Here is a 126693-nt window from a genome sequence, read left to right on the forward strand (position 1 = left end):
GGGACATGGGTTCCTCCTGGTCCACGACAATGCCCGACCTCATGTGGCTAGAGTATGCAGACAGTTCCTGGAGGATGCAGGAATTGATACCACTGACTGGCCCCGACGTTCACCTGACCTAAACCCAATAGAACACCTCTGGGACATTATGTTTAGGTCCATCCAACGCCACCAGGTTGATTCTCAGACTGTCCAGGAGCTCAATGATGCCCTGGTCCAGATCTGGGAGGAGATCCCCCAGGACACCATTCGTCGTCTCATTAGGAGCATGCCCCGACATTGTCAGGCATGCGTACAAGCCCGTGGGGGCCACACAAACTACCGAGAATCATTTTGAGTTGCTACAATGACATTTTGGCAAAATATCAATATCAATATCAATATCAATCTTTATTTATATGGCACTTTTCATACGCTAGGTAGCACAAAGTGCCTCACAAAGGATAAAAACAGCAAAGAGAACAACAGAATTAAGAGAAGGACAGACACACACACATGCATACAACACACTTACACACACACCCACACACATAAACAAGCTGAGGCAAGCTGAGACATGGCTGGGCACCGAGACCTGAGGGGAAGGAGACGCCACCTTTGGAGGCCCACCAGGCCGAGGGAGGTCACGGTCTGTGACCACAGGTGGTACCTGGACCAGTCTGCTGCATCATTTTTTCACTTTAATTTTTTGGGTGTCTTTGATTTCTCCCCTCTATAGGGTGACAATTTTCATTTCTATCAAATTATGTGGCATCATTTTGTTACTAATACATCACCTACTTTTTATCAGGAAGGATATTCAAGATAATCCGACCCTTTGATAAATAATGTGGGATTATTTATCAAAGGGTCTATTTTGACCGAGTGCCAGACCTTAAATGGCAGGGTTCATGTTCAGCATTGTTCATTAAATGAAGAACAAATCCAGGCTGGTGCTGGTTCTGACTGGGTCTTTTAGCTGTAAATGTGATTTAGCTCTGCTGGCAAACGTAAATGAGGTGAATGTTTCTCAGAGCACATAAAAGAACGGCTGGAGAAAGTGATTTACAGGGACACCGTTGGGGAGAAGAAGGTTGTGGATGTCTCTTATGGCAGCTCATCTAGCACCAGCTTCTGATTTGACAGCAGGTTTTTATCTTTTCACACTCAGAAATATCAAATATCTGCTGGTTCATCTGCCAACTTTACGGATGTTTGAGTGTCTGGATTTTGATTCATCCATTCAAAGGATGAAACTTTCAAAGATTTGTTTTAAACTGAAAGTGATGATATATATAAGCTACTTTACTTTACGTGATTGCATCTATTCTCACAGAATCCCTGAAGTGCCAATGTGCTGACAGCAGAGCCTGTTTGCATTATTGAAGACAGCCTGATGCCAAATTCTTCTGCTCCTCTACAGCACCAGATGGCTTACACAGAACTTCACTTTGGAAATCACATCTCAGAATTGCAAAGATGCGTTTGTGTCTCCACTCTCTGCACTGTTGTCCCTCTGCCTTCTGCTTCCAAACACCGTCACTGATGTGGCAGGCTATGAAATAAATCAGACTTCCCCCAGCCGGCCTGGCAAAGAGGCACAAAAGGAAAAGCTTGTTTCGTGAGCTGCGTTAGCGTCCCTTCATTCTGCAGCTGAACCGAAGCCGTCCTAAGGTCCCTTACGTGGAGCTCTTTATGGGTGTCAGTCAAGCTCCACAAAATGGTGCCTTCATATTGTTTGCAGGCCCAGAGAAGGAGGGCTGGATTTGGACCTCATTCATCCACATGATGGTCTCCCAGGTCAGTTACACACATTTTTACACATTTCCTTTTATACACTTGAAAAACAAATCATTGTTATTAGTGGTGTAGGTATTTTTGAATTATATGGTGAATAAGAACCACTCAGGAATGGCAACTTCTCCAAACCGTCATTGAAGAGTTTGGTAAAGAACAAATTCTTCTCCAGCATGATAGAGGACACTATAGTCTAGTATGGGCTGAAGCCAGAAACCTGACCCTAAATGCAAACATGGACACACCAGGCTATACAAAGTTTTATTTCCAAAAAAGGGTAGTAAAAAGGAAATCTGATTATGACTGAAAATGGAGTCATGCAGTGCAGAGGTGAGTGAGGCTGATCAGAATGGCAGTAATCTGGAAACTGCAAAATAAAAGAACACAAAGGCAGGTGGGATAAAGTTTAAACTCAGAGAGTTTGTCCATAAAAGGGGAGCCAAGCGTTATCATGGAGGATCTACAATCTGCTGACAAGAGGAGACTTGAGTCGCTCCTTAAAAGTGCAGAACCAATCACCCAGTAGGAGGAGCAGGTGAGTAAAATGGTGCTTCAGCAGGAAGTCAGAGAGTTAGCCACGCCCACTTGGGAAAGAGGGGAAAAACAGAACATGCAGGTTTGAAAAAACAAAACAAACAAAAATAAAACAAAATAAACAAAACAATAAATAATAATAAAACAATATAAATGGAATAATAACTTATAGTCTAGTCCAGTCCAGTCTAGTGAAGTGTAATACAGGCTAGTCTAGTCCAGTCTAGTTTAGTCTAGTGCAGTCTAGTCTAGTCTAGTCTAGTCTAGTGCAGTCTAGTCTAGTCTAGTTGAGTACAGTATAGTCTTGTTAGGAAATTTCCTCTAGTGTTTTCCCTGCCCCCTTCCCCTTCTGTTCCTTGTCTGTCTTTCCCTTGTCTTTCCCTGTCTGTTTCCAGGCTGGGTGGGGCTGTTACCTGGTTCACGCCCATTGTGCGATCTACACATCTGCAACTCATCTCCAGACAATTAGCTACACCTGCCTCCTGTTTTAAAAGACTGGTCCACGCTTCCATCTTTGCCAATTTGTTGTTCAACCCTCTGCGATAGCCCATTCAGATGTCTATTTGTGCCGCCCAGCCTGCTTCGAAGAGTTTTCCAACTTTGGTTCATTGTGTGATTCTACTGCCACATTTTTCAGTAAAGTCTGGTCAAATCTACTGGGTTCAGTTCGTGTCTGCCACTCCTAACAAGTCTAGTGTAGTGCAGTAGTCTAGTCTAGTACAGTATAGTCTAATCTAATGTAGTACAGTCTTGTCTAATCTAGTATAGTGTAGGCTAGCCGAGCATAATGTACTAGAGTATAGTCTAATCTAGTACAGTGTAGTATAGTCTATTATATTATTGTATAGTGTAGTACAGTCTAGTATACTGTAGTACACTAGTCTGGTTTCATCTAATGTAGTAAAGTTAGTATAGCAGCACAGAAACCTGCCTCAGAAACTCGTCTCAAAACTGTCCAGATTACAATTTGTCCATGGTAACAATTATTCTTCGAAATATGACAGAAATGTCTGTTATCCAGATGATACCCAGCTATATTTTTAACCGTGAAGCCCGGTACAGAAAATCAATTAATCAGACTCCAGGCCTGGACCTTAATGCTCCACTGCTTAATCAGTCACCCTCCTGAGTGAAGACAATCCTTTATTCTTGCTACATTACAAAACATTTGGGACTATGAAATGAGACATACACATTTCAGCTTTCATTTCCAGACATGTGAATGTGAAATAGGAAATAGGACCTTTTGTTTGAACCAGCCCATTTTCCATGGAGCAAAAGCACTGGGACATGTGACTACTACACTGATTATTCCATCACTAATTACTGAATGTCTTTGCTCAGCTTCAGCTTTGTTTTCTCTGTGCAGACTGTAGTAATAGTTAGAGGTGTGACCAACATGAGACTTACAGCTCTGTGGGTGGAAAACATGCAATTATGAACAGAAGCATAGGCCAACGAGACCAGTGGCAGAAAAACTGAAGGCTGTAAAGAGCCTGAAACAACTATTAGTGGCAGCAGTAACAATCTCCAGAGGAATGAAAGCACCGCAATCTACTGTTGACAGGAAGCTTTGTGATCGAAAGTACAGAGGCAACACCAGAAGATGAAAACCAGTCATTAGCACGAAGAACACAAGGGCTGAAACCTGCCCAGGAGTTCAGAGATAATCTTCATTGATGATGTACCAGCATCATATACTCATTGATCTTTTGCATGCAAGCTTAAAGCACATTTTAACCACAACTAATGTCCTCCATTGTTGTCTGGTTGTCCAAGCACATTCCTCAAAATGCTCCCCAATGATCTCAGGTGGCCCACTGGAATCAGATAGATCACATTTAATGATTTACAGTTTATCTTCTCTTCCTTGGAAGCCTGTCAAACCAAGAATCAAAAACCTTCCTCTAACTTCCATTGCTCAACTTTAAAGACCTCCCAGCTACAGAATACAGGAGGTGGGTCTACTTAGCCAGTCCAGATGACTTTCTGAGCAGAATGAGATCCAGCTCCCAGTATATTGCTAGTTTCTGAATTGCTGCCACTGAACCATGTACGTCACAGAAAGTCACTTAATGGAACACAACCATCAGGGAGGAGGAGTGTGCTGCTCAGGTCCAGCTCCCCAGGCAGCTAAATGATGTTGTGTTGGTAATTACTGGGAAGTCACTTCACTCTTCTCTGAGTCTATGGATAAATAAATGGAATCTTTGGCTAATTGCTCTCTGGAGGAGATCACTATCCCTCATGGCTTGTTATCTTCCCCTTTCCACTTCCGGTACACCAGGATCTGTCAGTAGCTGAGTCAGTGAAAGAAAGACTCTGAGCAGAGCAAGGACGTCTAGGGCCTGTTAACATGACAAGGAAAATGGAAGTAAATAGTGAGGTTTTGTGGCGTTCGCACCTTTTGTTGACATGGGAATGGTGCCTGGAACAGCACCAAACAGGCACCAAAGTAAAAAAACAGCAACCACAACAACATGTGCTGCTAACTGTGCCTCGTTTGTCATTGTTCCTCCAACAGAGCATGGATTTAGTGCCTTACTCTGACCAAAAGAGATGCTTTTGTTATTCACCAAGACTGAGTCAATCGCCAACATTCCGTTTTGCCAACTACTGGTCTGTCTTGAAAACTACCGGAGTTTGATTCGTTATCACGCATCGTTTTCATATGTGGATTGTTTGTGATCGTTTAAATGTGTCACATGTCAGCTGAGCTGCTCCACACTCAGATCTTTGAGTCTTCAATGGACATAAATAAATACTCCAGCAAAGAGTGAACCCACTGAGTTCCTCTCCATCAGGGATTCACCTGTATTCACCACCATGATCCAGCTGCCCACTTTACATGGGCTCTGGATTTTTTTCAGTAGCCAAAAAGAACCGAACACAAATAATCAGAATAAAATAGGAATAGAGCTTCAATCTGAATGAAACTGTGTCATGTAAAAAGACTGGAAATGTTAATCTAAACTGGCTCTTTCTGATCAAGATGGGTGGTTCATGCTGGTTGACGTTTGGATCAAGATCCATGTACCCGGTTAATCTGATTAGGAATGAGTCCTCGAGGACCGTAAACTCCAAGCTAGGGGTGCCCACACTTTTTCAGCATGCGAGCTACCTTTCAAATGACTAAGTCAAGAAGATCTACCTAATATAAATTTGCAAAACATACATTTATTCATAAATATATTGAGAATTCTTTATATGATCCATATATGTTGGTTTACCTCGCATAACTACATGAATCCATATTGCTCAATACAAATCTGTGCATTTTTTCAGCATGCAAGCTACTTACAAAATGATCAAAATGATCTCCCCACCACAAAAATGCAAAACATCTAATTATTTTCAAATGTACTGAGGATTCTTTGTATGTACAATGTATGTTGATGTACCTTTCATAACCGAATGAGCCAATATTGCAAAACATACATAATAATTAACTAATTGGCTTAAAATCAGAGGTAATTAGCTGAATAGCTTAGCGCCGTTGTTTGCGCTTGATTGGTCACCTGAATGTCAAATTCAGTTGTCATCTAACTGGCTGCCCTGTATATCAATCAAGTGACAGGATGAATGATAGGCTGATATTTTTTAATGTCACGCCGCGATCGACCAGTACTACCTCTGCGATCGACCAGTAGAGTGCTCATTGTGTGTACATGCAGGTTTTAATTGCATCACCTAAATTTGCATCAATGTAAACAGAGAGGTTCTGCTCAGATTGCAGAAAATAAGTCTTCAGCCATGTTTAAATGTCATACATGAACTGACGTGCTTTGATGGAGAAGGATGTGGCACTGGAGGAGCTGACCGGGGGAACTCCTGTTCCACCAGCATTAATTGCTCTTTATCCTGATTATTCTATAAACAAGGCTACATACACATCACAGGTGTTTACAGCAGCTGGGCGATAGTGAAATCCTAATAAACATAATTTTTTAACATTTCATTAGGGCACATTTATGAATCCTTGGCCTGTTCTCTAAATTACGTCAAAAATTTTCTCTCAAATATTTATTTAAGGCAAATCAGATCAAAAGAAGGTTGTAGAAAATGGGAACAGGTCTTTTATAGAGGTTCTTAATGGTGCGTAGCACGGTAAACTCAGAAGTTGTGGGTTTTAGTTCTTTAAATCTTTCTTTGAGACGTCTGGGCTGTATCTTCTCCTTAACTTTAAAAAAATGATTTTTTTTGGGACTGAGCACATCTTGTCATTACTGGACTGAACCTTTCAAGAGCAGTGCTTTGTGGTGCTCTCTAAACTAATGGTCTTGTGGAGGATCATTGTCAGCAGTCAAAGCTAAAATCCTTAACACAACCTTGTTAGCATGGATGTGCTTTATGACCATTTAAACCAGGAGTGATCATACAATCTAACTGGTGCTTGATAACAGCTGGTCAGTGCATTAGAGGCAATAGAGGTTCAACTTCATGAACTGGTTGAGATGGTCAGTAAATGAGAATCATCATGGTTATGATTGGTTAAGCAGATCCTCTCCTCTTCTCCTGGCTTCTCTCAGGATAGCTGATCTGTTTTAATTTATTTTGTTGTTTTCTGACTGAATCATCTGTAAAAGAACCATCACTGGTTGAAGGAGTTTGTTGCTGAAGATGCACTGCAGCTGTGGAAGGTGTTCGCAGATTACCCAGAATCCTATGCTCCACCACATCCTGCAAGTTGGGACCTGACATCCTGTTTTTTCTCTGCCGACTGGTTTAAGTCTGTTGCCTTGACACCTGCATCTTAGCACACAGCAGCCAAGATAGTGCAGCAGATAACATCTGGAGCCACTCTGTTTGAGGGCCTGGGATTCCGTGACTCACACAACTGGTCTGACTTGGTGGAACACTCCCGTTAAGGAAGCAGGAATATATGCTTCTTGTTTGTTCTTACTCGATCTGCAAAAGTCAACTTAGCATCAGTGGTTGCTTGTCTTTTACAACTTCTGACAGCTGATGATTTTTTTGTCTCTGCCTCTGAGTAATTTTGGATTGGACTGGACACATTATCAGTTGGTCTAAAGTTGTTGCTAAAGAACAGACATGAAAACCTGCTGCTGGTAATTGTTGCCTTTGTTCTGTCAGTTGTAATTGCCCCAAAAGAGGGACCAGTGCCATTTGCTCTGCCCCAAACACACATCAATGGAGCTACACTGAGGCACATCAGCTCTTCTGCAGCATTAATCATTTTAGTTCTGTCCAGATACTGGATATTTAGCTGTTACTGAGTGGGCACAAGAAAAAAAAAAGAGGCCAACAGCAAATAGAATCCAACACTGCCTCCTTGCTCAGATCTGACTACTTGCAGTGGCTCCTTCAGAACTCCCACAGAAACATGCCCACCCTGCTAAAATCAGCTGGCCTGTGCATTAAAAATACACTGAATCATTGCTCACACAGTGAAATATTGACTAGAGAATGTTCAGAACTGGTGTACAAGATCTGTACATTTAGTTCTACAGCTTTCCTTCAGCTGGCCTGGATATCAATGGTTGACCTTTTCTTTTAATTCCCTCTGTAATTTGTTTTTCTGCATGAGAAGCTCTGCTAACCACAATCAATGGCAGCAACATAAGTGCACAAGATCTTCCACGACATTCAAACCATCCTCGGCAGAAGGGGGACATCGATCATCTTGCTTCAATGCCTTGAAAAACCTTTAATTTCCATGTTCACTCAGATGACACTGACATACAACCGCCTTGGAAAGACATCTTGCTGGGGGGGAGTAAATAAGAGTTTTCTAGTATGTTCTAGTATGAGGGAGTAAACAAGAGTTTGTTGATTTTTCTGTATTTTTCTACTAGAGAACAAACCAGTTTTTAAACATAAAGCACCTTTAACCAGGACACACAGAAGGGGGGTTTAGAGTGAAACCCACCACCGGACAGTGGTTTGAAGTGTGGAGCAGAGGGGAAATTTGTCTCTGCATCATCATCATCATCATCATCATCATCATCATCATCATCATCATCATCATCTGCTGCCATCACTCTTCTGCAAATGCGAGACAATCCTTGGAATCCGTGAGAGATTTCAGGTGGTGCAGTTAGATAAATTTAAATAAATTGACCCACCTCACTTCCTGCCTCTGCACTCTTCCCTCTGTTGTCTCTTCTTCTCCTTCTTTCTCCAGGTCTTGTTTTTGCGCCCTCCTCCTCCTGCTCACTCCCCTCCTCTGCCTTTTTCCTGTTTCTCTACTTTTCTTCCTCCAGTTTAGTTTTCTGTGATTTCTAGCGCTGACCATATCTGCACATTCATGTTGCAGCTGCTCTTATTTTTCTAGACAGTGAGGATTTGAACTCTCTGAAATCCACCACAAGGATTTCGGACCATGCTAATGATTCTAGCTGCTAATCACTAGAGATTTATCAGGAAGCACTCTGGTCTCATTTGTACACCCTCATCACAGGGTTGGATGCAGTGAATTGGATCTTCTGCTGCCAGAATTGCTGCCAGCCTGTTGGCTCCTCTCAGTGTAGACACCCACAGTTTGTTCAGTTCTTAAGTGAAATCTGCTGTTAACTTGGTATTTTGGTATCTAGTTTTTGAACTGGCTATTTCCTTCTTGCAGTGTTGATGTATCCCACCAACCTTTTATTAAAGTTTTTCAATTCAAGCAGACCAGGTTAATTTTCACCATTCAATAGTCGTGTTTTACTAATATAGAATTAATATGAAATTCTGCCAGTTATGACCAAGTTTCCAGACAGAACAAATGAACAAATGAATGACTGGATAATTTTGGGAGAATTTCTTCTGTGCTGAAACCTGCAGAAGTAGCCAAGGGGGTATTTTCAGTGTTTGGTTGATAAATATTTGTAGTTGCTACTTAATTAACTTTTTGGCTTGTGTACTGTGGATGAGCATGGTGAACCTGTTCATCTATGTTAAATGTGATATGTGTGCGTCCTTACTCATTGTGTCCTGCAGAGAGTAATGTTCACGGTGCGTCATGGACATGACGTCACTACCTATGTACCTGTTCCTGTATAGTTGTGAAACAGAGCGGCAGCTCATTGCATCTCCCTGTCTGATTGATTAAATATGCCTAGAGGAGGCTAAAGATAATTCTGTTATCTGAGAGTTTGAATCTCCACCGCAAGGCACTCCGCTCAACAGGTTATGGGCCCAGGAACGCAGGCTAGAGCAACGAGTAAGGTAACAGAAGAAATTAACTGTTAGCCAAGAGAAGCTACTAGCTTGGTTTGAGTGAAGACGGCGCTGAGAGTCTCACGTGGAAACTAAAGATAGTGAGGACACGGACATTCTACAAGCTGCGCAGCCCAAATTTTTGGAGATAAAGTGAACTTTGGAAAGAGAACGTTAAAATGGCCACAGCAGGAACACCCCAGCAGATTATATTCGACGGAACTGAAGATAAGTATGATCTGTGGGAGACAAGATTCCTTAGCCGTCTACACATTCTTAAGCTAAAAGACACCATACTGCGAGTGCCCACGGATGTCGCTGCATTAGTTGCAGACCCAGGGAAGAACGCAGACTGCTATGCTCAATTAGTGAATGCACTTGATGATAAGAGCCTGTCTTTGATTAGACATGAAGCTGCTGAAGATGGAAGGAAAGCTCTCAAAATTTTGAGGGAGCACTATTCTGGAAAGAGCAAGCCTAGAATTCTCAACCTGTACACATCCCTGACCACCATTCAAATGGCAGAAGGTGAAACTGTTACTGATTACATGATAAGGGCTGAGAATATTATTTCAGCTCTTCGTGATGCAGGAGAGAACATGAGTGATGGGCTGCTTGTAGCCACTATTCTGAATGGACTGCCAGACTCATTCAAGCCATTGGCTGTCCATGTCACACAGAATGAGGACAACGTGACATTCACAGACTTCAAGAGAAGACTGCGAGTCTATGAGGAGTCTGAGAAGATGAGGGCAACTGGTTCTGCTGACAGTGTGATGAAGACTAGCTCAAAGCAAAGCAGACAAGGCACCAAAATACACAAGAAGGATGGGGATGCCACTCTGACGTGTTACAAGTGTGGACAAAGAGGACACATCAGAAGCAAGTGCTGCCAAAAAGTGTGGTGCAGTCACTGCAAGAGCAACACACATGCAGAGTCCCTATGCAGGAAAAAGGGAAAAGCAGATGGAGCCAGGAAAGTTGCCGAAGAAAAAGAAAGGGACATCGACGACGAGGACCAGTGCTTCACGGCCAAGCATACCAACAGCGAGAGACCATCAGCCAACGTAAAGAAGAAGGGGATCATGGTGGACGCTGGAGCAACGTCTCACATCGTGAATGACATCACCAAGTTCCAGAGCTTCGACAGCTCATTCCAGCCCGACACCCATTCAATCGAGCTGGCAGATGGAACAAAGTGCAGCGGGATGGCTCAACGCAGAGGGACGGTGCTGATCTACCTACTAGACACCGATGGACGTCAGCACAGAGCCTGGCTGAAAGACGCACTGTATATGCCAACCTATCCACACGACATCTTCTCAGTGGCAAGAGGGACAAATGGTGGAGCTACAGTCACTTTCAAGAAAGGGGACAGTCACATGATCACCAAAAGTAACCACAGGTTTGATTTTCATGAAAGTGGTAACCTGTTTTACTTGCCAACAGTTGAAAAGAATGTTAATGGTGATAAATGTAATGTGTGCCACGACATGCAGACTTGGCATGAAATTCTTGGGCATTGCAATTATGAGGATGTGCAGAAATTACCAGATGTGGTAAGAGGCATGGAGATAAAAGGCAGTGTAACGAGGCCAGCACAACTTTGTGAAATTTGTACAAAAGGGAAATTCACACAGACAAGGAACAGAGAGCCAGACAGAAAGGCTACAGAACCTTTACAACTGGTTCACACTGATTTAGCGGGTCCTATGAAAACCCCAAGCATAGAGGGTCACAAATATGCTATGTCTTTTACAGACGACTACTCAGGTGCTATAACAGTGTACTTCCTGAAATCCAAAAGTGATGCTACACATGCCACAGAGAGATTCTTAGCAGACTCAGCACCTTATGGGAAAATAAAATGTCTACGGTCAGATAATGGAAAAGAGTATACTAATAGGGAATTCAAAGCACTGTTAACCAAAAATGGCATTAGGCACGAGACATCCGCACCATACTCACCTCACCAAAATGGCACGGCCGAGAGGGGGTGGAGAACTCTTTATGAGATGGGCAGATGTATGCTGTTAGACAGCAAGTTACCAGACAAGCTATGGAATTATGCTGTACAGACAGCAGCCTACATAAGGAACCGGTGTTACAGTAGACGCACAAAGAAAACACCGTATGAAATGCTAACAGGCACGAAACCAAGCATGTCAAAACTTCAAAAATTTGGATCTATGTGTTTTGCCTACAACCCACAAGAGAAAGGGAAAATGGATTCAAGAAGTGTGCAGGGTCTTTTTATTGGTTACGATTAGAATAGCCCATCTTATCTTGTGTACTATAAAGACACTGAAAAGGTTCAAAAGCACAGGCTGGTAAAATTCACAAACAAGACAGACAATGACAAAGAAATGCAGACACACGGGCCACACATCGAATGTCATGACAGAGGTGTACCCCAAGGTACTTGACATTATGGAAAATGATGATGACAAAATGGGAAATGCATCAAGTCAAAGTGTTCAAGGTGATGTTTCTGAAGTTGAACTGCCAAGCACTGAGCATGTAACTAGGAAGAATCCACCTAGAACTAGGAGAAAGCCAGTGTGCTTGCAAGATTATGAGACTGAGGATACAGTAGACAAACTGGTAACATGTGTGGACTCCTGTTATAGAGCTGTCTGTGACATACCACAAAACTACCAAGATGCTATAAGGCAGGGGTGGGGAACCTCCGGCCCGTATACGGCCTACGAGACCATTTCTACCGGCCCGCAACACAATACGATTTTTATATTTTATATGTGCACTTATACAGTGGGACCGTTCGCTAAACTCCGCGAGCTGCGAGTAGCAGCGGTAGCGTATTTTTGCCTTTCGTATCCTGAAATTTCTTTCGTAACGAGGAATATTTTCCCGTTTTCTGAGATAAAACAGACGGTTATGTTATGTCCGAGTCAAGGTCAGGGTCAGTGAACACAGCATGTGATGTACGTAGTGGGCTGGACTGATTGACACGGACGAAAAATGCATAGCGAAACACGCTAAACTCGACGTGTTGAAAGGACAGATGAGTTTGGATAAAATTAACGCTCTTCGCCGGAGTTTGGAGGCTCAACAAGCAGCTTTCACACGACCATGTACCGACAGAGAGAATATTACGCGTGCAAGTTTTGTGGTGAGTGAATTAATAGCCACGAAGCTGAAACCTCACGCCGAAGGAGAGTTCGTGAACGCGCCTCGTAGCCGCCGCTGAGGCGCTCGCGTCGGACAAAGTAAAATTGTTTCAAAGCGTGAATTTTTTTTCGTGAATAACTATTGAACTAAGACATATATTGTTATGATTCCAGTGGCTAACGGTATGTTTTATGGTCAAGGAATCTAAATATGTAGTCAAAGTATATGTGGGACTAATATTTATGGTGGAAATCACAATATGCCAGGAATTGTTGCGCTTGGCGGAGGTCTGCGCTCTCCGAGTGCTTTCTAGTTGTTGTTGTTGTTATTATTGTCTTTATCTTTCTTTCTTTTTCATTTATTTTCTTGATTATCTTGTTGTATTGCAGTTTTGTGAGTAGAGGCCTCGAACAGGCCCTTACGGGTCTCTTGCCTCAACTCTGCACCTCTTTTTGTTTTGTATGATCATGAAAACATATTTTACTTGTCATTTTATTCTATTTTTTTGGTGATTTTTATATGCATGTGTGCTAAATAAATAATTCAAACTCAAATGCAGCAATCATGAGACTTAGTAACACAGTAATTATAGACTTTTTTTTGTCTTTTTTTTTTGCATCCCTAGGTATGTGTTCATAATAGTATGGCCCTCGGAGGACTTTATAAAAATTGAAATGGCCCTCGATATGAAAAGGGTTCCCCACCCCTGCTATAAGGTATACCAAGTCACAGCAATGGATAAATGCAATGAATGATGAAATTCAGTCACTTGAGGAGAATAACACATTCAAAATCACCCAGTTGCCACCAGGCAAAAAGGCAGTGGGGGGTAGATGGGTGTATACCCTCAAGAGTGATACTGATGGGTCTGACAAGTATAAGGCCAGATTTGTTGCAAAAGGTTATAGCCAAAAACAAGGTATCGACTATGAGGAAACTTTCTCGCCTACAGCTGACATGACCACTGTTCGAGTTATGTTGCAAAAGGCAGTGCAGGAAGATTTAGTTTTACATCAAATGGATGTGAAAACTGCATACCTGCACGCACCCATCGATTGTGAGGTCTATTTGGAACAGCCTGAAGGTTATGAGAAAAAGTCCAAATCAGGAGAAAAACTGGTATGCAAATTACAGAAGTCACTGTATGGTCTTAAGCAGTCAGGCAGGAACTGGAATACTCTGTTACATGCATATCTTACTGAAAATGGTTTCGAACAAAATCCTGCTGACAACTGTCTGTACACAAGGGAAAAACAAGATGAAAAAATGATTCTGATCATATGGGTTGATGATCTGATTATCGCTGCAAACACTGAAGAAGTTGTGAAAAGTGTCAAAATGATGTTCACTGAGAGATTTAAAATGAAAGACCTGGGGAAACTGAACAATTTTCTGGGAATAGATTTTAAACAATCAGATGGTCAAGTCACAATGACACAAGAGAGGTATGCCAACAAGATCCTATCAAAGTTTGGTATGCAAGATTGTAAGCCTCGAGAGACCCCATGTGAGTCTAAACTTGAATACACTGATGGTGCTAAGAAATTGGAGAATCCAAGGATGTATAGAGAGGCAGTGGGAAGTTTGATCTACCTGGCAACATGCACTCGACCAGATTTAAGTTTCGTGGTCAGCAAACTTTCCCAGCATTTCTCAGAGCCAAGTGAAGAGCACTGGAACACTGTGAAGCACGTGTTCAGGTATTTAAAGGGTACAACAAACCATGGATTGTGTTTCAAAAAGGATGACACGGAGGCACTAGGTCTAATGGTCCATAGTGATGCTGACTGGGCAGCGGATGTCACAGACCGACGTAGCACCACAGGTTACTGTGCCAGTCTTAGTCAGAAAAGCTCTCTCATTTCATGGAAGAGCAGAAAACAACCAACAGTAGCACTATCTACCTGTGAGGCAGAATATATGGCCTTAGCCTCAGCTATACAGGAGTGTATGTACTTACAACAACTACCCAAGGGAATTGATAAATATCAGTATGCCCAAACCAAGGTGTTCGATGACAACCAAGGAGCAATTGCACTGGCCAGGAACCCAGTTAACTGGCAAAGGTGTAAACATATTGATATAAAATATCATTTCATTCGTGAAACTGTGAATAGTGGGAGGATCTGTTTAAAGTATTGTTCCACTGACAACATGGTTGCTGACTTGATGACAAAACCAGCCACAAAGCTAAAACTCCATAAGTTTGCACAGTATTTGTTTGGCACATAAAGTGCAAGGAGAATGTGCCAATATGTTTTTATTTACTTTTGCACTGAAGACCAAAGGGAGAATATTTTTGTTTATTTTCTAGCACTGAGTGTATCACAATAAGCAAAGGTCGAGTGGGGGTGTTAAATGTGATATGTGTGCATCCTTACTCATTGTGTCCTGCAGAGAGTAATGTTCACGGTGCGTCATGGACATGACGTCACTACCTATGTACCTGTTCCTGTATAGTTGTGAAACAGCGGCAGCTCATTGCATCTCCCTGTCTGATTGATTAAATATGCCTAGAGGAGGCTAAAGATAATTCTGTTATCGGAGAGTTTGAATCTCCACCGCAAGGCACTCCGCTCAACAATCTACATGCTAAACTGGATATTTGTACAGCATAGACATTATTAGCCCAGTGTTTTTTTTCCAAAAGGCAAACTTTGAAACTAATAATCAGCTGCAGTTAGTTTAGCCCAGGTTAAATTATGTTAGGTTATCTCATGTTAAGACACCATATTTTAGGTTAACTTATGTTAGGTTAACTTGTGTTCGGCTACCTTAGGTTAACGTATGCTAGATGAACTTACATCAGGTTAACATATGTGAGGGTAACTTACGTTAGGTTAACTAACTTTAAGTTACCTTAATTAGGTTAACTTACATTAGGTTACTTTATGTTAGGCTAACTTACATTAGGTTAACTTACCAACTCACCAACCCACTATGAAGAGGACACAATCAAGGCTGCCCCACTCTGGAGCCAGGCCTGCAGTTGGGGCTCGCAGGCAAACACCTGCTGGCTGTGTCTGTGCCCATGGGACCTGGCCAGGTGCAGCCCGAAATGGTGACGTGGGCCCAACTTCCTGTAGGCTCACCACCCACAGGAAGATCCATGAGGGGGAGGTGCAAAGTGGTTTGGGTGGCAGTCTTAGCAGGGGGCCACGACAACCCAATCCTCTGGCTATAGGGACATGGAATGTCACCTCGCTGGGGACAAGGAGCCTGAGCTTGTGTGGGAGGTTGAGAGGTACTTGAGAGGTTGAGAGGCCTTTGATCGCCAAACCTACCTATTAATTGCTGCTCATGCCTATATTCACCATTTGTGGCAGCTACATATACTTACAAGATATTAACCTATGCCTGTTAGCAACTCTAGCAACTATACCATTGCTGTAACCTGTAACGCTGAAGCTTCCTAACTGTTCTCATTTCTGAATAAAATATCTAAAATATCTAAAACCCAGTTTTAGAACCCAGTACTGCACCTTCCTCCAGAAACCCTCTTGATTCTCTGACCGGAATCATAGTCCATAACCTACTGCTTCTCCAGTAACCCTTCAGTCCCACTCTTCAATACTTTTACCTACTCTAAAGCCAATTAACAGATTGGATACATTTTAAGTCACCTGGACTTGTAATTATCTTGTAATTATTGTACTGGTGCTGTTGTGAGAAAGTTTGCCACCAAAGAAGAAGAAAAAGTTTTCGTGGATTGTTTTTTCTCTTAACAGACTACCGTACATACAGAACAGTGGATGTGTGCATATTACAACCTATTATTTAACATGTGGCTAATATTTAACATCCTTCATTTAGACATTAATTACATAAAACAATATAAGTAAACCAAAGTGCTGGTTGTGAAGTGATTGTCCTATTTGAGGAATATAATCAAGTTGATTTACATTGAACCAAAAAACCTTCCATGAAAATTCATTGATGCATCCAGAAACCCAATTGCTGTCCGATATCATAACCTTTAGCTTTGATGGTTGACTCATTTTAATGGAAGGTTCAGTGCGGATCCACAAACTAAAATAACGATAATCACTCTTCAAAATAGACAAGTCATATTCACTTCATTGTTTAAAACAACCTGGGAAACTTTTTTATCTTCTTTAGTGGATAACATTCTTGCAAACTTTCTGGTGAATGCTAAGAAATTTGATCATGATTAATCTTTTTTCACATTGCTAAACTTAAGAGTAAGAGGTGGATGGATGTGTATTTGAACCCTTTACTAGAAATACTTTAACAATCCAGCACCATTATAAAACTAATCATTTCAATGCCAGTGACATTCTTGGAGAAATCCACTCAAACCCTGAATAAAAAGCTCAGAATTCCACCAAAAGTCCTCATTTTTGCATGTGTGCCTTTAGAAGTGGGTGTAATCCTCCTCCCCTATGGTGAATACTGGGATGTGGAATGATTAATGGCTTTCTCAGCTAACAGATATTGATAGGCCATCAGTGAAGTGGCTTCACACGGTGCCAGAGAGTTCTCAGTTCAAGCTTCGTTCAGCACTTTCATGTCTCATAAAATTGTGCTTTAGGTAATCTACTCAACAAGATTTCAATAATGTCCCAGGAAACCAGGATCCTCAGGAGGCTTTCTCCTTAAACCCATCACGTCAGCTCTGCAATGCTGATGCCAACATTTCTCTAATACAGGCTGGAAAATACACCAACCTTCTTGTAATTCCACATCATCATCATCATCATCATCATCATCATCATCATCATCATCATCATCACAGAAGTTTCAGCTGTTTTTGGGGATCTCGTGTCAGAAGGCTGAATGATCAAAATGTGGAGCTCCACAAAGTTACAAAATGAGAATAACAGTTTTGTAAAACCACCACCTTTCCTCTTGGTTGAAAGATTATGAATTTATCTGAGTAAATAATCTCATGGCATCACGTTAAAAAGGCAGAGTCACTTTTATTGCAGCTTTTTGGAATAAAATCAATCATTGAATTTGAGGTGAACTTTTGCGTGACACCTATAGAAAATATAGTCGACACAATTAAAATGAACTATCATGGTGGTAGATTATTTATGTTTATATATCACTTTTTATCCCCTAATGTGGGGGAACAGCCATCATCAGGCCATCCTGGAGGTGCTGACGGTGCACACTGGTTTGGTTCTCTTCCACTTGAAACACAGCTCTTATTGATCTGCTGCAGACAAAGGAAGAAAAATGGATTGTTGACCTCACCAGTGCTCAGCTCTGTCTGTGGGTTCCCCTTCAGTCAGCGTTATGGCCCAGTCTGACGTTCAGATGATGAAAGCTCATCAACACTTTCTCCAGCCACTAATGAGGCGTTAAAGAGCGCAGCATGCACAAAAATGCAGTTAGGAAAATTACAGTGTGTGGGCACACGTGTGTGTGTGTGTGTGTGTGTGTGTGTGAGGAGGTTGGTGTGAGGTGTGTTTATCTCAACATTATCAATATTATCAGCTGTTCTACATGGATAAAGCCTGAATTCACGCTTGAGCCTTAATAAAGCTGTTCAGCTAAATACAGGACAAAACAACATAAGATCTGAGTTTCTGGACTTGATGGTGCTCTTTGGGGTTTCCTTTAGGCTGGAATGGAGATGCCTGATGCAGATCTGGGGCTTTACTGGAGTCATTTAAAGACAGGAAGTGGTAGGAATGATTCTGATCCACTGCTCGAAGCCAAATGACTCTCTGGGACCTGGACAGACAATCGCTGTGGTGTTCAGACAGACTGGGGAGAGAAAAAGCTTCAGAGCTGCACCACAGAACTAATGGGGAATAGTGTGATTGGGTAGGTCCTGATACTGGTCTCGGTGAGGTGACAAATTATGGCTGTCCTAGAACCCCAGAGTGGTTTCTTCTGGTGGTGATGTCCCCAACACACAAGCCTGGATACAGACTAGGATGCAGCTGGATTTTGGGAATATGAATCAAATGTATGTTTGAGAAGATTGAGGTTAATCATACAGGATCTTGGTCTTGAATGCTTTGATCTGCAGGCAGCAGAGTTTTGCTGTTCTTGTTCTGATCCAAAGATCTGAGCTGCACATCGGTGATCCGTGTGCTAATTAAAGCTGATTGGCTGTTTGTATGGAGCCGCTCACACTTGGTTCTGGACACTGTGATGATGTGGCGCATCATCCTGTTCCTGTTCCTCTGTTGGACTCACGTGATCACCCTAAGATGCCAATTGCAGTGGCAAAGCAGGTGGTGTCCCACTGTCAGCCTGTTTATTTGAGGACATGCACACTCATGATGATGATGATGATGATGATGATGGTGATAAAGAAAAATCACTCTGACATTGTCTGTAATATCAGAGAGTAGATTAGAACCCAGAATAACAGGATACGCTAAAACAACATCACACTGGTAATAAACACAAACATGAAGGCAATTTCATCTATTTGAACTCACAGCTCAGTGTGTTTGTGTATGTTGAAGCATAATTGATGTCACACAGATGTACGTCCATTTTTATACCCATTTGTCCGTCTCCTGTTAAGTACTGCTCAGAGCTGCTGATGTTGTTTACAAAAACATTATCAGATGAATAATAACGGCAATGACGATGATGATGATAATGACGATGATGATGATGCTCCAAATTAAAAGCAAAACCCACTACAAAGATGTGTGACAGGACTGTCTTTGCTACTGCTGTTGTCCTCAGCTCAAAACACTTGTCAGTGTCTTACTGTTAAGTTCAACATCCAATATCCTTTTAGTTAATGACAGTTAGTTAGTTCCTGATCCTCCCTGATGCTGAGCAGCCTGCAGGTTCCCTTTCTTGGTTCTACACTTGATATTTACATGACATTCAGTACATCTGACCAGCTCTGCAGCAACTGGAGGCTGTTGGAACGTGTTGTTGTACATTCAACATGCGTGTGGCATTGAATGTACTTAAGCATTGGCGCCGAGAGATTCAAGTCACTCAGGGCTGGAACGAGAGCCGAGGCTCCTCCCGGCGAGACCTTCCACCACTGAACTCTGACCTCCTCCTGGAACACAGAGTTTCAGAGTCGCTTCATCTTTTTCTCTGGATTAAAGCACAATCTGCTGCTTGCACTTAAGTGACTTCAGTCTTTTCATATTCTTTCGAGCCACATCCGGTGCTTTATGTCTTATGTGTCCTTGTTTTTGACCTTTCTGATCAGAAATACATCTTTAAGGTCCAGAAGTCTATAAACATCACCACTGTGCTGTTCCTGCTAAACATGAAGCATCTTAACATAAATTTTGATCTTTGATCCTGACTGTTTCTCTTTATATTCAGTTTGATCACAAGAATCTTCACATCGCGCCTTCATCTGCAGCTCCTGTTCAGCAACTTCTCTTCTGGTTATCAAAGGAACTTTTCATCCTCTCTTCATAGTGCAGAGACTTTTCTGAAAGCAGCTGATTCTCTGTGTTCTTTTTTCCTGCTGCATCCCCCTGCCCCCGCCATTTTATTTGGAATAAAAAAAATTGTGTGTTCAACCTTTGTTACAGTCTAGTCTCCTTCCGTCACCACCACTGCAACTGTAACAACAGCAAGTTACTGTGGAGCCCAATAGGGTGTCAGGATGAAGATGAATCACATTAGGAACACCAGCACTGCTGCAGGCTGAGCGTGAGCATGTGGACCGAGCCGTCTACATTGTAAAAAGCTGTAAGTTGCACCAGTGTTACCATAAATAACGGCCACAATAGTGGTCACAAAAATAATTAGAATAATATTCATAATGATTTAATAATTGATCTTGAGGCAGCCCACAGCAGGAGATAAGATGTGGACCTTTCCTCATTGTCCATAACAAACACCATAAAGGCGTCCACATGTGCACTTGGCACCAGGACGCCTTAGGCTGCAGATCGATGATCAATTTTGTGGTCGTGTCATCGGATTTGGGGCCGCATGTTCTGGACACCCGGGTGAAGAGAGGGGCAGAGCTGTCAACTGATCACCACCTGGTGGTGAGCTGGCTCCGATGGTGGGGAAGGATGCCGGACAGACCCGGCAGACCCAAACGTATTGTGAGGGTCTGCTGGGAACGCCTGTCAGAGCCTCCTGTCAGAAGGAGCTTCAATTCACACCTCTGGGAGAGCTCTGACCATATCCCGGTGGGGGACATTGAGTCCAAATGGACCATGTTCCGCGCCTCCATTGTTGAGGCGGCTGACCAGTGCTGGGGCCGCAAGGTGGTTGGTACCTGTCGTGGCAGCAATGCCCAAACCCGCTGGTGAGGGATGCCGTCAGGCTGAAGAAGGAGTCGTATCAGTCCTTACTGGCCTGTGGGACTCCTGAAGCAGCAGATAGGTATCGGCAGGCCAAGTGGAGTGCAGCTATGGCGGTTGCTGAGGCAAAGACCCGGGCATGGGAAGAGTTCGGTAAGGCCATGGAGAACAACTTCCGAACGGCTTTGAAAAGGTTCTGGACCACCATCCGACATCTGAAGAAGGGGAAGCAGTGCACTGTCAACACTGTGTATAGTGGTGATGGTGTGCTGCTGACCTCAACTCGGGATGTTGTGGATTGGTGGAAGGAATACTTTGAGGACCTCCTTAATCCCACCAAGACACCTTCCAATGAGGAAGCAGGGCCTGGAGACCTGGGGACAGGCTCTCGTATCTCCGGGGCTGAAGTTGCCAAGGTAGTCAAAAAACTCCTCGGTGGCAAGGTCCTGGGGGTGGATGAGATCCGCCCGGAGTTCCTCAAGGCTCTAGATGTTGTAGGGCTGCCGTGGTTGACTCGACTCGGTCCGTTGTGGTGAAGAGAGAGCTGAGCTGAAAGGCGAAGCTCTCGATTTACCGGTCGATCTTCGTTTCTACCCTCACCTATGGTCATGAGCTTTGGGTAATGACTGAAAGAACAAGATCACTGGTACAAGCGGCCAAAATGAGCTTCCTCCGTAGGGTGGCTGGGCTCTCCCTTAGAGATAGGGTGAGAAGTTCTGCCATCCGGGAGGCGCTCGGAGTAGAGCCACTGCTCCTCCATGTTGAGAGGAGCCAGATGAGGTGGCTTGGGCATCTAGTTAGGATGCCCCCTGGTGAGGTGTTCAGGGCATGTCCCTCCGGTAGGAGGCCCCCGTGAAGACCCAGGACACGTTAGAAAGACTATGTCTCTCGACTGGTCTGGGAATGCCTGGGGATCCCCCCGGACGAACTGGAAGAAGTAGCTGGGGAGAGTGAAGTCTGGGCCTCTCTGCTTAGGCTGCTGCGCCCGTGACCCAACCCCGGATAAGCGGTAGAGGATGGATGGATGGACCTATCCTGAGTGTGTGTGCGTGTGTGTGCTCTCTTCACACATGTCGAGATGAAAGTGACAGAAAGTGATGACAGAGAGAATTCAGTTTCAATGATATTTAAAGTCTCTGACGGGGGAACATTATAATGATCATTAGCATGGTTTTCTCCAGACCAGCAGGAAGTTTCTGCAGAACTGTTTAGAGAAGACTGGACCAGAAAGACTCCAAAGTAAATCCAGCAGGCCAAGAAAAAGGTTTTAAGTATTTACCCAGCCCAAGATTGCTGCACAAGTGTTCAAATATGCAGGTAATTAATCAATGAAGTGGGGTGGGGGTGGGGGGGGGGGGGGGGGGTGGGGGGGCTAGGCACTAAGAGTCAACAGTAATGTGAAATTATTCAAATAACTACTGCAAACACGGCTCAGAGATGCTGAACTGTCTGCAGACATCAAAGAAAGTTAAAACTTGAAGAAGCTCTATGTAAATATCTGAAAATAAGTCTCTAATGTGAATTTTAATGTGTGTGTCTACATCACAACCCCAACACCCCCCCTCCCCTGCGCACAGGCATAAAAATAGACTGAGAACAACTCTCTGAGGAAGGATTGTCCTGAACACAACAAGGAGGGATAAAGGTGGTTCTGGAGAATAATTCATGAGTGGATGCCCAGTGGAAATAGAAGAGCAGTGAACACAGAGGACGCGTGCCAGAGGGACGCCACAGAAGCCTCAAAGCAGTAGGCAACCATTTCCTGTTCTGTGGCTTCTGGGGACCAGTTGGACTATTAAACCTTTATTATTTCTTTTTGAGGAATTTAAAAGCACTGAGGAGGGACAGTGGATATTTTGAACACTGAGGGCATGACGCTCTGGACCTGATTGGTCAGCATAGCACTAAGGAGACAGAAAGATGTCTTTGGATGACCTTATACATCAACAGTTACACACTTTACTTAGTTATAGATGAACAGTTCCGATTTTCCGTTGTTTAACTGAAGTTTTTAACCATCCAGAAGTTGATGACAGGCCTGAGTATCGTCTGTGTAGCCATGAGCGTAAACACCAGGATGTTTATATCTGTGGCCCAGTGCCAGCTTAATTAAAAAGAAAATTAGGCTTAAACCTGAATCCTGGGCCACGCCAAGGGTAATATCACAAGGGGAAGATCTAAAAATGGCATCTAAAGCTCGATGGATGTGTATTTTTCAGAGCTGCTGTCTGAGTTTGAAACCTGTGATGTGATACTAAACGTCCTGCAGACCTCCTGAAACAGCTTGACTGCAGCTACAACAGAATATCTTTTTAACAATTTAAGCTTCTACCTCAGAGCAATTTGCTAAAGAAGAAAAGACGTCTCTTCCTCTTTGTTTTTCTGATCATTTTTCTTCAGCAGACAACCTGCAGAGTTATTTCCACTCTGGCTTCTGCAGCACATTGACAGCTACAGAAAGGTCAGGCCAGAGCAGTGGATGTATGAGGCTTCAGCCGAAATCGCTTTCCTCTGTTCTCATCCATCAAGTCTCCACTGGGAGTTCAACTGGCACTCCAGTAATGGAGCAGCAGGGAAGTGTTACAGCTGCGGGCAATCATGCCCGTGAGTCGCTTCGCCCCGCACACCTGTTGTGTGTCTGGACACTAATGAGCCCCTTTCTTAATCCCCGGAGGCACACCTGCTCCCTGACAGATCGTTATTCGTCTTCCGATGACTTTCCAGCGTATTCTTGTTTGCCTGCCTGCCCGGTTCCGACCTTGCCTGTTCCTGACCATTCTGTTTTGCCTGCTCCCCGGTAAACCCTGTCTGCCTTCTGCCCGATCTCGACCTTGCCTGTCCCCGACTATTCTATTCTGCTCGCTCCCTGGTGAATCCTGTCTGTTGTCTGTGTCTGACAATAAAGCAGTGTTCAGCCAAGCTCTTGTGTCGCATTTGGGCTCTCATCTGGTCCGTGACAGTACGATCTGGCCAGTAATGAACCCAGCGCACAACCTGTCCCCGCTGGACCCCCGAGTTCCTCCTCAGCCTGCAGCATCTTCCAGGGAGGAGGAACCTATGCAGCTTGGCCGCACGTAGCTCACAGGGGAGGAGTGCAGGCGGTGACGTCAGTTCAACCTGTGCCTCTGCTGCGGTGGATTAGGACATTTTGTGGCGACCTGTCCACGAAAAGCCCAGACTAACCAGTAACTGGGGGAATACTAGTGAGTCCTATTTTTGCTTCCCCTCGACAACCCCGTATTTCACTCCAGGCTCTCTTCTTACTTCCCGGGGGACCACAGGACCTAGCTGCCCTCGTTGATTCTGGTGCTGACACTTGCTTGATCGGCGGAGAGGTGGTTCGGCAGCTGGGCCTTGGATACGAGCCACTGGCGTCCGTCATCCCAGCCCAAGCGTTGGATGGGCATCACCTGGGAAACATCCGTCACCGGACAGGCCCGGTGACAATGCTGTTGCAGGGCAACTACCGGGAGGAAATACACTTCCACATCCTGGAGGGAGCGCACTTTCCCTTGGTCCTGGCTACCCGTGGCTCCGCCGTCACAATCCGCAACTCAACTGGGAGACAGGGGAGATCCTGGGGTGGGGAGCTGAGTGTCATCTGTCCTCCGAGTCCCGCAAGCAGCTGCAGCGATTCCTGGGGTTCGCTAATTTCTACCGGTGCTTCATTCGTAATTATAGCTCCGCTGCAGGGCCACTTACGCCGTCAAGTTGGCACTGGAGGAATGGCGGCAATGGCTGGAGGGTGCTACACTGCCTTTCATCGTGTGGACAGACCACCAGCCAATCAACCTGGACCTAGCACCTGCCCCAACAACTGGCTCTTCGTTCCTGATTCTCTCAGGGCAGAGGTTTGGAGTGGGCCCACGCGTCTCGGCTGGCCTGCCACCCTGGAGCACCTCTGATGGCGGGTCTGCTGAAACAGAGGTTTTGGTGGCCCTCCCTGGGGGAGAATGTCCATGAGTTCGTCAACACCTGCCCCATCTGCAACCAGCAGAAACAACCACACCGAGCACCTGCCGGGTTACTGCAACCTCTGCCGGTTCCGCGTCGACCCTGGACACATATCGCCCTTGACTTCGTCACCGGGCTGCCCGGGGAACTGCGGGGAACACTGTCATTCTGACCATCATCGACAGATTCAGCAAAATGGCTCACTTTGTGCCCCTGCCTAAGCTGCCGTCGGCAAAGGAGACTGCCCAACTTGTGATCCTGCACGTCTTTCGGCTTCACGGCCTACCGGAGAGTGTGGTGTCAGACAGGGGCCCTCAGTTTGCCTCTGTCTTTTGGAAAGAGTTCTGCGGGCATCTGGGAGCCACCACCAGTCTGTCCTCAGGATTCCACCCGCAGACCAATGGCCAGACAGAAAGGAGGAATCAGGACCTGGAGACGGCCCTCCGGTGCATGGTGACACAGGACCCGGCCACATTGTCAACCTTTCTGGGCTGGGTCGAGTAAGCCCTCAACTCGTTGATCAGCTCGGCGACGGGGATGTCACCGTTCCAGTGTGTCTACGGACCTGCCACTTCGGGGTGATTCCAGGAAGATGGACCCGCGGTTCGTGTGACCATTCCCCATCGTCGGAGTCATCAGCCCGGCGGCAGTCAGACTGCAGCTTCCCTGGTCAATGCGCGTGCACCCCACCTTCCACTTTTCTAGAATTAAGCCTGCCCACGAGAGCCCCCTGGTCCTGGATCGCCCGGCCCCACCTCCCCCGCAGCTAGTGGATGGGGGCCTGGCATACACAGTCAGTCGGCTCCTGCGCTACAGACCCCGCGGCAGGGGTCTCCAATACCTGGTTGACTGGGAGGGTTATGGACCTGAGGAGAGGTCCTGGGTACCGGCACGACACATCCTGGACAAGGAGCTAGTTCGGGACTTCCACACCAGACACCCGGATCAGCCTTCACGACCCAGGAGAGTAGGTCGTGCAAGACCTCGGAGGCCCGAACCAGAAGTGGAGGCGGAGAATGAGGACCGTGGGTTGGAGTCGTCAGTGTGACAGGAGTTCTGACCCCCCCACCCACTCTTCCCCAGGAGGGCTACCCTGGACTTTGCTTGGGGACGTCATCTGGTCCGTGACAGGAAGCTTCCACCTGAGTTGTTCATACCAGGGCTACTAAATAAGTTCAGATTTTTAATTCTTCCTAAGTTGCCAGAAACAGAGATGTGTTTGTGTTTGAGATGTAAGCTGCATAATAACTTCATTTGAGAAACAATTTTAGGAGTAAAAGGTACTAAACCTCAACTACAGGCAACGTCTGACACCTACAAAGACACAAGTGGAATTAAAACCACACAAGTATAAAGACACAGCGGCGCTGAGGTGCTGTAAGGAAGCAGACGGGTTCCCTTGGAGTTTGTATTTATTGTTAATCACTTGACCTGTTTCCGATATGATGGCTGGTGTCTGAATGCATCTCAAAGAGAAAAGCTCCATTTGACCGATGATGATAGCGGTGATGATGATGAAGGTGGTAATGAGAAGGGCTTACACAGCACATGAATATTTGAAGGAGTTGGGTGGTGACAGTGGGGGAGACACGATTGCTCACAACGATCCTATTGGTTTATTGGTGACGTGATGCCGCGGAGGAGTTGCGCTAAACACTTTATAAAGCTTCTCTTTCCGCGGCGAGCCAGTCTATTACAGACCTCTGCTGCCTCAACTCGTGCTGAGAAACCTCCACATCTTCGTCCATCATGAGCGAGGTAGGACTACTTTCTCTCTTTAATGCGCGCTAGGAAAACCCAGTTACGCGCGGTCCGTGCGCTGAAGGGAAACCTGATCTGTGAGAGATTTTATCGAGCTTCTGATATCAGCGCTTTTGGCTGATCAGATCATTGCTGCTGCGGCGGGGCTGAGAAGCGTCCGGCTACTGCCAGTGCGCACCGACGATCCGCTGTGGAAACACCAGTGCGCGTCATTCCCAGCAGCCTTCCACGATTGATCACAACATTCAACTCTATTTTCCTTTCAGTTGTCGAACGTTATCGCGCGGATTGGTGGCAGCTGTCAGGGACATGACCTAAATGTTTAAAACTTTCATCAGGGAGGAATCATAAAGTCACCCTTCTGAGCCTGTGGGTTAAGATGTGGATGTGTGTGTGTGTGTGTGTGTGGTGTGTGTGTGTGTGTGTGTGTGTGTGTGTGTGTGTGTGTGTGTGTGTGCAGTGAGAACTCAGCAGGATGATGCTTCACCATTAGCAGCTCTGGAGCCTTCAGCCTTTTAAAAATGCCCCAAAACCTCCTGCTAATGTCCCCACTGGTGCTTTTCTGTGGATCTGCAGTAAACTTAATGAGTCAGAATTTCTGAAAGTGTAGCCTTTATTAAGAGCTTCTTTATTTTGCTGGTTACTTGTGACTGCCCGGAGGCTGCTGGGCTGAAATATGTGCCCTTAACAGCAGATGTAACGTTGGCCTCCAGTCTAATCAAATATCACTACAAACATGCAGGCAGCATTAGCTGTAAGAACTGAGCAACTGTTAGAAGTCTTTGGGTGTGCCCAACATTTATTGAGATGAGGAAAGGCTTTATTTACAGATTGTGTAACAGCAGCTGATTGTAAACACGTCAAACCCAGAAAGATCTGCAGGGAAATCATTTCCAAATAGCCTCTAGGTCAATTCATCTGTGTGTGTGTGTGTGTGCATGTGTGTGTGTGTGTGTGTGTAAACAAATGATTCACCTTCCAGCTTATAAAACATGATTTTATGCTCAGCAGGAGACAGAAAACAGCTTTTAAATAATTAAAGTCAACAGACTCAGACAATATAATAATAAATATAATAATGTGTGCTAAATTAACTGGAGCTGTTAATAACACATGCACACACACACATACACACACACACACTCTCTCTCTTTCTCTCTCTCTCTCTCTCTCTCTCCGCAGTATAAAGAGAAATCTCATTTAGCTTAATTGAACATCAAGTGAATCATTGTTCTGACTGGTGACTGACAGAGAAGCTCTTTGATCAACAGCAGCCAGATGTGCTTCAGTGTTCACGTCTCCACACGAATGGTTAAGTCAGCACATCACTAGCCAGCAAGAATTAGTGCTCCTAATGTTTTCTGTAGTTCTACAGAACTATAGAACATATCTGCCTGGATCCTGCTGCTCTGTTTGTCTTCTAAATACTTCAGACTCCACAGTTGGTGTCCAGAACTTTCATGAGTTTGCAGACTTGTCGAGCTTCGTCCTTCAGTTTCGAAGTAGACAAACTAGGCTAAGACTAGCCCTGGTTTATGAGTAGTTCTAGAGCAGAAATGTGAGAATGGCAGCTGAGCCAGAAGTGGATCTGTTCTGAGGTTTCTGCCTTCTAAACATTTCTTGGCCCTGTCATCAAATGCTGGTTACTACATATAAACCTGACTTATTTGAATGACTGCTTCATGGTACTGATGCTGCTTTATAGGTGGTTCCATCCAGATGAATAAAGAAGGACTGTTAAACTCTTCAAAATGAGCAGTGATTCCGTGATTTCAGCCTGGTTAGCCAGCAGCCACGCAGCAGCACAACAATCGCGTTTGGCAGGATTCACAGCAACAAAGTGGAATGTCTCTTTGTGAGATTTAACTCCAGCCAAAATCATCTTTTAAATCACCAATTATTGCACATGAGGGATCATCAAGTTGATCAGACTGGTGTGTGAAGGAATGGTCACTTGTCCCGGTGTGTATCTCTATCACACCTGCCTGTAATGGATGGTTGAAAGGAACTCGACAAGCTTCTTCCTCATCTTCATGTTGATTCGTATCACGTTTCCTCTCCTGCGTGAGAGTAATGAAGCTACACTCCATCATCTGACACTAGCTCTATCAAATTCAACAACAGGGAAGGCAATTTACTGAGCCGCAGCGCCGCAGATCTCTTCATCAGTGCCAGGCGCTGTGCAGCCACGGCACGCTGGGTGCTTAAGTGATGGGATGGAAACAGGGTTTTGTAATTCATGCTGGGATGTTTATTACACAGACATAAATTTCACCAGCTGTCAACATGGACGCTGATGCCCGGTTCTTCTGCTCAATGGGCTAAATTGACATCTTTATTTAGGGTTTTGAGCTGAAGTGCTTCCAGCTGATGGAGTTGCTGGCAGTCTAATCTGCTGTTGGCCTTTATTTTCTGTTTTTTCTTCTATTTTTAGGTGTTTAGCTCTACACAAACTGGTCTGGTTGTGCATTTATTGTTTGACATCTATAAGATGTGTTAATGTATAACAACAAGCAGCAGCATCCTCTGTGTGATGCATCGCCACTTAAATTACACATTTCACCTGAGTCAGCAGAATCTGTGCTGGCCAGTGTTCCAGCGTCACACTGAGTGAGCGGGAAAGTTTGCGATTTAGCAGATCAATGCTACTGATGAACACTGCAAATCTAGGCTTCCTCAAAGTTATGATCTCACCACGAAGCCAGAGGGAAGAAGGAGCCCGGTTCCTGGAACTGCAGACAGCTGAAAACCAAGAACTGGCAGCACATGATCCTCATTTTCTGCAAATATCCAGATTAGGTGGAAGAGACTGACAGATGTCTCAGGAGATTATTGCACTGCAGGAGCATGGACAGGGTTAATCTACAGGAAAGATCAACACAAACACTGAGGTGGAGTCAGAAGCAGCTTCTTGTCCTGCAGGTCTTTTATTCATCATCTTCTGGTTTAGCTGCAGCTCATCAGGAGCCAGCATAAAGGCTGCAGATGTTTACTTCCAACTTTGAGAATCTTTTTTAGTTTGAATCTTGTTCGACAGGTCCTAACTAATTCCATCTGAGAAGAGGTGGAGAAACTCTGCATCACTTGCTTCTGTCTTGTCATCCGCCCATGAATATGATCCTGCTTTAGCTTCTCTTCTCATCTGAAGAGCAGCTCCTTTGTCTCACACCAAATGGAACAGGAAGACAAAATGTCTGTCTATCCTCATGTTCTTTTCTGCTTGAATTGTCTGGCCTACTTCTGCTTTTTAAATTCTTAATGGCGCCGAATGTGGCAGCAAACTCTTGTTCCCTCTCAGCTGCCAAATCCTGAAATATCCTCAACAAATGCTCACATGAAAAAGATGTCCTGTGTGCTGTGTGCTGAGAGCAGGAATGGAGGATCTGGTACCATCACTAAAGCTTCCTGGAGACAGCGTCCACTAGTCTCTGCTGGGACAGCACCAGCATGGGACACCTTCATCAATCCTCATAATTAAGCTCTTAATTTGAGCACGTTGCTCTTGGAGCTTCATGTGCAGAGCTACTCTCCTGCTGCTTGGCCCACTAAAGCAGACTACAGCTCTATCTGGGTCGCCTGGTTACTCACAGGCAGGGCTGACCCCCCTCCCAACACCCCAGCCCCTACACCACCTCCAGAAATGCCTGTATGAGGTTGAGTTTTGGTGGCCAACGTGGTCAGTGTTCCTTAGCCAGATAACTATGTTAAAGCCAACACATTGGTCCTGGTACCACTCTTATGGATCTGTTATTCCAGATTAATACACACACACACACACAGACACACACACACACACAAACGCAATAAAGAAAGGTCCACATTTCATCTCCTGCTGTGGGCTGCCTCAACATTATTAATTAATTAATTATTCAAATTATTATTTTTTTTTACCACAATTCAGCATTTCCACAGTAGGATCAAAATCAACAGGAAATAGACATCAGAAACAGATTAAACATTTGGAACATTAGGTAAATTAAGTTGATCAAATGAACTAGTCTTATGTAAGCAGTGTTCTTACAGCCTGGTTCCTCTGGCAGCCTGGTTCCTATGAGAGGAGCAGAGCCATTCATAATGAGGTGTCAGCTTAGTAAAGACTTGGATAAAGCCAAAGATCCAAAGCTGCAGCGGCAATGAAGGAGATACCCTCTGAACCAACACTGCCCTCATTAATCTTTGTAAAGTCCAACTAGCTATTTGGTTCTTTTGTCCAGAAGCTGTCATGATTTATTGGAGACACATTTTCCCCACTTCTCCTCCTTTTCAATTCAAGGCTAACAGCATTTCTGATGATGACGGGTTCCTCTCATGAAGAGGAACGAACCATGAAGACAAGTGCTGCATTCTGGTGTCATCAGGAAGATCATTTTTGTGAGAGCTCAGGTGGGGAGACAGACTCTGCTTTGCATGCAGCTTAGCTTCTGTGGACTAGACAGCTCATTACCGCTGGTACTCTATTCTATTTACTGGCCATTTGCTGCTCCTTACACATGAGGCAATAAAAAGTGTGATCTCGCCATTTTCAGGTGGATTAATGTGTGTAACAGATGGAAAGAAGCAGGTTCACAAATTTTGGGGGGGGGGGGTTAAACCAGAGAGTTCTGAGAGAGTCTTCTCATGGTTGCTTTTTCTTCTGTAAACACATGAAGCTGTTTTACTGCTCCAAAGGTCAGTAGGTTCCTTGTTTCAGAACCAGTCAGTGAGTCAGCGGTCAGGTTTTCCTGCTTTTTGCTCTCATCTGCATCCAGCTCTGATGAGTACACAGGAAGCAGAACCAGGAGAACTTTCACACACTGACATGTTCATCATGGAGGTTCCTGATCATCATCTGGGACCAAATGCTTCAAGATTCTCCAACATCACGTCATCATCAATGTCAAACAAATATTAGACAGACAGACAGACGGACGGGCAGACAGACAGACAGACAGACAGACAGGCAGGCAGGCAGGCACGCAGGCCGGCCGATGGATGGATGGACGGACGGACGGACGGACGGACAGACAGATAGATAGTGTTTCAGATTGACCTTTAACCCATTCGACAGTTTAGTTTATGTAACTACCAATAGAGCTCATTCAGATGAGTGGACTGCACAAACAAACATACACATACACACACACACACACACACTTACACACACACAAACACACAAAAACACACACAGCACTTGGAGTAAAGAGCACCCTTCACTCCACACCCACTGCCTGCACATGGAGGATGAGCAGGATGGTTTCTGAAGATTCAACGAGGCAGATGGAGGGAGAGAGAAAGCGGGAGGGATGGGGAGAGAGAGAGAGACAGAGGGGATGAATCGTGGAACTTTGGTTTTAATCATGGAAGCCTTCAGTGGAGCAACTGTTCTCATCTGTGTGTGAGCAGTAGAGAAGAGGGAAGGATCTCAGTCTTTCCATGAAACTCTCAGGACTCGTGAAAGTCTGAAAGTCATTCTCAGTGGGAGGTTACATTAGATACTCCTGTGTCCACTTTTACACCTCTCTTGTGCTCAGATATTGAAGAAGCACCGCTTGCTTAAGTTAGAGAGACCCACAGCTGACCTTGTGTCTCTGTGTTACCTTCAGTATCTCTCCAGTTCTCCATTTGCTGTTTCTCCTGATTGGTTCTTTTCATTCCTCCTTTCCTTATTGCACTTTCACAGGTCTGTGGTTGATTGTGGTTGATTGTGTTTGATTGAGGTTGTTTGTGGTTGTGGTTGATTGTGGTTGTTTGTGTCATCTGCTCTGCACCTCTATCTTCTGAGTGAGTCTATAACCTGTCACAGATCCTGTCCAGACTCCCCCAGAGGTTCATGAACACTTAATGTTCAGTCTTTGGGGGTGTTTATTACCTACATCAGTGTGTTCTGATGGAGCAGCTGCTGCTGATGGAATTACAAAATGCTGATGGGTGAAGTCATTCCTTTTAACTAGTATAACTGGAACAATAAGGCTAAAACTGGTATTTATTCATTTATTCATGCTGGGCTTCATGAATAAATGAGGCAATGTGGCAAAAGGGTTGAAAATTAAAATCCTGACAGACAGAAATGGACCACAGCTCTGCTCACAACTAAATAATATATCCCAAATGTACAACTACAAAGACATTTCTTCTGATGAGAGGCTCATGTTGTTCTATGAGAACCCTCCACTGCTGATCTCTGCCCACTGCATCAGGGCACAAAGACGCTCTATGAAATTTTCTGGATTAATAATGTAGCGAGAAGCTCAACAGAGGCGACTGGCAGCACAATCTTTTCTCAGCCTTCCGACATGAGCTTCAAACCTCTGAACAAGCAGGGCAGTGAAATGTTGAGAGCAGCCCAACCCAAAAAAATAGAAATCAGTAACGCATCTTGCTACTGGTTTGTTACCATGACAACTCTTTTCTATGGTAAAAAAAAAAATACACTGAACTTGAATCTACAAATGAAAGCAAAATGTATGAGGCAATTTTAAAACTCCTATGTTTAATACGTCACCTGAAGGGGGAGAAGGATCCTCCTCATCCAGCCACTCATACGGGATAGAGAAGATAATAATAATTTCTAATTCTGTTGTTTTTATCATGACTGAAGTAAGTTTAAAGTGTCTGCTGCTTTAATAAATGTCACAAACCTCAGACAAACCTTCTGAGCCTCCAGTTCTGCTGTGGTGTGATGTTAAAACTGTTGCAGGTTGTGTGTTGCACTCACATGCTCTGAGGATGGGGAAGATTTTTTAAAAGAAGAAAAGCTCATCCTTGTCTTCTTTCTGGATTAATGGAGGAGGATGGTGTGTAAGACCCCTGAGGTCAGATGCTTTAATCATTCACAGTTTTATTTTTGACTGTTGTACTAACCACTAACCCGGCCTAATGCTGGCGGATTTCCCTACTTTCTCCAAACTATAGGAGGGAGTTGATTGCAGTCATTAATCTTTGTATTACCAGTATTGGTACAGCATCTTCACTGCAGACGGAGGTATTGATCCTCCTCCTCTTTACTCAGAGAAAAGCTCTCCTCACTAAAATGCCCGCCCAGGCTGCACATATGAAAACACAGGCTGACAAGCTGTCTGCCAGCTGGCAGGAAGCTCTGCATGTGAAAGATAAAGAGAGTGAAATTCTAATTTATTGAAGAATTTCCACCAGGATCCTTAAATTGACACAGATTGATTATATGTGACTCTCATCCTTTGTGTTTTTAGAAGAAAATAATGAAAATGACAAAACTTGTCTTTAAAAACATTATTTTTGAGCAGTGTTTAGAGATTTTATGTTGTTATCTCTTCATGTCTGAAGGGAAATCCACATCATAGTTGGTGCAGACTTTAGTTTGTGGACATAAATGAGTAGAAATGCAGACGTCATGAGAGTTCCTGGGTCTGCTAGTGCAGCAAACAAGAGGAAGAATTCAGGCTGTGGAATCTGGACCTGAGCATAATGGCAGTAAATCTCTCTCTGATCAAATCCTTCCCCAAGAGTCCAAAAGAGTCTTTTTAAATCATCTTCAATGGGGCTTTCAAACGAGGATTTAGAATTAATTATTATTCAGATCCAATTTCTCAAAGTCTGTCAAATTGCGCTCCACTCTGATTAGATGTGCTAAGACTGCTAAATGAGTGACAATAATCAAGGGTTGATTGAAAATGGTGTACTTACAGAATGATGGACAGGTGAAATTTATTGGATTTGATTGGAGGAACCTGATGTTTGATTGTCCAGTTAAAATAAATACAAATGACTTCAGGATACGTTTTTACATTGGTGTGTTGAGTAAATCTGACGTAAAGACTTCCACCAGTCACTTCCTGCGTCAATGACTCTAACTTCTTTCTTTAACTGACAAATCCATCAACTTCAACTCGTTCAAAATTCTGCTGTCAGAACTAGAACTAGAATAGCTTCCTATCAAATATCCTATAACCTTTCAGTTTCTACTTCTCAAATCCGTCAACAACCTATAGCGGCTCCTGAGCTCCTCCATGTCGTGTCAGCTCCTCCTCTTCCACCAACTCTCCCTCCAATCTACCGGTACTCACTTTACCACCATTCGGTTGAGAGCCTTCAACGGATTTTTTCCCATTCCAAATGTCCTAACCTCTCTGGTTCTATTTCTGACCTTCTCTCTCCTGCTGGACTGCTCATTCATCCCAGTGTGTCCTGTCCATCTGCTCACTGCTGTGAGGTGTCAGTCCTGGAGTCAAATTGCTTCCAGGACCAGCAAGACTAGAGAAAAGCTGATGATGTGAAATGAATGTATAGATCAGTTTTAAGAGTGGAGAAAGAGGGAGAGGTGCAGGTGTATCATAGGCGCCCCCAGCAGTCTGAGTCTATAACAGCAGAACATTTCTGTGTTCACCTTCATTATGAACCTTAAAAAGCTGAAGGGTTTTTAAGTCTGGTTTTAAACACTGACACAGTGTCTGACTCCCAGCTCTAGACTGGGAACTGGTTCCACAGAACATGAGAGCTGAAGGTTCTGCCTTCTGCTCTACTTTTGGACACCCCTCGTGGCTTCCTGGAGTTTCAGGAGCTGATCCAGAACCAACATTTTCTCATGAAAAAATGCTATTTAAAGATTCTCTGCGGCTTCAAGAGGTTTTTAAAATCACCTCCACGCTCACATCAAATAAAGCTCAGAAAAACACATTTATTAGTAGTCTTACATTTTCTAACAAACAACCAAGTGAACCAGAATCCCAGGAAAGAAGCCATTTGTGTCTGTGACCTTCTGCTCTGACCTTGTGCTCTGTAATCAGCCGTTGTTCCACTCTCAGCTGCATAGCGTATGTTCCAGTCTGAAGCTGTTTGGCTTAAGTGTTCAGAACAAGTGGCCTCTGAACCGCTCCAGAGAAGGTGCTGAAGGACATGGAAGCAGATGAAGTGTCAGCTTACATGTGTACCCAGTACCTGCCAGAGCAATTATGAGGAAGCAGATCAGCAGATCTGGATCTGACGAGAAGACGTAACAAATCAGTTCTACTGATTTATGTGTCCTGTCTGTTGCTTGTGTGTTCCAGAGACAAGGACCAGGAGCTGCCTCTGCCACCAACAAGACATCTGGGGAACATGGTGAAAAACAGGATTTCATTATGGAATTCCGCTCTGAGAAATTAACCTTTGAGACGCATACACACACACACACACGCACACACACACACACACACACACACACACACACACACACACACACACACACACACAAACACACACACACACATCCTTGTACATCTGTATTTATGAGGACTTTCATAGACATAAGGCATTCCACACCTCCTAACTCTAACCATTAACCCTCACCCCTGACCTAAAACCGTTTCTAACTTCAACCTAAAAACCATGTCTTAACCGTCAAACAGTCCTTTGATGTTGAGGGGACCAGCCAAAATGTCCTCACTTTGCTAGTAGAATGATGATTTTGCTACTCAATATATAGCAAGTACAAGAAGACATGCACACATTTCCATCCTTTGATGTGTGCAATACCCAACCACCCTGCAGAGGCCTGTGTGTAAGTGGTCTCCTGTAATGCTCACTGTGTGGGCTGGAGGGAGGGGGTGAAATGAAGGAGTTTTATAATCAATCAATCAATCAATCAATCAATCAATCAATCAATCAATCAATCAATCAATCAAACAAACTTTATTTATATAGCATCTGTTACAATCAAAATTGTTTCTAGGTGCTTTACAGAATCCCAGGGCCTGACCCCCAACAAGCAACAGTGGCAAGGAAAAACTCCCCTTTATCAGGAAGAAACCTTGAGCAGGACCAGGCTTATATAAGGGGACCCTCCTGCTGACGGCTGGCTGGGTAGAGAAATAGGAGAAGGGGGAGGAGGACAGGTAGAGGAGAGAATAGGTAGAGAACATAGAAATGAATCCAGAGGTTATACACTTCCTCTGATCAGTGGAATCTGAGAGAACTACGCGCTCACGATGATCCTGCATCTGAACAGAGACGGACTGCCTTTATCAGTTTGTCCTGGGGGAAATTAAGCTTGGCTCCACATACTGAGTGTCTTACAAATCATTTTTAGTGTTGAGCTGGGCGTCATTAAATCTGTCACAGTAAAACAAATAAAGGCTTCAACCAGAAAACGAATATCTTCCCAGCTTTCACCAGCACTAAATCGACACCAGCTCACAGGAACGAGCCGCTCAGTCCGACACACACGTACAGGCAGGATGGCTGACTCCTGAGGAAGCTGAGGAGTGTTTGTGCACAGGTAGATTATTACAATCAACAAGCAGCTCCAGGGCCTCAATAGGTGGGAAACACCTGCTGACATGACTAATGACGTCTGATACTTTAATTTACTCTAGGATGAAACCTCTGGTAATAGGCTGATACTATTATGATACCATTATGAAATCACTCTGAAATATCCCCAATGTCATTTGTGTCCCATTCCAACATTTTATTTTTGCATATGAACAGAAACATCAAATAAAACATCATGGTGCTGCAGCAGACTCACGTTAGTCTGCCTGGAGACTGCAGATTTACCTTTCTGCTGATTCTCTGACCTTGCTGTCTGACCTTGACAATTAATTTGATGCCTTGATAAAAAGTAAGATGCTTCTTTGGTTGGAATAGGAGCTGCTTTATCCTTGGCTCTGAGCAGAGGCTTTATGCAGAGAACCCTTTTTAGGGTCATTCCCTCCTGTTCTTCCTCAGCCACAGCTGCAGCATCACAGGCTGCTTTTGATAAGAACATCAAACAGAAGGAACAATAACAACAATGACTCCTTCATTTCTGATCTGTTGCAGATCAGAAATAAAATATTTCTTTTGATTTTTCCTGGATGCAGCGTTGCACCTTACATGTTGCTTTTCTAAAAAGACTTTTGTAAAAATACACCATTATGTCAACTGTTCAATCGAGGGATGGTTGCAGAGTTTTTGGACTATCTGATGTTCATTCCGGTATTGTAACATGAAGCTCGCTGATGTAGGACGACCTGATCATGTGGAAATGATGATCAAAAGTTGGAAACAACAGACGCTCCGTCTATTCTGTCAGTGGATGGAGCAAATCAGTGAATGGACCCGCTCAGTAAACAGGGCCAGGGCCCCTCACCCCCAAACCTCCCTTAAGGTTCAGGTTAGAGATCAATATCATCCTTTTATAATTAGACTGAAGGGAAGTTGACCCAATTTTGCAGGCTTTTTAATTAGCCTTCCTGCAACGTAACTTCCTGAACATACCTTCTGTTTGCTGACATTTCCTGCATTTCTTTGATCGTCCCACATTTGTGCTCATCCTTGGTTTTCCTCAAATGTGTGTCCAAGCCTCAGCAGCTCAGAACTAAACTTTCTCCCTGAAGCAAAATAGAAGTTAAAAAAAATGCTGAAAAACAGCAACCAACGTCAGCCCTTTGTGTGTCCGAGCTTTGATCGTTGTGCTTCTCCTTCATGTGCTTCATGGCCTCTGGGGATGCAGAAAAAAACATTACATGTTTTTTACTTTTAGCCACTTTTTTCTGGCAATTTTTTTTTCACTTTATGAAAAGAGACATAAAAATGCCCACAATGATTAAATGAACAACACAGAGATGTTTTAGAGTATATATAACAGTTCATATTGGATGTTTATGTGGTGAAAACTGAACATTTATAAATGATTTCTTGGTTCTCTCTCAGAACCGGAATCCAATTGAACTGTTCCTCATGATGTTGTTTTCGTGGAAACCATTTTATTCACCAGTTTCCATCATTGTTGCCTCTCAGGCTTTCATGCTTAATTTACTGAACTCTAAATGCACAATTCCACAAGGGTTAAGATCCAAAAAGGGGTTCAATGTGCAACAGAAGGTCGGACAGCAGCAGGTGAAGACAGGTCAAATTTATGGGAAAAAAAGCCGCAAAACACTCAAAATCAGGCACAACTATGGGGACAAAGGTTGGGACAAGACAGGGGGGCAGATAGTAAGAGGCAGGTGCAAACAATCATGGGGGGCTAATCACAAAAGAGGAAATCCAGGACAGGAAGTGACAGATGAGACCAAAGGAGAAGACAACATTAACAGACCAAACTAGAATAACATGGAAAGAAGATCGGCTGATCCATCAGAAAAATGGGTCCGTTTGGATAACCAAAATGTTCCAGAGCAGAATCTGATGACTCTTCTCACACAAACTCACTCATGTTTTTAGGGTGTGAACAGAAATAGCAGTGTGAGACAGTGAAAAGTTGTAGATCAGCAGCACAATTTCCTGTTATATCAAATGTCTGAACGTTGTCATAATATCAGGGTGATCCTTAAAGAAGTTTCCACTGAGGGGAGTAGATTCCATTTACACTTCCTGTCATGATTCCCTTATTTTCTCTTTGATTGCAGCATTTAGAGACTCAGCAGAAATGCTGAGGAGCCATCAGGGAGCTGGAGAGTCTGAAATGAGCTGTCAGCTGTAGCGGCTAATCACTGCAAGCAGCTGGATAAGTGCTGGTGCTGAGGGCTGTGGAGACACATGCACAGTTGCTTTTCTGTATTTTAGGGATGGAGATGAGCGTTGGTGAGAGACGGTTGATCGTCAGGGCAGATTCTTGATTTGGAGGCTGAGCCTGTTTCATCTGCATCGTTTTGGCTGAGCCTCGTGCTGCCCACTACAGGCTGCTGCTCTGGCAAATGCATTAATGCATTTTTTTTCTTCCTTGATGAAACATTGATTCCAAATTGGAGTCTGACAGCAGATACTGTATCCCAATTAGGTGCCGACAGGAGCGATGAAAGTGCCGTCAGAGGTAATATGTGTGAAAATCTGAGGAATGGAGAAGAATGCTCAAAGCGAAAGGGGATCATACATCATTGTCTCACTTGTGCCAAAGCCTAACTCATAAAATAAGATGTTAGGACTCAGATGGTGGGATGATGTGGTTCAGATGGATGGATGCATGTATTTTCTCTGAAATGATAAAGTGGAAATGCTGCCCATCACTCCTGATGTGAACCCAGAATAAGCTCATTACCACAAATCCATCTGAGGGAAGTCCTGCCGACCAATATGGTCTAGGGGGAAACACCCCCGATCCTTTGGCATTTTATAAATAGTTATTTTCTTGACTTCATCTAAAAAAAACCCCACATCTTCACGGTCCATCTTCATGGTTCATCATCATGGTCCGTCTTCATCTTCGCTCCACCCAATGTAGATTCTGAGGGGTAGCACTGATGGGTTTACTCCTGGAGTAGAGGACAACTGTGGAGGTGCTTCCGAAGGAAAGATACAGGAACAATGTCCTCCACGCCTCCCGCCTACATCTGCTCTTCTCTGCTGATCCTCAGCTTACACAAATTTAGCTGTAATCTGGTGTTAAACTCCAACATGGATAACCTGTAGACCAGGGATGCTCAGTACATCGATCACGATCTTTCAGTCAATCGCCAAGGTACTTTTGGTAGATCGCATGACAATAAAAAATAGACTTCAGCCTATCATCCATCCCGTCACTTGATTGATAAACAGGGCAGCTAGTCAGATGACATCTGAATTTTTTTGACACAGGTTAACAACCCAGTCAGTCATCTCTAATTTTTCACTTTTGTTTTTTCTCTTAAACTTAAGAAAGGGTATTAAAATGAGTGGGGGACCAAGTGAGAAGAATAAAACTTATCACTTTCATATAGAATGGGAGGAGGACTTTTTTTCACGCTGACATTTTCAAAGTGCGTTTGCCTCATCTGCCAGTCTACCATCGCAATACCAAAGAAGGGTAGAGTGGCATTTTCGGTCTAAGAAAGAGAAAGGGGAAGCAAGTAAAGTCCCAGTTGATTTTCACAATGGCAAAAAAATGTAAATAATTTATTGTGTTGTGCAACACATGCGGTTATTAAGATTAAGATTTACTTTATTCATCCCTGTAGGGATATTGAATTATAATAGCAGCATAGACATGAAGAGATATAACTATAGTACATAGACACAAAGAGCAGGTATATTTACAAAGCATAGAAATAGAATAAAAATAAAATATAAATGAGATTAGAATGTAGGCATAGAGATAAAAACAAGAATAAATTCTAGATTAAAACATATTTACATAAATATAAAATAATATATAAATAAGATTAGAACATAAACATTAAGCAATTAGTGTAATTGAATGGGCTGGAGGGCACCTCCCAATCAAGAGAGCACAGCTCTGACAGAAAAGGATGAATTATAAAGTCTGATGGCAGACGGCAGGAATGACTTACTGTACCGTTCCTTAGAGCAGTGAGGCTGCAGGAGTCTGTTGCTGAAACTGCTTCTCAGTTCTCAGTTTGTTATGCAACGTACATCAACTTAAATTGTAAGGATCCTCAATAGTTTTCTAAATAAATATAATCGGAAGTAGCGCGCATGCTGTAGAAATGTGAGCACCCCTGCTGTAGACCATGATGAAGCAGCTGCCACACCTTTATGTCAAGAGTCAGCAGCATTTTTTATTAGATTGAACTTTATGCTCCTTGATCAGCACACCTGAACATCCGAATGCTCCGAAATGAGAACAAATGTGTGATCAATTTTAGAAGGAAGGGGTAAAAATAGTAAACAACATTTGAGATTCAATTCGTTATGATTTAGAAGATGAAAAGAGACAGTCCTGCTAATGCTGGCTGAAACCAGCTCGTATTAGTTTTTCTGGGATTAGAGCCGTCCTGGTCAGATTTGCTCTAGAGGGGATTTAAGAATTAGATCAATTCATGGCCCTTGATCTGACCACACAACGATCCTGGCTACCCCACGGGGCCTCTGCTCTGCTGTTATATAAGAAATACACCACCCGCTCATTGTTGACTGATGTGCATCTTTTAAGTAAAGTTTAGAACCATTTCTGCCTTTATACATTAGTTTCTCTTATTAGAATTCTTTTTCTGTACTGGCCATACAATTAAAAACCTAGTCTTTTTAATGACATGACACATTTTCAGCACAATAACATCTGCAAAGCTCAGCAACCAATCACGTCGACAATGTTTTAGAAGAAAAGAAAAGAAGAAAACAAAATTCATTTGAGGAGAACTTTCAGTATTTCGTAAGACCTGTGCTACATCCTGCCGGCAGTGGGGAGATCTGGGAAGATGTGTTTGCAATTACACAGCAGGACTTTAATGGGATTACTGGATATGATTACAACTGGACACTATTTACACTGTCTGACACTTGGTCTTTGTCCCCTGATTCTTGTTTCCTTTCCAGATGGGTCCAAGTCAAACATCCCTGAGGACTTTGACATCGACATGGAAGACCCTGAGACCGAGAAGGCGGCTGTCACCATCCAGTCACAGTTCAGGAAGTTCCAGAAGAAGAAGCGAGATGAGAAGTCATAGTGAGCTGACAGACAGCAGCTGGAGGCGAGGGATGCTCAGCGGCAACGGTGTGACATTTGCATGTAAACAAATTCATACCTGCTGGAAGTGCGGGGGCTGTTGGGGTGGATGGGAATGCAAAACGCCTGTTAATCATGTGACATGTCTGTGAACTTCACCCTCCTATTAGTAGAGTAATGTATGATGTGTTGCTGTGTCAGTACAGAAAAAACTACAGCAGTCTGGTTTCTGTCCTCCATTATCATCAAGCCTAGATGCTGTTTGTGTTGGAATATGTTTTTATACTAGCCTCTTCCCTCCTGTACCAGTACCAGACTGTTCCCTGGTGTATAACAGCTGTATGTGCCTGGAGCCTTCCACCCTGTACAGGCTGGTTACCTAATAGGCGTTTTCTTACCTGCATGGTGATGTTAATTGGTGTCTCACTGTCCATTGAATAAATAAAGACTCTGTATGGAAGCCTGCACTTTCCTTTCCTCATCTGTATGTGTCAAATATGGCACCGACACTCTCAGACACAGCACCGACAGTGTATATTTCTTTATTTTGCAAAATAGCACAGCAGTTAATTTCTTCACGTATTATGACAAACCCAAAACAAATATTCCATTGGATTGGAATGCCTGCAATTAGTTTTTCTGTCTCCAAATGTTGCTCTATAGTATAGTATAGTACAGTATAGTATAGTACAGTACAGTGCAGATAGTACAGTATAGCTTAGTACAATACAATATGGTACAGTATGATACACCTTCTACAGTAAACCTTAGTACAATACTATAATATATAGTATAATAGCATATTTCAGTATAGCTTAGAGCAGTATAGTACAGTACAGTGTAGCTTAGTGCAGTACCATATAGTTTAGTGTAGTATAGTACAATACAGTATAGTACAATATAGCTTAGTGCCGTTTAGTACAGTACAGTATAGCTTCATGCAGTATAGTACAATGCAGTATAGTACAGTACAGCATAGCTTAGTGAAGTATAGTAAAATACAGTATAGTGGAGTGCAGTATAGCACAATAGAGTATAGAATAGTGCAGTATAGTACAGTATAGCTTAGTGCAGTATAGTACAATACAGTTGAGGGAGAGTTGCCTCAACTCAGACATAAAGTTGTATAAAACCAGCCGGGGGGTTGGTTGGTTCTCAGACACCAGTTTTTAGGGTACTACTTCTCTTCAGAATGATCCCACTTTGAACAAACAAGTATTTATACAAATGAATGTTGTTGTTTCCTCTATGCAATGAGCTGGCTAGCCACCCACCAGTGCTAACTCCGTTTGTAATTTGCAATCGCTTTGTTACTGTGAAAAACACAAATTCAGGTTGTCGGCATAATTTGATGGATCAAATAGTTGCTTAAGAAGTGGTTTTTGAGTGGTTTTGTGTTCTTTGTATGCTGAGATGTGTGTATTTTCAGTGGGATTTCACCTTCAATTGTAGCTGTAACTGTAACTGATCCTTATTTCTGTCCTTTCTCTCAGAGACATATTAACTGTCCCTCCTCATGAAGGACTCACTCACATCAAAGTGGTACCATGGAGAACCAATATAACGTTGCCGTACAGTGCAGAGCCAAACCGTGTGAGCCGAAAGAGTCAAATGGAAAAGTAGAAAAGTCTACCTATTTATTTGTCCAACCCTTCAAATCTCTGGACACACTGTAGGACCATATATGACTGACCATGGTTCCTGTGTCATAGTTCCAAGGTGGGGTTACTGTGGAACATTCTTTTGACACTCAAATCAAATAAATCTCTGATCTCTTTCTTATCTTCATTCATCTGTGTGTGTGTGTGTGTGTGTGTGTGTGTGTGTGTGTGTGTGTGTGTGTGTGTGTGTGTGTGTGTGTGTGTGTGTGTGTGTGTGTGTGTGTGTTCAAGGCAAATGTTTTGGAACCATTCTTATGAAGAGGGTTATATTGAAGAGACAGTGAGAGGCACTTCTAACCTGGTGGACGTGAATTACAAGTGTTGTCAAAGATCAAATATCTCATGACTATCAGGAGATTTAATAATAAACAATCCAAAAGAATCACATTGTTTGTGAGGGACTGCAGGCATTATATATGTATATAAAACTGGTTTCAACATATGACAGATAAATGAGCACCGTTTTTATGAGCTGATTTCGTGTGTCCATTGGTCAAACATATCCATCCTCCATGTTGGGTTGATGTGGGAGAGGAGTGAATTCCGAGCAACGACTCCAGTGTTGCTGGAGGCTGCTGTGCTTCTCCCTGGTGGTCATATTTTACACTAAATGATGGATTCGGTTTGGCTGTCCAGCACAGCAGCATCGTTTTTCCTCATAACAGGAAATTTAACCTGGAGTTTTAGAATCGGCTGAAGTTTTGATTTGTTCCAGCAGTGATGAATCACCCACGTATGACAATAATGTTGTTTAAAGTGTCTCAGCTAGTCTCACACTGGATTTACATTCCCCGCGGACATTGAGTTACCATCCACGTATGGAGTTTCCATTATTGTCTTCAACATTGTCTGAACATAAATCCACATTTTAAATACCCCCAGTCATATTTATACCTTGCCATCTTACCTCCACAAACAACACAAACTTGAAGTCAGCATCAATCAGATGGTAGTTATAATGGCAACCACCTCGGCTGCACATTTCTGGTCTGTGCCTTTCTATATAAGTTCTTTTTTCAAAATAAAAGACATGTCCACCATCATTTGTGCAGTAATTATTGTTGACTTTTTTGAGCAGCTGTCTGAGACCCACCAGGTTAAACCAGGTGACATCAGCATCTCCACAATAGATGTTTGTCCTGGTATCTGTGACTCATAAAGTGACCCTTCACACATGGACCTGTGTGAATGAGAGGCTGATATTTCACCTGACAGGCCTCTGTCACCCCACTGGGTCATGGTTTCCTCTCCTCTCCTCTCCTCCTCCTCTCCTCTCCTCTCCTCTCCTCTCCTCTCCTCTCCTCTCCTCTCCTTTCCTCTCCTCATCAAGCAGACTAGTTATGCTGATTCCTGCGTAGTTTTTTTGCTTCTCCCCCCCTATTCATTTACAGGTATCGCCGCCTTCGGAGCTGCATGATGACCTCCGGCCCCGCTGACCCGCTGTATAGCGTATTTTTGTGTGTGTTTCTGTGCTCTGTGCCTCTCCTCTCCTCTCCTCTCCTCTCCTCTCCTCTCCTCTCCTCTCCTCTCTCTCTCCTCTCCTCTCCTCTCCTCTCCTCTCTCTCTACCCAGCAGCCATCAGCAGGAGGGTCCCCCTACATGAGCCTGGTCCTGCTCAAGGTTTCTTCCTGTTAAAGGGGAGTTTTTCCTTGCCACTGTTGCTTGTCTGGGGTCAGGCCTGGGATTCTGGAAAGCGCCTTGAAACAATTTGATTGTATAAGACGCTATATAAATAAAGATTGATTTGATTTGATTTGATTTGATATTTCAGGTGAACAAGTGAACATTTAACAAATGGAAAAAAATGAAGCCTTTATTGGCTCCTGAGAGGCACGTGTTCTTATTTAGCCTTGAAGCTTCAGTTGGGATTATTAGAACTTTAATGATCTTTTTTTCTTTGATTTCAGAAATTTGGGATCCTTTAATGAATCACACATCAGGCTGAAGACCCTCTGCTCAGCCTGGACTCCCAGCCCCCCTACCTCTGGACCATCCGGGTGTCATGTGCACGTGTGAATCTCTCCTGGCTGTGCAGGTTTATGGTCTGCCCCACACACCAGTGGTTTGGCCTGAAAGCTTTTATTATTCGGCCAGAACTTGTCCAGCTGGGTCAGAGGTGTCCCAACAAGCAGCAAATGGTTTTTCTGCTTCGCTTTGGTGACCAAGGCAACTGAACCATGTGATTTTGCTTTGGTTTCCCTGAACATTTCAATGTTTGCCTGTGCGACTGCATTTAATCTTTTGCCATCTAATCTGGCTGCTGTGGCTCTGTGGGACTGGTCTGATTAGACGCAAGGCCAAGAGTTGCTGCTGGCATGAATAATTGACCGTGATCAGAGTGGTGGCATGCTCCAGTATGTGCATGCTAGCGGCGACTGTCTCGGTCAGGTGGTCAGGCTCAGTTCTGGTGCAGAAGCATCTTTTTGACCCTTCAGCCACGTCAGCTTTGTAACCCGAAACATGTAGCGTAACCTTTAATTAAATGGGTTTTGTCTCCTTCAAACAACTTTAAACTATTAACTAAAATCTTTTTGCATTAAAATCAAATGACAAATATAGTGGTTTAATCTTTCTTCTTTAAAAATCTGTGTCAGACGGGCTCTGAAACATGTGGGAAGGTGATGACGTAATGCGCTAAAAAATAAACCAGTGCAGCATTTTGTGAACTAACTGGTTCTGAATTAAAACTGCAGCTGAAGAGCTTCATAAAAGTTCAGGAGACACCTCACAGTATCATGGCTGCAGTTCAAGCTCTTCTTGAAATCAAACATAGACCTAAATGCGATCGTGACTTCATCAGGAATTTAAAGCAACTCATGAAATTTAACCTCTGCTTACACTTGTTAAATGTTACATTTAATGTTACAATTTGTACCTAAAACAAAGAATAATTCATTTAACGAATTAAATAGAATATTCGAAAATTAATTCATTAATTCATTCTTTAGGGACCAGCGTCTTTCGGGGGACGTATAACTGGACCTGTGTTTTTAGGGACTAGTGTCTTTAGGGGGACATGTAGCTGGTTCGATGTCTTTAGGGGGACGTGTGGCTGGCCCTGTGGGGACAGAAAGTGCTCCTGTCTGCAGCAGCTTCTGTCCTCACCATAAATGATGCGCTTACACATTTTAACTTCAAGCTTCAGCTCAAACCTTCTGAATTTTGTGTGATCAGAGGTTTTTGCAGAGCAGGTCTGCTATAAACCAGTTAAAGTGGGACATTCAGCCACAAAAGGCCCTCTAATTCACACCAGCATGGTCTTTTTGTCCGGGTGGAAAATGCATTTATCAGTATGGATGCAGGGAGGGAAATGAAAAACAAATCTGTCCCAGTTAATGCCTGTGACTGGTTTTGTTTGTGGGTGTAGGACTGGTTGCGATGGCTGCCAGAGACAGCAGAACAGACATGATGAAGAGGGCAGAACTAATGAAAATATGTCATTGAGCAATGTGAACAAAGTCAGATGTGTGCAAACATGACTAAGACTTTATTAACCAAATCATTTTCCCCATAATATCCACAAATAAAAGTGATCTCTTTATATATATTCACATTGTATAATTTCATAGTGTGACAAAAAAATTCTCTTTTTTTGGGTTTCCAGCCATTCCGTTTCTGGATCAGTGGCCATGCAGTGGTCAGGGAGGCTGGAACATGTTCAGCGTCAGCACTCCCATCCATCCACGCGGCTATTCGGCTCCTCTTGGTGCTAAAATTCCAAACATTTCATCACACTGCGACAATAAAACAAAATAAATAAAGAAAAGAATGTTCTCCTACAGAAATATCAGTCCTCCTCCTGCTCCCTTCTTCTTTTTTAGATATTTTGTGTTTTTCTATAATAATAATAATAATAATAGCAATAATTATAATGAATATAATTGTCCTTGTTATAAATTCAATAGTACTTTTTCTCTGTCTCAAATTTTAAATAAATCATTTTGGCAATCCTCATATGTTGTCACTTTTGAATAAAAGAATACTCGAGTAGAAAATAAAAACAGGAAATCCATCAGAAGAGGTGAGAGAATGAAAAAGTGCCAAAGCAACAGAGAAGAGTGAGAAGAAAGAAAGAAAAGAGAGAGAAAGAAAGACAGGCTGAAAGAAAAGCGACCACCTCAGACGCATGTCAGAAACGGCTCTATATACAACAATTCTGTTGTGAAAAGGGTCCATGGTGTGGTGTCGGTCAGTCTGCACCGACCCGCCGTGGCACTGTCCTCGGTGTGTTATACCAGCGTATAGGACTTGGCGTACGGGTTGTTGCTCTGTTTCAGGTGTCCTCTGGAGTCCAGCAGTGACTCCTGGGAAGTGCTGAGCTTGGCAGCCTGTGCTTGGACTAGGTCCCCCGAGGAAGAGATTTCTGCCCGGACCTCCCCCCGGGCCTCCCCCCTCTCCCGGACATCCCTGTGGGGGAGGGTGGAGGCAGTTCCCGGCTGCCACTGCTGCACCTCCCTTGGCGTGGGCACTTCCATTGGGGTGGGTTCCATGGGAGGTGGCCTTTTCAGGGTGCGGTTTCTCTGTGGTTCCAGGCAGGTCTGGCCCACGGCTCCTCCTGTTCCCCCTCCTCTTGTTTCTCCAGTAGCTCCGCTGCCACCTCCAGTTGCTGCTGCTCCACCTCCTCCACTGCTACTGCCACTGCTGCTGCTCACCCCTGCACCTCGAGCTGCCAGTGGGACGCCACGGTTCAACAGGAAGTCCATGCGCAGGTAAGGCGGCAAATGGGCCAATTCCCCTGCTGAGATAGACAAAACAAATAATGGTCATAAAACTCAGGGAGGGCTAGAGGAAGGGAGGCAATAAATTGAAACACATGAAAATCAACAAGAGAAACAATAAACTTCCTCCAGGCTTCATGAGCTGGGCTCAACCCCTGAGAGGATAGGACACCAGTCCAGCACCAAAGTGTCTCATTGCTCCAATCAGGTTACAACAGAGGGGACAACTACATCAAGACAGGAAACTTAAATGGTGCCATTTACTTGGATGGGGCTTAATTTTTACCTCCCAGACCATTGGTATCCTGATCGTGAGAAAATCCAGCCAGCAAATAGGATTCTTTCAGTTGCTCTCTGCTGCCTCCTGGGTGACATTCAAATAATTCTTATTTGATTCTCACCAAGTGTGAATGTATTCAGTAATATCAGGGAAATGTGCAGAGAACATTCCCAGCTCCACAATCCAAATGTTATCGTTACCGAGGAAACAATTCCACCGGCGCCTCTTGTGCATCAAATTAGAGCTTCTGTGTGCTGCTGCAGCAGCAGCAGCAGAGAGGGTCATCAACAACACTCTGAACTGAACCGGACATCACCCACATTCTTCCTTTATTCTATGTATTAATATTTACATTGTTGGAAGGATTTCTGAATCCATGGGAAGATGCCCTTTCTGCATATCAGCTGCTCATTCAACACCTGTTCAATGTCTCCTCAGTTTGTAATAAGTAATTTTTAGCCATGAATTTTTTGTGGTAGTCCACATGTTTTCAGCTCTTTAAGTGGAACAGAAAAGTGCTGGTACCCCCTTATTCAGCTGTTGGCAGGCAAATTAGGTGGTGCACCTTGTGGATGCCTTGTGTGATCCTTTAGACCACCTTTAGTCTGGCCCTTCTAGACCTTTGGGGTTATTGTTGGCACCACTGGCATCATGTGAATAAGAGGCTACTTGTGTTAGCAGAATCGCTACTGCTAGCTGGCTGCTCTTCACTGTAAAAAAAGCATTAACATCTGTCCTGTTTAAATTCAGTGTCACTAGTCCGAGTCCTCTTCTGGCCACACCAGTATTTGTAAATTGGTTCACTAACATCCTACTCAGATAAAGCTGCAAATCAACCTGTTTTTAACGTTTACATTCAACGACTGTGAGATTTCTTCTTTATGGCTTTTCTAGCACACTTGGTTCGCAAGACCGCTTTAGAAGGTAATGCCTTCTAAAGGGACAGGTGTTCGGCACATACAAGTGCACACTGGATAATGTAGTTTAGCTATTGGTGATGATCACAAATCACAGAGAGAAATTGAACAGGACCGGGTATGACAGATTCGTGAGAAGTCCAAGTAAACTTTAAAAAGTCCCAGTACGCTGTAAAGAGTCCTGGTACGCTGTAGAAAGAGCCTAAAACTGAGAAATGCTGGTACACCATACTGGTCCGTAACAGCCCACAGAGCCCTGTAACAATTAAATACAGAATTGCCTAGAGCCTCACAAGATGAATAGAAGGCATGATGAAAGAATGCGCTGCATTTGCCCCCTGGTGGTGGCTTTCATAAGTGTGGTCCATTAATAGAGATAATTATAAGATACTGGTCATTTACAAAGATCATCAGAGTCCTCAGGTTTAGATCTCTGCTGTACCCATGTAACAAGGGAGGTTGCCAGGAGGAAACACCCTCCATAGCAACATGCAACAAAACCACTGAGCAGGTTGGGCCTGGATCGGACATGTACAACGACGGGACAGACGTTACAGACCAAAGTGATCATAAATGTTCTCACCAGGTCTGTGGGCCTTGGGCACGGCCATGTTCATGACACGACTGACATCCTGAGGTTTGGGCGGCGATGCTGTGAAGCGACAGATGCCCGACTCAGATGGCGTGCTGGAGGTCAGGCTGTCTGTGTAGTCGTTGGTGCCGGCAGTCATCTGCTCGGAGGAGGTGTCAGAGATGAAGCACTCTGTGATGGTGAACTTGGCGTGGCGGAGCTGCTCTTCCATCTTGGCGTGCTCATAGGCTCTGGCCAGCTCTTCGTAGGTGGAGGAGGCACTCTCAGTTGATACCATGCTGCTCCGTGCGCGATCTGATAAACACGCAACAGCATTAAAATGCCACGTTCTTCTGCTCCATCACATGTTTGAGCTGTGGCACGTATGTCGGTTGTACCTGTGTCCTGTGAGGGGCTGACGCTGTAGCTGTCGCTCTCCTTGTCCACGGAGCCTGTTGCACGTGGTGTGGGGAGTCTCCAGTCGGTGGTCAGAGTGTGGGAGGAGCTGGTGGGGTGTGGCCGGTTTAGGGTCCACTGGCTAGCATAGCGGCTCCGTGCTGTAGCAGGTCCAGCTTTGGCAGTGCGTCTGGCTGTTGGATCTGACATCACATGTTTACAATTATTTACATGCAAGAGATCAATTAAGTCTAAAAATGTAAATAAAACTATTATTACTAACTGTAATGAAGGACATATAAACGTTTCTGTCACGATGTTGGACAAATCTATTCTATTGATTAAAATTTTACATTTTAATGTTAAAAATAGATTCACACACAATTACACACACAAACACACCAACAGACATCTGTGAGTCTTTACTGAATCTTAAGCTGAAACTGGAGGTTCTGTTGATCACTGCTGAGCCTCTTCACTCATCTAACCCTTAGAAAGTTCTGGTTCGGACCTGAGCGGCCCACAATGTTGCTGTAACTGGAGGAGGTCGCTACACATCTGAGCGTGGACGGAGGGACGGACAAAAGAGTGCTCGGTCAGCAAAACAGGTCTGTCTTCAGGACAGGTCCAGTCACCCAGACACAAGAGCGTGCACGTGTGCGTGTAATTGTGCTCAAATGAGATTATTGTCTATAAAGACAAATGTATCAAATGCTCCATGAGTCCAGAATGCTCTATTAATAAAACTGAAACCTACGCAGCAGTAAGAATATTGTGGTCATTTAAAACTAATCCTATCACTTCATCTCGGCACACGTCTGCTCAGATGCAGCCTTGGGAGGCGTCATGATAATGAAGATGACTCATCCTCATCAATGTGCATTTGTGTAGCGATTTTGAACCTGAGAACAGCAAAACTACAGATGTTGGGGGAGGAGGACAGGACGGGCACACAACTGTTAGTAGTAAAGGAGAGAAATGCTGAGCACTGACAGTGGTGGGACTCACTGGTTCCTGGCCTGGCATCAGACACGTCCACCAGTGGTCCTGTGGCCTGGGACAGAGACTGGTAGTGGACCGTGTGGGTCACTGTGGAGGATTTCTGCTTGTTGGTCTCCCCGAAGTCATTGTCGGTCAGCAGCACAGTGGACCTGTCATCTGAGGGATGGATAAACGGGCTCAGGACAACGGGGTTTCAATGCTCGGGAGGATTGAAATGGCGTCTCTTACCGATGGTCTCCATAGTGTCCCGCTCCTCGATGAGCAGCTGAGCTCTGGGGATGTCGATGTGCATCCGTAGGGTTTGCTGCTGCTTGTTGACTGTGTCAGGTGTACGAGTGTTTTTACTGAGGAGGTGAGTGAGAACAGAAATGAACAACGACCAGTGGCCCCACCCAAACACACTCCTCTATAGTCACCCACCCAGAGCACCACACGTACCTCATCAGCATCTCTGCCAGACTCTTGGCATCTGCAAAGCCAGCAAACATTCCTTGGTATAGTTAATTCCATAAGACCACTTCCACTCCCAGTTATAAATAAGAGACTTTTATTGTTGTATATTGGCCTCTATTTCCAACTATTCATTGGAAACTCTTTTGCAGCAGGTCACTAAATCACATGGCGTTTCTGGTTTCAGCAGTTTAATTTTTCTCAGAATGAAGCATAATTTCATCTCCTGCCCACCTCTGAGCCTTTTCAGCCTCTGCTCCCTCCTCCTCCTCTTCAGCACCATTAGCATGATGAAGACCAGGATCGCTATTACGAGGATTGAGGTGATCGTCACCACCATCTTCAGTCCACTACTGCCCGACATGTTGTCTGAGATGGGGTCTCCTGTCTTCAGGAGTGGAGGGATGGTACCTAGAAATCAGCACATTTAGAGGTTCATGATGAAGACACTGGTGGAACAAGCTCAGATCATTCTTTAAAACAAATCTGTCTTGTCCTAAAATACGTAAAAATTGTGTTTTTGGTGCTTAATGACTGACAGGAAGAGGGGGCGGGGAATCCAAACTCACTTCCATCTGGATTGAGGGTAGCAAACATGGCCTTCTTCTCTGCTGAGCCGGCGCTGTTGGTGACCTTCATCTGCAGCTCGTACCATGTGGCCTCCTGCAGGTCATACAGGATGTAGCTCTTGGTGAGCGTGGTGCGCTGGGCGGTGGTCCAGGTGGTGGAGTCTACGGCTCGGTACTCCAGCACGAAGGATGTGATTGGACAGCCGCCGTTGTTCCATCCAGCCAGGTTGAGCCTGGCCCTGGTAGAGTTGATGCTGGTGAAGAGGTCGTGCTCTTTGGCGAACTGTGGTTCTGAGATGGAAAGCCACAATAACTTTACAATGCTTGTTCCACATAGGTAGGCTCTATAGGTACTTAAAAATAAACATTTTGTGTTGTAGCCACCCCCCCGACACATCTATGCCCCATGGCTATCACACAGATACAGTTCTTACCTTTCCCATGAGTCTTTGCTTCAATGATCTCACTGATGCGCCCGGGTCCCACTGCATTCTGGGCTGTCAGTGTGAATTTGTACCAAGTTCCACATTTTAAGTTCTCCAGCCTGTAGGAACGTTCGCTGGGGCTGATGGGAAAACTGCCCCACTGCTCGCTGTTGTCCTCAGAGTACTGCAGAATGTAACCTGTGAAAGTAAGGGGGTGGCAAGCGGCGTTCAACAACAATCTCATTTCACCTACAGTGTGTGTGTCACATGTTTGCACCATGTTACCTAGGGTTCTACACCAACACCCGTATGATGTCCACAAATTAACACTAATAAAGAACGATACTTGATCGCTTATGTATTTATATATTTTTAAAATAAACAACCTGAATTTGGACGCAGATTTGTGTCACCATCATGTGACTCTTGGTCTCTGCTAGCATGAATTAGATTAGCGTATCACTGCAGTGGAATCTATGGTGCCTTTTGCTTCCAAACTCTGTATTTTGGTGGTTATAACCTCTGCCATTGTTCCGTGTGATCCCACATATCATTTCCTGAGGGTCAAACAGCAGGTGTAGCTTGAGATGACCCATCCCTGCTTCTGGCAGAGTTCTGTCTGATTCTGAAGAAACTGCTAAATGAAATAACGGTCACTCAACTGTAGTTATTACATCTATTACTGTGTTATTACAGTTGAGTATCTAGAGTGATGTCTATCGTGTGGTTCATCCTCTGTGCACCATAAATAATTAGAATACTGATTGGTTATTCAGTTGCTCAGCAAGCGTTAATGATTAGCTCCGCAGTGAAAATCCAACTAAAAATAGACAATCAGACACAGATCTATGTGCGTGTGTGTGTGTGTGTGTGTGTGTGTGTGTGTGTGTGTGTGTGTGTGTGTGTGTGTGGGTGTGCACTGATGATGGATTATGCTGTGAGTGGGGAAATAAACCAAATATCAGAAATGAGTGCTCCCAGAGAGCTCGGACCGTGAGCACAGCTCTGCTTGGCAGCGCTGTCATTAGGGGGCGGAGCCATGATAAATCACCACAAGTAATCTGCTCATGATTTCTTCAGGATGGAGCACTTTAATCTTCCCCCCGAAGAGACGCTGAAGGTTTTAATCTGCCGTGTGTGGAGTGTTCAGAGTAGCAGATAATGAGGAGCAGGTGACTAAACAGGGGGCACTCTCAGGGTGGGGGCACCCTGCACCCTGCATGTTGTAACTTATCTATGTATGCAGCCATCACATGAACTGTCCGCTGCAGTGCACCTGTGTGTTTTTCACCACTGACCTCGGATGGAGCTCCCTCCATTGTCTCCAGGTATCCATGACAATGTGATTGATGTGGTAGTAGTCTTGGTAACAGTGAGGCGAGGCTGATCAGGGGGAACTGAGAACAAATGAAAATTTATTACACATTGGAGTTAATTTGTTGGTAGGAAGTAACGCAGCCTGTGGGGCCAGAGCTGCTGCTCACCTTGAACCTGCAGGTTGAGCGTGATCTCATCTGAGCCCAAGTTGTTGCTGGCAACACAGCTGTAGTTCCCAGAATCCTCTGCTTTCACCGTGCGTATGATAAAGCTGCCGTTGCCATCGACGGTGCGGCGACCATCAACCAAAACATTTGCTGGAGTTCCGTTGGCGCTGGAAAAAGTTTATTGAAGAAGAGCCGAGTGTCCCTCATTTGCCGGTGGATAATGTGATGTTACGATGAGGTCATGGCGTCCACTGATAAGGATGACGTGCAGATGTTGCCTGAGACTCACCTTCCTTTGATCCACTTGATAGTGGGCGGAGGGTCTCCAACAGCCTTGCATGGTAGAATGATGTCCTTCATCCAGGGGGTGGTCACCGTCCCGTTGAAGGTTAGAATCCTGGCTGGAGCTAAAAACAGTGCAAACAACCTTTTGTTGGTACAAACAGGCAACTCTCTGGATTCTGTACTCAGAGCTCAGCAGCACCTTTGGCCAGAGGCTCTACTGTGATCTTCTCGCTGTTGTTTCCATGACCAGCAGCTGTTACAGCCACTACCCAGATAGTGTATTGTCGGTTTTGAGCGAGGTTGGGGATCCTGTAGAAATAGGCATCTGGAGACGCTTCAAACTCACTCATCACCTGTGGATGGAGAGAGCTTGTCACCGCAGATGCACAAACTTCCACTTATTGCTGCACACCTGCTGGTACCAGAAACTATCGGGTTTCTAAAAAATACTTAATACCATGGGGTGAAGGTCGGAGCAGAAGATGATGTATTTTCGGATGATGCCGTTGAGTTTGAGGGGAGGTAGCCAGGAGACAAACACGGCAGAGCTGCTGGAGGCTGCAGCCTTCACCCCCGCTGGAGGACCAGGAACTGCAGAAGAAGAGCACAGGGTTGGGCTCAGAACGCTGCCATCGACCCACATCTCTGGAAATATCTGGATTCTTACCGTCCTCTTTGGTGCGGACGTAGATCTGCTCGCTGCGAACGCCATCTCCAGCGCTGGTAAAGGCCAACACCTGGATGCTATAGTTTGTGTACTTTTCCAGGCCGTCCAGCTCCAGTGACGGCTGAATGGTGGTCACATTCCTGATTTCCCCCAGTTCTGCACAGATGACAGAAAGTCTGGATTTACACTACAAACCCAGTGGATCAATACGATATAAACACTGACCAATGTGATATAAGACCATAGATTCGGCAATGAGAATGTTGAACTCTGGACGAAGGACCTCCTTCGCCTATGAGATTAGCTTTAAAAGTCGTCTCTCATCTATGTCCATCACCCCCTTTATTTCCTGTCCTGTCTGGTGTCCTACAGCCCACAGCTGAGCTCAGTGTCCCTCATTCAGTTATTAAACTGTGAATTATTGAAGAATGGTGAAGCAGACTGATTCAAGGAGAAAAACACCTGAGGCTCCAGTAAAGCGCCTGTGCACCCCTGCCTATGTCTGACTGAAGGTGCCTTAAATCCTCACAGTCAGATTAGGTTTTTCACCTCCGTAGATTTAATCATCTTCAGAAAACACGATAGATAATGTTGACACCACATAATATTAGATATAATGTAAAAGGCACCAGAAAGCCTCTGCATTGCCTTTGACTCAGTGTCGCACTTCCCACCTACAGTTTGAACTGAGGGTTGAACTGACTGTAGCGTTCAAAAGCAGCATGTTGGTACCTCCATCTGGCAGGTTCGCCCAGAAAATGACTCTGTATCCCTGCAGGTTCCCATTCAGAACATCTCTGGGCAGAGGCATCCAAGACACTGAGATGACTTCTGGAGACTTGGCTACGGCCAGGACGTTGTCAGGGGTCCGAGACGGAACTAAGATAGACGAGAGAAGCCAGAGAGTGTCAGAAGAGAACTTCTGGAGCACTAAAGACCAAATCTTGAATATAAAAATGACTGAATGAGTGTGTGGAAACCAAAGTATGTCTTTTAGTTTTTATTCTTAATGTCTTTCAGATATGAAAATTTCAGGAAAGGTTTGCCTTAAGTAATTCTAGAAATGTCCAGTAGAGGGCAGTAACCTCACGTGAAGAGCAAACGACCTGTTTCACCATTTCAGAAGTACTCAGAATGGCTCCTCACCGTCCTCAAGGGTTTTGGTGACCACCTGCTGTGAAGACGGCCCGGTTCCTGCCCTGTTAGCTGCCTGCACCACCACACTGTACTGAGTGAACTTCTTTAGGTTGTCCAGGGTGATGCTCTCTGTGGTGTCCCCTGTGGTGTCCACACTGATGATGGTGAACTGGTGGCTCCCACCAGGGCTGTACTCTCTGTAGCCCACCTGATATCCCCGGATCACCCCATTCTGCAGGGGCTTCAGAGGAGGCTGGAGGATGAGCAACATATAAACCACACATTCACCCCAATGACCGACTAAAAAAGAATCATTATTCAACCATCCACAGCAAATATCTAGCAGTGACACTCATTTTCACAAACGCGACAGATGTGGGCTTTACCTTCCACGATACTTTGATGCTCTGTGGGGAGGTGGGCTCCAGGGTGACATCCAGCGGTGGTCCATCAGGAGCTGCACATGCAGGACATGTAACTCCAGTTAGTGCCACTAGGTGGGGGCGTTGACTAATGGGTTCATATGAAAACCTATCGGAGTTTCAGCTTAATAACAATGATTTCAAACGAGTTCCGTCACCAACCAGATCCAGTGCAAGCTCCGTCATCACCCAGATAATGTGCAAAAATGATGCATGTTTAATTTCACTTCATTTCAACTTTATGACTTTTTTTAGTCATGAATTTCTGAAAATGAGTGTTTTAATGTGCTGGTGCCTGTGGGGGGAGACCATTATGGTCAATAGAAGGTAAGTGAACACCGACAGAGCAGAATAAAAGCAACAATTAACTTAGCTGTATCTCCACATACAGAAGATGAAGGTCGTCATTTAAAATAGCCCTTAAATAATTAGAAGTCAAAACATCTTCTGTTTAAAAATGGATGAAGGGAGACACCGTGTTGACTCTCAGTGTTGACTTTGATGTGAAAAAATCACCAACCGGCTTCATCGGTGGTTATCGTGAGCTCATTGCTAGGGTTGCTGTTGCCGATGATGTTCTTGGCCACCATGCGGATGTTGTAAGTGGAGGAGGGATGGAGGTCGATGATGGTGGCCTGGTTGAGCTGCGGCGACACATCCTTGGTCACTTGGGCTGAGAGCCATGATGCTGGAGGGGAAAACAGGCTTGTTCTTTTCACAACTGGTCAAAAATAGTACAATGGTGATGAGTCACTCCTCAGGCACTTTCTGTGCATCTACCTGATTTGTTCTTGCACTCAATGTCATATCCTGTGATGGGGCTGTTGCCGTCGAAGCCCATGGTCCAGCGGAGAGCTATGGTCCGATCTTTAACCTCGCGGATCTCCACCTCTGGGGGATCTGGCGGTTCTGAGAACAACACCACGTGGTGTTACGGCCGGGACTACCCCTCTGAGGGATTATGGGTAAGAAGGGAGGAGGAATTTACCTTGTACTGTCAGCTGAATGATGCCTCGGTCCTCACCAAAGGAGTTGATGGCATGGCAGGAGAAGAAACCTGAATCCTCACGAACTGTCGGCATAATCTGCAGAGACCAGCATCAATTTACAATTTATACAGGCCTCCTCTAAGGTTGCATTCTAGCTCCCATCTTCTTCCCTGCACACACCAATAACATCTTCAGATGCTATGGCCCTGGTGGCCCATGTGACCAGCACTGATGCTCTGTCCCAAAACCAGCAGGCCTGATCAGCCTCAGTCCTCCTCCAACTGCTCCACAACCAGGGACAGAAGGTGGAGCAGGTGGGGTCCATTGAACGTCTCAGGACTGAGACTGTCCATCATCTCTGACTCCATCTAGTAGATGATTCAACCTCACCTTCAGCATTTCATCCTGCTATAACTCAACCAGCTTCAACCAGGTTGGTTGACCCCACGGACACTTTCTGCACTGTTAATCCCTCTCACCCTCTCCACCACCCTATCCAGCCATCAGGCAGCAGGCCCAGAAAAGTGCCTACAGTACAAATAAACCATCTAGTCCATCTGCTGTCATCAGTGAACTCACCACCAGGGTGGAGATGACTTCATCGGCCACCTCCTTCACGGTCACCACGTATCGGCTAGTCTCCGGGTTGATGATGCGTTCTTCTTTCTCCCATCGCACCATGATGGGCCTCTCACCGCGGGCGATGCAGCTCATCCTCTTCTCCTCACCCTGCGTAGCCAGGGTGGTGTTTGGGTAGGAGGTGATCATGGCTGGGACTGAGCAGAGGTTTAGGGGGAGCAAATAGAAAAAAGAAAATTTCTAATTAAAACTTTCAGATGCGTCTGAGCTGCCCTTTACCTTTAGGTGGAACGTTCCTGCTCTGTCACAAAGGTTGGGCTTCCAACTAGAAGAAGAACACCCTAGAAGTACACGCACGAGTTCACGATAAGCCTTAGCAGTGTGTGATGATGGAGTGCACTTCTGTTCTGATAAAATGTTCTGTCACATCTGGTTCTTCAGATGTTCTGTGCAGAAGACCTTTGTGTTCTGAATTTATTTGTTTTTAATTTTTTTCACAACTTACTTTGGTAGTGGTGTAACAGAAAAAAACATCAGGGGGGCTTGGAAATGTGTGTTTTTGCATATGTTCTTTCTCTCCTACCAACATCTCTGTTAAAGTGTTTTTATGTCACCAAAGAACAGGAAGTGAAGTCATTAGCATGTGATGAGTGTGTTCTGTCATGTCATGACTTGTGCTGAGAAAGCTCCCTCTCTCTCTCGTCTCTGACAATTATAACATCCATTTAAAGACTCTGGGGACCCTGGCGAACTCTTGTTTGAGTCTACCTGTCTCCCGTAATACTTTGAAATTGAAACGGAGCCCTTCAGGTAAGCCTGCGCCTGCTTTGATAGTGACAGCGAGCGGCAACGTGCTGCTTTCTGACGCTGAAGAGCAAAAGAAAGTGGTGACTCCTGACTGAACTCCCACCGGAGTGACTGTGGGGCCTGTCTGGCACTACAGCGTAACCACACACCGGGCTCATTAGCAGCAGTGTGTGTGTGCACGTGTGTTTCTACTACTCACAGTCTCCAGTCTTATTTTCTTTCATTCTGTCATTTTCACGCTTTTGGCTGTGAAAGCATCTTCTGATTATCGTCCCCCCATTCAGACATTACAGAACCGACTTGTAAAACCAATTAATTTCATCTAGTTTAACATAAGCCAGGTTAGTCTGACGGCTCCAGATGAATGTTGGATCAGCACCTGTGGACGGGACCTGCCACGACATCCAGCAGGTGTTTGTAGTGGATGTTTGAGGCCTTCCCTCCCCAGAATAGATGTGTGCTTGAGTCAGCGTGTGAGTGCGTGCGCGTTCTTGAAGAAAGTGTCGGTGTAGATGAGTGTGAGTGTTACACTCTCCCTGCATATGTATGAATATGTGTGCATGAGAGCGGCTGTGTCTCCGGGAGCTAAGTGGGCGAGCGCAGAGCAGAATGGAGAAAAAAAAACTGCTCATGACACATCTCAACCACGCTACACGATGGAGGAAAGAGAGGGAGAGCATGTACCCCTGCAGCGCTAACTATGATCCCTCTCGCTCACCCGCTCACTCCATCTCCCTCCGCAGGCTCCCACCAGGACGGAGATGATTTAATGATGAGAGAGAGAGAGAACAAGCTGAAGACCGAAAGAAAGTGCCTTGATTATTCATATAGAGCAGGCAAGTCAGTTTGTCCTGCTATTCTCACTCTCTCTCTCTCTCTCTCTCACACACACACACACACACACACACACACACACGCACAATACGCTCCTCCTCTGGGTCAGATAGGGTTAGCAGATGACTTTGTAATCATTTGTTTTGGCTTCATCACAGCGCCAGGCTGGTGCAGATCTGCTCACACTCGCAGCGCCACAAACATCAGACAATGACGAGGCACTTAAAGTGCTTGAATTCATAATGAATCATCAATTATACGTGCTTCAAGTGCAATAATGGCCTTATAATTGGCCAATCTTTTCTGGATCACGGGGCAGGTTAGTGGAGGTCATAGTTGAGGTTTACTGACTAACTTCAGTGTTTGACAGGTTCTGATCTTCACTGGGTTCTGTCTGCCAGGCCCAGCAGACACCAGCAGATACACACCTGATCAGTCCACCACTGCACCCTCACGCCTGGGGGGAACTTAGAGAGTACAAGAGGGCAGCGTTCATAGATCGCTTCAAATGTCTTTTTCAACACATCATCCAAACAGTTCTAACTATAAGAGTTAACAAAGCCACTCTGCTGTATTGATGCAATGAATCCATTTAGATTCTTTATTATCAGGGTGTCTAAACAACTCTTTAAGAAGCCTTAAGTTGATCCAAAATGCTGCAGCCAGAGTTCTGACAGGTATTGACAAAAGAGATCAACTCCTGTACTGGCATCTCTTCATTGGCTGCCCGTTAAATTTAGAATAATTTTTAAAACCCTTCTTTTCAGAGGCCATCCTACCTGGAGGAGCTAGTGATACCTTATCAGCCCAATAGACCGCTCCGCTCTCAGAATGCTAGTCTACTTGTGGTTCCCAGAGTCTCTAGGAGTAGAATGGGGGGCCGAGCATTTAGCTACCAGGCCCCCCTGCTATGGAACCAGCTCCCTCTCTAGGTATGGGAGGCTGACTCCATCTCTACTTTTAAGATCAGACTTAAAACCTACCTCTTTGAAAAAGCTTATTGTTACTAATTCTGCAGTTCCAGTTACTATTATAGACAGACAAATTATCATACTTAGGGGGTTGTCTAATCATTAGGTCACATCTTAGCTATGATGTTATAGGCCAAGGCTGCCGGGGTCCAGAAACATGATCACCTGACAGGCCTCTGTCACCCCACTGGGTCATGGATTCCTCTCCTCTCCTCTCCTCTCCTCCTCTCCTCTCCTCTCCTCTCCTCTCCTCTCCTCTCCTCTCCTCTCCTCTCTCTCCTCTCCTCTCCTCTCCTCTCCTCTCTTTCTACCCAGCCGGCCATCAGCAGGAGGGTCCTCCTACATAAGCCTGGTCCTGCTCAAGGTTTCTTCCTGTTAAAGGGGAGTTTTTCCTTGCCACTGTTGCTTATTAGGGGTTAGGCCTGGGATTCTGGAAAGCGCCTTGAAACAATTTTGATTGTAAAAAACGCTATATAAATAAAGATTGATTTGATTTGATTTGATTTGATTTGATTTGATTTCAGTCCCTGCAGGAATGTGAATGATTGTGATTTATTTTTTAATTAAGTGCACTTATTTAGAAGTGTCAATGTCATTTTCCCGTTAGTTCAAAAAGTGGTTTTCTGTCATTTTGACCAGGCTAGCAGCTGCCAATAAAATGATCAATTCGTGCAGGGACTCAGAAATTAGCACATTGTGTAGCCAGAAATCATTAACCCTTCACAAAAACAGACAGTCTCTAACATGCCTCTTCTGCACATCTTCCCTTGCATGTGTGTGAGTATAAAGGCAACCCCCGCCCACCGCTGACATGATGGAAAGTGTCAGACATGGGACTGCCAGCGTTTAAAGCTCATCTCTTATTCACTGGGAGCCCCTCCCTCTCCCTCACATCATCACCCCTTTCTCCCCCTGTGAAGGAAATCACTGATTTATTTTGCATAGCAACTATGAATTTTTATGAGTCCTATTAAAATAATCTTCTCTAAATGTTATTGCTCCTCGCCGCGGGCTGTTTTCTCCTCTAATCGGAGGTAGGGCAGCAAAAGTTGACACAGATAAGACTGTTGTTTGTTTACTTAAAGGGGTAGCAATGAAAAGATGCATACTTGTGTGTGTGTGTGTGTGTGTGTGTGTGTGTGTGTGTGTTTGTGCGTGTGTGTGCGACGTCCTCGGCACTAAATTCTGTGTCTATTGGATTTTAATGCTTGTAGGAGTAGTATGGTGTTTTTGTTCTGTGTGCATAAGGAAATTTCTGTGTGACCTCATGTACGTGTGAATTTAATGCGCTAAATGCTGAAGTGTTCAAAATTTCTACTGTGGAGACTGCAGTGAATCAAATATTCGACAATCTGCATGGATCTTGTTGGTGCATCAGTGGCCCGAGCTTCCTCCTCATCTCATCTCAGTTTCCTCTGTGCAGCAGTGGCAGGGCCCCAGGCTGCACCTATTCTTTTGATAGCCTATAATTGCTTGGTTGATGTATATTTTTTAATATCCAGCAATATTACAGGGGGGGCTGCTAATAAAACATGGATGGCTAAAGGAGAGAGCATGAGTGGGAAGTGCTAGACCAGAGAGAGAGCTTAAGGGTGGGGGTGGGGTGGGGGAACAAAGAGAGTAGGAGTGGGGGGATCAGGCAGGAGGAAATGACGGGTGGATCCTGACACTGTCAGCCACCCCACATCAAGGCTGAGCACGTGTCACTGAATGTCATACTGAGTCACTGTAGGAAGGAGCACCAGTCCAAGACTGCCTACAACAACACTACTCACATATGAAGAAGGGAATTTGGAGTTTGTGTCTTATATTTGGACGTGTGCTACCATTGTTCATGCCCACACACACGTCTGAGAAGTCTCATGTGCGGAGAGCAAACATGCTCTCCCACATCTAAAGTGGGCCAACCTTAGATGTAAAGGTTTAAAAGGAACAAAGCAGAGCAACAGCTCCTGCATGTCTTATGACTGAACCCTATTGAATGTAAGAGATCTCTGGGGAAGCTGTGATGGGCATCAAGATTTGCATAATAAAGGTTATAGGACAAACATGCATAGATGAGAAGCACTACTAAAAGAAGCAGTTCTACTGGGGGATTGGAACAGCTGGAGGACAAAAGCAGCAGTGAATAAACAAGCACAGGTAACAAACGGAGCAAACAATCTTCTCTGTGTCTTTATCTGGGTCCTGGATCTGTGGCTGCTGGGAAGACATGCTGGAGAAAAACTGCAATTTAAGCGGAGACAGATGAAGGCGGCTCTTCTCCTCAGTGCGATTATCATCATTAGCGTTACCTCAGATGCACAAGCAGAAACACACACATTGTTTAAGGCAGCACAAGAACTAAAATACAAACTGACTGCAGAATGTCTCATACATAACTGAACTGTACAGTAGAGATACGCTTTTGAGTTTAGAGTGAATTAAATATGATCTGCTGATGAATTCTAAGTGTAATGACTGAGCAGCTGATGTGGCAGAGGAAGGGCAGCACAAACGAAAGAACTATATCTGCAGTGTGAAGTACTCTGGCTGTCAAATGCTAAATGAATCATAAATGAGTGAGAGCGCTCTGCAGGAGAGGCGTAATTGAGGAGTAAATGGACAGAGTGTAAAAAGACTGTAGGGGAAGGGACTGATGAGGAATTATGCTGGTGAGGTCATAAGGACCCTGTGGAGGTGCAGTATAGCGAAAAAATAACATTTAGGGAAGGCAGTTTTTATGCAGATTTCTCAAGTTATAGTGGTTTATAAATATGAATCAAGTTGCTCCAACTGGCTGCTCCAGCCAGCACAGTGACCTATGAAAGCAGACAGATGTGTGACCCATCATCCATGTCACAGCTGTCAGCAATAGGATGTAGCAGATCTGACAGCTTGAGGGGTAAGGACATGAAGTGTTGAGCTTCAGACAGCTCGAAATGTCTGTGTGCTTCCTGATTCAACAAGTCAACAAGTAAAAGTACTGATTGAGAGGGGGGCCACAATATCCACTCTTTTTTGTGAAGATGTCATGAGCTTTTAAGAAGATTAGAATGATTTGACAAAAGAAATAAGGAGGATTATGTCGGCTGATAAATCAAAAAAGCGACCATGAGCTCTTAAATTCATTTGAACTTGAATTGAAGAGTTTTCTATTTGTGTTAGTTTCACTTGAGCAAGTCTGTGAACCACTCCATCAATAGAAGTGTGCCTGCATGCTGATACTTTCACTTTTGTTTTCCGATTGCTTCTCAGGGTGCAGGGTGCAAAGACTTCTGTGGTTGGTTCAAAGACTTCTTTGGGAGGGACAGAGACTTCTGTGGGAGGGACAAGGACCTTCTGTGGGTGGTGCACAGAGTTCTGTGGGCAGTAAAATGACCAACTGTGGGTGGCGCTCACAGTAGCTCATTCGGAAAGACATTCAAATGGCACCTCAGAGCAGGGCTGTGAAACTGTGCTTTATCCTTTGGTTTTCTCAAGCAGAGCACATTACTAATATTTCATTTAGACATCAATGAGGTTGGTCGTATTCAAGGTTTGTGCTTGGAATTGTGATTTTCCACAATAATTGGAATTAAACACTGAGCAGGTAGAGCATCATGACCAGTGACAGATGAAGTGAACAACACAGATTATCTCTTCATGTTGAGGGTAGAACAGGAAAAATGGCTGAACTGTGGTTCTCAAGATTAAAAGGTGAGGTCACATTAATTTAAATGAGTTTGGACTGTTTCACTCAAATGTTGAAATGATTGACACCTTTTATTTACTTTCTCACATCTCCTGAAACATCATGCATCTACATCAAAATGAGAATTATGCTGGTTTCACTTGAGCTTTTCTCGCTGTACTGTACACAACTGTGTTCCACAGGGCTCTGTTCTGGGACCAATGCTCATCATTTACTCTTCTGCTCTCAATGATAAGGCAACAGTAAAGTTGATTGGATAAATAGAACGTGAAATCAACAATGATATCCCTAAATGGTTGGCTGAAGAATAAAGAAGGTTCCACTGAGACTTGAACTCAGATCACTGGAGTCAAAGTCCAGAGTGCTAACCATTACACCATGGAACCACAGCAAGTTTGTACACCACTCCATCCATCAATAGAAGTGTGCCTGCATGCTGATACTTTCACTTCTGTTTTTCGATTGATTCTCAGCCGTGGAACCAGACAAATTTGAACTGACCATGTCGAGACATGTGTGACAAATCTTTACCAAAATGATATTTGGGATGAGTTCATCAAATGAAGTTACCAAAGTGATCTGACTGTCAAAAAGAGGTTCCACTGAGATTTGAACTCAGATCGCTGGATTCAGAGTCCAGAGTGCTGACCATTACACCATGGAACCACAGCTCTGTAACAAAAAGCTTCTTTTGAAGAAAAGTATGACTCTAATTTGGCTACTTTTATTTCTTTGTTCATATCATGCCTGTATGGGACTGCATGGACCACTGTCATGTTCAACCCCACAGCCATGATCCCATGAAGCGGTCCCCAAATCTGTCTCAGGCGGAAGAGGTGAGCAGTGGAAAGACCATCCGTCGTGGGTGGTGCAAAGACCATCAGTATTGGGTGGTGAAAAAATGTTCCTCGGGCGGTGCAAAGACTTCTGTGGTTGGTTCAAAGACTTCTTTGGGAGGGACAAGGACCTTCTATGGGTGGTGCACAGAGTTCTGTGGGAGGGACAAGGACCTTCTGTGGGTGGTGCTCACAGTAGCTCATTCGGAAAGACATTCAAATGGCACCTCAGAGCAGGGCTGTGAAACTGTGCTTTATCCTTTGGTTTTCTCAAGCAGAGCACATTACTAATATTTCATTTAGACATCAATGAGGTTGGTCGTATTCAAGGTTTGTGCTTGGAATTGTGGTTTTCCACAATAATTGGAATTAAACACTGAGCAGGTAGAGCATCATGACCAGTGACAGATGAAGTGAATAACACAGATTATCTCTTCATGTTGAGGGTAGAACAGGAAAAAGGCTGAACTGTGTTCTCAAGATTAAAAGGTGAGGTCACATTCATTTAAATGAGTTTGGACTGTTTCACTCAAATGTTGAAATGATTGACACCTTTTATTTACTTTCTCACATCTCCTGAAAAATCATGCATCTACATCAAAATGAGAATTATGCTGGTTTCACTTGAGCTTCTCTCGTTGTACTTAGTCACAACTGTGTTCCACAGGGCTCTGTTCTGAGACCAATGCTCGTCATTTACTCTTCTACTCTCAATGATAAGGCAACAGTAAAGCTGATTGGATAAATAGAACGTGAAATCAACAATGATATCCCGAAATGGTTGGCTGAAGAATAAAGAAGGTTCCACTGAGACTTGAACTCAGATCACTGGAGTCAAAGTCCAGAGTGCTAACCATTACACCATGGAACCACAGCAAGTTTGCACACCACTCCATCAATAGAAGTGTGCCTACATGCTGATACTTTCACTTCTGTTTTCCGATTGATTCTCAGCCGTGGAACAAGACAAATTTGAACTGACCATGTCGAGACATGTGTGACAAATCTTTACCAAAAGGATATTTGGGATGAGTTCATCAAATGAAGTTACCAAAGTGATCTGACTGTCAAAAAGAGGTTCCACTGAGATTTGAACTCAGATTGCTGGATTCAGAGTCCAGAGTGCTGACCATTACACCATGGAACCACAGCTCTGTAAAACAAATCTTCTTTTGAAGAAAAGTATGTCTCTAGTTTGGATCCTTTTATTTCTTTGTTCATATCATGCCTGTATGGGACTGCATGGACCACTGTCATGTTCAACCCCACAGCCATGATCCCCTGAAGCGGTCCCCAAATCTGTCTCAGGCGGAAGAGGTGAGCAGTGGAAAGACCATCCGTCGTGGGTGGTGCAAAGACCATCAGTATTGGGTGGTGAAAAAATGTTCCTCGGGCAGTGCAAAGACTTCTGTGGTTGGTTCAAAGACTTCTTTGGGAGGGACAAGGACCTTCTATGGGTGGTGCACAGAGTTCTGTGGGAGGGACAAGGACCTTCTGTGGGTGGTGCTCTCACAGTAGCTCATTCGGAAAGACATTCAAATGGCACCTCAGAGCAGGGCTGTGAAACTGTGCTTTATCCTTTGGTTTTCTCAAGCAGAGCACATTACTAATATTTCATTTAGACATCAATGAGGTTGGTCGTATTCAAGGTTTGTGCTTGGAATTGTGGTTTTCCACAATAATTGGAATTAAACACTGAGCAGGTAGAGCATCATGACCAGTGACAGATGAAGTGAACAACACAGATTATCTCTTCATGTTGAGGGTAGAACAGGAAAAATGGCTGAACTGTGGTTCTCAAGATTAAAAGGTGAGGTCACATTAATTTAAATGAGTTTGGACTGTTTCACTCAAATGTTGAAATGATTGACACCTTTTATTTACTTTCTCACATCTCCTGAAACATCATGCATCTACATCAAAATGAGAATTATGCTGGTTTCACTTGAGCTTTTCTCGTTGTACTTAGTCACACTGTGTTCCACAGGGCTCTGTTCTGAGACCAATGCTCGTCATTTACTCTTCTACTCTGAATGATAAGGCAACAGTAAAGCTGATTGGATAAATAGAACCTGATCAACAATGATATCCCTAAATGGTTGGCTGAAGAATAAAGAAGGTTCCACTGAGACTTGAACTCAGATCACTGGAGTCAAAGTCCAGAGTGCTAACCATTACACCACGGAACAACAGGAATTGTGTAAACCACTCCATCAATAGAAGTGTGCCTACATGCTGATACTTTCACTTTTGTTTTTCGATTGATTCTAAGCCGTGGAACCAGACAAATTTGAACTGACCATGTCGAGACATGTGTGACAAATCTTTACCAAAATGATATTTGGGATGAGTTCATCAAATGAAGTTACCAAAGTGATCTGACTGTCAAAAAGAGGTTCCACTGAGATTTGAACTCAGATCGCTGGATTCAGAGTCCAGAGTGCTGACCATTACACCATGGAACCACAGCTCTGTAAAAAAATCTTCTTTTGAAGAAAAGTATGACTCTAATTTGGCTACTTTTATTTCTTTGTTCATATCATGCCTGTATGGGACTGCATGGACCACTGTCATGTTCAACCCCACAGCCATGATCCCATGAAGCGGTCCCCAAATCTGTCTCAGGCGGAAGAGGTGAGCAGTGGAAAGACCATCAGTCGTGGGTGGTGCAAAGACTTCTGTGATTGGTTCAAAGACTTTTTGGGAGGGACAAGGACCTTCTATGGGTGGTGCTCACAGTAGCTCATTCGGAAAGACATTCAAATGGCACCTCAGAGCAGGGCTGTGAAACTGTGCTTTATCCTTTGGTTTTCTCAAGCAGAGCACATTACTAATATTTCATTTAGACATCAATGAGGTTGGTCGTATTCAAGGTTTGTGCTTGGAATTGTGGTTTTCCACAATAATTGGAATTAAACACTGAGCAGGTAGAGCATCATGACCAGTGACAGATGAAGTGAATAACACAGATTATCTCTTCATGTTGAGGGTAGAACAGGAAAAATGGCTGAACTGTGGTTCTCAAGATTAAAGGTGAGGTCACATTAATTTAAATGAGTTTGGACTGTTTCACTCAAATGTTGAAATGATTGACACCTTTTATTTACTTTCTCACATCTCCTGAAAAATCATGCATCTACATCAAAATGAGAATTATGCTGGTTTCACTTGAGCTTTTCTCGTTGTACTTAGTCACAACTGTGTTCCACAGGGCTCTGTTCTGAGACCAATGCTCGTCATTTACTCTTCTACTCTGAATGATAAGGCAACAGTAAAGCTGATTGGATAAATACAACCTGATATCAACAATGATATCCCTAAATGATTGGCTGAAGAATAAAGAAGGTTCTACTGAGACTTGAACTGAAATCAGTGGAGTCAAAGCCTAGAGTGCTAACCATTACACCATAGCAAGTCTGTGAAACACACCATCAATAGAAGTGTGCCTGCATGCTGATACTTTCACTTTTGTTTTCCGTTTGACTCTCAGCAGTGGAACAAGATAAATTTGAACTGACCATGTCGAGACATGAGTGACAAATGTTTACCAAAATGATATTTAGGATGAGTTCATTAAATGAAGTTACCAAAGTGAACTGAGTGTCAAAAAGAGGTTCCACTGAGATTTGAACTCAGATCGCTGGATTCAGAGTCCAGAGTGCTGACCATTACACCATGGAACCACCACTTCCCAAAATGCATCTTCATTTGAAGAAAAGTATGTCTCTAGTTTGGATCCTTTTATTTCTTTGTTCATATCATGCCTGTATGGGACTGCTTGGACCACTGTCATGTTCAACCCCAAAGCCATGGTCCCCTGAAGCTGTCCCCAAATCTGTCTCAGGTGGAAGAGGTGAGCAGCGGAAAGACCATCAGTCGTGGGTGGTGAAAAAATGCTCTTCGGGCGGTGCAATGACTTCTGTGATTGGTTCAAAGACTTCTTTGGGAGGGACAGAGACTTCTGTGGGTGGGACAAGGACCTTCTGTGGGTGGTGCACAGAGTTCTGTGGGAGGGACAAGGACCTTCTGTGGGTGGCGCTCACAGTAGCTCATTCGGAAAGACATTCAAATGGCACCTCAGAGCAGGGCTGTGAAACTGTGCTTTATCCTTTTGTTTTCTCAAGCAGAGCACATTACTAATATTTCATTTAGACATCAATGAGGCTGGTCCTATTCAAGATTTGTGCTTGTAATTGTGGTTTTCCACAATAATTGGAATTAATTAAACACTGAGCAGGTAGAGCATCATGACCAGTGACAGATAAAGTGAATAACACAGATTATCTCTTCATGTTGAGGGTAGAATAGGAAAAAGGGCTGAACTCTAGTTCTCAAGATTAAAGGCTGAGGTCACATTCATTTAAATGAGTTTGGACTGTTTCACTCAAATGTTGAACTGATTGACACATTTTATTTACTTTCTCACATCTCTTGAAACATCATGCATCGACATCAAAATTTGAATTATGCTGGTTTCACTTGAGCTTTTCTCATTGTACTTAGTCACAAATGTGTTCCACAGGGCTTTGTTCTGGGACCAATGCTCATCATTTACTCTTCTACTCTGAATGATAAGGCAACAGTAAAGTTGATTGGATAAATACAACCTGATAATGATATCGTGCCTGTATGGGACTGCTTGGACTACTGTCATGTTCAACCCCAAAGCCATGGTCAAAGACTCCTGTGGTTCGTTCAAATACTTCTTTTCAAGGGACAGAGACTTCTGTGGGAGGGACATGGACTTTCTTTGTGTCGTGTACAGAGAGTCCAGTTTAGCTATTTTTATTACTTAGTTCATATCAACCCTCTGCAGTGGAAGATTTAAACTACTCTGTACAGAGAGGTCAGTTTAGTGCATAGAGGTAACAATGAGAGGAGAATTTTGCCTAATGTGAATGATTCTCTACAGTGGAAATTCTCAGCTGTGATGCACATAATCACATCTTGACTGGGCCACTAAGAGACATTGACTGGACTTCAACTTTACGACTACAACTTTACTATAAACAGATAAATCTAAACTCATCATTCCATTCAGATAGGATAAAACAGGAATTTGTCTGAAGGTAGAAAACATATACATAGCATATACATAGCAAATATTATTTCCTTTTTCAAAACAGTATACAAAAGAGTTTTGTATAGAACCACTTTTTGGATGGACTATGGACTGGCTTCTAGATTAGTGCTGAATGGATAATGTCTCAGTCAAGACTTGAGAGATAATCTTGATTGAAGCTGTATAAAAAAAGTTGTTTGGCACTGAAAATGGCCATTTAAGGTGTATGAATAGAACATATATTCAAGTTAACACTGGGGATAATCAGTACAATAACTGGAATGTAAGCTTTTGCCAAAGCAACAAAAGACACCCACCATTCAGAAAGAATGTAGGTCATGACAAAATTAGTTCTGCTCATAGTGTGAGTGTGGTTTTCTCTTACCATCACTATTAGTTACTAGTCACTATTGGTCTTCTAAACCGACACTAATAGTAACATCCCCATCCAATCCATTCACTTACTTTTGATGGTGAGGTACATGGACTTGCTCACATCAGCTCCCACGTCGTTGCTGACTTTACACAGGTAGAAGCCGCTGTCATCCTCTAGCACGTGCTTGATCAGCAGCGATCCGTTGCTCAGCAGCTGGACCCTAGATCCACTGTTCAGGGGGATGGGCTGAAACTGGGGGACCCCCGCTCCTGTCGGGCAAAGTTAAATGGAGTTAATATAGAAACAGTCAATTAAAACTACCCTATTTTGTGTGTGGTGTGTGTGTGTGTGCGTGCTTGCGTGCGTGCGTGTGTGCGTAGGTGCGTGCGTGCGTGCGTGCGTGTGTGTTTGTGTGTTTGTGTGTGCGTTTACACATTTGCCGATAAAGCCTGTCAGATTTAGGGAGTATTGTAAACATGTTTCTGAGCACTGGGCCCACTTGGCATACAGGCCTAAATCCTTAAACCATCAAACAGCTGCTGACTACAGAGAAACAGGCGCAGCTTGTCTGGAGACACATACACGCCCAGCAGAACACTCCTGTTCAACATGACGACAGAACCAACAGCAGATTACTTAAGATTACCTTCAGTGGTGAAACCAGAGAATAAATCAAGATTTCCTCTTAGATCATGTTTGAACGAGCTCGATGAAGTGAGGCCATGAAGATTCAGACTGTACACCTTTCACATATTCAGTCCTGAAGTCTTTCTTAACTCATTGGGAGTAGATATAGTCCAGGCCTGCAGTGAAATAAGATCAGAAATCTGTAATTCCAAATGTACGCCCCTGACACTGAGGGCTTTAGAGTGACCTGCTGCTCTACTGATTAAAACGCGTATTCCACCTTGTTCATGCAGTATTAAACACGCGTGTGAGCTGCGTCTCGTGGTAAATTAGCAAGTTAGTGTGTAGAGATTAGGCTGGTTATTGAGCTGTGGGTTTTTGCTTTTTAATTAAAATGCAGTCAAGTGGCTGCGCCCAGGAAAGGGTCAAGTGGTGACTTTGTTCCTGCTCCCCTGGCTCTGAGATAGGGGGGGGGCTCTCCCTTGAATTATGGATTTTGCATTTCCAAATGGTGCAAGTTGTTATGCTAATAGCAGTTGACCTTTACTTACTGTTCCATATCTCCCAGACACTCATCTGGCTCTGAGCTACTTCTGCTGCTATTTAAACCAGTCAGAGAGTCCTTCTGAGAACAAAGTGCTCTCTGACACACCACAGCTTCCAAACACCCACCCTGGGTGCATTTCCCTTGTAGCTTGGAAAGACTGTCTATTAGTTTACAAAAAGGCCCTCCACAAGGCTAGAACAGCTTATTTTTCTTCTTTAATTGAGGATAATAAGAACAACCCCAGGTTTCTTTTCAGCACTGTGGCCAAATTAACCAAGAGTCACATATCCCCTCTTCCCTTAGTGGTGAAGACTTCATGAGCTTCTTCACTGATAAAGTTCTAGCTATCAGAGAAAAAGCTAACCAGGCCATCCCAACAACTGGACCATCACCAGATGTGCTGACTGTGGGAACATACGAGCCCTTAAACTCCTTCAGCCCTATATATTTTTCTGAGGCGTCATCGCTAATTCAGAAATCCAAGACCACCACGTGTCTTTTAGATCCCATCCCAACACACCTGTTGAAGGATGTTTTACCACTGATAGGCAGTTCTATCCTGGACCAGATCATTGGTTCTTTAGTGACAGGTTATATACCCCGGTCCTACAAGGTGGCAGTGATTAAGCCGTTGCTTAAAAAAACATCACTGGATCCCGATGTGTTAGCAAACTATAGGCCGATATCCAACCTTATCTCTAAAGTTCTTGAGAAGGTGGTGGTGACTCAGTTACTGGAGCACCTGCAGATAAATGGCCTGTTTGAGATGTTTCAGTCAGGCTTTAGAGCTCATCACAGCACAGAAACAGCACTTCTTAAAGTTACTAATGATCTTCTTATAGCTTCAGATCATGGACTGGTCTCTATGCTGGTTCTGCTGGACCTCAGTGCTGCTTTTGATACAGTTGATCACAGCATCCTGTTACATAGACTGGAACATGTGATTGGGATTAAAGGGACAGCACTAGACTGGTTTAGATCATATTTATCTGATAGATACCAGTTTGCTCATGTCCATGGTGTTCCCTCCTCATACAGTAGGGTTAGCCACGGAGTTCCTCAAGGTTGTGTACTTGGACCAATCCTCTTCACATTGTACATGCTTCCCTTAGGCAACATTATTTGGCAGCATGGGATAAATTTCCACTGTTATGCTGATGACACTCAGCTTTATTTATCCATGAAACCAGAGGAGACAGAGAAGTTAGTGAAGCTTCAGACCTGTCTTAAAGACATAAAGTCCTGGATGTCTTCAAATTTCCTCCTCCTTAACTCAGGAAAAACTGAGGTCATGGTGTTTGGTCCTGAACCTCTCAGGGATAGATGATCACTCTAGATGGTATCTCATTAACATCTAGTCTCTCTGTGAGGAATCTAGGAGTAACTTTTGACCAAAATCTCTCCTTCAACTCACACATTAAAACAGTCTCTAGAAGTGCCTTTTTTCACTTGAGAAACATCACAAAGATCAGGAAGCTACTGACGCAGCATGATGCTGAAAAGTTAGTCCATGCATTTGTTACTTCCAGGCTGGACTATTGTAATTCTTTATTATCAGGGTGTCCAAACAACTCTTTAAGAAGCCTCCAGCTGATCCAAAATGCTGAAGCCAGAGTTCTGACAGGTATTGACAAAAGAGATCACATGATTCCTGTACTGGCGTTTCTTCATTGGCTGCCCGTTAAATTCAGAATAATTTTTAAAACCCTTCTTTAGACCTACAAGGTCCTCAGAGGCCTAGCTCCATCCTACCCTGAGGAGCTAGTGATACCTTATCAGCCCAATAGACCACTCCGCTCTCAGAATGCTGGTCTACTTGTGGTTCCCAGAGTTTCCAGGAGTAGAATGGGGGGCCGAGCATTTAGCTACCAGGCCCCCCTGCTATGGAACCAGCTCCCTGTCCAGGTACGGGAGGCTGACTCCATCGCTACTTTTAGGATTAGGCTTAAAACCTACTTCTTTGAAAAAGCTTATTGTTGCTAATTCTGTAGTTCCAGTTACTATCATAGACAAGACAAATTATCATACTTAGGGGGTCGTCTAATCATTAGGTTAACATCTTAGCTATGCTGTTATAGGCCAAGGCTGCCGGGGTCCAGAAACATGATCACCTGACAGGCCTCTGTCACCCCACTGGGTCATGGTTTCCTCTCCTCTCCTCTCCTCTCCTCTCTCCTCTCCTCTCCTCTCCTCTCCTCTCCTCTCCTCTCCTCTCCTCTCCTCTCCTCTCCTCTCCTCTCCTCTCCTCTCCTCTCCTCTCTCTCTACCCAGCCGGCCATCAGCAGGAGGGTCCCCCTAAATTAGCCTGGTCCTGCTCAAAGTTTCTTCCTGTTAAAGGGGAGTTTCTTGCCACCTTGCCACTGTTGCTTGTCTGGGGTCAGGCCCTGGGATTCTGGAAAGTGCCTTGAAACAATTTTGATTGTAAAAGACGCCATATAAATAAAGATTGATTTGATTTGATTTGATTTGAGGCTGTCTGCTCTGACTGATATCCAGTCCCAGCATAACCAGTCCATTTATCCTCTCTGTCCCAGTATAACCAGTCCATATATCCTCTCTGTCCCAGTATAATTAGCCCATTTATCCTGTCTGTCCCAGTGTAACCAGTCCATTTATCATCTCTGTCCCAGTGTAACCAGTCCGTGTATCCTCTCTGTCCCAGTATAACCAGTCCATGTATCCTCTCTGTCCCAGTATAACCAGCCCATTTATCCTGTCTGTCCTAGTGTAACCAGTCCATTAATCGTCTCTGTCCCAGTGTAACCAGTCCATTTATCCTCGATATCGCAGTATAACTATTCCATTTATCCTCTCTGTCCCAGGATAATCACTCCATTTATCCTCTCTATCCCAGTGTAACCAGTATATTTATTTTGATGCGTTGACCACGTGGACACCAGTTCCTCTCTGGACTATCTATTATGATCAGACACACAAAGACAATAATAATCAAACATGAGTACTGTGTGTCTGTAATAAAGGAGTGGAAAACAGATCTACCCTGTCACACAAACACACACACACACACACACACACACACACACACGCACACCCCTCCTTGTGGTTCATGATGCTGCTGTTGGTGAAGCTTCCATCTCTGGTTTTATGGGGAAAGGCTGCTACAAACACCTGGGGCCCCTCTTTCTGGTCCCCTCTGGGGGGGCTGAACTCACCTGCTGCCTCTCTGTCCGCTCTGTTAGTGTGCGTCTGCCTGTGACTCTCTGACGGTGGCGAGGCCATAGCCCGCCTTTACATGTGTAGCTTTGCTGGTTATGTCTTCCTTTATGTTGTCAATCATCTAATGTTTGACCTAATACTGCAACCGCAGCAGCAGCTGGAGACAAACCAGCCCGTTACTGTGGACATTACTGCAGCGGGTTAAGAGTGTTACAACCCAGGTACCTTTCGAGTGTTCCCAGACGATGGTGGGAGGGGGGTAGCCTTCAGCTGAGCAGTTCAGGGTCACCGTTTTTCCATAGATGCCGTCCTGGTCCTCAGGCTGGACCACAAACTGTGGAGGGACTGCACAGATATACAGGAGCCGGGTCAGAGCGGAACTGGGCGCTGTGACACCAATCAGGGAGGCGCGTTTGTCCTCACCTCTCACAATCAGCCGACTCTGGTGCTCCACCGTGGCAGCCTCATTGCGGGCGATGCAGGTATAGTTTCCATTGTGGTCAGGCGTCAGGTTGTTGATGCGCAGTGAGCTGGTGAAGTCGATGTTGTCCACGGTTACGCCCAGGCTGACAGGAATGGGACGCCCATCTTTCTGCCAGGTGATGTCCAGGGGCCGGTCGCCTGACATCACCACGCAGGGGATGAAGACCCGCTGGCCAATGGTGAAGCGCTGGAACTCGAAGGGCTGAATGTACGGAGGGACTGTAAGAGGAAGAGAAAGGAGTGGGGGCGCAATTAGTCATTATGGAACCAAAGAGGAAGAGCTGAAGCCCAAAGAGGACACAGACCAGAACCACCTGGACATGACGCCAAAATGTTGTGTTTGTTTAGCAATAGTCATTATTGGTCAAGCTGATCCTCCACTGCTGCTCCTGTTCTGTGAATAATCTCCAGCAATAAGAAAAAATCATCTCTGCTGGAACAGCCAGTGAGTGAAATAAGCAGCACTTTAGCACCTTATTTAATTCACAACAAAGTGGAGATAATGGACTCAGAGATCCCAGAAGACACTCGCGCATTTAAAGCAGCAGCAGAGTAAATTAACAAATGCACTGACTGAATACAGCCCCAGCAGGAGTGTTGCTGGATATAATCTCGCTCTCGCTCTCTCTTTCTCTCCCTCTTGCTCTCTCTTCTTGAAAGTGTAATAGACTGACAATGACCTGACGCTACGTAGCGAGACAAGGGACTGAAGCATCATGGGAAAGTCCTCCTCACATTGACTTATTCCATCTTGAAGCCCTCAGCGGAGGTGAGTTAATAAGTTGATGGGTCTTTATGAGAGACCCTGATGTGTTGAGGAATATCAGCCGGACTCTTTTACATACATGTCGACACGTCATTGTCTCACATTCATTATAGTCCTCCTTCATTTTTACATCCACCCGTAGAACAAAGAAAAGTTTATTTCCAGCAAAAAGAAACATTTAAAGCATTGAAGTAGTATTTCTATGTTAGCTGTTAGCTTTAGTGGTCGCTATGAGATGAGTCCAGCCTCTATCTAGTCAGCTACTGAGCTGCTGTCCTCAGTCCTTCTGTAGACAACATCATAATTGCTGTTCTTAGACAAAAGGGAGTAGACGCACCGTTGGTGCATTGAACAAACCCAGATAAACTAGCACAGACATCTGCACAAACACACATCTGCACACATGTGCCCACGCGGCGTAGAGAGGTCGCGAAAGGCCACCATCTGGGCTCACCTCTGACACGGACGTGGACGCTCTGGGAGTCCATCTTGTTGGGCTGGACCATCACCTTGCAGGTGTACTCGCCAGCATCCACCTGCTGCACGTTGGTCAGTTTCAGCGTGCCGTTGTTCTCGAACGCTCGCTGCCTGTGATTGAAGGGTAGTAGTGCGGAGTTTTTGTACCACTTTATGGAGTAGTAAGGGTAGCCGATGACGCGGCAGTGGACAAAAGCATCCCGTCCAGCAATGGCCGTGATGTTTTTCATGGCGCGGATGCTGGCGCGGCCTAAAGAGGACAGAAAGCGAGAAAGAAATCTGTTTAAAGACATTTAGTGCATTCATTCTGACATCAGCTGAGATAAATTTGTGTTTTGGTAAAACAAATGATTGACTAGAAAGATTAAGGTGGGAAAAGAGGAGCTGCTTCAGGGTTTCATCTCTCAAAGTGATGCAGATTAAATCTAACAAAAACTGGAAAAATAAACAAACTGATCATTTAGAGCTCTTTTGTTGCTGCTTTCTGCCATCACCATAACACATTCAGTGTTTTTACTGGGTAATTACTGAAAGATAGAATTGTGAAGGAATGAAATGGCAGCTAGACAAAGATACACACAAAAACACACACACTCGCACACAGAATGAGGCAAGATTTGTGAATGTAAAAGGAAGGAATATTTCTTCCTTGCAGCTATACTAGGCTCCAGAGTGGGACCCCGTATCCAGTTTTGTGCTCCAAACTGGGCTAATTCAGCTGACGTGCAGAGACCAGCATGTCAGAACAGCACAAAAATAACTAAAAGGCTATAAATCAGGTTTCAGTGCTACACTGTAAAAATAAATAAATAAAAAAAGCCCAACCAAAAAGTTACCTATCATTCACAGACTGGCACTCAGACAGACGCTGTATGTGTATTGTTGTTGTTGGAGAATCTGATTTGACAAGCACCTCTTACGTTTATTCGCGCCTGGTGGTGCACGACCCCGGCTGAGTTGCTGCACGTGCACCGGTACTGCCCGCCGTCCTGCACCTGGGTGTGTGTGACATTGAGCTGGCTGACCACATGGCCCTCGTGGGTCTCGTAGTGGCCCAGGTGGTGGTGGCTGTCTTTGATGACGGGGTCATCGTCCAGTGACCAGCTGCAACGGGGAGGAGGCGTGCCCTTCACGTTACAGACAAGGAAGACGGGTTCATTGGGGTTGACCACCTTCTCGCTGAAGGAGGACAGAATCTTTGGAGTACCATCTGTGGTGGGGAGACAGATGGAGGAGGGTGGGGAAATGTCATCAGAACAGCGTTGAAAGAGAAATAAGTTAATAAGTGCAGCAGAGCAGAAGCTCACTGTATATTGTGTCACGGTCTAAAATGAAAAATGTCCAGTTGAGCATTGTGACTTTTTGGATGTGACTTCAGCTTTGGGGCATTTAGAATGGAAGCAAGACTGCAGAAAACGTGCATGTCTGCCTGCTGATGCTGCTTTGATAATCCAGCTGTCTGGAGGTAAGTTATTGGATTTAGGCCTGGGATGATCATGCTAATGGCAGCCAGCAGCCGACAGCCACCAGCAGGATGCCATTAACACATAAACCCCACATCGATTGCTGAGGCCTGAGTATGTTTCTAATTCACCGATTATATATAAGGCAGCTTCTGCACTGTGACTCCTGACCAGCATTTGTGTCACATGATCCCACTTTACCTTCAAGGATGACTTGCACAAAATCTTGCGCAGACATTTTGCCCTTCCTGGCGAAGCACTGGTAGGCACCACCGCCACTCTTGGACATCCCCTCCATGATGAGGTTCTCCCGATTGAGTCCAGTGAAGCGGACGCTGTTGCCGGGGTAAATGATCTCTCCGTTGCGGTACCAGGACAGCTCATATTCATCGGAGCCACTCACACTACAGGACAGAGACACCTTGCTACCCACACTGCCTTTCACCTTACGGGGGCTGACCACTGCCTTTAAGGGTTCTGGGAACACAAACAATCATAATCAGAAGACATCAAGATGGTTCCTGTTTAACATTTAGATGTTGATTTCTTTGCAGTTTGGTTGGAAGATTAGCTTTCTTTGGACTTCCTGACAAAATCACTGAAATTCACCGATCAGTTTGTCTGGTGAAACCTCACCAGTCAGCTAATTAAGCATTTGGTCATCTTCTGCGTTTACAGAAGTCTTGTTGTGGACTAAGTAAGTGTAATGTAGGTTTGATGCTTTGAGAATTAGCCTTACGTTTGACATGCAGGCGCCCCATAACCTCAGCATTGCCGTAACTGTTCCACACTTCACAAACATAGGTCCCAGAGTCACTGGGCTGGACGCTCTCGATCAGCAACCCTGTGATGGTCTGCCGGAAGCGACTGTCGGGTTCTAAAGGGCTGTTGTCCTTCAGCCAGCGGTATTTGGGGGCTGGGTAGCCTGAGGCCTTACATGGCAGCTCCACCCGATGATTAATCATCACCTCTCGGCGGTCAAAGCCATCCAGGATGGCTGGCTCAGCATTGGTGGGGTCTGGGGGAAGCAGAGACATTAATGTTCATTAGTTTCTAGCTATGGCTGATGCTGTGATGTTAGATCGATTCTTGAGTGCAAGATTTCATCCATTGTATTGTTTAGTTCTGTTGGGGTGAATAAAAGAGCTGGAGCTTTTGCCCTATATGGCTTTGGCACTAAGCAGAGATGGACTGATGATACTGACCCGACACAATGAGACGGGCGCTGTTGCTCTGCCGCGTCTCGCCAGTGTAGCGGTGGCGTGTGGTGCACCGGTAGTTATTCAGCCCATCCTCAGGCAGGACGTCAAGAATGTACAAGGCTCCTGTGGATGTGATGAGATATCTTTGTCCTGGAAAAGACCAAAACAAGAAAGGACAACAATGGGACAATGTGCAATGCAGCCAAGAACGAAAACTCTTAAAGAATTCCCCGACGTCTCCACGTGTGCAGATTTCTCCCTGTTCGGAACCTTCAGAATAGTTTACTGAAGCAAAGGGATGTGGATGTTGTTATAATCAGCAGGTTAAGTATTCACCAGCAGCAGCTGGTCTGCAGTCACCTTGTTGGCATTGAAGGAACCGCTCTCGCTCCTTAATGGAACGCTGCTGTTACATGGATGTCCAGATTACAACAGGTGGACACCGATGTCCAACCACAGCCACAGAGGCAGCTTCCAAAGGCCTTTAGCGCCCTGTGGCAGCTTAATGTAATGTTGACAGGAAAGGTATGGATACAATATCAATATTGTCATATGACAGACAAGGGTGTGAAGCTCCTACATCTCACAGGGTTTTACATAAGTTTGTGGACGCGTCTCAGGAGGGAAGCCAGCTGGTAAAATAACAATGACCAGAGCAGCTAAATGAGGCCAATCGGGTACCAAAGTTAGCAAAGGAGCTGTGCCTACATCCCTGCATGAATCCAGAAAAGGTTCTCGCAGCTGTGATGTTAATCACACCCTCTGAAGGCTGTCACGTCAGCAGTTCACGTTGTAATAGACAGATTGGGGAACATGTGGGTGTGTGAGTGTGGCTGAAGCAGATTAGCAGCACAATATTCCCACTGAACAGGAAGAGCTGCAAGGTTTCATGTGGGTTTTCCCCCCAAACACAGTTCTCATCTTCAATCAGTCAGTTGATTAAATAAAGAAAGGTTATTCAGTTATTGACTTTAGTCTGTCGGAGCTTTATTTCCACCCATATGGGCCAAAAACAGATGCCCAGATGAGAAGAAGAGATGGTTTTATAGCTGCTGCAGGTCACGTCACATCGCTCCTATAGATCACAGCCAGAACAACAATCTTGCTGCAATGCTTTTGGTTGTGCCGAGGCGCTTAGAAAAAGCACCGCCAGACACGAGTGTTGAACTAGCGGCATAGCTCAAATCAATTAGCTGAGCAAATGTTTGCAGGAACTAACCTTCAAACGTGCTTTAATGGTCCACTGGAGAGGATTCGGACTAGGACGTATTTGACCTACATACAACTGACATGATCGCCATAGATCTGATGGCCTGCAGCTCTTTTACTCTTACTGGTGTGACTGGTTTACACACACGGCTGCTTGATACCAACAGCTTGTGAAATATACGATGAAGAGGGGAGGGGGGCATTTTTGTCCCTATTTAAGGAGATTTTTACTGGAAGCAGAAATGTGTCATTGTATCTAAAAATTAACCAACTTTGTGATGAGAGCACTGATGAAGCGTCCCGATACACATTACATGTTATTACAATGGTAATACAAAAGGTAAGTGGATAATGTTATCATGCTGCAAAATAAAACATGGAGAAACACACACACACATTTACACCCCCCCCCCACACACACACACACACACACGCGCACGGTGACTCTTTCCCTTTTGTCTCCTCCTTTCAGGCTTCTCCATTTTGAGTCTGTACTGGTTCTCTGAAATCTCACTGCGGAATCCATCTTGAGTGAAGCTGAATGGTGTTTCACTCCAGCCACTGTGAACGGCTGCAATTTTCTCGTCAAACACCTCTGCGACGCCTTAAAGGCGTCTGAGCCCTGCTATTGTGTTATAACGGGGGGGGGGGGGGGGGGGGGTGTTACAGGGGAAGCGATTCAAAATGGCAGCTATTGTATTTGATTCTTGGCCGCAGCCCATTTAATTCCACAGTTTCTCCCTTCTTGTGTCCTTTTTTCCAGTTATGTTGGAGTTAAATTCCTGTCCTTAAAGTCAAAGTATCAATATAGCAACTACGCACGTTGTACCCTGATAAACAGGCCAACTGGCAGCCAGCAGCATGTAAACGGCTATGAAATCAGAGGCAATAAGACAATAATCAGGGTCTATGATCCCAGATACATTAAATGCACCCTGGAAAGTGATTTGAGTGCTCCTGTCAGAGAGTTGAGCCGATCCCTCCATTCAATCACTGGCTCCGCTACTGTAAAGTGAAAAAGTGCTTCACTCCACTAGACACACTTTATCTAATCATCTCCACTTTGGCAGAGACGGAATCTAATAGGAACAGTGGGCTCTCACTCTCAGCAGGCTAAATAAGGCCGACGTATAGATGAGCCGGTGTCACAGCATCCTCTCTGTCTCTGGGGAGCCTGTAGCCAGTCAGGAGCTGAGACGCAACAGCTTCCAGGCTCACCCACATCTTCAGGCAGCGCCGCTGTTCTGTGGCGCTAGTTCTGCTACATTATTAAGCAAAACACAATTTCCACCATAGTTAAGCTCAAATGATGATAACAGCATGTGATGGTTACCATCATTTCAGAGGTTCATCTCTTACAAATTACTGAGGTTTTCTGTGATGAGAACCTTGAATTCAGCAAGATCTGTCATGATGTATCATCATCATCATCATTATTATCATCATTACCCACATCATCATCTTCATCATCATTATCACCCACATCATCATCAGCATCATTTCATCATCATCATCTCATAATCATCATCACCATAATCCTCATGATCATCAACATCACTATCACCATCACCACCAACACCATTATCACCATCATCACGATCATCTTCATCACCATCATCACCATCACCCTCATCATCACTAACCTCATTACCGTCGTCATCATCATCATCATCATCATTACCATCATCATCATCATCATTTTCCTAAACCTTAGGTTAAAGTTAAAGATGTGCACAATTCCTAACCAGAACAATCTATATTTAATGTCTACCAGGAAACCAGCTCACAGTGACCCTGGGCAAACTTCTGCTGGGCAAGTCAGCAGAGACAAGCAATGTTCTACAGCTGATGTTACAGAGTAAGTTCTGACCCAGCTGCCTGGTTATCAGAGTCAGACGGATCACAGCTTTAGTGGCTGCCGAGTGACGTCAGGTGGCAGACTGAAAATACCACTTTAGTTACAGGAAACTGAACTACTCCCAGCTCAGAACACAGAAGCAGCTTCCTGTTCTCATTAAACATTTACACCACGCGGAGAACTCACATTGAACCTCAGTTCCTTCAAAATTACTACAAGAGGCTGAAAGGACCCGTGAACCTGCTGAGTGCTCTATAGTTAAAGCTGATTACTGAACCAGTAATCTAAACCAGTAATCTGGACCAGTAATGTGAAACAGTAATTTAAACCTGAAATCTGAATCTTTAATCTGAACCACAAAATCTAAAGTACAAATCCAACCACGAAACTAAACCAGAACTAGTAATCTGATCCAGTAATTGGAACCAATAAACTAAACCAGTGATCTGACCCTGCAAACTGCACCAGTAATCTGAACCAGTAATCTGAACCAGTAAACAAAACTACAACCTGTAATCTGAACCCGTAAACGAAACCAGTAAATTAAACCAGTGAACTGAAATCTAATCGGAACCAGTAAATTAAACCAATAAACTAAACCAGAACCAGTAATCTGAACCTGTAATCTGAACCAGTTTTTTTTACTTTACAATAACAGTCATGAGCTGCAATTGTTGAACTGGTTGAAGAAGACAGAGGCTGTTTCCGAAACCACACACTCGTTCCCTATTCACTACTCACTACATGGGGGACATGGATTGAGTGAACTACGTAGTGCACTCAATTTAAAGTTAGTATTCGGACAACGGTGTCATTTACGGCGCACGTAAAGTGACGTCATGGTGTCGCATAATAATTACGAACTGGTCGCCGGGAAAAGTGGCCAGGTCCATTTAATTATTTTAACCCATCAGAAATACATTCAGCAGTCATTTTATGAAAATGCGATATTCCAGGAGAAATTACGTTAAAAAATGCATCCCATCATGATGGGATACATTTTCCGAGTTAGGGTGCTCGCTTGTACACTACTTTTCGCAGTGCATTGTGGGATACAGTGAGTGCGCTAGATAGGGTACAGCGATGCTCACTAACAATTCGTACACTATTTCAAAATGGCGTCCACACTATTGAGTGCACTATGTAGGGTATAGGGGGTGGTTTCAGAAACAGCTAGAGTGTCTGGAGACAACAGGTGAACGAAGCAGCTAGAACAAGACTGCTCCCCCAGTGGTGCCAACCAGCAGCACGTCTCTCTGTTAGAGCACCTGCAGCATCAACAGAGGCGCCATTGAAGAGCTGTGAAGAAAGAATCCTTCAGAGTCTGACTGCAAAGAGCTTCTCTGTCTGTGCTGCAGCCTCAAACACCTCACTGTTCTTCTTTGGCTCTTCCCACTTCCTGCTTCTCTCCCTCTGTGGCTTGAATTTAAACCAGTGTTTGGCCGTGTCGTCATGCTGAGTCCAACTCCTGTAGTCTCCAACTCCCACATCCAATAAACACCCACGCTAGCTGCACAGCGCCTGAGCCTGATGTCCCCTTTAGGACGCCGGAAGATATCATTCATAGAAGACTTGGGACCAATCAGTGGAGAGAGCCATGATCCACAGACAGATCGGATGTGAAAGGATCCATCAGCAGAGACGGACGGATTCACAGTTGCTCCTCTCATATTCAAAATGGCCTCCGCTCCAACATCAATTATTGCTGCCTCCTATTCAGTGCAAAACATGTCCAACTGCACCAGATGAATAATTCACCTCTAATAAAGACTTAAATAAATAAATCAGGTGAGCTCAGACGTGAGAGTGCTGGTCTATGATGATGATGATAATGATGATGAGGAGGATGAGGAGGATGAAGATGATGAGGATAAGAAAGCTTGAAATGTCTCTCTACATGTTTCATTGATGCGTTCAGGGACACTGACTCTGCTGGTCTTCATGGAAACACTTTCAGGACTGAGTGAACTGGGATGTTATTCGAAAGGTTCATTAGGAAGAAAGTTTTAGTTGGAGTGTGTTGTAAATATTTTATGTCATAATGTCTTTTTAGAGTTGAGAAACTCCAGTAACGGTTGTTGTCACAGCTCCGACCTTCGTGCCTCTGTCATTTACAACACGCATGTTTCCACAGGCGTCATCTATAATCTGATAATCAGATCCTCCATGGCTCCACACGCCAACCCGCTATGACCTACCCCAGCAGCAGGGGGCGCTCTGCCCCGTCACCACCCGCACCCCCAACAGGAAAGTGACCAGTTACAACAATTACACCTCTCTGTTGTGTGTGTGTGTGTGTGTGTGTGTGTGGTGTGTGTGTGTGTGTGTGTGTGTGCAGCAATCTGCCATCATAACCTAATTATTGCAGCAGCTTAACAACAGCAATTAGCACATTTCCATCAGATGACACTAATTTCTGAATTCCATTCTAGCAACAGAGGGGAGAGAGAGGGGGGAGGGAGGCAGAGAAAGAGCAAGAGGGAGGGAGAGAGAGGGAGGGTGGGAGGGAGTGAGAGGGAGGGAGGGAGGGAGGCAGAGAGAGAGGAAGAGGGAGGGAGAGAAAAGGAGGAGGGGAGGCAGAGAGAGAGAAGGAGAGAGAGGGAGGCAGAGATGGCGGGAGAGGGTGGAAGACAGAGGGAGGGAGGAGGGAGGGAGGGAGAGTTAATCCACTGTTCAGCAACAGTAACTCTATGGAGCTGTGAAAATTGCTTTTGCTAATTGTAGTTATTGTAAAACTGGGCTGAAAGTTTAATGAAATTTTAAATTTTAATCATTTGTTTTTGTGTCGTCCACAATTACTGAGTTCTCCCTCGAGTCCCCTCCATCTGACTGTCCAATAACACGTATAAATTAAATTGATTTGCTCTTTTTGAGGGAGTAGACAAGCATTGAAACATGCACATTGAATATAACAGTTTGAGATGATATTTCAGCTACAATCAAACTAAATGAAGCTAAAATAAAATAAATAAAGAAGTAATTTTGTGGTTGAACCCACATGGAAATAAAAGAGTTGTACAAAAGCTGCTAATGAAGCAGTTGGTGATGGATGTTAGTTTGTGGGTTTCAAACCCATCAACTAACCTTTTTGTAGACGTCTGAAAAGGGGCTCGACCTCCCCCCAGAGCAGGGGTGCATGTTGAGTGATGGGCCTGTGGATGAGTCTGGACAGTGTGTCTGAGGCCCTGGATTTAATGGGCTTCTGTTCCCACTAATTATGCTGACACAATTTGATCAGCACAGGGCTAAGTATCTTCATCTGAGGGGGATCGGGGGGAATTAACGCTGATGTAATAAGTACAATTTGTCACTATTAAGACTGAGGTGTTGACAGGCGCCAGTGTTGTCAGGGCAACTGATGGCGCTCCCTGGCTATAGTACATATTCTCCCGCATCTAAAGAGAGAGCTGAGCTGTGCCTCTCCCCCTCTAATCGATTCTCTGGGCTGCTCTGAGCAGGCTGAAGCTCAAGGCAAAAACATCCTGCAGTTTAATATGGACACGCTGGACCCGGATGTGCTGCAGCGTCATGGAAGCAATCGTCACCCTGACGACAGCTGACCATTGTACTGCCATCACAATAGGACCCAATACAACCCCCATCACTAATCTATGTGCTCCTCAAGAGTCGATCCCCACCCAATAATAGACCCAACCCAATACCAGACCCAACCCAATAGTAGACCCAACCCAATAGTAGACCCAACCCAATAGTAGACCTAACCCAATACTAAACCCAACCCAGTACTAGAACACATCCAGCAATCAACCCAACCCAGTAATAGACCCAAACCGATAATAGAGCCTACACAATACTAGACCGAACCCAATAATAGACCCAACCCAGTAATAAACTTAACCCCATAACAGACCCAACCCAATACTAGACCGCACTCAACAATAGACCCAACCCAATACTAGCCTCAACCCAATACTAGACCTAACCCACTAATAGACCCAACCCAATAATACTGAAGTATGAGTGAAGCATCCTTGCTATTTTTAATAAAGGGCGGCCATCTTGTTGGATCTGAGCCTTCTCAGCTTGCTACATGTCTGAGGAGTACTAGAGATTTTGGGAAATAAGCCAAATAAGTCAAAGTCATTCTATGAGAGCGTTCACACGCTCTGACAAACTAAAGATCCCTGTCGCGCCGCGTTGACGTCCGCTGGGGATATGAAGCTCTGTGACGGCTGACATTAGCTAAAGGTCGCGTGTAGAGTCCTTCAGCGGCCGACGTGAGTGTGAGCCTCAGAGGGAGAGATGCTAGCATCCAATCCAGCCCACCGAGGGTAGGGGCTGAAACAGGTAGTGAAATACACCAAGTGGTGTGGGAGTGAGGCTGGACTGGACGACATTACGGCCTCTTGCAGCTCAAATGTGAGTCTTCTAAAGACTGAAGGTGAGGGGGAGGTTTTGATACCCCTGTGAAGACCTAATGTCATGCATTTACATTTAAATGCACGTTTCAATGCTGGAATGTTTAAAATGAATGAGAGATTCCAAACAAGCTGAGGTGACACTAAGCTATAAAACAATGACCCTTTTGCTGTATCATCATACTCGAGACCTCTGTCAATGCACACCACAACGTACAGTGTAACGTACAGTGTAACGTACAGCGTAACGCACACGTAATGCATTTCATAATGCACACTGTAACACACAGCCTAAGTCACAATGTACAAATTAAAGACAGTGTGGCATGGATAGACCTCAACGGTTCCTCCTACTGTTGTCTGCAGGAGGGCAACGCTGTAATTCTGGAGCAATTAGCTCAAACCCTTTCGCCGAAGCTGAGATGAGATCAGTGTAAGTCTGAAAGTGCCTTCCTTTCTGTCCAGTTGTCATTCCTCCCCTGCTTCTTCCTCTCTCTTTCTTTCTCTCTCTCTCTCTCTGTCTCTCTACATCTTTCTCTGTCCCTCAGTCCTTCCTCTTTGCTCTCCATCTTTCTCAAAGCCAACACTGCGTCTCCTTGTCCTCTGACAAAGACCCTCCTCTGTCGTCTATTCATTCTTGGAGCGCTGCCACTGCAGGCCTGCTTCTCTACCCTCACAGTCGCCACGTGCCCCAACAATGCCTCATTTCAGCCTCAAGTTCCCCAAAATGAATGAGAGTCCCCCCTCCTGTATGTGCTGCACCTGTTAATTGGCCTTAAGTTAAGTTCCAACCATTAAACCACTGATGTTGACATGTCTCCACTGCACTGGTTGGCTATCCACCCCCCACCCCTCACCCCCTTCCCTCCCCCAACTGCCAGCACATAAAGGTCTTATCTCACAACCCCAACAAGCACATACACCATGAATATTCATCAGCTTCTATCTTCAACAACAGCTTTCAAACTCACATACACACAGAGACAGAAGCTCACAAATACAAACACACATGCACACACAGACAGACAGACAGAGAGACACACACACGCACACACACACAAACACACACACTCTGTCTACTCTATCAACACAAGCATTGCCTCTTTCACTCGTTTGCTCCAGTATTAGAAGCATATATATCTGAGCAATATTGATTAGAGGCCAGGAGAGAACCACCAGTGCAGCTCTCACAGTGTGCAGATATCAGCCCTTCTGGGGACACAAACCACTCCAGAATATCAATAAGTCTTACCTGCATCCAACAGGGACACGAGGAAAGAATGAAAAAGAGGAGGAGACAGAGAGGCAGCTCTCTAGTCTGCAGCATCCTTGAGAATGTATCGCACATTTTACATGAAAGCACACACACACACACACACACACACACAAATCAGGACATCAGTGTCTGTCTCTTGTGCTGTTTAAAGCTATTTAGGCATTTTGGATTTCAATTATTGGCTTCTTCTGATAACCAGACAATGGATATTAATCCCTTAACTTGAAGTAAAAGTTCAAAAGCAAAGATCTGCCCTTGATACTGGACTGTGGTGCACTTGCACCGGTCCTGTCATTAATTAAGAGCAGCTTAATGAGTGCAAGCCCGGGGCGTGGGCTGCAGAACCTGTTCTAATCAGAGGACAGGCTCAACCAGGTGTTTCATCTCCTGAAACACGGCGCCAGAAGCTGCTGTAGCTCTACACCAAACGCCTTTGAAATGTTTCACTCCACATCCACAATAGCCTGAATCCCCCTGCGGATGTTGTCAGAGATGAAAGAGGTAGCGTGCACTGGTGCTCTGTCCGCACCCTTCGCTCCTCTATCTCTGCTCATCCTCTCTGGAATAGAGAGAAAAAAGAAAGTGAATACTCAAGCAGCTCCTGCGCTCTTCAGTCATTTTACACTGCAGGCTTTGATCTCATTACAGCACAGCAACGCATCACAGTCTCCTTGTCTTTGTATCAGAGGCTTTTCTCCGTCTTTCACCTCACTTTGACTCACGCACACTTATTTGCTTGTCTAAACCATCTCTCTCTCTTTCTCTCTCTCTCTCTCCCTGTAGCTGCCAGGAGGGTTTTCCTCCTCATTTAGCTCGTTAGCATGTGGCACCCAGCTGTATCAATTACAGGGAAATGTGGGCTTTTGGTATCATTACCCAGCAAAAATGTATGTGAGCTGGGTCTGAGGGGAAGACAGTGGGAGGAATGACCCAAATGCCCATCTCTGTGGGACCGTGATTCACTCTGATTCACTCTGACCAGACCCTAAACCAGAACTGAGCATTCAATCTCAGAACTGTTGGTTCTGGGGAAGTCCATTCCTGGTCTATTTCTGGGTTGTAACAGCAGCAGAGTTATAGGAGATAGCTCCCCCTGCTGAGTTCCCCTGGGAACCAGTTTCCTGTAGGCCGTCAGAGAGAACTCTGTCTGTGCAGATATCACAGCGACGTCGGTATCTCAATTATATGATGCCAGCAGCACAGGAGCTCCATGGTGTTACAGGCCATTGTGTCCAGGAGCTGGACAGAGGACAAGGAAGCGAGGCAGACATTTTGCTCCCTCTTCCCTCCTCAGCCAAAACATTTCTAGTCATCTAGCTTCTGCTCTTCAGCCATTTGTTGCCTTTTTCTCTCGTCTTTGTGCAAACCTTGAGTTAAAATGGTGGCTGTTGGTTTTTCTCCTGGCAGGAGCCATGAGAAAGAAAACCTTCTCATTGTTATTTTCTTTCTCAGAGGAAGCTTCAGACATGATTTAGCAAATTTAAAATACAAAAATAGTTCCTGCATACTTCTAGAGATGCTCCTTTGGTCCAAAGGGTTCTGCGGTGATGGTGATTATGAGGTAATACTGGCATAATTTAAGCAATTGCTGACACTAGAGAGGGTAAAAATGTATATTTCCTGTCTCAGTCTCTGACTCCCTCATCCCCATTTGGCCTCCATTCATTTGTCTTTGTCTTGCTCTCCTCTCTCTCCCGCCTGTCCCCCCACAGGGGCAGACTTGAGGGGTGATCCAGCCTCAGACAGCTGCACATCAGCAGCTGTCTGAGAAAGCCGCAGACTGTCTCTCCTCTTCCTCGTTCCTCATCCTCCCTCTCACAACCGACTCATCTGAATACACAGAGCGGGTGCATTCGCTGCTGTCAGACTGTGACACAAATTACCTCTATTTGATCATTAATGGAGCACTTAATGTCAACCAGTGCAACACTACACAGGAGGAGACGGCTCAGACATCAGTCTCAGCTCCAGCACCATTACAGAATGTGCAGAAAAGCTTATTTATTCTATTCCAAAGGAGTAATTTCACTAAATCTCTCCAAATGAGGCTGGAAAACCTTAATTTCTTTTATATTGATATGTGATTTCATACAGCTTGTAATAAAAGTATATAGCTACCAACTGAACAGCAACCATTTTATAGTAAACAGATAATGTTATCTTAAATTCAGCAGAGGAAGAAGTTGTTTAAAAAATGTGATGACATGAATGATTTTAGCCACTGTGGTGGCTGATCTGTTGATATTAATGGCTGGTTTAGCCTCTGCTCCAGTGCTGAGACGGTGTTTGCATAGCTGGCCTCAGAGTGCTTTATTTAATGTTGGGGACAAGATGCCAGATGCTTCTTTGGATTATTAAGGAGCATCTGCCACAAATGAAAATCTTAATGCCAAACATGTGTACATCAAACGTTCACAAATATCGAAGAAGCAACACAATGATGTTAATCCAAAAAATTAATCTGTGAGTGGTGCCGTTGAGATGAACTGTCTTCTTCATTTGGCATTTTCGGGCTTCAACTAAAAATGAAAAGTTCAAACGTCACACTGAGCGTCCGATGTCACAGGAGATTAAGCAAAATGTCACCAGGAAGAGATAAATGAATACAAAAATGAGGAAGCTCAAAATGTCATAATTTCAAATTAAAACCCTTCAAATCTGGTTGAAGCATCTCACATGTGGGTGGACACTGTTAAGAAGGGTAGAGGGGGAGACAGGGAAGACCAGCAGGGGAGACTGAGACGACCAGTGGGAGGGATAAAGAGGACCAATGGGGGAGACAGGCATGACCACTGGAGGTGACAGAGAGGACCAGTGGGTGAGACGGGGAGGACCATTGGGGGAGACAAATAGGACAGTTGGGGGGGGGGGACCATTGGGTGAGAAAGAGGAGGGGGAGTGTGGGGGACAGGACGGGCCTGCGCGGTGATGGCTGGGCTCTTAATAACAGTGTGGATGGAGAGGAAACTGCAGCAGGTCTCAGCTCTCAGAGATTATTAATTACAGGCTGTTGTGGGATAGTTTGGAGAAATAGTTCACTCCTGACACCATATCACACTCCACTGCTCACTGACACATTTAGACCAGCTAAAGTGTGTAAAGTAGCTTAAAGGACCTTTTCAGCCCCTTTTCTACTCCCTCCTATTGTCTCTGCCCCTATGCTAAATATGAAGAAGACATTTTTAGATAAAAAGTTATTGTCACCCCCCCCCACACACACACACACCACACACACACACACACCACACACACACACACTTCTAATAAGGGTGGTTTTATGTAATGTCTGGAGCATAACATCAGGCATTCCAATAGAATCAAGTGAGACTGAGCTGTTGTTGCCTCAGACACCGGGAGGGAGATGGGGGCTCCATAATTTGATCTACTTGAGATTGCAACTTCCTTCCACTTGATGTAATTAAACCGAGAGATGTGACTAATTAAGTTGACGTGAGAAACGAGAGCGCAGTAAGAGCAGCTGATGAAACAGGGGACGACAGTAAATATTGACACTAGAGGTTGATTGGCACCAAAGGCTCGAGGACCGTGAAGGCAGCAGAAACATCAGGATTTGTCCTGCAGATGATGTGGAAGTGTGTGTATGTGTGTTTGAATAATGTTATTGAAAGCATGAAATCTGACAAAGCTCTGGAATCTCAGGTAGCATTCCCTGTGGTCTCACCAAAGCGTCACAAACCCAAAAGAGTCCGCACGCAGTTCACAAAACCAGCTGACCACTAAGAGCCAATAAAATAGCAGCCTTTAAATTCAGCTGAGTCTTTGCAGGTGCTGTCCAGGGAGGAGAAACCCGTCCTCTGAGGTCCCTGATCCAGGTTTTCTGAACTACCAGCTAGACAAATGGCCATATCTGGAATGGTAAATGGTTGAACACCGGGTAGAAAGGAAAACCCAGCTGGATCATGTCTGCCCATCCCTGCATATAAACCATATAGCTTTTGGTGTATTATCAGGAGTGGGGGATCTCTCCAGCTGTTGAACATACTCGTGTTCTGATCCAAGAGGCTCGTCTGCATTTGGCATAAGTGTCTCCCAAGATGAAAGTCGCTGAACAGCTCCGGAATGTTGTGATGTATTATTGCCGATCTGCACTGTGCTCAGGACCCTCGTTCGCCTCATTTAGACTATTTACAGCCCTGCACCAGATGGGTCTTCAAAAGTACATAAAGGAACAGATGTTAGCAGCCATCATCTCTCTCTTCAAGCATCTGTTTGTTTATCACATTAGATGTGAGGTTGGAAGGGTTGATAGCGGGATTCCACTCACTGAATGCACAGTTGCAGCGCTATGACGTGTACATCCAATGGAATCGTGACTGTGATTTATTGGATTTAAATGCATCCACTCAGCAAAGCGGCGCATGTGGAAGCTGCACGCTTTTACCTTTAATTGAATTTTAATCTGTGTTTGCAGTCGCAAATCATGCTGTGCAGGGTAATTATCTATTAACCATAATGTTAATGGATCTCTGTGGAAATGCTCGGGCAGCAAATGAACTTCCAGTCTGAGCACACACTCGCACGGGAGGCTGTTTGGGGTGAGGAGGTGGTTTAGCTTGGTGATGGAGAAGCTTTCCTCAGATGTCAGACATCTGCTTCCATGCTGCCTGCTATCCCTTTGACGTATCTCTGCTTTCTGTGTGTCTGCACCTCTCTCTGTCCTCCAGTGGTCTCATTACTGCAGGACATCGAGGAAAGGACGAGTCAGTTACTGTGACAACAGTAGAGGGTGATGTCCAGAGTGACAACGGCATCATTTCTGCTGAAGCTCACCCCTGTGCCTGCTGCTGGGCATCAGCTAAGGCTTACTTTGGGCCGGAGGTCTGACTGTTTTATTTTTTGCATGTGGACAGAGCATTTGTTTTAGTTTCTCTATAAATGAGATTTTCACTGGAAAGGAGTTTAAAATCTACTAATAGTCTGGGAGTCGCAGAAATACCTTCTGATTATCAATGTTTTTATTAAATAAGACTAGACTGAGATGGAAGTACAGGTGCCTGTTTGTGGAGGAGAAAATCAGAAACTAGTTCTAATTGGTTTCCTTCAAATTCGGCCGATAGTACCACCTCACTGATGCCAGGAAATGTTGTGCAGTAGTGAAGGGCAGAGCTAAGATTAGAAGCCGAGTAATTGACAGCTTGATTGGGCCAACTGGAAGCCTGCCTTCAGATCGTCTCCTTACAGTAATGAAGCAGTTGGAGCAGCTCTGCATGAGGGCAGCAGCGGCCAAGGAGATAATGAGGAAGATGTGGACGCTCTGTGCGATCCTTCCTCTCTTCTGTCACTCTCAGCCTGATCTACTTCACATGAAGAAATGGGACTGAACATTGGCGGGACTTTGACAGTGACCTCTGACCTCAGCGCGAACAGATATCAGATAAACGGCAATGAGAAGGGATCAGCAATTTATGCAAACTGAATTAGAATAAAAAAGCAGCCAGTATTATGGGGGGGCTGCCGTGTGGATGCTGCCTCCTGCGGCGTGGGTGACCTTTCCAACTCCCTGTAGCTCTGCAAGACTCTGATAAGGGCTGGAATAACCGGCTGGAATGTGACAAGACGTCCTTGTGGTGGACAAAACAGCCAAGCTGGAGAAACAGCAGCTGGCTGAGCTCACTGACGGTCTGCCAGGTCACATCACCTCATCTACACCTTCTGTGCTATGCAACTACAAAAGGAGGACCGTAAATAAATGAATGGATATGCTACGTTGTGAACAGTAAGTTGAGGATATGAGCGCTGAGACCCAGCAGTTAAAACAGGAACTATTGAGAGGCCAGAAAAAAATCAACCTTAATGCGGAAAAATGAGAACAGGCACGTGATATGTCGGCACCGAGGGACGACATGAAAGTGTTTTGAGGACTTTGCTGTAAAATGTCCTCTTCAACATTAATTATCTTCAGAGAATTCAACCAGAGTTGGAGAGCGAGACAAGGAATCTAGAAAAGGAGAGATGAAAAGGAAAAGATGAGAAGGCTGGTGCATCTGCAGGAAATGGGGCAGAATGTGTAACAGCTCAGCTTGTGTGACACACTGACACGCTGGGGCTGTTTCAACGCTAGCTTCTGTCAACCAGCAGATATGCACATCAACACACACACACACATATGCATGCACGCACACGCACACACACACACAGGCAGGGCTAATCTCATTATGTACTACATGTCAGGTACATTAAGGATTTCATTGCCTTGGGTTTTAAGTCACTACACACACAATTACACACACATGTGCATGCTCACACATACCATCAATATCCTCATGAAAGTGTGATGACACATCATGCTGATCCAGATACTTGAGATAGATTCTATGGAATTATTTCAGTGTTTGTCTGTTATAATAAAACATTTAGTGATTCAAATGATATTAAGTGGAATTCCGTAAACAGGAACAGAAGTGGATCACAGACACAGAAACAGACACACACAGAAACACACACAGAAACACACACAGAAACACACACACACACACAGGATGCAGAGGAGAGGTCATCAGGTCAGTCTAATGGCAGCCTGGACCGTGATGATATTTTACAGACAAATGTGGCAAATGAGAGAGCTGAGCACACACACACACACACACACACACACACACACACACACACACACACACACACACACACACACACACACTGTTCTCAGCCTCAGTTAATCTTTTCATATTTCTTTCTTTTTTCACATTAAGGCTAATGGGTGAAAATGGAAATGTGGCTGTCAGTCAGGCAGTGGGGTGGGGTGGGGGGGGTTGCTCTCTGGGCTTCCCCTCCACAGTGATGAAAACACACACACTGACGGATGAGTCAGGGTAACCCTCTTCTGGCTCGTGTGCAGACAGCAAGTCAATCAGTCAGTCAGCAGAAAGCTGTGAATTTAGAGGGTCAATCAGTTAATTAGCGACTCAGTGAAGCAGCTGTGGAGCCGTGTTAGTTAGCCAACCAATCAGCTAGCCAGCCAGCCAGCCAGTCAGTCATTCAGTTAGCCAGCCAGCTACTCAGTCAGTTGGCAAGCCTCCACTTGGGCCAGTCATCAGCCGGCCAGGCTGTTAGAGTCAATCTGTTCATCAGTGAGATATTGATGAAGACTGATGATGATAGTGGGGGTGGTGATGATGGTGATGAGGATGATGATGATGAGACACATTCCTGTTTTAGACAAACCGCTTGTAAAATGTAATAATGTGGAGGAAAATCGATGATGTGAGCTGTTTATAAAAATATTAATGTCGGTATTTAAAGGTGAGACAGGTGGGGGGAGGCAGCAGGCTCATGCGCTGGTACAATTCATTCATCTCTGTGGAAACACCTGCTGGTCACAGCAACAAGTCGAGAATTAGCAAAACAGCTGGAAACTGTTTGCTCTTGTCTATAGTGTTTATCATTTCAGCAGGGGGTGGGGGTCTCTACCAGACCCCATCACCCATATAAAGATGGAGAGAGGGAGAGATGAGAGGGAGAGAGAGAGAGAGGGGGGGAAAGGGGGGACTCTGTGAGGCGTTTCTGATCACATCACTGTACAGCAGAAATCAAAGGCAGAAAATGCCGCCATTGATGAGGCCCGTCTGCTGGGACACGCACACACACAGACACACACACACATGCACGTACACACGTGTTGATTACATGTGGGTGGTGCTTATTTCTGTGCACGTGTGGGTGTGTTTAAGATGACACAGGGGGCTTCGTAAAATCACAAGTGACAAGTGAGCAGGAGACTCAACAGTAAATGGGGGGCTTTGCTTAATGAGCGTGTGTGTGTGTGTGTGTGCGTATTTCCCCCCTCAGGCATCATAGTAGAGCTTTCTGCAGATGGATTTGAATCTATCTGGGCGTTCAGCAGCCTTACATAAATACATTAACAGCAGCAGCTCTCAGCGCTGGAGCTGCCTCAGGCCACATTGTTCTGCATTTAGATTGAAAGATGAAAATGTTTCATACACTCTCCACCCCTCACTCTCTGCTGTCAGCGAACACACTCACTCACACCTCGGTGTGGAGCTAATTGCAGGCCCCGAGAGGCAGCCATGTCCCCAGAGAAATGTCCTAGAGCTGTTGACTGGCGTCTCCTTCGTTAGGAAGCGACTAACGAGGATGCCGCTCTTAATCCATGTCTGTTTTTCTGGAGGTTTTTGACAATAACTGAGGAGGGACACATTTCGATGAGGAAATCTTTAATCTGTGAAACCTTCTTGATTTGAACGGCTTTTTGTCGTCGTCCTGATGTGGTCCTGGTGCGGCCCCTCACCCTCCAGGCTGGTCTCCAGCCAGCATGAGTCAACCTTCATCAGTGGTTCTTTTTTCTTGTTGAAAATGAGCAGATCTTCTCTGGTTGGCCAGCTGAGCTGCACTTCATCACTGCTAAAGAGTAGAAGTTGCTCCCATGAGTCGCATCGCTAGCGCAAACATCACAAATGGCTCTCAGTAATGGGACACCTGGACGTCTTTACACAGAGGAAGGACCCTCCCCACAGGACTCAACCTGATGGACCATTTCCCCTCTCAGCAGACCTTTGGTTCTGAGCTGCCTACGTGTTCATGTGCAACTTTTCCTGAGAGTCCAAAGCATTAATGAGAAGCTGTATTTACACCGCAAACACGTGGACGGGAATGTCTCACGTGTACATACGAGCGCCTGGACGGGAGGTGTGTCTGCATTAAAGCCACAGTTCGTCTAAAGACCAGGAGATGGACAAACATGGAGGAATGTTATTCTATTTTACACTCCAAGATCTTTTTAGACCTTGGAAATTGTATTGAGTTTTAAAGGAAAAATAGCGATCTATTAATTCGGATTATTCTGGAATATGAGACCAGTCCAGCAGGACTCTGACTAATGTAGAGACAATTCTATTAGCTAACAGAATGGCATCTATTGTGGCGAGCTGCCATGCTGATCGCTGCCGCACTGTACATGGTCCTGGCCTCCTGGATAATAGGAGGCTATTTTTAGATCAGCAAAAGGGGGGGTTAAGAGGAAGGGCTGAGAAGAAGTAAAGGGGGGAGAGATGGAGGGAGATTACATTGACAATAGTGCAAACCTAAAGTAGCAGAGGGAAGACAGGGAAATGTTACGGGCAACCAAGCAACTAATAAGCTTGAACCTCAGCACGCCGCATAATGCGACAGCTCATTACTGCCCAATTAGGCTTTACATTGGCTCACTTACTGACTTTTATTGAAGCAAATCAGCCAGGAAAAGACCCCCCGCCCCCCCCGATAAATAAATAAATGACATGAAATAAATAATTATTATTGCCAATGATAGTGATAACAATAACTATAACAACAATACTACTACTACTACTAATAATAATAATAATATATATAATAACAATAATAATAATAATAATAATAATAATTATTATTATTATTATTATTATTGTTGTTGTTGTTGTTATTATTAATATATTATTATTATTATCATTATTATTATTTTGTTGTTGTTGTTGCTGTTATCATTATTATTAGTGCTATTATTAAAACAAAATATACAAAAAGGATCATCTATCTATCTATCTATCTATCTATCTATCTATCTGTCTGTCTGTCTGTCTGTCTGTCTGTCTGTCTGTCTGTCTGTCTGTCTATTTATGGTGGGGGCGGGCTTGTGGATGGAGGATGGGGGTTCACCCTCTCATCATCAAGTGGCTGCAACCCTGTGATGATGCTGCAACCACAATTTTCCAGCACAAAGCTTCATGCTCTATTTCCAGTGATGTCATTAATGACACCATCTGTTTGATCAGCCTCCTGCACTTCACTTGTTCACACAAACACTCGAGACATGACACACACACACAAACACACACACACCCACACACACACACACATACACACACTCACAGAAGTGTTACGGAGCAGCCTTATGCTACCTCCTGGAGACATGCAGACGGCCACCAGAATGCTTTAATTTCTTTATTTTCTTCTGGGCTCTAATTCCCTCCCATATGCTGCCTGCATGGATTATCACATGCTACTAAACTCAGTCTGGATCAGGCCTGAGGTAATTACTTTAAATACATAATACTGTGTGCGTGCACGCTGCTGACAGACTGACGGGCCCTGTGTTTATGCGGGAGGTCATCCTGACAGTTGCGGCCCTGCTGTGCACTACTTAAGCTCCGCTCATAAGTGTGGAGTGTATCCAATAATAAACACAACTGAGCATCACACTGGTTTTATTATTCATACGACCGTATTAAGCAAATGCTTCCACTGGCAAAAATATGGTGAAAATAATTTTAGCATTTTTCTCAATTATCATTAAATGATATCTAATATAATGATTCTTGAATAAATTATTTTCTTATAAATTTTATGTTTGTGCAATGGAGAGCTATTGTTACTGTCAATATCATACCTATTTATTTAGCCGAGAGCTTAAAGAAAAGAAGAGAGTTTCCATTTAGAAGCTAAACAAGCGGGTGAGATAAAGGCTAAATTTCTCCATGAAATAATCACACATTCTGATAAATCTGCCACCTTCTCCAAGAGAGGAAATCACTTTCCTATTTTTAACCATATTGTGGTGACTGACGTCATCGGTACGGCCTCACAGCCATGTTTTTAAGGACTCAACTTCTATTTATTGTCTGCAGCAGGAAAAAATATCGGTTCTATGTTTCTGTCTGCTGGTTTAAATATGAGCAGCACTTCGGCAGAACGAGCCTTTATGAAAGTTCTGCTAGTTCTGCCTGCTGATGTGTGTGTGGCCTCAGCACCAGCACAGCTGTCCTCTCTCAATTATTCAAAAGGCAATTATGGAGTCAAATATCTGCAACATAGTTGTTGAAATCCTGCTCACAATAGCTGCTGGTATAGGAAGGGGACAACTGGGAGGGGGGCTACCGGGAGGGGGCAACTGGGAGGGGAGCAAATATGGGGGGGGCAGAGCACAGCAAAGAAGTGTCTCCATTTTGTTTCTCTACCCAAGGACACAGAGGAGAGGCGCGCGCACACACACGCACACAAACACACACAAACACACCCAGCCTGGGTCGAGCAAATATTCACTTGTGTCAGGTGGAACAGTCCAGTCGGGGGGAGGCCAGGGGGGGTGTGAGCGTGCTCGCAGGTCCAGTCTTGGTGCTGTGTTGATGCACCAGTGGTGTAGTCCAATAAAGGGCAGCCATCTATCTGCACTCTGCCAGTCAACTCTGACACTGTTGCCAAGGAAACGCCACCCGCGGGAGTCAGAGAGGGAGGGGTGGGACCTTGAGGGAGCATATTCTCCTGTTGTCAGAGTGCCAGGAGGAAGGAGAGAGCTGGGATGGAGTGATAGAAGGGTGGGGGAGGGGGGCAGGAGCAGCCTCACAGGGTTCACTTTAATCAGACATGACACACACAGACACACAGACACACATACACACAGACACACAAGCGGGTGCGCGCACACACACACACACGCTTCGACCCCCCAGCATATTTGTTACATTCCATATTGCATCTATTACATATTACCATCTCTTTAATTTAATTGTCTGGGATGGAGTGAAGATCATCAGCACTACCACCATCATCATCATCATCATCATCACGGTCAGCCTGTCACCCCCAACAATGTCATAAGAAGCTGCTCAAAGGTCATCCTTCGGGCAGAATCATGGCCAGGACACTAAAATATTACAGTAGCAAATAAACAGCAAAACATTATGAGTATAAATATGAAAACCTGTCATCAATGAGGCTGTTGGACAGTAATTACACTGTAAACACACTGTGTAACAACATTTATTGCTGGAATGGACAAAAACATATTAAGTCTTCTATCTGAATTCTATTCTGTTTAAAAACATTGAAAAATGATTATTTTATTTTTTGTGTCTAATCAGACAAATTGATATTTTCGTGTGTGTTAAAGGGATCAGAACCAACCAGAGACAGTCAGAAGAGCGACTCGTACATCACTCAGCCAGAAGGCCTCAGAAGTGATGCTGAGAGGAGGAGGAGGATGAAGAGGAGGTGGATGAAGAGGAGGAGGAGGATGATAAAGAGGAGGGGAAGGATGAAGAGCAGGTGGAGGAGGCAAGGAGGAGGATGAAGAGGAGGATGAGGAGGACAACCCCCCATTACAACCAGAGCTTCAGACCAGTTACTGCTGCAGCACTCTGCCTCAGGCCTCCAGCGGCCAGCAGCCATCTTGTGAGTCTTGAAGGCAATAGACAGACGTGTGGTGCGTCTCTGTCCTCATGCTCTACTCCCCCTCCTCCTGCCTGATTACTGTCTGTGTACTGTCTGACTGTGTTACACTGACTTACTAATGTTATTTTGGCTGAGCACAGCCGCAGTAGCAACCCAGATGTCCATATATTCTAATCTAATCTAAGATGATTCTGCTTTTGGATTGGCTAATCCAGCAGCACTCTTCCTAATCTGATGTCTAATAGACAACATCTGGACCAGATGACATGAAATCAGGGCCTGGAGACAATCTGATTGAGTTGTTTGGCGGCATTAATCTTGTCTCAACTGCAACTTTGTTCATGTCAACATGAATTGAACCTCTGAATAACAGCTGAGCTGAACAAAGGATTTCCACATTTATAATCTGCTGTTTATCAGGAAAGACTCAAATACTGCTCCAAATGCGGGATTTTCATGTTTGCTCATGAACATGAAGCTGCTCGTATTTAGCAGGAATTATTTAAATGACCAGTAATCACACAGTGGTCACAGAAGACCAATCTCATATTTCCCTGCTGCATCTCAGATGCAGGTGAAAAGGCCTCAGTCCTTGTAGTTACCTTAGAGCTCTGTTTTCAGGCAATAATTGAGTGATGATTAATAGAAAAGTGAATAAATATGAAAGGGGGCCTTCTTGGACAACTGCTCCCTCCCTGCATTCACACCTCTGCATACAAAGAATTCCATCAAAATGGCCTCTCTGCTGTCAGCACCTCCCTCTCCCTCTAATGCATCAAATCATCAATAATCAATTGGAGGTGTCGCCCAGCTGAGGTGGCTCCTCCGCTTGTGCTGCTCTTTCTGCTCCCCGTCTGCACAGGAGGCCTCCCCACAGCCTAGCAACAGACCTGTGTCCTCTGTAAAAATAGGAGCTGTGAAGCCGAGTCCATGGCGACGTCCCACATCCCCCCCACCTCTTGGATGATGAGCCCCGTTTACAGGCGGCATCTTCCCCTTGCTGCCGTGCTCTCGGCCTCGCGCACAGATTTAGAGCCTTTTTCCTCACAATAGCATCAATATTTCAGGCTTACCATCTTCTTTCGGCTGCATTTCTCTTGTTTCCCTCAGATAATGAAATGTTAATGCTATTTAGGCATCAGAAGAGGAAGAGAAATCAACAGCCCGTCCTTCCTCCTCTACAGGATTGTTCTAAAGCCTTCCACACAGATCCAGCTTAAACAAGCACAGTTACATCTAGTTGTGCCTGATGGACGTTCACAGGAGAAATAATTGGTTTTTAAATTGTTGGTTAAATGTTGGTGAACGAAAGATCAAATATGGAGACCCCAAAATCATTTGTTGGTTTTGAGTGAGTCGCTGTCACCAGGCTGTTGCAGTAGCAAATCACATCTGCAGGTTTTCTGATTCTGTTTATCAATTCAAACAGGATCAGCTGGTGTGTGTGTGTGTGTGTGTGTGTGTGTGTGTGTGTGTGTGTGTGTGTGTGTGTGAGAGAGAGAGAGAGTGCGTGGTGGTGGTGGTGGGGGGGTATACAGCAGCTGTAAGGGGCTGAGGCAGGGCCACAAACTGCTGCTTCCTGTCAGCAGCTGTCAATTAGAAGTCTGAGGAAGAGGAGGGAGAGAAGAGGAAGGAGACTTGGTTCTGTTGAGGAAGAGCAGCGGGTTCAGACTCATCTGCGCATTTGCAAACGAGGGTCAGACTGCTCAGAATCGTAGAAGAACTGGCGAGACCTTCTCTGCTCGTGGGTTCGGGTCGGGTTTTAAAGCACCATGATTATGGGGGATCCTGGATTATGCAAACGGCCCTCGTGCACAAACACTTATCACTTTCATTTCTTGTCCTCCTAGTGATATTCATGCCAAATCCCACAGCGTGTATCTTTGCTCACAGCTGGCAAGTGGAACTAAAGGATTATACAAGCTGCTTCCAGCAGCAAATAGATTTCTCTCTACTTCAGAGGCAACTGCTGCCGCCGCAGCGCCTATCTGTCCGCCAGGCGTGCACCAGAACATGCCTCCCGTTCCCACTTCCTCTGCTTCTTTTACCAGCAGGTTCCAGACAGGAAGATAGGAGAACGTGACACAGAGGAATGAACCAACGCCACCACCCGCAGCAGCAAAGTGCAGCTTCCACCAAAGATGGTCGCATCACCACGCTGTCATGACGGGCGGTGCCACTACAAATATCATTAAAGATGCCTGATTGGACCAGGTCAAACAGAAATAGCTGCATCTGTAAACGCTACCTCCATCGGAACTGGAAGAAATCACAGTTCTAGATCAGGAAGCTGATATCCAACATGGCCGCTCTCATGTGTATTACAACATCAGTCAACAAATCCTCACCGTGACAACGTGCGTCTTACAAATACATGAGCACAAACAGGAATAAACCCCCACCGGGACCACGGAGGGATGATCATGGAAGGATTTAGGTGATTTTATTACTGTTTACCTGATTTATCAAACACATCAATTAAATTATTAGAATTAATTTTCACTTAATGAGACATAGAAGGCCATTTTTCAAGCATCACAGTCCATCTGACTTGTATATGATGGAATGGAAGGTAATGGAATATGATGGATGCAATATGAAAGAAACTACCTTTGTCTCATATCAAAACTGATGTAAATGTGTCCTGAAGCTTCATCCATGCAGACAAACACAGAAGTCATTTCCCACAATTCAATGCTGTCAAACTACTTAAACCTTTACCTGTAAGCAGGAATGTGCAGTATAGATGCAGCTGGTTACATACACACACGCACACTCGCACACACACACACACACACACATACACATATCTTTGCAGAGAAAAATGTAGAGGTTGGCTTGGAGAAACACAACAATTACACTTGCCCTAGGAGGCCGAGGAAACCTGAGCACGTTGCTATGGAAACTCAAGAACAGCAGAAAGTAACGGGAAAATCAATTCAGACTGAGCTTATCTATCTCTCTCCCTCTCTTGCTCCTCTCTCTCTCCCTCTCTCCTCCATCACCCCCCCCCTTTATTTCAGAGGGACTTGTTTCTTCTCTCAATCCCATTTGAACCGTCGATGCGCTGATGCGGCACCAATCACAACAAACACAGTCGTTTATTCCTTTCATGTGTTTCTAAATAACAATCAGAGATTACAGTAACCAGCAGACGCCTTTAGACGCTCCTGAAATTGAATAAAAGGAACGTGCATGTGTGAAGGCGCAGAAACTCGACACCAATCAGCCGTCGGTGCTCCTCGCCGGCCTCCTCGGTGGCGGTGGCTGCAGGCAGGAGATAAGCACGTGTGGTGACGGCTGCTCGGCCCTGATAGGCTGTCGCGGCTGCGGTGCTGATGTGAAGATTGCAGGCTGCGTCTATCAAAAGGCCACTGCGTTGGGCTGCTGACGTCACTGCCGCCGACGACAGCTCCCCCCGCAGTTGCATCATGTGACATGAAGCAACCAATGACCAGCAGCTTCCCCAGAGGACGAGCAGAAATGTTTTTAACAAAATGCAACTGTGGATGGGAGCTGTTCAGTCTGTGTTGAGGGGAACCGAAGGAGGAGAAAATGAGCCCTTATGACGTCTGGAGCAGGAAGACGATAGAAGGTGACCTTTAGCCAGAGTATCGTTAGCAACAGAGGGACTCAGTCGGTGTCTGTTGATCCAAATCAAATTTGTCCTGATGGGAAGTCTGACGAGAGTGAGAACATTGAGCATTTTAAAGATTCCAGATTTGTACAGAAGCACATTCTCAACTAATCCCAGACCTCCCAGACATTTAAAGCTAAGACGTCCTCGTCAATAATGGGTCTGTTGTCTTCTTGGATCAGGCGTACAGGAGGTGTGATGATGCTACAGACGGTCAGCGGGACCAGGCTGAGCATTGGGAAAGTTTAAAGAAGCTCAGCCTGGTTTAGGCCTTCAACACCCAATAATCCTTGATTAGATGAAGATAAGCAGCAAAAATCAGGTGAAGAGCCTCATTAGCCCAGCGGACTGATTTAAGTCAGTAGGACTAATCAGCCACTTCTAAGATGGGATCAGACACCGTTTGTTGCCAGTATTATGGGATGTGATGAGCACCTCAGTCTGTGTCTTCCAGCACTTCAGTTAGAAACATATGTAAGGGTGGGGTGCCCCCCTCCACACACACACACACACACACACACGCACACACACACACACACACACACATACACACATGTCCCATGTCCAGGAGAGTTTATAAAAACAAACAAAAGCTTGTTCCAGCTGTAATTAGCTCAGGTTATTACTGGCTCCTGGCCCTGGGCCAAGGCTCCGGTTCTGGCTGGGATCCAGCCGACCATCACCTGCTGCAGCAGCATCGTGGTCACATGCCAAGCACCAGCACCAGTTTATGGAATGGCAGTGTCAGACTGGGCAACTGGAGCAACTGCTCAGGTGACATTGCTGGGAACAGGGTGACAACTGGTTGCTCTGGCTGTTGCATCTTTTGGTGTTCCTGTGTGTGTAAATCCATTCATGATATAGAAAAACTCAGTACTCAGTACAGAACTCAAGCAAACTCAACTGCTGGACATGCAGCAGATTGAAGCTCTTGCTGTATATTTAATGTATAACAGGAGAAAACAGATGCAGATCCTGAGATGCTCCCTCGTCCAATCATCGGGGGGCTGATGCCAGAATTATTGTGAAATCAGCTTTTATAAGGAACTTTACAGAGATGAGACAGTTATGTTTCGTTTTCATTGTGCAATCACACTCTTTTTCTGTTAGAATAAAAACCTCCATTTCTAGTTTTTGTGTTGAATCAAAGGGATGTCCCCATCACAGCAGCCAAATTAGCCATTAAAGATGAGAGCATGTTCATCCTCCCAGTGCACCCAGTCATCACCAGCATAATCATTCGCTGCCTAAACAGCCTAATGGCTGCCATGTTGCTGCTGTTTATTAATAAACACTGATGGAACAGCGCCGCTTCAACGGCTGTTGATTTTGTCTCCGTATGGACAATCAGCTGGGACACAAATGCTGCTCAGCCTGCCAGCACTAAACAGGCGGCACGGTTGTTTCCTTGCAAGCACCGATTAAGACGTCATTAGCTGGCCGACAGATAGAGCTCAGCTGGAGCCTAAACACATCTGAGAGCCCACCACATGGTTCCACTGACTGATGTCACCTCATCAGGACCTCATCAGAACCGGCCAGAACTACAAGGACACTTTGAAGACGACCACTGGGTTAAGATGCTTCTAGGAAACTTCGACCTGAGAAATGTTTTAAGTGGACATAAAATGTTCTAAGAATAAACCTTGAATAAACCTTGAATAAACTGATCCTGCCCATGTGTTTCCGGATTTTGCTGCCGTCCTGAAGGGAGCAGACAGAGGATTTTCACTGTGGAACAAAAGGCGAGAGAGCCGCACACGCATGAACAACCCTCCAGAACCTCCTCTCTAACCTCACTCCCGCTAAAAGGGTCTCGTCTTGTCCTCTCTCAATTCCCCAAACTCCTCTTTGCACAGCACTCATATGTTGAAAATGCACAAATTCGTGCTTCAGCTCGTGTTCCCATAATTCCCTGGGGCAGCAGCATGATAAATGCACACAACTATTGATTCTTTCTGTCTTTCTTTCTGTTTATCATGCTTTCCTGAGAATGACCTACTCCTACACACCTGCTCATACAGGAGAATAGTACACACACACACATGCACACACACACATCCACACACAGAGCAGCAATGGGGCAGCGGAATGAGAGTGAACTGGGAATCAGTGAAATTCGAGGGTCAGCACTTCTCTTACAGCTAATCTGTGTGTGAGGAAGAGGAGGAGGAAGAAGAACAGGAAGAGGAGGAGGAGCGGGCGACATGACGGGAGGTATTGTTTTTGTGGTGATGGACTACAGGATGGGCAGAGTTATGGGGAACACAGATGCTGCATCTCAACGTCTGCGAGGGAGGGGGAGTAAATAGGGCGGAGTGAGCAGCCATGAGTGTGTGATGCTGTTCTTGTTGTATTTGTTGTTGTTGTTTCCAGTAAATAGGCTTGGGTCTATGGCTGCACCCACATCTGAAGGGGGCCTGAATGGATTTACAGCCACCCCTTCGCCTCAGTCTGGGAGCAGGCGGAGACTCACTGCCACAATGAAGGTCTGCTGCACTAATTGTAAGGTGACGTTTCAACACAATCAATAATATACATTATATTTAAAATTGCACCATTAATGTTCTGACCAAAACCAGTTCATTTAGATCACATCTGGGTCCATTCTGAGTGCATTAAAATATTGTTTTGGTGTTTGAAAGTGATGATCGTTTCATTTTTATTTTGTAGACAATAAATGTTATCATTTTATATGTTATAACTAATCAGCAGTATCTCTCCACAACATTATCAAACACAAACACCATCTGGAGCTGCATTTTAACCGCCAAATTGGCTGTTTAAAACTGAATCTATTAGCAAACAAATGTTGTTAATTAGTGTCTATAAGTGTGGACTAAAACCCAGGAAAACACAGAACCAGCAGAAGCACTTTCATCACTTAAGACCAGACACACAGCTCAGAACAGCAGACGTGTGTAAACTCCATCTGATTGTGTGAACATGGCAGGAAGTCATCCGCATAAAAAAGTACAGCTTTTTGCACACAGCAGAAAAGCGAGCTGAGCAGGTTACGCAATGAGACGGGAAGAGAAGAGAACCAGAAGGTCGAGGTGAAGGACAGCGGAGGAGGATGGAACAGAGTGGAGGATGGAGAAGAAAGCAGAGAGAAGAAAAGGAAAGCAAAGGAGAAAACAGTAAAGGATGGAAGGAGAGAAACTGTACTCACTGAACTCCGGGCTGATTCCAGCTTAACGTCATGAACATTTGATGCTGTCAAACTAGATGAAGATAAGAATCATTAACTGGAGATTTCAGAGCGCTTTGCTCCTCGTCTTTGTCACTTGGATACCTGCTCTCTCCAGAACGCACAGATTTATGCGGATTATGTGGAATCCAGGCTAATGTGAGCCACCAGGAGGTAAAAAAATAGATGGTTAATATTTGGCAGATTAGGAGGGAAACATGTCTTAACAATGTGGTTGCAGCTCGTTTATCATCCATCTCAGCAGATTTCAACTGATGAGAAACACAAAAACACTTTTGACTCGCTGAGAATAAGGAAAGGCCGTCCATATAAATCACGGCTCAGTTGGAAGCTGCTGGATCCTCTCTTCTTTTTGCTCCTCTTTTCTTCTTATGGTGCCTCTTTCATCCCTCCATTAGCCCTGTCAATTGTTTATCAAAGGCTTCCAGGAGGCCATCGCTGCCGAAGGTGCTACATCCATTTTAAAATTCATGATGGGTTAATGTTATGTTAGTGCAACATAAGGAGGCCACGCACGTGCGTCACCTTCATTCACATTGAAAACAGGCCCACTGAGCCATCCTCACGGTGATTCATATTGTAATTAACTTTTCAATCACAGCTGAATAATTAAGACAGGCCCACTCTGTAATTATGCATCTATTTTTGACCTTAAAAGGAATCACTGCATATTCATCAATTTAAATTTTAGAACTAACTAAACTAACAGTGATTTTCCTGAACAGCATGAGGAACAGCTCATCTATGTGCAGAACGTCATGGGTTCAAATGAGTAAGTCCATCATAGCAATGATTAGAAAGTGGATTGAGATGACAGAAATGCCAGAGTCACACCTCTAGCATTTCGATTCTAAGGGAGACCAGGACTTCCTGATGTTCTCACAGGTGCTGGTACATGTGTAAATCCTTCACAGTCTCCTGGATTTAAGGCTTGGGTATTTCTGTGGTTAATTGGTCATCACCATGCTTCCTCCAGACTGACTCTACTCGCACATGCTGAGCAGGAACACATTAAGTTTGTGCCTTCCTCCATCATTGGAAAGATCAGACCATTGTGGGATCAGGTGGATCCTGTTGCTGTTCAATCGTGTTTGAACCTGGTGGAGCAGCAGCTAGCAGGTCTGCAGTGTGGCTGCGCTCCTGCTGCTGTCAAGCTTCTGTGCAGGTTTCCATCTACTCACTGAGGATGTGAATGTGGTCAGAAATGCTGCTTGGCTGGGCTGAATATAAACCTGTGACGACACCTTGATGACAACAAAGTCTCTTCTTATGTCTCAAATCAACAAAGACTAAGATTCTGACTCTTGCCTGTTTTTTTTTTTTCTTGCACTCTGAATAGAGAAAGAAAGTGTATGAAAGTGTGCTTGATGTTCACGTTCCCAACAAAAACCTGATATTAATAATTCAGTTCAGTAGTGGGGGAGCTTTATTTTGTGTCCACTGAGACCAAGAGTCCTTTCATGAAAAATGGAATAAAAAGAAGGGAATAAAAGGCTGGAGAAGGAGTCAGAAACTCAGATGGGTCAAACTGCAGCCGGTTGTCATTGTTGAGACCTATATCTTTATGGCCTCATGCACATGCACACACACACACACACACACACACACACACACACAAATATGCTCCTACAGTAAACACGCCCTCTCTGTGAATGCGTTCATGCATCAGAATGGAGCATCAAATATTTATCAGTGAGCAGCACTGATTTTGACAGTCTGCTCATCTTTCTGACAGCACTCGCCAGCTGCAACACTTATTGGAGCCAATATGGACGATCCCAAACATTCATCTGCTGAGGGCCGTCAACCAAATCAACTCTATAGGCTGGACAGGAGCAAGAACTATATCTTCATTGTTTGTTTGTTTTTTAGATTTCAGCTGCTTTTCTGTGGTAATTTATCCAAAAAGATTTTCCTCCTACTCGAAGGATCAAAAATATAGGAAAATCCCTCCATTACATGAAACAGGAAAGGAAGTATTTATCTGGTTTAAATGAATGAAACCATTGTTGTGGGTTTCTATTGTACCCTGGCTGTTCATTCTAATCAAAACTAATAAATTAGAAATGGTTCCACATTTAAAGTTAGCTTGTTACCTGTCAAAGGTGCAACCTGTTTGTGTGAGCTTGATTCTACCAGACATCAGCTACTTAAAAGGTGCTTAGAAATACGCCTAAAGTTCGCATAAAGATGTGAACTTTTCTCAGTAAAGGTTCAGAGGTCAACAGACTAATTTGGAAGGGGTTAGGGTCTCCTCAAACCAACATTCCTGAGGGCCAGCAGCAGCAGCAGAAGCTAAGACGTCTGTGTGAATCCTTTATTTACACGTCACGATCACATGCACATGCTGCATATTCCTCTGTGTGACATCAGCCGGAAATTTCAACCAGCTCCTTCCAGCGAGTAACTGGAGCAACCTCGAGTAAATAAGTCACTTGGATCAGAAGACACATCTTCACGCTTGAACAGACACATTTAAAATGCCACCAAAACACCGTCCCAGATTCTGCCCCCAGTCAAACCACATCAAGCGCTCGCTTGCAGGTCCCTGAACGCTGCCGTACGAAACCAAATCAGCCAGCGGGCAACACAAGGCCAATCAAGAGATAAACGTCTCCTTCTAGAGCTGGAAAATTCCAAATGGGGGAACCTTCTGGTTTCCGACGTTATCATGCTGTGGCCACGGATTCAAACCAGGAGGGGAACTGGGTCACTGATGCCATAAACTGCTCTACTTTACCCCTCGCTGGACTCAAAATGGAGTTGGAGTGTTTACAGGGGAGTGATTCAACATGACAGCTATCAACATTCGCCGGTGAGCGAGAGGACAAGGCCTTGTAGAGCCGTGGAGCTCCGACAACAGAGAGCAGGTGAGAGCAGATGACTCACAGCTGAAACGTTCCGTATAGAGAATAACGGCACGTCTATGCATGCATTCGTCCATAACATACAAAATCAGTGGTCATACCTGAGCTCAACGAAACTGTGTCTTTTTCCCATGATACAACAGTGACGTAGGCCTCAACAGAAGTAGGAATAATGCACTTGAAGACGGCGACACTGCCTCTCATGGCCTTCTGGTCCGCCACTCGCACCGTGTAGGGTTCCCGGGAGACTGCAGAGGGAAAAAAGGCAATGGTCAGCTACAGCATAAGACTAAGAGGGGGCTGCAGTCAGTCGGACAAGGCAGAATTCCAGTTGGAAACATATTATCACTTTAATCATTTTAGTTTAGAGTGAATTGGAACCAACTCCACTGCAGCAACCAAGCAGACCAGTATAACAGCTCAACTGCCCCCTGCCCCCCCTCCACCTCTACTCACCAGCTTTGATGTGGACATCCTGACTCCTGATCTTGCCAGAAGGGTTTTCGGCAGTGCAGTAGTACGTGTTGTCGTGGATCAGCTTGCTGTAGCTGGATGGCAGGAAGTTGAAGATCTGCAGGGTCCCGTTAGGGTGAACGTGGCGGATCCCCGGGACATCATAGATCTCCTCGCCAGTGGCCAGATACCAGCGAAGCGAGGCAGGGGGTGCTCCCCCAGCGGGACAGGGCACCGAGGTCCCTGTGGTGCTGGCAAATACTACCTCTTGCAGAGATGCATTGACAAAGTATAAGCTGGAATGTAGATCCTCTGTAAAAACTGCAAGAGAAGAGAGAGGAAACTGAAGAACATAGGCATGAACCAAAAAACACGAACTAGCAGTCAGGCTCAGATGGTTCTGTCACCTTTAAATGAAATTCACCAGTAAATTACATAAAGCCACCAAGAGTGTGTGTCAGGGTGAGATTCAGTCATGAGGAGGCCTTTCTGTTTGGCCTGGGGAAGGGCCCCGAGGCTCTAGGCTGAGCGACTGGCAGTGACTCCTGCTGCATCCCCCCTGGGAAAAAACATTTTAGCGCTTCATAAATTCCTAACAAGGTTTCAAATTGCAGACATTTTCATCCTTTTCTCTGCTCCAGCAGCTCTAAACCACCGATCAGTCTCTCCCACGACCTTCCCACGTCCACGACCGTTCCGATTAGAAATCAACTAATTCTGCTCCACGTTATCAGCTTGCTAAAATCAACGTTGCTGCAGGTTTTTTCTTTAGAAGATCGGAGGTGCAGCTGCTCGTTTTGTCTGCGCTACAAAAGGTTAAAGCGCTCTGGAGCTGCTGCTGTTTGATTAGGGAGTTTAAACACAAACATCTGGGAACTGAAAGGGTTTTACACGTAACAAGTGTCGACTCGTGGACAGAAAGAGTTTAAGTAGGAGAGCATCAAAAGAGGATCTTTATTAACCATTTAAACAGATGCTTGCTTCAAAGAATTTGAGGCTATTCAAATCTCTGTAACTTGGTGCTTCTGAGTGGATCCACCATCTTATTAAAGTCAGATAGATTCTCTTTTGTCAGCATCGACCCAGAGTTGTGCTGATGATACTGATCCAACCGGGACCACAACCAGAAGCAGAAAATACTTTGATACTGTTCATTTACACTCAAACCAGAATCTCAACGGGTGTTTCGGGGCAGTGATGTCTCAGGAACTCAGAGGTTTGGTTAAAGAAACAACGCAGCAGCACCAATAAAATATAACACACCTCATCATTAGGTCCATAAACACAGCAGGGGACCAACCCAGCAAGCACAGTTGGGTTACTTCTTTAAAGGAAATGTGAAAGCACCGCAATAGCAAAGAAAAGAGCTGTTTCCTCCTTTTTTCTCCTTTTCCTCTTTTCAGCATCTATGCTGGCCTTTTTCCAGTTTAAGCAGACGACCGAACCTTGACAGCCGATTTAATGAAGAAATGAAAATGAACTGAGCTCTGGTGAAAGAGCTGGGCTCCTTCTCCAAATTGATACTGTTCAGGATCCAGAGCGCGATTCGTCTGCTGGCGCAGGTAGCTGCCCCCCCCCCCCAGACCGCACACAGAGCTGCATGTCATGGCCCAACAAACAGCCTCGGGGCCCAACCACTTACTACACGGCCCTGGAGGAAATCTGTAATTGGCATAATTTTTCATGAGCTGGAGCGTAAAGGTGAAATGAACGACACTGTTAAATAATGCAGAATATACATCTATAATTAATTATGACTTTTTTCTCCAAAGGGAAAAGAGAAAAATGTTGCTTCATTAACGTGTTTCTGGGACAGTAGACAGCCAGGGCCGATGAATAACAACATCAGAAAGAGGATCCTAAATGCTGCAGCCATCCAAGAATCTTCTGATGAATTCAGGAGGTCCAACCAGCCACAGCCGCTGAGCAGAGTCACGCTGGCATCACTGCTGTAAAAACATCAGCAGGAAAATGTTCTGACACCCAACTGGACCATGTTCAGGGAGCACAGAGCACAGGAAGGTTTCACCTTTAGGCAAACATCATTCAATTAGTTAAGTAGGATTTTAGGTTTTTCCACCACCAAATGACTGAAATTAGATCCAGAGTAAAAGCTCAAACATTCAGTCAGCTCATAATTTTCGGAGCTGCTCCGCTCACATTTTCATTTGATCTACCGTCGCTGCAGATGTATTGATTAGCGCTGCTTTCCTCAAGTATTCCCTTTGAAAATTCATGCATGATTCATGTCTATTGACGGACGAGTGAGTCTCCTTTAACTGCTTGACGTTTTACGGCTTCCGCATAAGCACACAGGTGCGCATCTGCACAGCTCAGGTTTGTCTTAGCAACCGCACAAAAGGAGGAGTTTTACCTCTGCTCTCATTACTGGAAGGACTCATCTCTTACGCCTGATGTTTTCACTAGATTAGAAATGGAAGCTTAAGTTTTGAGCCCCTTGCCTGCAGTGGGAGCTTCACCTCCTTCATCAGGATGACACAGAGATGAACAGTCGTGTTCTGACCTTTGGAGTTACAGCCAAGGTCAAGACACATCACCTACACAGGTAAAAACCTCCACGTTGCTGCCATGTTTAGGTTCAGGGGCTCTCATAAGCGTGGACCCCGCTGTATAAATAGTCCTTTAATCGGTTCAGTTCTCATCCTGCTACAGACATTTATTACCGAACATGTTTGCCAGATCAGTCGGGTGTGATATAAATAGCATATTGCAGCTCTGAGACAGACTGACAACCACCATGCTGGGCCAGCCGGTCCGGTATGAGTAAGCATTCCCACTGATCCAATCTGCCCACAGGCATTACAGCATGCATGGAAGTTAAATGACTGTCTTCCAATTTGCTCTCATGAATATTAAGCAGCGCTGTGACAGTAGAAAGGGTTGCCTGCACGCTGGCTGCTGATCCACACCGACAGATCTGTCCTCTGATGTCTGGGAGGGGCGGGAATCGCTAAAACGAGGCCCCACAGCAGATGAGCCTCCACCTCTCCACTCGATTTTCATTTGGTAAATGGGCCAGAGTGGCTGGTTGTCTCATCAAGGGGAAGCCAGGGACCCTGGACTGTTTCTCACTTTAGAAAGCAGAGTGAGAGAGACACTGATGTCTAAATTATGCTGCTACAGATGATGATGAGAGCATGAGAGAGGATCAAATGAGGGACTCAGACGGTAACCAACTATAGCAGCTCCCTCTGCTGCTGCTGATGATGAATAAGAACTTCCACTGCTACAAATGTAATAATGTCACCAGGCTGGAAACTACGCAGGAGTCCTGGTCCTGGTGAAAATAAAACAGAGATTAGGACAAACAGATCCGCGGTATGTTTATTAGTAGTGATTTTCGCGACATGGAATGAGGAGCTGCCGATTATCTACAACAGCTTTTGTAATTAGAGTGAACTTATTACAGTCTTTTAAATGTCAACACCTACAGTCTCACCTGTTAATTAATATAATTGTCTAATTTCTCCGAGAACTGAGGGGAACGGCTCCGTGGTGCTGCCTCTGCTCAACCCCATCCTAATTAGCAAGAATGTATTTATAGAAGGCTAATGCTAATTCCTTCACCAAACAGCAGGAAGGCTTTGTTGACGCCGCAGTTTGACCACATTCAGGAGGGATTAGAGATGATGAGATAAACACAGAAATTGCTGTTCAGATAGAAGAAGTCATCAATTATCATGACACCTGTATGTGACCCACCCACCATTAACTCAATACAGTCGACAAAGAGCTGGAAACAAGCTGCAAACCACAAAGGTGCGGCAGGACCAGTTCCTGTTAGCCATGTCAGGCAGCTTGCTCTCATCCAGATTGCTATCATCAAAAACTTCTCTCTTTTTAATTTCCTCTCATACTTAAACCCATCTGATTGAGACTTGAGTGGATCTAATTGAATTGGCCTCTAATTAATCTAATGGTCAACATACGGACTCCGTACTGGGAATGCAATTAAGCTGCAGAGTTGTGGGTGCGCACGTGCTGCCAGACAGAAGCCCGAGCTCAGTGCAACAAGAAGCCACGCTACATGCTGGACAACTAACCTCATTATGTCAGCAAACATTAAGGTTAACCACCTTCAAAGATGGACTCATAATGGCGTCTGAATGTGAACACCATACACCTGCACGGAGCAAAACAGCACACATGTTTTGTTGTGCACAGCTGCAAGGTGGCCTGAGACTGATGGCCTTTGACCCTCAAATGTCCTTTTGGACTGAGGCTACCTGAATCTCTCAGCCAATCAATGAGCAACTTCAGCAGCACAGCGCCCTCCACAGACTGGTTGCAGGAAGGAAATAAATCACTGTTAAGAGCTGGAGCTGGAATTAAAATGGAATTTCTCCTAGAAATCAATTGATTTTTTTCCTGTGGACCATATATTTTGGTTTTGATTAGTATTTCTATGCAGCAACAGCCAGAGGTGGTTCCTTGGATCGGTCCGGTCTTTCTACCTGAGGATGCACCAGAGAAGGTTTCGCCTCCGCCTTCAGACCCTTTGTCTGTGGTTTGTTGGGCTTTTTCAGGCCATTTCTGAGCTGTGCCAAGTTGAACAAAGGCCGGCTAGTCTTCTGTAGCTAATAATGTCCTTATGCAGCGGTGGCATCTCTTTCGGGCCACTCCATCGCTGGGGTTTTGTCCAGCAGACGTCTGCTGTGGTAATGGTGATGTCACAGCAGCTGGCTGCTCTCATCCTATTAGCTCTGCTGCTGCTACCAGCCCTCGTCCTCCTCCTGCTGCACGCCAAGCTCATTTTAATACTCCACACTCATTTGACCGTCTTTATGGACTTATCATATTAAACATTTATGGCAGCCATTTCCCCAAACCAAGTATGTTTATTCAACACTTAGGAGACCACAGCACGGCTCCTTTCACCCCCCCCCCCCCCATCACACATACACATCTCTCTCTTCTCTCTCCTCCTCCTCCATCATGTTTTCCTCCCGTGGCTCAGACATTAGAGGGACGTGTGGCGTGTGAAGCCGAGCGGTTCAAGCAGACATAAATGTATTCTGAGCGTTTAGTACTTTGGATGAATGGAGTTTTAATTTAATCAACTGATCAAACACTAATTAGCATAATCACTTGTGGGGCTAGAAGGTCTAGATAGAAAGCAACACATAATAGAGCTCATCCTGGCAACAGTCGGCAGGGACACTTAGCGACATGTAAACAGCGACATGCTTCCAGGGACCACACAGGGCTCAGGCCAAATCACCTTTTGGAATTCTTCATTTTTTTCAGATGAAAGAACCACTGCACCACTGCACCACCTTTTATTTGATCCTGGACCAGACGCTGCAGCATCACACCCTGCATGGAAGAATTCTAGGAATACCACAAAGTGCTGATATTATTGACAATGCACTCAGTCTCGCACCAGGCCAGAGGATCAATGAGGAGCCAGAAGGGCATAAATCAGACCCCTGTGGCTCTACCCCCCATTCTCCTGTGTTATACTCGCATGTACATAAACGCCTATAAAAGCAGAATAAAGCATGCCTACACACTTCCACACTTATTCTTGTCTCAAGACGACTGTAATGTAAAAAAAATGGCAAGCTGAAAACAACCACTGATAATTCTCAGCACCTGTGCCAGATTTAGGGATAAAGATCTGTGTGAAGGAACCACGCTGGAGCCATTTTTCTTTGTGTCTATAAAGCTTCAGCTTCTTCCAGGATCCCAGAGCCTGCTTTAATATTCCAGCCGCAGTGCATCAGTCACATGGGCAGACACGAGGGTTAAATATCTCCTTGGAAATGCACCCCGGAATAATCTGATTGACAAGTGGGAATGTATGTCGGGAGAATGAAGGAGGCATGTGACTGGATTCTAAAGGGGAGGAGTCACTGAACAGTGGATGAAGCAAAACAGAAGTGAACAACATGTCTACTAGGCACAGGGTCACTGGGATCTGTTCAGTGTTCAGGTCCAGTCTGGGCCCAGTTCAGGAGACTGGATTAGGCCCTAAATGTTGCTGAGGCTTCAGCAGCAGCAGAGTTGAATCTTTGGACTGGACTCTACAGATGTGTCCATCAATTAAGGTGCATTGTGGGGTCCAAGAACCTCCAGACATTTCTGAGTTCTTAATCTGACTTTTTCAGAAATCAGAAATAAATAAGGCCACTCTGGTAAAAGATAAAACTGATATTTGCAGGAAAATTTTACTCTCCATTAATATTAGAGAAATGAAAGCCAGCAGCGGTTTAGAACAGGCCTTATAAGTCAGAACCAGACTGGGAACCAGTATCAGCAAAGAGAAACAGCTCCCCAGCAGTGTGACTGACGTGACTGGTTTAAAATAGAAATATCCGACTTTCTTACGTGTTTACAAGGATTCCAGTTAATATAGAAATCAAAGATATTTTATAGAAAACACCACTAATGACCAGTCAGAGTGATTAAAGGGTTCAGTTTGAGTTTGCTGGTTCTGCTATCAGCAGCAACCGCTGAACAGACAAACAGACGCTGTTGTGGAGCAGCTCCACCCTGAACTGATCCCCAGTCCACCCAGGACATTGGCACCGTTCCATCACAGCATCAGCGACTTAACTGGAGCACCGCGGAACCAAAGGAGACAAATCGCAACCAGCCACTTAAGCACCGATTCAGGTTTAGGTTCCTCCATCTGGACAGCTGTATTGCGGTTCTGGTGTACAGTAATACAACATGTCACGATGACAGCTGCCGAGTGAACTAAAAAGAACCACACTAGTGAGGATCCTATCTGAGAGGGAAACCCCCGCCAGATGTACTTCAGCCTCGCTCTGCACGCCTGATCAAACACCTACATCTGGGTGCCGACGGGCTTTTCTGCTCTTCCCCACAGATGCTAAATGATATCGTTAACATTTTAATGCACTAGACATTTACACACGAGCTCGCAATTACACCTCTGATTCACTGGAATCCAGACAGACACAGTGTGATTGGTAATTAGATTTTACATTGGGTGAAACGTAGAACACACACACTCACACACACATACTCACTCACGCGCGGTTGCCAAAGCTCAGTCCTAATTAGAGAGCTAGACAAGCTTGAGGAGGTAGGGTACAGTAGAGTAGCCTCATTATACAGGCAGGGAGTAGCAACTGGAGGATATCTATTATGATAACACATCAGGGTATCCATTACCCAACATTAGACACCCTTTCAACTGGAAACACACTCAGCTCAGAATAACCAACATAAATGAGTATGAGTTAAGTGGGTTGGTAAACTTCATTTAGACCATTACATGTTCGTATTAGAGACCGAGTGCACGGGATGATCCATCACTTCGCTGTCGCCACATGTTTTTATAGGCTGATTCATCTGAGCGGAATGCAGCTGATTCAGCTGATTCCTCCACTTTGAACATCTTTATGTCCGCAGATGTGCCTTGAAACCTCAGTTCACCCAGTTATGGCCAGCTACTCAGACCACATGGACTAGTGTTGATTTTGGGTTTGTCAGTTGTGTGTGTGTGTGTGTGTGTGTGTGTGTGTGTGTGTGTGTGTGTGTGTGTATGTGAGCATGTCCACACATACTGTATATCAACCTGCAGAATGAGGTCTGAACGAGTTGCTGTCGTTCCCTAAAGGAGTCTTTTGGGCCGAGATATTTACCGTCTGGCTCTGATGACTAGATTTAATGCCCCCCAGTTAGATTTTTTAAAAATCTATAAAAAGCTATATGAAACCATGTCAAAAGCACGTTGTTATACATCTGCGATTCAAAATTTCCCCTGGATGGATTAGGGTGACCTTGTTAAAGCCTATCTTTGTGCTCGTCCCTGGGGTGTGCGGGGCTGCAGGGATGGCGGGCGTTGCACCGGTATAGGCGCAGTGAAACGGCCACGGCCACGAGTCCCCAAAGACACTGCGCTGCTTGTGACCATGTGGCCACTTATCACCTGTGGACACGCTGACAGGATGTTATTAGCGCCAAATCAATTCTGGGTCAATTCATTTTACGACAAAATCCCAATTCATGGTGCGGCATTATTCACTACGTATTGTGCGCTCTATCATGAGTCAGCCATTTTGTGACTCTCACTCACTGTTTTCAATGGCTGAGCTAATTCCACAACCAAACACTCCACAGTAGCATCTTATATCATCCTTGCTGCACAACATCACAGCATAGTTTTCTACCCCCACTGTGAGGAGCCATTGGTCCAATGTTTTCGGACGCAGCCCCTGACACCCATTAAGGAGGTTACCATAGAGACAGGCCAGTGAGACTGTGATAGGCCCAACTCAGAAGCAGTAAGAACTGTCTGGAATCCAATCGCAGCGCTCGCTTCAATCTACAAGGTCATTCATTCATTCTGACAACAACTGCTCAGCCGATGAACACCTCATCTTCATCATGAGCAACAAAAACATCCAAAAACAACCAAAACCAGCTGGCACACAACTAGAACCAACTGGCACAAAATCAGCCAGCCCAGACCCGGCCGGGCCAGTTTCTAAATGCCCATGGAGGAAGGAGCGGCAGCGGCGAGCTACCGCGGCAGCAGCAGTAGCAGCAGCAGCATAGGCGTGTGTACTGGACGCCTCCTAATCCCCATGGTTGCTTGGCCAAAGGCCTCCTCAATAATCTCTCCTGCAGTAAATGCTCACAATCTTGCAGAGCAGCTGATCTGATGTCAAATGATTAAGACTAATGAGGATTCCTCATTGTTCCTTTATGAGTTTCAGCCAAGCTGGTGTGGGGAGATACCGTGTGACAGGGACTCATTGTCAATAAACCCACTGACGGACTGATGCTCACGTCGACACGGAGGCTAAATCCATTTTGAAGCCTTATTTTGTCACCAAAGCCGTTGGGGAAAATCCATTTTGGGGGGGACACGGAATCGTCGCAGACGCGTTGGTACCTGAAAATCTCCATTTGCTTTTTTAAATTTTTGCTTTGTTGAGCTGTTCTCGACCCTTTGATAAAAAAGCAGCCGAGTGCGGCGCTGATTTGGTCTGGTTGTGTGAACAGTCGCCATCTCATCACTCTGATGTGTTCTCTTACATACATGTTTCCATTTTCTTTCTTTCTTCTCGCTCTCCATTTTCCTTCCCTCTTTCGTACACACCCAGGCAGCCATAATCCCTCCCTGTCGAGGGGACTCTGGCCAATAAATGAATGTCATAAACTGCATCAATTTTCTGCGATCGATTATAAATAAATTGTATGGGCGCGAAAAAATGCATGCATGGCGTCAGCCGCAGGCACACGCACATGCAAAGCCAAAATAAAGAAGACAGACTAATGTCTGAATGCAGTGGTGTCTTTCATTTTTATTTTTAGTCAGACTGATTTTAAAGGTTCTTTAATTTACAATTTCATCAGAAATAATTATTTCAAAATGTTTACTTTGCGAAGCAAATTTTAAAATTAAAAAGCAAATTATTTTTACATTTAAGGATAAATTTTGTCAGGACCGTAAATGCAACATCATATTTGACACAAATGTGCTCCAAATATGATTAACTGCTCTTCAGCCTGTCACCATTTTAAACATTTAGATCACTTTAAACTTCCAAAATCTGCTCTGTGTGGGGGAGGGGAGGGGGTTCAAGCAAATGTCCATCATATCAAAGACGTCACTTATTACCAAGGGCCACGGTGGAGAAGCGACGTGACAGAAGAAATATGTGCAAACGAAAAGGGACATAAATTGGGTTTGGACGCAAATTAGAGACCAATATAACTTGAAGAGGTGGAATCATAATCAGGCCAATTAAAGCAGTTGGGTGAGAGGCCCAATATCGGCTGATTTAATCTCGGGATACGTGTGCGAAGGCCGGAGGTGTTTGAAGGGGAGCCCGGCGCATATAAAGCCTCGCCCGTTTCTCACCTTTCATCAAACGGTGTCAGCCTTTTTGACAAGCAAATCAAATCCATTTCATCTGGGTCACAGGTGACCTCCATCCTCCCTGCACGCGCCCGCCGCTGCCGTTCACACACTAATGAGCACTAATGAGGGAAAATGACGAGTCGGTGAAACTTACCATTCAAGATGCTCTGGAAAAAGAGAAAAGCCAATATCCACATGCCCTGCTCCGTTCAATCCCCCCAGGCTATGCCTTCTCTGCTTCCTCCGCCCGGTGCCTCCTTGGCTCTCTCTGCTCAGCGCTTCGGGTAAGGTGAAACATTTGCCACCGTCTTCAGGCGAGCGGTCCGGTCCCTACTTTTAATACCCCGTCTCACTTTGTCGGTGCAGCCTGGTCTTTTGTCTCCCGAGTCCTCTCATAAATGAGCTTGTGTGATTGTCTTGAGGAGAGCTGAGCTCAGACTCTCCTCCTCTGCTCAGACTCTCTCCGTCTTGCTCTGCTTCTCCCTGTTATTCAAAAGGATGCTGAAGGGGTGAAGCCCAGGTGTGTGTCTGTGTGTGTGCGTGTGTGTGTCTGTGCGCGCGCGCGCGCGTGTGTCTGTGTGTGAGTGTGGGGTGCTGAGTCAGAGCGGATCCTTGAATAAAAAATGCAAAAAGGGGAAAAATAACATAAAGGAATAACATCTATAGGTTAAAAAAGCACTTTTAGAAACTCAGATGTGCTAAGAAAAGAGCTGCCGGATCATCTGAGAGGTGACTAAAATGTGAGGAAATGAAAGAACTAAAGAGCACGGCACCAAACTCGTCGCCTCTGTGCGTCCAGCAAGAGGCGAGCAAGCGCATTTCCCCGCTGCCGCTCTGTGATCGCTCCACACGCACTCTGAGAATAACCCTCTGCTGCCCCTGCACACGCGTTCATTCCTCACCGCCTTAAAGGAGCAGAGGCGCTCCCGCTCGGTCCCGAGGGCAAACCTGCAGCTGGAGGTGCGAGTGTGCGTGCGCGCATAGAGCAACGGGACATTTGCATAGAGGGAACGAGCCGCACCTGACACGCGGAGGCACCAAAGAGAGGCGTTTTTACGCACGGCGCTGCTGGAGTGCAGGTGCGCTCAACAAACCGGATATGGCTGCACCGAAGCCAGTGGATGTCTCCCCTCACGTGGAGGAAGAGCAGAGTGTGTCCCGTGTCGCGCGTCCCGTGGTGCGCGCTTTACCTCGTTGTGATTTTACGCACTGGGCTGATTTAAAGTTATTAAAGTGTTTTTGTGTTAAGGCGCAAAAAATGGGGCCACATCACACTACCCTAACGTCGCTCCACGTGCACACTCCCACATAATACCCCACCTGCCCCACCGCACCAGTCTGAAGTCAGGCTGTGTTCGGCAGCGTCAGCCTGCGGGTCTGTCCGCGCAGCTCTGTCATGGAACCTGCGAGGCTCCGTCTCTGATCTACGTTCTGTTCTACGGAATCTGGCGAACAACATCCTCTTTGTGCTGATGCTACAACGTAGCTCAGGTTGGGATCAAAACATTTTTACAGATTCACTAACTGTTTAAATGTAAATGTGTAATTACACAAAAGCATTATTACCGACTTTGAATTCCATCTTTATTTGTATAACCTCTCATTTAAATATTTGGGAACAATAAGTGTGGGAATTCATGGTTTAATTGTTTTTAAAAGGATGAAAAATCTCCAAAATTCTTATAATAATGAAAACATTTTATAATTTGATAATTCATCATAAATATGACTAAAATATACACCTACTTACTCCTGTACTGCATATTAAAAACAGCCCAAATACTGTCAACTCAAATATTCAGGTTTTATCACAATAATACACACACAATATCACAATCATCTAAAAAAAAAAAGTCTCATTTCTAAAAATCAGAAGCTTTTAATGCTGACTTTTGAAAGACTGAAATTATGCACCTTCTGATCTTTACAGTGATCTCAAATCAACCCAGAAGCATTAAAAGTGGGGCATTTGTCTGCTCAGCAGGGCAGCTTCAGATTGCCACTGTAGTTCTTCTGGCTTCACTGAAGACAGGATCATTTCCCACATTAAAGTCTGTCCTTAAACCAATCAGGTTCAAGTGTTTCGTATAGTGCTGAGGAGAAGAAGCGGCTAAAAGAGGGCAGTGGGTCAGACATCCTTCCTGAAGTTAAAGTGGATTAGCAATGCCGAGCTTGTGTTTTCAGCCTGGGATTCTTGGTGTGGACGGACAAGTGAGTTCATTAGCAGCAGCAGACTGAGATCAGATCGTAATGCGTAATCAGCTTGGCTGCGAATTTAGACCATTGTTTGTCCCTTCAGAAGGCGCCACCTTTTACACTGACAGTACAACACCCTAAATCAGCCGTCACCTGTGGAGAGACACAAAAGCAGCATCTTCAAGTTGTTTCTCTGTTGTACAGAACGATGCTGCAAACAATGTTGTGGAGAAAGACAAGACTCAGACAGGTCGGATTAGTTTGGATGGGAGAACATACACAGGTGGAACCTTCCTGACAGGAACGACCCTTCTCTGAGACGGTCTGTCAACACAGACAGATGCAGGAGTGTCCGTCCCAGTCAGCGCCTTCTGCAACTAAAAGGAGCTGGTGAAGTTTCATGTGCCCAGATGTTATCTGGACAACAGCTGAGCTCTGAGAGCTTTGATCTTTTGTTAGATTTCATCATTTTCAAGAACAACATCCCCTGGTGGCCAAAGATGATGTAAAAAAAAAATGGGGGGGGGGGGGGGCATTTGGTCCAGCCTTTAGGTACGCCTTCAAACGAGCAAAAAATGAGCATCTGGTTTCAGACAGTTTGGTGACACATGAATGAAAATGAAATACAGCAAAACCATTCACGAGTGTTTGCAAACCAAGCAAATATCCAAACGTTGACCTCAGATGGTGTCTCCAATGTTTACTTTGTTCCTTCGGCAATATGGTTATATAGCGGCTGCGGCGGTAACAGGTGCTGGGGTCCATCAGTTACAGGCAGCTGTACAGCTAAAGTTCCACTCAGCACGTGACGACCTTAATTTAAACTCCAAAGACAAGGGCCTTGACCTCACAGACACTGAGCTCTGGGATTTAGTGGCCCCCACCAACAGCGTGCCAGTAGGTATGTGCAGAGTTTTCAGTCTGCAAAGCAAATATGTCCACCCTGGTCTGGGGTGAGATAAGTCATATTTTCATCTTTAAATCTCTTGCTATCATGCCTTATTAGCGCAGATGAACACAGCTCAAGTACTTGAATTACGTGGAGGTTTGAAAAGGAGCGGACTGGAGATCTAGTGGGCTCTGTGTGTGCTGTGCAGGTATGAAGGATGAGAGAAGAGTACCGTAGTTCATTTTAGCCCTGCAGCAGGATGCCTCAGCAGCGCTAAGTCATTGTGACAATAACAGCCGCAGGCCGCTGCAGTCTTGGCCTGGCCATGCGCTCATGAATGCGCGTGTGTTGCACATGCCACCCTGTCTGCGAAACCATGAAACTGGAGCACGTATGAGACGATTCATGAACGGTACTCACCAAGGTCGCGATCCTCTGACTGTTACCCCCACCCCACACCCCCACCTACCAGCAACTGAGCCAGTCTGACATGAAACTGTGTTTTTTCTTCACAACTGTGTGAAAACATTTACATGAGTTTATCAACCGACGTAAACAAATTATTTATGCATTATATTCTGGTACTCAGACACATACGCTCGTTTCCAGAACATTTGATGTCAGGAGCAGATCCTGGCAGCTAATAATCAGCACACGATGTTATGGCAGCGTTAGCCGTTAGCTTCAACATACTGACATTGAGCAAGGTAATATCTGTCATGAAATTAGAACTTTTATGGAGTTCAAATTGTGCCTTCCTGTGCCTTCCTTCCAAGGATGACTTGGGAGCGGTTGAGCAGGTGGAGATGTAGGGGAGCTGTAGGACTGATGTTCCAGTTCTAGACAACCAATCCCAACCAGCCTGCTGGCCTTCCTGTGCATGAACCTGCCAGAACAACTGTAAATCGTCACAATCATCACTTGAAAATGTTCAAAATCTTTAATGCTAATGCACCCAGAGCCAATGTGTCCCAACACACCGAGCGCTTTGCCGGTCCTGCTAATGTCACAGAAGCTCAATCAGATCAAGTGCTCAGTGATTTATTCCCAGTCTGTGTGTAATCCCGCTAATAAGAGCTGAACCAAATATGAATCAAGTCAGTCTGTTCTTCAGCACCACGCCATCCTCCTAGCAGGACGCAGCCCCTCCCTGTGCCTGTGGTCAACCCCGTCCCTGGCGTGTGTGCAGACTAATCCCTCAGGATGGGACCTCTTGTTGTGACAACTCCTGTGAAGTCCAGTGTGTCTTACAACCAAACACAGACTGGCCCATCGGCAGCAGGATGTCAGCCCTCCGCCGGCCCCCTCCTCAGCCACAGGATCAGGTTGCCGTTACACTCTGCCACCAGAATAGAAACAGCCTCAGCACCAGTAATGATCCCCTCTGTTGCGGAGACAATGACATTGATAAGAGACAAGCGGGGCTCGTGGCTCCTGGCAGAAGTGTGTATAAGGTTACATGTTGGCCATGATGGGGCCCCTGCTCAGGGCTCAGGCCCGTGTTTTCTTTCACTCTACTGGTCCCAGTGGGATAAAAAGACACCTGCAGGTCACTCAGCATCAGCACACATGCATGCTCTTTAAATTAAGACCGCCGTCTGGAAGGGCTGGTGTCTGTGGAGGTCAGAGGGAGGAGGAAGTGAGGGACACCCATTCTTCTGTCAATCCATCACAGCAACAATGGCTAGCATCTCCTATGATCACGTAGTTCAGTCCTGTTCATGTCCAGCCCACTGTCATCACACCATCCGTGTCGCATTCACAACCTGGATAAACGTGGTTCATTCCCACCTGAGCAGCTGACTGAGGCCTTGGCATCATACACAAGCACAGGACAAAGTCGGACTTGATGACTGTTGAAAGAATGTTGGAAGATTCTGAAGAAGTGACTGATGGCAGTTTCTTTTATGGTTTTTAGATGAGTGATGGCTCAGCATTGAGGCTATGGACAATGAAAAACTAACCTTTAATACAGCTGTGATTTTAAAATAAAAGAAAAAGCCTATTGGCTGCTAGGCTTGATGGTTTTCATTAATGTATTATGGTTATCTGGGTAGTCTCTTTTTAACAGGGTCTTCAAAGAGCAAATACTGATTTATGTGATTCAGTCATTTAGCAACACATCACGGTCCCTCATCCGCTGGCTACTTGATTGAAGGCTGGAAGGATGGACCACAGCAGCCGCACCACAGTAACCTTCGCCCACCTCCCTCTGAATTCATGACACAACCCTCCCACCTGCTACACCAACCTAGCCAGCTTCCTATTGGTTAGCCTCAGAGCGCTGAGGAGCGTATCTGCAGCCAACCTTGACGTGCTAAACTAGGACGCTGAAGGGGACACAAAGGGGAGGAGACAAGGATGGGTGGCGGGGGTGGCGCAATGAAAGGCTGCTGGGGGTGTGGCAGCGATACGGAAGTGAAGATGGAGAATTGAGAGAGCGACGGAGACGAGGAGCTCCAGAGGAGGGAGGCAGAGACAGAAGAAAGTAGGTTTGGGTGATTTGTACTCTGGCTGCATCTTTGCAGCTCCTCCGCTGGAAAACTGGACAAATCGATAAACCCACAGTCTGCTGGGTCCCTCAGGGGCCAGATCATTAAAAATAGAGAAGCTAAGCTCACCGTCATCTTTCACTATTACTATCATCATGCACACTGCAGACGACATCACCAGCATATCGCGACGTGACTAATAACGTTAGAGCCAAATCAATGGCCTGCCGATGGGTGACGCCGTGCTAACCGCTGACTCTCAGCCTGGACACGAAGACGAGGAGGCTGTTGACAACTGTCCACAGAAGAACCTGAACAGATTGTCCACAAAAGAATATCGGACTTCTCCGCTTCACAACTCAATCCAACTCAGGGTCGCAGCGTTGCCTAGTAACCGTGCCAAACCACTGACCTTATCTATGTGGTCATAAAAATGTATGAAGAACCTCCCCCCCTTTCCATCCGCCTTCCTGCCTTTGTTCTGCCCTCCCCTCCCAGTCCTGGT

At 45.0% G+C, this 126693-nt stretch overlaps 2 protein-coding genes and 7 non-coding genes across 13 annotated transcripts; 1 reads left to right on the forward strand and 8 right to left on the reverse strand.

The window, feature by feature from the left end:
* Positions 1 to 26383: 26383 nt before the first annotated feature.
* On the forward strand, positions 26384 to 42308 carry pcp4b (Purkinje cell protein 4b). The gene is made up of 3 exons (XM_057049056.1): positions 26384 to 26540; positions 35546 to 35597; positions 41712 to 42308. The coding sequence occupies exons 1-3, from the start codon at positions 26532 to 26534 to the stop codon at positions 41840 to 41842; spliced, it is 192 nt and encodes a 63-aa protein (XP_056905036.1). The 5' UTR covers positions 26384 to 26531; the 3' UTR covers positions 41843 to 42308.
* Positions 42309 to 46968: 4660 nt separating this feature from the next.
* dscamb (Down syndrome cell adhesion molecule b) lies at positions 46969 to 121631 on the reverse strand. Of its 5 annotated transcripts, none has more exons than XM_057049053.1 (33): positions 120766 to 121631; positions 110750 to 111067; positions 110395 to 110541; positions 79698 to 79844; positions 79232 to 79510; positions 78694 to 78969; positions 77943 to 78239; positions 77007 to 77279; positions 75727 to 76005; positions 75529 to 75648; positions 71042 to 71221; positions 58394 to 58590; positions 57814 to 57910; positions 57606 to 57734; positions 57346 to 57513; positions 56790 to 56860; positions 56413 to 56656; positions 55999 to 56145; positions 55267 to 55422; positions 55054 to 55190; positions 54799 to 54952; positions 54604 to 54721; positions 54315 to 54481; positions 54129 to 54227; positions 52840 to 53028; positions 52406 to 52696; positions 52071 to 52247; positions 51825 to 51855; positions 51615 to 51730; positions 51393 to 51542; positions 50387 to 50587; positions 50001 to 50303; positions 46969 to 48240 (listed from the first exon to the last, which is right to left on the reverse strand). In XM_057049053.1, the coding sequence occupies exons 1-33, from the start codon at positions 120806 to 120808 to the stop codon at positions 47732 to 47734; spliced, it is 6210 nt and encodes a 2069-aa protein (XP_056905033.1). In that variant the 5' UTR covers positions 120809 to 121631; the 3' UTR covers positions 46969 to 47731. The 5 variants fall into 5 exon arrangements, with proteins under 5 accessions (XP_056905033.1, XP_056905031.1, XP_056905034.1 ...); XM_057049051.1 differs by having other exon boundaries at positions 51378 to 51542; XM_057049054.1 differs by having other exon boundaries at positions 55057 to 55190; positions 120766 to 121630.
* trnaq-uug (transfer RNA glutamine (anticodon UUG)) lies at positions 64993 to 65064 on the reverse strand. Its single transcript has one exon. It is a non-coding gene; the product is annotated as a tRNA-Gln (tRNA).
* On the reverse strand, positions 65273 to 65344 carry trnaq-cug (transfer RNA glutamine (anticodon CUG)). Its single transcript has one exon. It is a non-coding gene; the product is annotated as a tRNA-Gln (tRNA).
* trnaq-uug (transfer RNA glutamine (anticodon UUG)) lies at positions 66314 to 66385 on the reverse strand. The gene has a single exon. It is a non-coding gene; the product is annotated as a tRNA-Gln (tRNA).
* On the reverse strand, positions 66590 to 66661 carry trnaq-cug (transfer RNA glutamine (anticodon CUG)). The gene has a single exon. It is a non-coding gene; the product is annotated as a tRNA-Gln (tRNA).
* trnaq-uug (transfer RNA glutamine (anticodon UUG)) lies at positions 67632 to 67703 on the reverse strand. Its single transcript has one exon. It is a non-coding gene; the product is annotated as a tRNA-Gln (tRNA).
* trnaq-cug (transfer RNA glutamine (anticodon CUG)) lies at positions 67908 to 67979 on the reverse strand. The gene has a single exon. It is a non-coding gene; the product is annotated as a tRNA-Gln (tRNA).
* On the reverse strand, positions 69126 to 69197 carry trnaq-cug (transfer RNA glutamine (anticodon CUG)). The gene has a single exon. It is a non-coding gene; the product is annotated as a tRNA-Gln (tRNA).
* Positions 121632 to 126693: the final 5062 nt, after the last annotated feature.

This window comes from Takifugu flavidus, chromosome 12 (assembly GCF_003711565.1).
Source record: "Takifugu flavidus isolate HTHZ2018 chromosome 12, ASM371156v2, whole genome shotgun sequence".
NCBI classification, from domain to species: Eukaryota; Metazoa; Chordata; class Actinopteri; order Tetraodontiformes; family Tetraodontidae; genus Takifugu; species Takifugu flavidus.

What these genes read in the sequence shown, in the direction of transcription:
- dscamb (XM_057049051.1), bottom strand. Translation starts at nt 120,808, where the DNA reads ATGTGGATATTGGCTTTTCTCTTTTTCCAGAGCATCTTGAATG. An exon ending in TTTCCAGAGCATCTTGAATG is followed by an intron (nt 111,068 to 120,765) that starts GTAAGTTTCACC and finishes CTTCTCTTGCAG; the next exon opens with TTTTTACAGAGGATCTACAT. An exon ending in GATAACCACCGATGAAGCCG is followed by an intron (nt 56,861 to 57,345) that starts GTTGGTGATTTT and finishes CTGCATGTGCAG; the next exon opens with CTCCTGATGGACCACCGCTG.
- pcp4b (XM_057049056.1), top strand. An exon ending in CAAGACATCTGGGGAACATG is followed by an intron (nt 35,598 to 41,711) that starts GTGAAAAACAGG and finishes TTTCCTTTCCAG; the next exon opens with ATGGGTCCAAGTCAAACATC.